The sequence below is a fragment of the Akebia trifoliata genome, chromosome 13 (assembly GCF_017979445.1).
Source record: "Akebia trifoliata isolate Shusen 1 chromosome 13, ASM1797944v1, whole genome shotgun sequence".
Classification (NCBI taxonomy): domain Eukaryota; kingdom Viridiplantae; phylum Streptophyta; class Magnoliopsida; order Ranunculales; family Lardizabalaceae; genus Akebia; species Akebia trifoliata.
In genome coordinates, this window is record NC_141387.1 from 18,318,392 (window position 1) to 18,462,570 (window position 144,179).

At 36.4% G+C, this 144,179-nt stretch overlaps 1 protein-coding gene across 1 annotated transcript; it reads left to right on the top strand.

The window, feature by feature from the left end:
- Positions 1 to 18,398: 18,398 nt before the first annotated feature.
- On the top strand, positions 18,399 to 99,120 carry LOC147388044 (DNA damage-binding protein 1). Its single transcript, XM_086420896.1, has 20 exons — positions 18,399 to 18,560; positions 23,649 to 23,697; positions 44,434 to 44,493; positions 44,588 to 44,679; positions 47,214 to 47,265; positions 64,369 to 64,431; positions 64,591 to 64,640; positions 66,943 to 67,018; positions 67,744 to 67,953; positions 68,044 to 68,150; positions 68,630 to 68,738; positions 79,476 to 79,676; positions 79,848 to 80,063; positions 81,954 to 82,064; positions 83,034 to 83,309; positions 83,426 to 83,700; positions 84,839 to 85,190; positions 94,075 to 94,359; positions 97,628 to 98,238; positions 98,799 to 99,120. The coding sequence occupies exons 1-19, from the start codon at positions 18,457 to 18,459 to the stop codon at positions 98,207 to 98,209; spliced, it is 3,270 nt and encodes a 1,089-aa protein (XP_086277022.1). The 5' UTR covers positions 18,399 to 18,456; the 3' UTR covers positions 98,210 to 98,238; positions 98,799 to 99,120.
- The last annotated feature ends 45,059 nt before the right edge of the window (positions 99,121 to 144,179 follow it).

Here is a 144,179-nt window from a genome sequence, read left to right on the forward strand (position 1 = left end):
CGCTCTCTTCACCCCCCCACGTCTTTAACACCTTCTTCTCCCTTCTCTAAGCACTCTCTTTAGCCTCACATTGGACAGTAGCCACGTCCACAACCTCTTCTCTATAACCAACCATATCCTCCGTCTCCCTCTAAAAAAAAGAGATAAAAAGCTTGCTGTCCCAAGCCATTAGAGGAGAAAAACCAACAGCTATTAAGAAAAAAAAAGATGAGCCATTAAAAAAAGAAGGACAGCCACGTTTTTCATATCCCCTCTCTCCCTCTCTCACGTTCTGTTGTGAAACCACAACAAAAGAGGGGAACAAATAGCAAAAAAAAAAAGAAAAAGGAGGAAAAACAGGGAGTTTTTTTTTTTAGCTGGAGACAAAAAAAAATTCCACTATTAAACCTGCAACAGCAGTGCCTCTCTCTAACTATGCCTTCTACCCCACGTTGCTCTATCTCTCTCTCTCCCATGTTCACGTTGGATAGCAATCACTCATCCACTTCTCCATAAAAGCTCAACCAACACTCTTCATAAAAAAAAATAGTAATGCTCCATCCATAACAGCCACACCAGCCCATCTCTCTCTCTCTCTCTCTCTCTCTCTCTCTCTCTCTCCACTCTTCTTCTCTCACATTTTGTTTGGAAGATCACCATAAGACAGCAGCAACCATCCACCATTACAGTATTTTCTCTATTGCTACCCAACGCCGAGTCCATTGCTCTCTCTCTCTCTCTCCCTACTGCAAGTGCTCATAAGTCTACGGGTCACACCTGAAGGAATTGATTCGTCGTTCTCCGATCAATAGGTAATTTATTTTTTTATTTATTTTACTTTCGTTCTTGCTTCATCCTTATTTTTCATGGCATATTTCTTTGGATGTATTGGCATTATGAGAAATTTTTCCCTTCTGTTCTTTTATTTGTCCATGCATATCGATAGGAGTAGAGGAGTTATGTTTTTATCGTTTATTCGTTTTAGCATATATTGGTGTGGTTAAGATTTTTTTTTTAGGGTGTGTTTCCATGTTTTTTTTTATTTTTGTTTATTTTTACCTATCAATAAGGTAGGAGAATATGTATATTATTAATTTGTTCATGTTTTATTCTTTTGCATGTTGATAAGTTAGGAGTATTTTTTATGCCTCTATTTTGTTTATTTTTCATTTTATTTTTTTATTTTTTTTATTTATTTCTATTTTATTTTTATTATTTTTCATTTTATTTATTTATTCTCGATTTCATTCTTTAAATGCCTCCGAATTAATTCATGAATTTTTGGGGTATATGTGGCATTAATGGCAACTTTTAAGTTTTCGAAATATTAATGGAGCGATTCGTCCATTTTTAGATTGATTGAATTAACTTGCATATAACAAGTTGGTGAATCGGCTAATTGGGTGTTCATATTATCAAGTAGATTCATCAATTTTTTTTTAGCCAATCCGCAAATATTGGAATTGATCAACTCATGAATTTTTGAATATATGACAAATTAAGAAATCGATTTTCTCAAGAAAAATCAATGAGTCAACTCGCTGATTTTCATGTGCATTGGAAATCGAAATTTCCCATGAAATTAAACAACGAGTTGGCCCACTGATTTTAGGACACATTGCAACTCAAAATTTGTGAGTTAACCCACTGATTTTAGGACACGTGGCAACTCAAAAATCGTATTTCTTTGATTAATAATTTGTGAGTTAACCAGCTGATTTTATGTACGTGATAATTTAAAAATCGAATCATTTTTATCAATAAATGTGTGAGTTAACTCACTAATTTCGATGCACGTGACAATTAAAAAAAAAATTCAATCAAAATTATCGAGTTGAATCACTGAGTTTGTGTACCTTGAAAATCTAAAGCTGAATTTTCCTACGAAATGGACGCATGACTTGATTCACTGATTTTTTGTATGCATTGGATATTTCAAATTGAGATTTCCTATAAAATCGGTCATGTGAGTTAATTCATTGATTTTAATACACGTGACATTTCAAAAATCAAGATTTAAATTTAATGGATTCAAAAACTCACTAATTTAATGCACGTAATGGTTCAAAAATTGAATCTCTTTGATAAAATATCGTCAATGAGCCAATTCACTAATCTTATATACGCGATATTGAAAATCGATTTCGTATTGTTCAAAATATGATCGAATTGATCCATTAATTTTTGGTGCCATGTATGCCTCATTAAATCATGTAATTATTTTAACCGTAGGATTTATTTAGTATATCCGATGCAATTTGATGATGATTGGACTCTAGTTTGACTTTTAGTCTTTGAATGTTGACCGTAGGATATTTTTGGATCGCAGTAGAGACTGATCATCTTGATCAGGCGGGTTCGGTGTCTAACACCTTCCGAAATCCATAACCTAACCCCTTATCCATCTCTCTGATCCACGGACCGACCCATATCCACTTGGAGTTAATTTTGGTTCCTAGACCTAAACTAGGTGGCGACTCCCTATTCATTTAAAAATCCCCGAGATACATAGATCGGACCCCTAATCTGCTATTTAGCGAACGACCGGGGGTCGAGGCGATTTCAGGGCCCAAAGAATTAAAGATATAATTAGGGGGGTTCTTCAAAAAACTTAAAAAATACATCGTTGTACGTACGAATTAAAACCCTAATTCAAATCCCAATTAAACCTTAATTGACCTTATATAAAAGAGACTTAGTTAAACTGAAAGACTTCCAAAATTTTTTATAAATAGGAGCCTCCACAACCAAATCTTGCAGGTCAAGAGAAATTCTAGGGAAGAGAAATCAGAAACATCCCCAGCCTTCCCAAAACCCAAAATCCCAAGTCCCAACTCCCTACCTAATATTCAAACCCCAGTTTTTGCTCAAAAAATACCTAGAAACCTTCAAAACACCTAGAACATCAATAAAATACTCAGATATAGGAAGAAAGTACCTCTTCTTGGAAATTGGAAACAGATCTAGTGACGGAGAAAAAGTAGGAAAACTCATGCGAGGACACTCTCCTCTAGTTCTGAGGGAACCAATTGTCACAATCACCCGAGTAAGTTAGATTTTTATTTTATTTTATTTTTTAGGTCATATTTAGCAATGTAATAATTTTTTAAGAAAAGTAGGGACTGACGTTTGCCGGACGGGATCGATGCCTAACACCTTCCGATCCCGTAACGTGATCCCTCGACTTTTTATTTTCATAGATTAATACCTTTTTAGGTTTTGAGTCATGATTCGGTTCCTATACCGTAAAACTAGGTGATGACTCCAAAACCCAAAAAAGTGGATCCGTAACTCGCGGATCGAGGACGCTTTCATTGGCGACTCTATCGGAGATGTTTTTGAGGATCAAACTTGTTGAATCCCAAATATTTATGCATTGCCAAATAGACCTAGTTTTTATTTTGTTTATTTATTCCTTCTTGTAAGATTTTATTATTTTTATTCTTTTGGCATAATTTGATTGGATTTTGAATATATTATTTTGAAATATTGTTTTCTATGGTACAATCTGGGTCACAGTGGGTGACCCATAATAATTTTAAATCTTCAAAATTTTGAAAATGGAATGATGGTATTTGGGATGAGGAGTCATGGATTTTTTTTAGAAGATTATTTTTTTTGGATGAAAGTTTTTTTAGCACGTTACTATGCATGGGTGGCAAGTCGTGAAAATAAATTATTTGTAAATGATGTGCTAAAAAACAACAAAAAAAAATTATTTTTATGCGTAATGAGGAGAGGAATGCAAAAAAATCGCAGAAAAAAAATTCGCAAAAAAAAATAGTACTGTCAACGTGATGTGCCAATAGTAAAATTGTCTTTTTTTATTGTTTTATCTTCTTCTCCATGTGTGCTCAAAGGGAAGCAAACAGAGAGAGACGTCTTTCTCTTTCTCTCTTTGTCTCTTTATACTTTCGTTAATGGTGATTTCGAGAATTCTGGTTCAGATTTTTAACAATCTCAACAATTGCATTGAAGCTCTCCCTTTACACGTGTAACAGAGCGACTCAGTTGCTCTTATAAACCCCGCACGCTTTTCATGTTCAAATTGCTTCTGGATTCTTAGGTGAAGGACCAGATCTAATATCTAGAGTTAGCAATCATGGTTGGAGGTGAGATTTTCTCTGGTGATGAGGTGAATGGAAAGCTAGAATTGTTACCCTAAGAGTTTGATCCAACAGCTGTGATTTTAAATCCATTGCCTCTAGTGGTTGATGGTAAAGCTAGTATTGATGTCCAAGCGAAAGAAGGCGAAGAGAATAAGAGAAAATAGATTGTTCTGGGAAGTAATATTCATACAACATGCCTTGCTATTGCAGAACCTGATGCAAATGATGAGGTAACTAGAGACAGAGAAGCCTATATGGCAAGTGAGTTGGCGAGATACCGAAAGTCTATAGTGGAGAGAACTTGGTGCTCTTGCACAGCTACATCATTTCTCTATTAATAACCTTGGCGATCCCTTTATCGAGAGCAATTATGGTGTCCATTCCAGACAGTTTGAAGTGGCGCAAAACTTGGGTTAGATACAGTTGACTTTGGGATGGAAGAAGCAGTCCATGTAAGGCACATATGCAGTGATAGGTGGTGTTTGTTTTGCTAGATTCTGAACAGAGAGAGAGGTGCGGACAGCAACATTGGCGAGTTGTGTTGTGTGTTGTGGCAGCAACATAATAAAAACAAAAAAATAGTTGAAAGTTTGTTGTGCTGGCAGCAACATATAAAAAATAAGTGCGCTTTGTATTGTTGGGAGCAACATGTACAGAGGAAATTTTTTTGAGTTATGTGTTGCTAACAGCAACATGTATTTTTAAAATTTTTATTTTATGTTGCGGCAACAACATAAAAAATATATAAAAAAATTCTGAAATTTGTGTGCTGGCAGCAACATAGAAATTTTTGGTTTATAATTTTTTTTACTTAAAAAAGGCTAGTCTTACTAGTTTAGTAAAGTCTCTTCCTTACTCAGGGTCATTGACCTCGTCACGTGGCACCCAAAAAGGTGATTCAATGCCACATGTTTATGGCGGATGAAATTCTACGAACTTAATAAAAACAAATTTCAAGAAAAGTAAAAAAAAACAATTTCAAGAAAATTTTAAAAAAATAATTTTGATTCGAATTTTGATTTCATAGTCGCTCATTTTCAAAACATTGGATCAAAGTAAAAAAGAAAAGTGTGAATTTCACTTTTGGATCCAAACTTTTTTATTAAATCTAAAAAGGCTATGGTATTGGATTACCGATGAGATGACCACGTTGGCTTAATGACCCTTAGTAAAATTTGAAACCTATTGAGTTATTCAAATTAGCTTATGTTCTCAAAAGATTTGTCATTCATGTCTTTCAAAAAAAAAAAAAAAGGTGTTCATCGTCCCTTATCTCTACAACTATCAATATATCATCAATTCAACGTTCGTTGAAATCTCAATTTGTTTTGGGTCGCCCAAAGTAATCCTTGATTGGACTATAAAAAAGAAAAAAAATATTTTGTTTTAATTCATATTTTTAAAAAAAAATGTTTTTCTTGTACCTATTTCACGGATTGGCCAATGATTAATTATTTTTGTACTATAATTTTTTGCCTATTTGATATGCCATGATCTTGATTGTTATACATTTTGATACACATGCCTTGATCTTAATTTTGATGTGATGATTTTTTATTAATATTTGTGTGATAATCATATGATTTGATCAGGCCCATGGGCCCATTCATCTGAAAAATGCCCTGAGCACACCCTATCTTATTCTGCACACACCAATAGTACGTTTATATTGTTGCATTGCACGCTTACATGTCCCTTATAGCCAACGTGGCACTAATGCATGGCCCGGTCTCCTCGTGAGACGCAACGTCATTCATGAAAATCACAACTCCAGTCACGTACCTTTAGGGTATATAAAACTGGGGTATCAGTACCGTTTGCTCAGGTGACTCTGAAAGGTATATCGATGCACCCATGCTGGAGTGACCTGAGCCTTTATCCTATTGTAAGTCACAAAGTCACATGTCCTGATTACCAACGTAGTATTAGTACGTGGTTAGTCCCCTTGTGGGATGCTAAACTATTTATGAAAGCTACAACCCTGAACTCGTACCTATACGGTATATCAAAGCTAATCTAAATTACACCAATTGTACTTCTTAGTCAAAATCAGTGCCTAAGCGTGATCCTACCCCGTTGTACCTCGTGTATTAGGGGGATAGACGACGTCTATTCTTGACAAGAGGTGACTTAAGAGTGCCTTTGCTCAGCATCGTACGCCACTTCTCAACTGGGGATTAAATTGGCTGCTTTTGATTTCAGAGATTTGGGGTGGAGTCCTAGATTATCACCTATATGATATATTAAACCAAGTCACCACATACCATCTGATTAAGTATGCTCGAGAGGTATATAAGTGCACTTGGACAAGGGTAGCCAGATAAATTGTATTGCACGTAGTAAACCTAAAGTCTAGGAACCTTCCTATAGGTCACGACCCGAACCGACTATGAGTATTCCTGGGTTGCTCTATTCAATCCAATCAACAGGTAAGTGGGCAGACCGGTCCAAACCGTTCAAACTAAACCTGTAATATTGGTCCGACCCAATGTGTGAAATGTAAATCAATTGGCCCAATCGACAAATGGATCAAACAGATCAACACCAAACCTGTTAGACCAATTGGTTTTACTTTCAAAAATTCAGATTATTTTAGACCAAAAAGATTCGATCTTAGGGTCCGATTAATTTGTCTGATCAAAGGCTCTATCCTAATCAGGGATAGACCCGTGACAACCCTTTCTCACATTCTTGGTTATTGTAGACTTATAGTGTATGTAGATTTGATGTTTTACACCGAACTTGGGCTAATTTCTATCAAAATTTTAATTATGTGGTTAAGAGTCAAACCTTCAAAAATAATGAATAATCTTTGTTCATTTCCAATCAGATAATAATTGCTCATAGACATTCTAAACCCCATGTTTATGCTACTTTGAGTTCATCAAAAGAGTCGTCTTTCTGGAGTATCAATGTCAAGTCCAAGTAGTCTACCCTTGCACCATAGTATTATGTCCATCCACGTAGAAGGACCTCCCCGCTTTGCAGATAAATATTCATGAGTTTCCTTTTAGTTTTAATTTGGTTTTCGTCAATCTTGAGTCATTTTAATTACGTTAGTCTTTCTTTAGTTGAGTTTGTCAGTCTATATTTTTTTAATTCCAATAGAATAAAGAAGTTTTTGATTATCATGCGTGTAATAATGTTTTGAGCATAATATCAAACATGAGGAATGACTCAATGCTCACAAATAAAGCTTGATAAATATTGGAATTAAGGAGTACACTCAAGAAATGCAAATTGGTAGAACATGATCCTTAGGAGAATATGAGAGAATAATAAACTTACTAGAGAAATTCAACAACATTCTTACATGGTCTCATGAGGATAGATTGCACCAAAATAGATCAAGGCATAAAGTGGAGGGTGAACTTCAAAATCAAAGATTATCGATCAAGAATGATGCAGTTGAAACCATCGACAAAGATGCTAAGATCTGTAAGAAGGGATCCATTATGTTTTTCACTCGAGAGAGGAGAGTTCTCATTCACAAAAAATAAAAGATTTTCTTGAAGTTCTAGAAGAGTTGAACAGTTGAATACAAATAACTCAATCACACTCAATTTCGTAGAAGAAGACTTTACTTGATAGAGCAATCAAGACATCAAATTTCCTAAACTTTGATCAAATAAAGTAGCATTTCTCTAAAGTAGGCCTTCTTTGGTCGAACCATTTTCCTATCTTACCAAGAAAATATAACCTTCTTTAGCCTCTCGCAGCCTCTATAAAAATCAATAGCCTCTTCTTTCTAAATCACACCAACCAACCTTGGGAGAGAATCTTTGTATGAACTACGTTTTGACCTGATCCCACAAGAGAAAAAAAATATTTTGAGTACGTAGGCAACCTAAGAAGTTACTTCAGGCCCGGTGATGCAAAAAAAATGTATTCTCTTAAGAAAAGTGTCATCAAAACAAAAAATCCTCTATTGAAAGGTTCAAAAGAAGTAATGCCAAACTAGGATCTTTAAAAGAAAGAGTTAAAAGAATTGACAAAAAAGAAAAGAATGTCAAATTAGGGGCATTAAAAAAAAGAAACAAAAGAATTTACAAAAAGGAAAAGAATGTTAAACTAGGGACATTAGAAAAAAAAGAAAATATCAGACTATGGGCATTTTAGGGAAGTCGAGCTATATACATTTTCTCTCTAAACTATGTCTTAAGCTCACCTATTAAGTCCTCCTGAATGCTAATTGACTCAGTTAAGGTGCAAGTAACTAAGAAGTTGTCGAGTTGAATATTCAAGATCATAAAAAAAAAAACTTGCTAGGTTGAAAATCTGAAAATGTGACTTAGACAAAAATTAGGATACACAAAAAAAGAAAAATCTCACGGAGAAGAAAAATTTAAAAGAAAATTGTCGAGTTGATTATGCAAGATCATCGAGAAAAAAGAGAACTCCGCTAAATCGAAAACCCGAAAGGGCGACTTAGGCAAAAGTTAGGGCATAACAAAAAAAAAAGGTCTGCTAGGTTGAAAACCTGAAAAGGCGATCTAGGTAAAAATCAATCCATCTTCAGAAAAAGAAAAACAAAATCTACTAGCTTGAAAACCTGAAAAGACAACTTAGGCAAAAGTTAGGGTACACAAAAAAGGAAAAATCTCATTGAGAAGAAAAATTTATAAGGAAGTTGTCGAATTGGTTATTCAAGATCATCGAGAAAAAAGAGAAGTCTGCTAACTCGAAAACTCGAAAAAGCAACTTAGGCAAAAGTTAGGACATAACTATAAAAAAAGAAGACGTGCTAGGTTGAAAACCTGAAAAGGCCACCTAGGCAAAAATCAATGCATCTTCAAAAAAAGAAAAGCAAAATCCAATAGGTTGAAAATCTGAAAATGCGACCTAGGCAAAAATTAGGGCACCAAAAAAAGGAAAAGAAAAATCCCATTGAGAAGAAAAATTCAGAAGTAAGTTACAACATTCGTATATCAGATCTTTAGGAATAAAGACAATGCTGAATTTGACAAAACTCTAAAGTCATCTTGAGTATATCAGATCTTTAGGAGTGTTTACTTGTCCAAGTAGGAAAGTGTAGAACCATTAACTACTTTGAATAGAAAGATCTTCTATTCCAATAATTATCAAGGTTTTAAATCCAGCTCAGGCATTTTTCAAAGGAAATTCAAAAAGAAAATGATCAAATTCCTTATTGCACATATGATAATCTTAAGTCTTGAAAATTTAAAGGAATGTTGATTCTTCTGTCTGTTATACATCAGAGTCCATAATTGCTCGTACAATCTATTCTATCGGTTTCGTAGTCAAGTTCCAATTAAAGCTAACCTTGAAACTAGGGACATTTTTAAAAGTCATTGTGATTCCAAAATTTTATTTTTAATCACATAATAAAAAGAAAAATCTTACAAAAGCTTAAAAGTCTAGCGAAGCCCAATGATAATTATGAATCTAGATGCATGATAAGCCAATAAAGACCCAATCTTTCAAACTTTGAGCTCGATAATACCGAGTCTTTAACTAATCTTAGCCCGAGAAGCGTAACCCTAGTAAGTTAGAGTCTGAGAAACGAGACTCCAACTTTGGTAGGATTGTTTAAGTTCCTGCAAACCTTAGCTTGAGAAACGCGGCTCCAGTATGTTCGAGTCCGAGAAACGAGACTCCAACTTTGGTAGGATTGTTTAAGTTCCTACAAACCTTAGCCCGAGAAGCGTGGTTCCAGTAAGTTTGAGTCCGAGAAACGAGACTCCAGCTTTGGTAGGATTGTTTAAGTTCTTGCAAACCTTAGCCCGAGAAACGTGGCTTTAGTAAGTTCGAGTTAGAGAAACAAGACTCCAACTTTGGTAGAATTGTTTAAGTTCCTACAAACTTTAGTCCGAGAAGCGTAGCTCCAATAAGTTCAAGTCTGATAAACGAGACTCCAATTTTTTTTAATCATTAAATGATTAAGATTTTTTAAGTTCCTACAAATCTTTGCCCGAGAAACGTGACTCCAATGAATTTGAGTCCGAGAAACTAGACTCAAACTTTAATAAGATTTTTTAAGTTCCTACGAACCCTAGCTCGAGAAGCGTGCTCTAATAAGTTCAAGTTCAAGAAACGAGACTCTAACTTTGGTAGGATTTTTTAAGTTCGTGCCCGAGGATTTTTTAAGTTTCAACAAACCTTAACCCGAGAAGCGTAGCTCCAATAAGTTCGAGTCTGAGAAACGAGACTCCAACTTGAATAGGATTTTTAAGTTCTTACAAACCTTAGCCTAAGAAGCGTGACTCCAATAAGCTCGAGTCTGATAAATGAGACTCAAGCACTTTTGAACTTTATAAAAAAAAGAATTTCAAAAAGGATTTAACGAAGTTCTTACATCACTTGATTCTGATAATGTTATGACTCCAATTATCTCGTTGTTCAAACTTGCCATAATTCAATATTATGACTGCCTTCATTGCGTATGTGCATTTTAATTTGAATCATCATCGTCAGCGAGAGAAGATTTTTAGGACCTGACATTTGTAATTATCGAGGAGATTTTATTCTCAATGATCCGATAGAATACTCAGTAAGCATCACACCATTGCACACACGTGCACTTTTACATTAATTAAGGAGAATTTTCTAAAATTCAAGGATTTGACACCGTCAATGAGAACACAAGCTTGAAGACTTAACAAACTTTTAGTTCGGGAGGAGTTTTACACTCAAATATCTGAATGCCCTGACGAATTGCTAAATCAAGCTGTAAAATGAACTGTTACTAAGTTTGGCATTCAGATATCTCACTATCTATCGAAATAGATTTGCTATTTAGTTTGCTTCAATCTTCTGTCAAAGAGGGGTATCTGTAGACACACCATTTTTTGCACTCGCCTGATTAATCAACTCGTCAATCCGATTACGATGTTTCCCAATGATGGACGAATATTCCAATGTTTTATTTTGTTACTAGATATGTTTTAGAAATTCGGATGAGGTATCTTAAGCAAACAAAACTTTAGAAATCATGCTACGTTAGGAAAATATGACCCAAAAACATATAAATCATCATTGTGACACAAAAAGAAGCTTTACAAGAAAAATCGCTAAAAATAACCAAATTACCAAAATACCCCTAATGTCAAAACATCCCTAGAGCCTTTATTACGCTTAGGAAAATCCTTTCGAATACATAAAACAATAAATTAAAATCAAATAAACTACTTCGTCAATTTTCACAAAATTTGACAAAATTACGAAAACGCCCTCATAGGGTCTAAGACCTTTTCATGCTAAAAACACATAAATGACACAAACTGATACTCCCATTGAATTTCGTACGAAAAAATGATTTTAAAACATCCAAAAATATCAAAAAACGATTTCAAAACGCAAAAGCCATCTTTAAGGGTAAAACGATAATTTTCCAACGTTAAAAATTTAAATTAATAATTAAAATATTAATGAACATAAAGTAAAATCTTAATAAATTAAATTTAAAATTTTAAACAAATAAAATCAATTAATTAAGCCCATGGGCCAAATTTTAAGTGGTAGCCTACTTGTTCAAATGAAGCCTACCTGACATTTATTAAAAGACCCCTCCGTCTGGGGGCCCAAAGAATTAAAGATATAATTAGGGGGGTTCTCCAAAAAACTAATAAAATATTCTTTCATTGTACGTAAGAATTAAAACCCTAATTCTAAATCATAATTCAAAACCCTAATTTACCTTATCTAAAAGAGACTTAGTCAAACTGAAAAATGTGTAGAGCAAAGGGTTCGTTCCTTATAAATAAAAAAGGAACCCTAGACTAAAGGTAAGCAATTTCTTACTCAGAAAAACCCTAAAATCTTTTTATTTTTCCCACTTTGCATTGAAGGCTCTGTAGAACAGGGAACAAGGAAGATCTTGAAGAATTGCATATCATGCGATAGGAAAGTTGGAAATCTCAAGATGATCACAAAAATCACTTATATAATTAGATAACACTGAAGCTTCGATTAGGATCCTCACAATGAGGACTTTTTCCTTCAGAAGGGATCATTAGGCAAAGGTGTTCTCGCCCCCAACGACCACGTCTTAGGGGATCAGGGTCACCTCCTGATCCCCCAAGGTAGAATTCCTCTTCTGTCTTTTCTTGAACTCCTTCTCTTTGATGATGGCCTCAAGGACAGAAGTAGGCGGCGGGGCCTTGCCTTTGATGCATGCAAAATCAAGATGTTTAGTTAGTTTGGGTTATTGAAAAAAAAAAGGGCGACTTAGGCAAAAATTAAGGCAAGCTCGCAAGGTTGAAAATCTGAAAGGACAACTTTGACAACAATCAGAGCAAAGAAAAAAAAGAGAAGAGCTCGCTAGATTGAAAACCTGAAAAGGCGATCTAGGCAAAAGCTAGAGCAAGCTCGCTAGATTGAAAACTTGAAAAGGCGATCTAGGCAAAAGTTATAGCAACAAAGAAAAATAAAAGAAAATCTCCGTTGAGTTAAGAAGCTGAAAAGACAGTCCGAGCCAAAACATCAGAAGTTCGAATGATCAAGTTTCAATACCCAGTTTGAACCAAATATAGACTCAGTGGATACAAGTATCTCGTTTATGATTGATCTGAAGAGTTTCATATCCCTAAGTGAACCGACGGGGAGAAATAATATATTCTATGATGAATATCAGAAAGAAATATTTTGTTCCAATTTTTTTTGAGCCTGACTCAAAATCTTCAATATAAAAAGTCAAAATTAAAAGTTAAACCTTTATTGCGTTTGCGGTAATCAAGGATTTCAAATTTTCATAACAAGGGCACTTCTTTTTTCTAAAGAGTACAGTTTCCCCCCTTACACTAGGGGCATTTATTTTTGAATTATATTCAATTATCCCCAATGCAATGTTCATTGTCAAACTAGGGGCATTTTTGTTCTGATGCCTGGTCAATTTCAACCCCAAATGATAAGGTTAACTTTGAATTAAAGGTTACCCTCTTGATAGCAATTTTGAAAACTCCTTAGATTCAAAGAGAGTTAAAATGTTTACCGGACCTTCATAAAATTCAACTTTTTATTTAAAAAAAAAAAAAAAATTCAAATGCGAGGTTAATCCCTTGTTTGTTTTCTCAAAAATTAGTTCATTACTCTTTCACTACGAGTAGGTAGAGTAGAACTTCCCAAAAAAAAATTAGTTCATTACTCTTTCACCCTGGGCAGGTAGAGTAGGACTTCTAAAAAGCTTAGTTCATTACTCTTTCACTCCGAGTAGGTAGAGTAGAACTTCCAAAAAAAAAAAAATAGTTCATTACTCTTTCACTCCGGGTAGGTAGAGTAGAACTTCCCAAAAAAAAATAGTTCATTACTCTTTCACCCTGGGCAGGTAGAGTAGGACTCCTAAAAATTTAGTTCATTACTCTTTCACTCCGAGTAGGTAGAGTAGAACTTTCCAAAAAAACAAATAGTTCGTTACTCTTTCACCCTGGGCAGGTAGAGTAGGACTCCTAAAAAATTAGTTCATTATTCTTTCACTCCGAGTAGGTAGAGTAGAACTTCCCAAAAAAATTAGTTTATTACTCTTTCACCCTGGGCAGGTAGAGTAGGACTTCTAAAAATTTTAGTTCATTATTCTTTCACTCCGGGTAGGTAGAGTAGAACTTCCCAAAAAAAAAAAAAATTTTTTTACTCTTTCACTCCGAGTAGGTAGAGTAGAACTTTCCAAAAAAAAAAATAGTTCATTACTCTTTCACCCTGGGCAGGTAGAGTAGGACTCCTAAAAATTTAGTTCATTACTCTTTCACTCCGAGTAGGTAGAGTAGAACTTTCCAAAAAAAAAATAGTTCATTACTCTTTCACCCTGGGCAGGTAGAGTAGGACTCCTAAAAAATTAGTTCATTATTCTTTCACTCCGAGTAGGTAGAGTAGAACTTCCCAAAAAAATTAGTTTATTACTCTTTCACCCTGGGCAGGTAGAGTAGGACTTCTAAAAATTTTAGTTCATTATTCTTTCACTCCGAGTAGGTAGAGTAGAACTTCCAAAAAAAAAAAAAAAAAATTGTTCATTACTCTTTCACTCCGGATAGGTAGAGTAGAACTTTAAAAAAAAAAAATATTTAGTTCATTACTCTTTCACTCCGAGTAGGTAGAGTAGAACTTTCCAAAAAAAAAATATAGTTCATTACTCTTTCACCCTGGGCAGGTAGAGTAGGACTCCTAAAAAATTAGTTCATTACTCTTTCACTCCGAGTAGGTAGAGTAGAACTTCCCAAAAAAATTAGTTCATTACTCTTTCACCCTGGGCAGGTAGAGTAGGACTTCTAAAAAGCTTAGTTCATTACTCTTTCACTCCGAGTAGGTAGAGTAGAACTTCCCAAAAAAATTAGTTCATTACTCTTTCACCCTGGGCAGGTAGAGTAGGACTCTCAAAAAAAAAAAAAAAAAATATATATATATATATATATATATATATATATATATATAAATTCATTACTCTTTCACCTAGAGAAGGTAGAGTAGGACATTTAACTTTCTCCCAACTTTTGCTCAGATTTGTCTCAAATATCATTCAAATTTTCTCGAGTTTTGTTTTACTCAGATTTTACTCAAATTCACATAGTGCACACACTTGCACATTTGTTATATCAGTCAAGGAGAATTTTTTTTAAATTCAAGGATCTGACACTGCCAGTGAGAGCTCGCGCTCAAGGACCTGACATTTTTCTAGTTCGGGGAGAGTTTTACGCTCAATGATCCGAATACCTCGACGAATTGTTAAATCAGGCTGCAAAATGAACTGTCACTAGCTTTGGCATTCGGATATCGCACTAATCTACCAAGATAGATTTGCTATCTAGTTTGCTTCAACCCTCTGCCAAAGAGGGGCATCTGTAGACACCCCATTTTTGCATCCGCCTGATTAATCAAGTCGTCAACTCGATCGCAAAGGTTCCCAATGATGGATGTCTATTCCAATGCTTTATTTTGTTACCAGATATGTTTCAGAAATCCGGATGAGGTATCTCGAACTGACAAAACTTATAAACCACGCTACGCTAGGAAAATACGACCCCAGAAACATAGAAATCATCATCTTGCAAACCAAAAAGAAGCTTCACGATAAAAATCACTAAAAATGATTAAATTGCCAAAATACCCCTAACCTCAAAACAACCTTAGAGCCTACATTACGCTTAGGAAAATCCGTTCAAACACATAAAACAACAAATCGAAACCAAGTAAACCACTTCGCCAATTTTCACAAAATTTGACAAAATTACGAAAATACCCCTCATAAAGTTCACGATCATTTCATACAAAAAATTTCATAAATGACAAAAACCAACATTCCCATTGAATTCCTTACGAAAAACTGATTCCAAAACATCCTGGAACATTGAAAAATGACTTAAAACGTAAAAAATCCTCTACGAGGGTAAAACGGTAATTTCACAATTTTCATAATTAAAAAATTCGAAATTAATAAATAAAATATTAAATAATTAAAGTAAAACATTAATGAAATTAATTTAAAAAGTTGAACCTAAAAAATCGATTAATTGGACTCTCAGGCAAAATTGTTGAGGGTTCGTGGGATATTTCTTTAAAAATCCCTCCATTTGGGGGTCCAAAGAATTAAAGATATAATAGAAGGGGGTTCTCCAAAAATTAAAAGTAAATCAAGAAAGACTGAAGTCAAGGTATTAAAGTCAATCAAGTGAGACTGAAGTCAAAATTAAAGTCAATCAAGCAAGACTGAAGTCAAGGTACTAATCGAGTCAATCTCATAAGACTAAGGTCAAAACCCTAAATCAAAACCCTAATCTAAATTAATCAAGTCAATCTTATAAGACTAAGGTCAAAACCCTAAATCCAAACCCTAATCTAAAACTAATCAAGTCAATCTCATAAGACTAAAGTCAAAACCCTAAAACCCTAAAGACTAAGTCAAAACCCTAATTGAAACCCTAAAAGAAACCCTAATCAAACCCTAAATGCTTCTAAAAACTTTATAAATAGGAGCCTCCACACCCTATTTTCGTATCAAAGAAAAAACCCTAGAAAAAGTAGGTGAAGAAGCCTCCACAACCCCTCCAAAACCCTAATTTTGGAGCCCCAACTCCTTCCCTAACACCCCTACTCCGATTTTAGCCTAAAAAACACCCAAAAACCTTTCAAAAACACCCCAAAAATCCACCACAAATTCGAAGCATCCAGATCCAAGAAAGAGACACCTTGCCTCGGAGATCAGAAATCAGATCCGGAGACAAAGCGAAGCAAGGAGTACGGTACAAGGAACTGTTTTTCAGATCTGAGGGAATAGTGCTTTTGCAGATCGAAGGTAAGGTTTTTTTATTATTATTATAATTTTTTTTAATCTAGGTTTTATCATTAGCAATGTAGATCTATTTGGGATAAGTAGAGACCGGCATTGGCCGGGCGGGGTTGGTGCCTAACACCTTCCAACCCCGTAACATGATCCCCGGATTCAGATTTCTATAGTAGATTAGTTCTTTTTATCCATTGTAGGGTCAATTTGGTTCCTAGACCGTAATAACTAGGTGGCGACTCCCAAACCTCAAGGGTCAAAAGCGGATCCGCGCACCCCGCGGATCGAGGGGGCTTTCAGGGGGCATTGTGGAAGGATAAATTCTTTGACCTCCAAGATAATGACAAGTGTTAATAAAAGTTGAGAGGTTCCCCAAGGGACATTATGCTGACCTAAATATGGATCAACGCTCGGATCATGCCCCAAGGGAAGAGACTCAGATGACATTGGGGAAACAAAGTTTCGTGAATAGAAAGAGCCCTAATCCCTCAATTTTCAAGATGTGAGCACCACAATCTTAAAATGACTATAAATAAGGAAGTTTCACATGATTCTCATCTCAAAATAAAGGTAGATAAAAGAGGAAAAACGTGTAGAGGAAGGGTTATTTCCATATAAATAAAGGAGTCCCATACTAAAGGTATGTAATTTCTTAATTAGAAAAATCCTAAAATTGTTATATTTTTCTGACTTCGGCATTAGAGGCTCTGAGGAATAGGTAGTCGGATTGGAATCTTAGATCCAAAATAATTTCAAATAGGATTTGGATCTACCCCAATCCATTTCGAAAAAATCCGATCTGAACATATTTTAATAATTTTTTTGTAATTCTTAATTTCATATAAATATATATAGATAAATTTTTTTAGGTATCCCTCGATATTTGTAATTGGAAAGTAGATTATTAAAATTTTTATATTTTTTAAATTTGTTGAACATTGATCATTTGAAAATTAGGCATGTGTTTGGATCAGTTCGGTTTCAGATTAAGGATGAAATGAACGGATCAGATTCGGTTAACATATTCATTAATTCATTTGGATCAGATCATATCAGATCAGGTACATGTTTACAAATTTTCAAATTGGTATTGGAGTGGTACTTATCCAATACCAAACCGATTTGTTGCCAACCCTAGGAACATGAAACAAGAAAGATCTTGAGGAATTACAAATCATGCGATCGAGAAGTTGGGAGTTTCGAGGTGATCACAAAAATCACTTCTACACCTATTACCTTTTAACAAGGAAAAAACAATTCTAAGGAAAAAGACTAACATGTGCACACGACACTGGGGTGATGCGCAGGTGTCCACAGGAGGATAGATGCTTTTCCCTAATATAAGAGTAAAAGTACACAACTCCACGTTAGCTCAATGTCAAATGCAGTGTCTTGTGTAGTAACTCTAGAATGACTCCAGTTATAATTATTTAAATATGAATATATTATTATTAGGGTTGGATCCGTTGACTCCTAAGAATGACGCATGGAAAAAACACATGATCTCAACCCTTTAAACACAAAATCCAATGTTGAGATTTATGAGTATCTTGATAACACAAATCTCGGAGAAACTTATCCCGATGATAAATCTCAATCATTAGATTTTGTATTTAAAAGGGTTGGGATCATGTGTTTTTTTCATGAGTCATTCTTAAGAGTCAAGGGATCCGGACCCTTATTATTATTATTATTATTAAATATAAGTTTAAATTATTATACTTAAATATAAATGGGTTGGAATCCGTTGGCTGCTAAGAATGACTCATAAAAAAACACATGATCCCAATTCTTTAAATATAAAATCCAATGGTTGAGATTTACGAGTATCTTGATAACATAAATCTTGAAATATTTATTCGAAGGATAAATCTCAATCATTGGATTTTGCATTGTCAGGGTGAGGTGTTTCTTCCACGAGTCATTCTTACGAGCCAAGACCCAATATAAATATATATATTGTTAATAAAATAGATTAGTTTAAAACGATTTTAGAGGTTCGAATCGTTGGACACAAACAGACTCGGACGGAGTCAACTCAATATCGAGGGACACTTGGGTTTTTAAGACTATTGTTGCATCGGCAAGGAGTGAAGAAAGAGGTAGAAAGCGAGGGTTTGGTGCTCGAAAAGAGAAGAGAAGATGAGTTCATGGAATTACGTTGTTACGGCTCACAAGCCCACCAGCGCCACACATTCATGCGTCGGGAATTTCACAAGCCCTCAAGAACTCAACCTCATTATAGCGTAATAACAACTCCTTCCCCTTTCTCTATCTCTCTCTCTCAGATTTTTCTCCCTCTAGTATTTTTCAGTTATAATGGTCGCATTTTATTCGTTTGGAAGAGTTCTGAATCACTTTATCAATCTCTTGCATAAATTCCATGAAAAATTTCAAAAAAATATAAACCCTTCTAGGGTTTTGTTTTGGGTTCTTAAAAAATCTAAAAAATTGAGCCTTTTTTTTTTTTGGGGGGGGGGGGGGGGGGGGTTTAAATTTGACGTATATGACATACAAAACAGCTTGTTAGAAACCTTTCCAATATCTCCTGTAGAGCTAACAACACTAGCTTGAACAACTTGAGCAAACCCTAACTTCAGAACATAGCGCCAATCTGATGGATTCCATTAGATATCTTAGAGAAAGAATCCTTCGGCAACACATGATTGGAACCATACTGACAGAGTCATGGTTGTGGGGAAAACCTGAAAAATGGGCAAATTCAGAAAAAAAGGGGAAAAATAAATGATTAATTATGGAAACTAGAAAAAAAATGGATATTTCATATATTAAACAAAGTTGTAAAATTTCATATTATAAAGATGTATTTTTCTTATTCGAGTGGCTAGCCTCAGCCATTAGGTTCCAAGTTGGGTGTCTGCTTAATTCTTATCTGGGCTTGCCCTTAGTTGCCTTGTATAATAGTAGGAGTTTGTGGGACTCAATTGTAGACAAGGTGGCAAAGAGGTTGAGTTGTTGGCTAGTGGAATTTTTGTCTAAAGGGGGTAAGTTGACGCTTTTGAAGAGCACATTTTCTAGTATCCCAATTTGCTACTATCATTGTTCAAGATGACTCGCTCTATGAACAAAAATCTAGAAAAGTTTTTCGTGATTTCCTATGAAACGATAATGATAAGAGAAAATTTTATCTTATTCGTTGGAAGGAGGTTTGCTCTCCCAAGACTAAAGGGGGGTTAGGAGTTCAAAGGTTGGGGATTATGAAAAAAACACTATTGGGTAAGTGAGTGTGGCATTTTGGGGCGTAGTCAAATGCTCTTTGGAGAAAGGTTGTGGCAGCAAAGTTTGGGGAAACAACTTTGATTGGGAGAGTGGATCTAGGAGGGGCTCTCACGGTTGCAGGGCCAAAAGTGACATATCTCCTGTTTGCAGATGATACTCTAGTCTTCTTGGAGGCAGATATGAGTCAAGTGTGTTTCTTAAGGGGCTCCTATGTTGGTTTGAAGTTGTGTCTAGCCTTCTTATTAATTTGAGGAAAAGCAAGATTTATGCTATAGGAGAAGTTCCTGACATTGAGGCTTGGGCTGAATTTATGGGCTGTCAAGTTACTTCTTTGCGTAGCTCTTATTTGGGTCTTCCTTTGGGAGTGCGGTACAGTTCGGTTACTTTGTGGGAGCCTATGGTGGAAGAGTTAGGAAGAGGTTGGGTTCGTGTAAAGGCAATTATCTTTGTAAAGGTGATAAATTAACCCTAATTAGGAGCACTTTGTCTAGCATTCCTACTCATCTCTTGTCTTTATTCTCAATGAAAGATTGAGATGCAACTTGAAAAATTGGTTAGAGATTTTTTATGGAATAATAAATTGGGGAATCGAAAGTCACTCCTTGTGAATTGGAAGTCCATTTGTCAGCCTAGAAAGGTGAGTGGTCTTGGAATTATGAGGTTTTGGCTAGTGAACCAAGCGTTATTGGGCAAGAGGTGTTGGCGTTTTGGTAATGAGAAAGAGGACTTGAGAGGAAGATAGCTGCTGCGAAGTTTGGGGAGGATTTTTTGGGGTGGGAGTGTAAGCCGAGTAGAGTTCTTTAAGTTTGTAGAGATATTTCTAGTTTGGGGCCAGTTATGGAGGATCATATTTGGTATGAGGTGGGGAAAAGAGACCATATTCGCTTTTGGGAGGATTGTTGGTGTAGTGAGACACTAAGACCTCTGCAGAGTTTGTTTCTTGGGTTGTACTCATTATCCTTGAGGAAACGAATGCTTGTTTGTTGCTTTCCTGATTTCAAATGAGAATGGTGTTTCTTGGGATCTCGGTCTCAAAAGAAGATTAAATGCCTGGGAGATTGGAGATGTGGCCGCTCTCATTGACTTTCTTGTTTCCACAGGCCCTTCCGAGGAAAGGACGGGTCATCGGATTTCAAAAGGCAATCATGATGGGCGCTTCTCAGTTAAGTCTTTTTATTTTTTGCTTGAAGGACATCAAGGTCCTTGTTTTCTTGCTTCCTTTATTTAGACTTCTAATGTCCCTACCAAAGTCTTTTTTTTCATCTGGTTGGTGGCCTTGTATAAGCTTCCTACGATTGATCTCCTAAGACGTAAGGGTCTTGTTTTGATGGATTATTGTTGTTTGTGGAAAGCGAGTGGGGAGTTTGTTGATCATCTTCTCATTCATTGTGAGGTGGCTTATAGTGTGGTCTTATTTTATTTCTTTGTTTAAGGTCTCTTGGTGTCAGCCCCACTCGGTTGTTTCTCTCTTTTTTGGTTCGAAGTCCACCTCTTTTTCTGGTAGGTTGAAGATTCTTGCACTTTGCAATTTGTTGGGGCTTGTGGAAAGAAAGGAACGAGCACACATTTGACGAGAAAGAAAGTTCTATGTAGGGATTAATTTTTAACATTACTGGCTTGTTGTTCTTTTGGTGTAAGCAGTATAATGTTTTTAGAGGGTTCTTCTTTGAAGATTTTCTATTTAGGTGAGATATTCCTAGTAGTGAGAGTTTGTAGGTTGTATGTTTTCTATGAGGACTTCTTGTCCTCTTATCAATAAAATTTTCACTTTTAAAGAAAAAAAAAGGTAGGGATACTTCGGGTTTTTCCTTTTTTTTTTCCCCGGTCTAAACCTCGTTTCACCATTGGGGGGATAGGGGGAGGGGTTTGTCTTTGGGAAGATCTATGGTGAAGGGAGGTGACTTTAAAAGAGAGATTCCCCCTTTTATTCGATCTTTCCTTGAAGAAAGGCTCCCTTATCTCAGATCTTTTGGTAACCTCACATGGGACTTTGGGGTGGGATTTTGGTTTTAGAAGGGCCTTCAATGACTGGGAGTTGGAGGATTTGGCCACCTTGCTTAGTCTGGTGGAGGATTCCACGTGGTTAATTGGGTTGGTTGATACTTGGGTTTGGAGAGTTTCTAAAGATGGGCAGTTCTCGGTGAAATCTTTATATAGATCTTTTCAACATCAGGAGGAGGAGGGTGGGAGATTGTTTCCAACAATTGCTATTTGGGGTCCTAGGAGGTCGTCTAAAATCACCTTCTTTGTTTGCATTGCTATGCAGGACAATATTCTCACTCTGTATGGGCACATTCGAAGGGGTTTTTGCACACCAAATTTTTTGCTTCATGTGCAAAAGTGATGGAGCGTCGGTAAGACACTTGTTGATGCATTTTTCGTTTGTTCGAGATATTTTTATATACTTCCTTGGTCTCTTCGGTTAAAGGTCTATTCAAATCTTGCCCGTGCTTGGGATATGCGTTCTCGATGGCAAAATGCATACTTTGGACCTTACCGCTTTCGCAATTTGTTGGAGTGTTTGGAAAGAAAGGAACCGCGGTCTTTGAAGGAAAGGAAGACTCCTTTGAGAGTATCATTGTGTCAATTGAAGGCCTTCTCTTCCTTTGTTGCAAAGTCTTCGAAGAGTTCAAAGGTGTTTTCTTTGAGGACTTATGGGGAGATGGGACTGGGTTTGTAGACTGCACTGATTGTAGTTTGGCTTTTGTTTTGTATCTCCTCGTTAGTCATCTCGACCACTTTTTAATGAAATTTGCTTTTACCTATAAAAGAAAATAATACTAAACAAAATTTCATATAAACATAATTGAAATATAGTTTTGAAATTTTGTGAATAAGTTCGGATTAATTCTCTGATTGAGAAAGTTGCGAATTAATTATGACTTCTTCAAAAAATCTGTGATTTTTGTCGCTACAATTTTTTCCATAATTGGGGATAACGCTTGTGGTTTCCCAGCCGTAGATTCATGAAACTATTCGTTAGTTTTCATGTTGGAGAAACAAACGAAGAGACAGCTTTGTAATTCGAGATCATGACCATTAAACCCTTATCTCAAAATTTTGGGGTCGATTAAACTAATTATGTTTCTCCATTGTATCTTGTCTGAAGCCATGCTTTTTGTTATTGCAAGTGCGTTCATATATGAGATGAGTTATCAAATCAACTCTTGTTTCTTTTGCTTTGCCATATGTTTTGTTTGCTATGCCATAACATTCATGCATCACGGGCATGCCTTTGTTGCCAAAATTTTCAACATCTCTCAATATCATATCGACGCTTTGAAAACAAGAAGGTCAAAGTAGTGTTTGAATCTTCGTAGATCTAATGTTATATGCAGGAATGTTGCATCACTGGTACACTACTATCAAAAGGATCCAATAGGGAAGCTGTAAGATATTGTAAATTTAATCCTGTTGAAGCTAAACATTATTAGCTCAAACTTGAAAGATAACTGTTCATTGACTTTTAGGTTTAGCAAGGGAAGCAATTCTGCAGAATCATGGTTTGCCATAGTGCCATAAAGATGTCAATATTTTGGTACAATGTCAGTGCTGATGATTCTTTTTTGGGACTACATGTTCTTCTCTGTCTTGGTTATATTATGAATAAAATCCACATTCCCATCCCCTATAGCTCACGCCTCAAAGCAACAAACTGTTGAAACTAACCAATCTCCTCATGATCATCAATTTTGTGGAGCTCTTGTGTCACAATTCTTTTTTACTAAATCGAAATTGAAAAAGTCTTCTCTAAGAAAAAACAATGGGTGCCATGGTGTTTCTTCTCCTAGTGGATAAATAACCTAAATCTTGCTTGTTTGCAACCCTTCGAGAAGATTTTTGCACACCTAAAATCTAATTCAATGATGGATGTGGTGGTCAAACAACCACCAAGCTCCTCCCTCCCCAATATGGGGAGGTGGTTCTACAATTTGCTAGATTGCTTTTGCAAGTTGTATATGATGAGCCTTTCATGTTTTGGGTGTGTTTGTGTATGTTTCTATACATATGGGTTCTACATCTGTTTGTTTCTTAGAATAATTTGATCTAGACTCTTTAGTGATTTTTGTTAATGTTGCTATTTTTTTTATCAGAAAATGCACTCGTATCGAGATTCATTTGCTTACCCCTCAAGGTTTACAGGTACTTTTAAGTGTTTATTTCAATTTGTCTTGAGAGGCTTTGGAAATACTGTTTTCATTTATTTGCTCTCTTTCCCTATTTTTATATTTGTTTGTTTTTGAAATAGTTGGAACTGCTAATGATCTTGACATCGTTTCTTTTTTCACGCTTTTCCTTATGGATATCGAGTTCATTTGTGTCATTGGATTTGGTTTAATTGATTAGATCTTTTTATTGGTGTGAAGTTTAGCAACTTCTGAATGCGTGTCCTTTTAAAAGTTTGAATTGAGAGGGGGCTTTTCTTACTTTAGGGCAACTTTAGAAGTTCTGTTTTCCCTTGCATTTTCTAGTTGATAGTTTGAATGGAACTTGCATTGAAGTTTGATGGTTGAGAAATCTGTATGGTTCTGACCATTGATTAGATGGACAAGAGAAGCATTTCTTTTATTTGTTGTTTTTCCTTGTTTATGTTTATATAGGTACATGTAGTCAACCGTTGTAGTTCAAAATGACTAATCAAACTAAGTATTTATGATGACCCATTGCAATTCACCATGTTTGCTTGCTAGTGTGTGTCAAACAACCTCTCTTGTGCACATGCTTAGTATTAACACAACAATGTTGTATCTTGCGTTTTATGATTCTTTTCTGAGGCTAATATTGAGAAAACTGATATAAGAAAACAGGAGTTCAATTGTAACAGGTTTGAACGATTATCTTGGGCTTTTAATGGATTTGGTCATAGATTTTAGGCTTATATAGCTTAGAAATTAAAGATTTGGTCTAGGGTGTAAGGTGGGATGATAAATTAGGCTAGAAGAGAAAGAAAGGGCGTGCCTGCCAGCCCGCCAGCTCGCCAGCCCTTCCGTTGGGAAAAAAAAACTCTTGTCATGTAGCCAGTGAGGGGGGGACCGTGTCTCAAGCCAATGAGGTAAAATTACGTGCTTTGGACTGTGTTTAATCCTAGAGGGGGGAGGGGGGGATAGGATAAATAAAAAATTCCTTCAATTCTCAAATTTTCTCCTAGGTGTTAAGTTTGACTATTTGATAACCAAGGTCCATTCACCACAACTCAATAGTTATATTGTCTTTTGTTTGCAATTAATTTGATTTTCACTTAGAATTTAAACATTTATAGGATGTCATACATAACATAATATTCATTCATAGCAATGATGACATACATTCATTTAAGTGTAAATTGATAGAGGCATTAACACAAACACGAGACACACAATTTATAATGGTTCGACAGCGTGCCTAAATCCACTCCTAAGGTCACCTTCACAAAGGTCTTGGTGTTCACTAATCAATGCATGGAATTTTTCCCTAGGCTAAATCCTGTAACCTTCTTGTTCCAGAAAGGCAACACCTCATTCTAACTATAAGTTTATTCTTAGGAAACTTAAAACCTTGTCACTTGTCAAGAGTCCTATACTCAAGCAAGTGCTTGGTTTTTGACAAGGAAAAACCAAGCAATTCTTTTTGAAGGTTTTCAAATTAAAAACAAAATGCAAAGACTTACTCAATACATAAGATTTGTCAATCAAGATCTTGAGTTCTTCGGGTCTTTGAGCTTCACTTCTTTCGTCAACTTGTGCTCCTTGCTTTGAGTGATGTACCAATGTGTGCAAGGTGATGGACGGATGAGTGAATACGAATTAACGATTCAATCGATGAATCTTCCAATCAAGCTCTCGAGTTCTTCAAGTCCTTGTTTTCACTCCTTCCATCTTCTCTTGTTGCTCCTTGCTCATTGAGTCTATCAATGTGTTTGCAAGGAAAGGTTCGATCATGGGAGTAGGATCAAACAAGGACTAGCTAGGGTTGAAGGTGGGTTCAACTAAGCTAAGGCTCTTCTTTGGGTAGAGAGTTCTCTCAAGTTAGTATGAGGGGAGAGAAAAACTTTTCTAGGGTTTTATCTATTCACAAATGAGCCAAGAGGCTGACTTATTAAGGGATTTGTGAGCTAACAGATACCTACCAGGGGCGTTGTGACATTATCGGGGCCCTTGGTAGCTCCAACCATCATATTTTTTGAATTTCGGACTGAAGGAGTTGCCCTATCGGTGCCCATGGTAGAAGTAGGGTGTTTGCTACCGGTAGCGCCGCGACATGTCACGGGACCCTTGGTAGAATTACCAAAATGCCTTTTGGGCATATTTTGCTCCTGGGAGGTCCGGTGAACAAACGGTTTGGCTAATTTGTAGATCTTACCAATATGAGTTACCCAAACTATCATCAAGACGTCTAGCGAGTCTAGTTGCTGCCAATGAGTGCTTTTGGTGCTCCCGTGAAGCCATTTTTGGCTCTCGGAGGGTTTGGTGATTAAATGGGTCGGGGATCTTGATGTTCTTACTATTAGTTGACCTACTTATCCCCAAGGTGTTGGGGAATGGTCTAGGTGGTCTCATCACCTTTTAGGCTTTTTGCACACACATTTGGAACATTTTGTTGAGGTGTTTTGAGGTTGAGTGGATTTACCGGAGTCTTTACGCGTCTTCAAGTGCAAACCGGTCCAACACACAACACAATCTCGGGATTGACAAAATATGGAATTAACATGAGGGCTCGACAGATTTGCCGGAGGGCGATTTTGTGAGCCATATGGTAACTCCAACGGAGGAGGGTAATGTGGGGGCCATTGGAATAATCAAAAACGTTGCTTCAGGCAGTTGGGGTGACAAGCTTCCACTCCACCACTTCACTCGCTTCCAGAGCTTTAGTGATTGTAGCAATCTTTCGGGTGGCGGCTTGGATGAGAAGAATTTTAGAAGAGAAAAATTCAAGTCTCATAATGAGAGCTTGGTAAATATTTATAACCCATAATAGGGGAATGGACATAAATGCCCTTACACAGAAAGAATAATAGAAATAAATACATATAGACCAAATTAGAACTATCTATCATAATATTTCCAATACTCCCCCTCAAGCTGGGGCAAATATATCAACTAGGCCCAGTTTGGCGAGATGAGAGTTTGTGATAGAAGGTCCAACAGACTTTGTAAGCATATCTACTAGTTGATCTGAAGAAGAAACAAAGATTGTCACCAGATCTAACTTTCTCCATGAGAAAGTGAACATCAACCTCGATGTGCTTAGTCCTTTCGTGAAGGACTGAGTCAGATGCAAGCATGATTGCAGATTTGTTGTCACAGAACAGCGAGGAGTAACCAACAGTAGGAAATCCCAACTCTGTTAGTAAAGATCTAAGCCAAAGAAGCTCACATGTGACAAGGGCCATAGCACGATACTCAGCTTCAACAGAGGAACGAGAAATCACACTGTTTTTTACTTTTCCACGAGATAAGATTACCACCATAGAAAATACAGAAACCAGATGTAGATCTCCTATCTATAAGAGAACCCGCATAATCAGCATAAGTGAAACATGACAGATGTGGCTGAGCAGTAGATGAATAAAATAAGCCTAGAATAGGATGAGACTTCAAGTAGCGAAGGATACGATACACGACATCAAGATGAAAGGTGCGCGGAGCATGCATAAACTGACTGACTACACTAACTGCGAAAGTCAAATCTGGTCTACAAGTCAGATAAATCAAATGGCCTACAAGTCTCTGGTAAGATGAAGGATCAGATAAAAGTTCCCCAGATTCAACGTGAAGACGGTGATTCTAATCCATTGGGGACGATGCAGGACAACAACCAAGCATACTAGTGTCCTGAAGAAGATTCGATGTGTATTTTCGTTGAGATAACGAAATACCATGACGTGAGCGAGCTGTCTCTAACCCCAAAAAGTACTTGAGGGGACCTAAGTCCTTAACCTCAAAAACACTACCCAACTGCCTCTTAACCCTGTCAATCCATTGTGCATCATCTCCAGTTACTATAATGTCATCCACATAAACCAAGACAATGGTACTGCAGTCATCTACTCCTCGTCGAGTAAAACAAGTATGGTCAGAGTGGCATCTGGAAAACCCCATAGATAAAATTAGTTCAGAGAAATGCTGGAACTAGGCTCGCGGAGATTGTTTTAGGCTAAACAGAGATTTAAGAAGGCGACATACTTTCCTAAAATACTCCCCTTAAAAACGAAATCCCGGAGAGGGATCCATATAAATGACCTCTGTCAGATCACCATTGAGAAAGACATTCTTCACATTAAGCTGGTGAAGAGACCAGGAATGACAGGCTGCTAAAGAGATAAGTAAACGAATAGTTGACAGTTTGGCTACAGGGGCAAATGTGGCTCCAAAGTCTTTTCCCGGAGTCTGCGTAAATCCCTTAGCGACTAATCGAGCCTTGTAGCAATCAATAGTACCATCTGCAAGGTATTTAACTGTGAAAACCCATTTACAACCAACAATCCGCTCCCCAGAAGGAAGAGAAACAAGATCCCATTTGTGGATCTTCTGCAATGCATCCATCTCAGTAGTCATTCCTTTAGTTCACATTGGATCACGTAAAGCCTCAGATACAAACCGAGGTACCCGAATAGAGTTTGTGGTGGCAAGGTAGGCTCGATAGGAAGGAGAAAGACCCTGATAAGAAACAAACTCGGTGATAAGGTGATTAGTAACACACCTTCACTTACCTTTGCGAAGTGCAATAGGTAAGTGAGAGTCAAAAATAGAAGGACTAGGTGTAAACGTAGAAGGCGACATACCTGACTGAGTACAAGGAGGAGGTTGGCAAAGTTTGAGAGGGGGGGCGACGAGAGTAAACTTGCAATGGCGACGGCGAAGATGAAGATGAAGTTGAAGATGGAGAGAAAACTGGAGATGGTAGCACTATTGGAGAAGAATCTTGCAAAGGAGAAGAGTCCTGCAAAGAAGATGAAGTACGAAAATATGGAACATTTTCAAAAAATGTGACATCCAGGGAATGAATAATACGATGAGAGAGGGGATCATAACATTGATACTCCTTTGACATAAAAGAGTAACCCAAGAAGACACAACGGATAACTTTGTCATCTAGTTTGGTGCGATGAGTTCTATCCTGAATAAAGCAAGTACACCCAAAAACTCTAGGTGTAATAGGGAAGAGAGTGCTATCAGGTCGAAGAATGTGAAGAGGCACATGTCCCCCTAAAGTGCGGTTCGGAACACGATTCAGGAGGAAAGCAGCAGTAAGAACTGTCATATTCCAATAGGACTTGGGAACATGCATCCCTCGTAGAAGGTAACGTACGATGTTCATGAGGTGGTGAATTTTACGTTCCGCCATCCCGTTTTGCTCAGGAGTGTATGAGCAGGTTAACTGATGAAGCATACCACGCTCATAAAGATGGGAACGAATTCCATCAAAAATATATTTCCCACCATTATCTGTTCTAAGAGATTTGACTGTAATGTTGTATTGAGTTTGAATCATTTTAAGGAAATTAATAAAAAATAGGTAGTACCTCAGAACGAGAACGCATTAAATAAACAAAGTACAACGAGAATAGTCATCAATAAATGTAACATAATATCTATGACCATTAAATGCAGTAACAGGGGAAGGCCCCCACGCATCAGAATGAATCAAATAAAAAATAACATTAACTCTATGCATATGAGGAATATAAGAGGTACGTGTGTGTTTAGAAAGTTCACACACAGAGCACTGAAATTTGTGTCCACTACAAGATTGTTTTAAAGTAGGAAATAATGAATTTAAGTACTGAAAATTAGCATGTCCTAAGCGAGCATGCCATAAGTCTAAAGTGTGAGAAGAGAAAATATGATTTCCAGTGAGTGACGGAAGCGGGTGCAACAGCAGATGGAGCTTCAAACAGGTATAACCCATCCCTCTCATATCCCTTGCCAAAAATCCTTCTCGAAGTCAGGTCTTGAAAGACACAGTGAGTAGGAAAAAAAGTTACAGAACAATTAAACGATTTTGTAATACTACTTACAGACATAAGGTTAAGAGATAAATGTGGAACATGGAGAACAAAATCAAAAGGAAAACCAGGGGACAAAGATATGGTACCCCTACTGTGAACCGGGGCAGGAGACCCATCAGCAAAGCGAACCTCCTTACGAGTAGTAGGAAAATTAGAAGAAATAAAATGATTGGACTCACCGGTCATGTGATCAGAGGCACCAGAATCAATGACCCAGGTCAGAGGAGCAGAGCCAGACTGAGTGGCATGAAAAGCAGAAGAGGTACGTGGAGGAGTGGTAACAGATGCAACTGTCGAGGATGAGGGAGTCTGAGCCTGGAGCTGATCCCGTACAATAGCTTTAATCTGTGTCTGAAGATGTTGCAAATCAATAGTACCAAGGGAAGCATGATCAACAGAGGTAGATTCCACAACAGCAGCAAGGGGTTGTCCCCCAGAAGATCTCAACAGGTGGGGATAGAGCTGAAAGTAGCGAGCCTTCTCATGGCCAATCTTCCCACAATGACTACATGTAAGACCACTTCCTTTACCACGCCCACAGCTCTCACGGCTTTGATTCCCGGATCCTTGAGTACGGGAATTAACAACACCCGAATTAACTGCAGAGCCATCTGATCTGCCTCTGAAGCAGAGATAGTGACAGAAGACGATGTCTGAGAGGGAATGACACGACGACGATGCTCATCGCTATCAATAATCGCAAATGTCTCAAATAATGACGATAGAGGAGTGGTATTAAGGATTTGGGTCCGCAGTGCCTAAAACTCAAGGTGTAAACCCATGAGGAACTGGTATGTCTGATGCCGAGCAATCCTCTTGACCACATACCCGGTTGCCTCTGCAGATGACTCAGCCATAGACTCATAGTGTGAGAGCTCCTCCCAACGGGATTGAAGAAATCCAAAATAATCTGCAACACTCTGATTTCCTTGGGTCATTCCGAGCATGTGCATATGTCTGAGTGAGAGTTGACCACAAAGAAGAGAGTCTTATGATACATAAACATAGTGTAGATGCGTTGCTCCATGAAATTGAATAACCAGCCAAGAATAGTGCAATTATCGATTTCCCATTGTTCAAATTTGGGATCAGTGGGGGGTGGCTTAGGAATACTGCCTAACAACTAACCAGATTTTCCAACTACCCAAATAAAGTCGTATAGACCGGGACCAACTCTGAAAGTTACGACCATCTAATGGGGCATTGGTGATACGTTAGACAGAAAAATTACACCCAAAGGTGATGGTAGAGTCCTTAGTCGCGTGAGTTGATGTCATTGTACAATTAGTACTGTATTTGGATTGAAGGGAGTTCTCCTGTATTAATACTGTTTAAGGCCAAAAAGTCCTACTGATTGCTGTCGGTAACACTAGAAATAGTCTCTACTGCTGTCGTGAGGTTGAACTAACCAAAGAACCAAAAGTAATTGTTGTTACAGGGCTTTGCACAGTCTGAGAAGTGTTGTAGGGCTGATTGTCAATCACCCAACAACCATGTGTTGTCGTAGAGCAGATCAAACTCTATAGAGCTGATTGAAGTGAACACAACAGCAAGCTGCTGCTGTAGGTTGCTGTCGCAAGGCACTTTAGGCCATGTAGAAGGAATCGCAACAAAGGTAAGGACCTATGGCTGCTGTCGTAGGTCACTTTAAGCAAGAAGGTTGAATCGCAAGTCACTGTAGAGTACCTAGAACTGATCGTAGGTGGGATACAGATTTGTAGAAACTTGGTAATGCTGTCGCAGAGCACTATAGGGCTTGTAGGTCTGATCGCAGATGAGATTCAGACCTACTGCTGTCGTCGCAAGCTATAATATAAGCCCAAAAGCTGATGCAGATGAGATACAGGCATGTAGAAACCTGCTGTTGCTGTTCCACAACACTTTAGGGCTTGGAAGTCTGATCGCACAACACTTTAGGAGTTGGAAGTCTGATCGCAGATGAGATTCATCTCTACTCCTGCTGTCGCAAGGTATAATAGGAGCCGGAAAGTTGATTGCAAGTTAGAATCTGATCTATAGTTGGCTTGCTTAGGGCTTGGAAGTCCGATCGTAAGAGAAACCCTAACGTAGGGTATATAAAAAAATATTAATCACAGCGCAAGTCTCTATAGCAGCATGTGAAGGACTAATAAAGTCTCTATCGCAACATGCGATTAAGAAGACAAGAATCAAAGAAGAAAGAAAAGGCCCCCGAAGGGGAGAAACTTCGGATGAGGCTACTGTTGGGTGATTGGAATTAGTGAATGAAGGAAGATGGGAGGAGGAACGGAGAGGGGTTGTGTTTGGCTCTGATACCAAGAAGAATTTTAGAAGAGAAAAATTCAAGTCTCATAATGAGAGCTTGGTAAATATTTATAACCCATAATAGGGGAATGGACATAAATGCCCTTACACAGAAAGAATAATAGAAATAAATACATATAAACCAAATTAGAACTAACTATCTATCCTAATATTTCCAATAGGATGTTCCCCTTGATGACTTGGTTGTCACAAACATGGAGATGACATGCATTACTGTGGCCGGCATTGAGGAACTCGATATATATAATTGGGAGTCGATTGTTGCGCATGAGTCAATCTCATCAGATCCCTCGTTAAGGATGCCACTAGCAAAAACATAGCTCCCTTGCCAGGACCAACCTTATTTGGTGCCTCCTATGGATGAGCGATGCCCTTTTCTCCATCGAGTTTTAGCTTTGAGGCCAAAGTTTCTAAAGTGTCTGTGAATCTAATCAAATTGCGCCTTACGTGTGTGAAGATCAATTTCTCAAAGTATTTCATTAAATGTTGCGCTTTAGTTTATAGGGCGTCAAGCACGGTTCTTTCAGTCCGTAGTCCCCATTAATCTATCTCACTAGTAATTGCGAATCTCCTTTAATCTCAATGTTCTTCACAAAAAAGTTGTTTTGCCATTGCGAGCTTGCAGAGAAGTGCTTTATATTTTGCCTTGTTGCACTTGAAGTTTAATTTGAATGTGTAGGCAGTTTGATGTAGATAGGTTTGTCAACACCTATCTCAATACCTATGATCGAGTTAAGATGCGTAGAAGAAAGAAATTAGTAACATTGATTGAGTCAAATCAGTCAAAATCGAGTCAACTCGAGTTGACCGGGTCAACTTGGTCCAATCTTTGACCGATCCTCAAGACCTAGTCCAACTTCTCTTAGAACTCTTTCTTTTATTGAGTTTCTATTTTTAAGTTATTTAATTAGTCTTAGTTTCTATTTCAATTTTAGAAAGTTTCTTTTCCTAGTTAGTTTATAATTTGTAAAGTTCGTTTTTATTCTTTAGGTTAGAATTAGAATTCTTTCTAGAGGTTTAGATTGAGTTCTAAAAGGATTAGAAGGTTAGTAATATGTTATAGATAGATTAGGACGTTACTTTTTAGTATTTTAGAAGGTTACTAAGTTGTTATGGAGTTATCTATATAAGGAGTCCCAAATAAAACAAATTCAGTGAGTTTGCTTTTTTTGAAGATTGATTAAAAAAAAAAGGAAGAAGAGACTTATTCCCTTTCTTTTTAATTATGAGTATAAGAGCCTGATATTGGTTCTTAATTTTAGTTTATGTTATTTATTTCCATCAATCTCAAACTTAGATTGAGGTTTCTAGTATATTTTGCTCGACATAAAGATTCTTCATTACTGTTTTCTTGGGATTTCACTATAAAACCAGCTTTTTAACATAAACTTTAGGTTTGTGTGTTCTACCCTACATCACAATCGGCTTGCCATTAGGCTCATTAAACACAACTCCTATGCTGCCTCCCTATCTGGTAGAGGCCTTGTTGAGCTGTAAGGTCCATGACCCTTCCGTTACTTCGGCGATCTCTGACAGTTCCCCTGGGATACCATCATCCATCTCTATTTCATTATTGTTGGGGAAAGATGACAATAGATTGGAGAAAGCTTGATTTTTAATGTCCTTTGGTCGAACGTGTTTTAGGTTGAATTTTGATAGTTGCAATAACCACTTTGCTGCCCTCCCTGTTAGGGTTGGCGTCTCCAAAAGGTACTTTATCAAATTGGACTTCGTCATTACTTTGGTTTTGTTTTGCAACATGTAAGGCTTGAACTTTTGGGCGGCATACATGAGTGAGAGACAAGTGCGTTCTACGCTTGGATATCTTTGTTCTGCATCTTTGAGTACTTGGCTTGCATGATAGACGGGTTTTTCCACTCCTTCATCCTCATATTGTGCCAACAACGCTCCAATAGCCTTCTCCTTCGAGGCCAAATAAAGCAACAATGGCTTGTTTGTACCAAGGCCATCATGGTTGGTGCTTTAGTTAGCGTTTATTTAATCTTGCTGAAAGTCTCATCCTGTTCTTGGTCCTAATAAAAAGGTAATTTTTCTTTTTGTAGATGAAGAAAGGCACAGTCGCTTGCACCGGGGCTAACACAAATTGTCGAATATGCGACACCTTTCCCAAAAAATATCTCATGTCTTTTTCTTTGGTGGGGCATCTGGACGACTGCTTGCATGTGTTCTTTGTCCACTTCGATACCCCCTCTACTCACAACAAAACCAAGAAATTTTCCCTCAATGACGTCGAAAGTGCATTTTAAGGGGTTCATCTTAAGTTGATATTGTCGACATCTCTCGAATATCCTTCTTAAGGTTGTAGCATGTGCTTTAGGCCCTTGACAATGATATCATCAATGTAGTCCTCCATTTCTTTATGCATCATATCGTGAAAGATGGTGGTCATGGTACGTTGATAAGTCGCCCTTGCGTTCTTGAGACTGAAGGGCATCACTATGTAATAAAAATTCTCAATTGGCGTTTTCAATGCTGTCTTCTTGCATCTCCTGGTGCCATTTTGATTTGATTGTAGCTGTTATACCTGTCCATTTCTAGCTGTGGCGTCGACGAACATGTCGATGTTCGGTAGTGGAAAGTTATCTTTTGGACAAGTTTGGTTCAGGTCTCGAAAATTGACATAACATCGTTTTTGGTCATTTTTCTTTTTGATAGGTACTATATTTGTTAGCTAGGTATTGGTTTAATAGATCTGACTGTTAGCAATTTTTGTATTTCCATCTTGATTTGTTTCTCCACTTCATGCCTAAACTGCCTAAGTGGCAGCTTTATTGGCTTGCTTCATGGTGGCACATTCAAGTGGTGTTGCACCACTAACTGCTCCAAACCCAGTATTTTCGAATAGGTCCAAGCGAATACATCTTAAAATTCCTTCAAAAGCTTCAAGAATTCCCCATGGTCCATCGGGAACTTGTCGATTCTCACATTCCGTCCAAACCCGACTGGACTGATACAATGCTCCTCTATTCCCCCAATAATATTCTTTCTCTCATCTTACATAATTCTTGGTGCTTCCTTCACTTGTTCCTAACGGCGGAAACTTGCCTTGGTGTTTCGAGGGTGTTGCCACACCCTACGAGTGGCCGTCATAAGCAGTACACTACCTTGCCACTAGGTAAGACTATTCAATTAATGTTGCTCTTAGTCTCTGCAGAACGCCCACTTTTCCCCTTCATTCCTTGTGCTTTTGACGTCGACTTCTAGACAGGCAGGGGGTCGAACATAACGCTGACCCTCAGTCTTCGTCAAAGAATGCAGTTTCTATGAAATGAGCCTCTTTTGGCACAAAAGGTGTTTTTGATGCAGGCAGCGTCACGACTTCGCCTCCAACTATAGTCTTCATACATTGATGTTAAGTTGAACTCATCATCTCTTTTATCTTGTGTAGCCTAGGGCGACGTTTTTGCGTCAAGGACATGAAATCACACCGTAGAGTGTATTGGCCCTGTCTCAAACTTGAGATATACATATCTGATGCCGTCGAAGCTCTAATCGCTACAGTCCTGTATCTCCATGGCAAACCTCGTTACTTTTTGCCGAGAGATCCCGACCATGTCTAAGACTTTTTACGAGATTAGATTCAAGGATGTGCTAATTTTGACAAAGGCTCGTTTGAGGTGTATCCCCTTTATGAAGATCGGATGTACAATGGGCGCACGTGATTTGATTCCAATGAGGCTTCTTCCTCTAAGAAAACTATGCCAGCTGTTGCTCGTTTGATTGGCAACTTTCCAGTCGAGATGGCAGCCACGGCTATTGAAGCCTCATATCTTTTTTCGTCTGACAATTCTAGGTGGTCAAAGAATCTTTGAACAACGCAGTCCCCTATAATTCGAGAGCTATCAGATCGGATTCTTGTGACGCCTCCCTCCTCCCTCCTGTCATTGTGGGTAACCATTAAAATTTCATGTCGATGATCTGGCAGGGGGTTTGCATGAGTAAGTTTATCTGACCCTAACTGTGGCTTGCTGTTGGCACATCTCTCTACGAAAATCTTTTTGAGTATCTGACAGTTCCTCGTGGGATGTCCCACTATACGATGGAATTTGTAGTAGTGAGTGCTGTCCTACTCCATTGGTGTTGTTTCCTGTTTCACAAATGGCATCCTTATGGTGCCGTCTTTGATCCAAGTCTCTAAGATTTGCTCTACCTCTTTTTTGCCACATGGGAAGTCTAGGGCGCCATCGTCTTCTCTTTCATCCCTCCTTGGGCTGAGGGTTGCGCTCTTTTGTGTCCACTCTCCTTGGCCGCTTATTAGAAACACATGCTTGATGTCTAAACCTTTTTTCTACCTGGCCCCTCTCAGGCGGTCTCCAAGAGGTGGGATTATCCTCTCAAGTGGACTTGGCATCGCTGCCGTCGTTCTTTTTGCTGCTTCGTGGAGCTCTGAGAAGCTAGCCAACCTCAAATTTTCCAGCAAGGTTTGGTACGAGAGTAACATCCCCATGATACACATTTCCACCAGTCTCAACTCATCAATCTGTTCCTAGCAGTCCATAACGCCATTACGAAATCTCCTCACAAAGGTGTTCGTGTTCCTTGTCATCTTGACGCATTAGGCCAAGGTTAGTTACTTGTTCGCAAACAATGAAGAATTTCCGATGGAAGGAATCCGCTAGTTGCCTCCCAAGTCTGCACCGACCTAGGGGGTAGGTGGTTACCATGTATAAGTTTTTTCACTCAGGGATTTTGAAAATTCCCATAACTTGAGTTCATGTTTTGTCGCATATCCTCCTAGAGCTTCTAGAAACCTCGATACGTGCTCCTTCGTGTTGCCTTTCCCATCATACATAAGGAATGTAGGAACAACATTCCCTTTGGGATACGACTTTTGTTGAAGCAAGTTGGGGTATGGCAGATTGTACTCATAGAGTTGACCTTCCTTCTGCGATCTCTCACACCCAACAGTCATGTCAGTTCAGCAACCGTCATGTACCCCTACATTTACATCATCAGGGGTGTCTGTTCCTTGGGTTATGATGGTCTCTCTGTTTGCTGCCATGCCGTAGATGTAGGGGCGCCTTGTATGTCACCTGGTTTGTCCAAAACAGTGGGCTGTTGCTGCAGCTTTCTCATGTACTATAGTATCTTCACATTTGGCCTAGCCATGCCTTGCAATAATTCCCAACGGTCCAAATGCTGCAGCGGGTACTTCCAATGCCAGCTCTTGCTGTTCTTTGCCCGTGGAATTAGCCGTATCGACTACCTCATTGTCAGTTTGGTCTGTGTCTATTTCTATGTTTGTGATACCTTGTGTCTACTCAACTTGAGCTCTTGCACGTCTCATTCCCGTGATCCCTTCCTAGCGGAGTCATCGAAATGTTCACTAAAGGATGCCCCGTGGACAAGGACTTAGACACATGGCTAGATTTAGGGGTTGATTAGGATCCAATGCTTACGGTGTCGCGGACATGGACACGGAAATAGATGCAGGACGGTGAGGGAAGAAGATGAAAAAGTGGGGGAATTAGGGGATTTGTTTTAGGATTTGGGATTGGGTAAGGATTTCGCTGTGGGGTTTAATTATTATATTTTAAAATTACGACTAGGATTTAGGTTTATAGGGTCAGGGGATCTGATTTGGGATTTAACAATAGGAAAAGGGTTTTCAAAATAACATTTGTCTATTGAGATGTAAAATGCAAAGTTTTGTAAATTACGATATTTTGGGTTGGATAAGGTTAATGGAAAATGGTTTATTGGGTTGAGATTAAAGATTAAGAGAATGGTGAAAGGGCTAAGGATTTAGGAAAATGCTTTCCAAGAAACCAGGATTGAAGAATCAAAGTGAAAGAATTGAAGAATTCAAGAAATCAAGAAATCAAGAAATCAAGAATTAAGAATTCAAGATATCTTAAAAAATCAAGAAAACATAGTTTATGGATTGATTTTTTGAAAGGATTAAAGGGTTTTGATCTCTCACAAGCAAACAAATTTTTTATATATAAAAAAAGATGGATTGAAGAAGAAGATAGAAGATAATAAAAAGATTAAAGAAAATAATATATTTACCTTGAAATCACCTCAATGATTTCCATGTCATCAATCACATTGAATACACCAACATTCAAAATAAGAAAAAAATTATGTTTTTTATTCATTCATCAACTATCTTTGAAATCATTTACAATAGCCATATATATAGACTAGACTGAAAACCTTAATTCTAAAATTATAAAAAAATGACACTTTTGATCTTGAAATGCAAATCCTGTGTAGAACTGTTACCTTACCCATATTTTGACCATAACTATCTCAAAACTCATTAGAATTGCAAAATCTTGGGCTTAGATAGGTAACTGAATAACCTTTCAAACGACACCAAAATCAATGTAGTTTTGACTCCTCAAAATAAGGTCTAAATAAAAATGACATAAATAGTACCTAAACTTGAATCATATTCCTAAACTAACCTAATAATAAACTTCTATAAAAAAATGTAATAGACCCATAACTAAAGTCCAATAATTAAAATAAAATAAAATCCTAAAATTAAAACATGACCCAAATAGGTTAGGCCATGAACTCTGATGTCCCCATCAATTCTCCTTTGGTTGGAAAAAACTCGTCCTTGAGTTTTGAAATGCCCAAGGATGATCATGACAATTTGTGGTTTGTCCCTTTTGACTTAGATTCGTTCTCTTGCCTAGATGTTGCGTTGAACGATGAATTTCAAGTTGCGATCTTCTATCATGGAAAATATTTAGTGTAATCTTCTGAGATGATTAAGCCAATGTGAGGTATTAATAGTATAGTTATATCATGGACATGAGTTGTAGAAGCTATCTCCAAAAGAATTTTAGGCTCCTTTTCCATTTCAAGATCTTTTTCCCGCGTTGGTTCTAGAATTGTAGGCACACTATCTTCTAAGGTTGTTGTCTCATCTGCCTTTTTCACAACCTATTTTTGGACTGATGGTACCGTAGGATGTGACTTTCACAATGATGCCTTGAGTAGATATCGTTTGTATGAAACAACACGTAAAATACCCTACCTGCACATCAAAAGTAACTCATTCACGTGAGATCCAACCGCGTCCCAGCATGTTATGACATTCCTCTAAAGGAATCACCTTACACTCAACACTATAATGAATTTTCCTTGACAAAACTAAACAACGAAATGTCCATTATAATGTTCACAAAATCTTTGTATTTTTAGTATTTTGTAAGATCTTCTCAATGAAACTTATTGAAATTAGGTTTTCTTCATAATCAGGATTTAAGTTTATAGGGTTGAGGTTTATAAGGTTAGGGGATATGATTTGGGATTTGGAATTGGTTTAAGGATTTGGGTGATAATAGAAGAAAGGGTTTTCAAAATCCCAAGTGGCTACTGAGATGTAAAATTCAAAGTTTTGTAAATTACGATATTTTGTATGGGAAAAGGGTTAAAGGAAAAAGGGTTTATATGGTAGGGATTAAAGGTTAAGAGAATAGGGAAAGGATTAATGTCGAGGAAAATGATTGTCAAGAAATCAAGATTCAAGAATCAAAGTTAAAAAATTAGAGAATTTAAATTTAAGAAATCAAGAATCAAGAATTTAAGATATCTCGAAAAGTCAAGAAAACTTGGTTTATGGATTGGTTTCTTGAAATGATTAAAGGATTCTTGATTGTTTCTTGATCTCTCACAAATAAATAAAAAACTTGTAGAAAAGATGGATTGAGGAAGAAGATAGAAGATAATAAAAAGATTAAAGAAAACTATATATTTATCTTGAAATCACGCAATGATTTCCATGACATCGACTACATTGAATGCACCAACATTCAAAACAAGAAAACAATTCTGTTTTTTTATTCATTCATCGACTTTCTTTGAAATTAATTACAATAGCCATATATATAAACTAGACTGAAAATCCTAATTCTAAAATTATTAAAAAGTGACACTTTTGACTTTGAGATGCAAATCCCGTGTAGAACTGACACCCTACCAATATTTTGGCCATACTTGTCTCAAAACTCATCGGAATCGCAAAATTTTGGACTTGTTGGATAAGTAACTGAATAACTTTTCAAATGACACCAAAATCAATTGAGTTTTGACGCTTTAAAATAAGGTCTAAATCAAAATGATGTGAATAGTACCTAGACTTGAATCTAATTCATAAATTAACCTAATAATTAACTTCTATAAAAAAAATAAAAAGCCCAATAATTAAAATAAAATAAAATCCTAAAACTAAAACATGACCCAAATTGGTTAAGCCTATGAACTCTAATATCCACATCAAAAACACTATGTTGTTGGGGACAAGACAAGACAAAACCGACTACCTTTGTCAAGCAAATGAGGAGGTGAAGTTAGGTGGTGGAGAGGGGTGTGAGTAGCAACATAAAGAGAGAGTCAATCAATGTTTGAGCAAAGTTGCTGCTCTTCAAATTAAGGATTCATGCTCCATCAATTGTAGGCAATCCCCTTTAAATAGGGGGACCCTCTCTCTTTGCTAGTTTGGATATTGGATGCCAGCTAAGGTGTCAGATAATAGGTATATGTGTGTGGTTATTGTCCAAGGCTAAGACCCCCATTTTGTTAGTATATGTCAATTTTGTCAATAAAGAGTCGGATCTATTTGATACCCTCGATGCCATGGTGTCTTCTGTATCATAACCAGCAAAGGGCGCCATCTTAGGCGCTTGAGGTCGCATGTGCTTGGACCAGACAAAGTGGTAGATGGTGCTTCGTTGGCGCCATCCTACCCATGGGGGATGACCTGTTGGCGTCCACGTCTCTTAGAATAACCTCACGATTTGTGTTCAAATTAGCTAATCTACAATGGTTTGTTTGATCGTTGTAATTTTAGTATATCAATTGGTGCATGTCAGGTATGGATGTTGTTTGTATGAAGAAAAACAACTAGAGAAATCTACTAGTGAAGGAGATTCTTCAAATGCAATTTGTTGCTCTTCATATAAGATGACTAACTTAAAAAAAATTCTATATCATTGTGGAAATTTGGTTTCTTTTATAGGTAAAGATCCATGAATGGGTTAGGGATCATCTAGCTAAGGAAGTTGTCTTTAGATGTTCTCGTATTACTGGTGTGAGCCCATTTTCGTAGCTAGAAAATGGCAAACAAGAAACCGATGAACTTAGTGAGAAACTTTGGTCGTATGTCATGTGAAATCTATTGTTTACTGATAGTCTAATAATTCATGCTTATGGAAGCGATCTTGTGATGATTTCTCTTAGTTGCTCTCTCTCTCTCTCTCTCTCTATTTCTCTCTTAATCCCCTATCTCACCTTGTGTTTATTTTTCCCTTTGCTCTCTCTCTTTTCTATCTCCAATCCATTCCTAGTTCTTCTCTTTTCATGCTTTCTCTCCTCCGTTCTTGTTCCTTTTCTTACATGCTTGGGGTTGGTGATGAAAAAATAAACAAGGTTATCCCCAACCTCTGGTCAACCATTTAATTATATAATTGATGTGTTATAATAAAAAGGTGTTGTGGCAATCTAAGCAATTTCGAATAATTGTTAGATGTTATTTTCATAGTTTCATTAATTAACATGGTTTTTACACCCGTGCGGTGTTTGTGTGCCATAAAATAAAACAACTCACTATTTCTTATGGTTATAATAAGAATATTTTTTCAACACATAGTTATTTTTTTTTGAACAAATTGAATGATCTGAAAACTCCTAAAGATCATCAATTGGGTTCCCTTAGTGAAGGGGTTATTGAGGCTTGGCATAAAACATAAAAACATCTAGAAAATACATGATTAAGAACAGTGTTTTTAAGTACTTAAGGTATACTTGAGGCATTTTGGGTTCTTGGGGAGAGGCGTAAGCCTCAATTAATTAAAAAAACAAATTTCTAATATATATATATATATATATATATATATATATATATATATAAATTATAATAAATTAAAAAAAATATAAAAACATGTAAACAACCTTCAAGCATCAAATAAACATTAAACTCTAAAAATGTAGGGAAGTAGCAATATAATATACTAGCAAAATAGCAATTTATTATAACTCATAGAGTTGTAGAGTATCAAACATCAAATAAACAACTACTCTAGGCTTAGGAACGAAGTTTTAGACCCTATTATAAATTAGAGAAGAATTAAAACAACTAAAAATCCACTTCCTCTAGGCATTTCGATCAACCACCATCATAAATAGGTAGAATAAAAAAAAAAAAAAGAAAAAGAAAAGGAAAAATAAAAAAAGAATCAAACAGAAAAACAAGAGAGAAATATAAGGGCCTGTGTGGATTGACTTTTCTAAATACTTCTGACTTTTGCGGGGAGTTAGAAGCACTTTAAAGGTGTTTGGATAAATAACTCCTGGAAAGAACTGCTTTACTGTGGAGTCATTTTAGTGCTTTTTCACGGAGTACCAATGGTGCTACTTCTCTAAACTACTCTTGCGCGGAGCCACAAAACATTGTTAAAATGACGAGATTGGGGCAAGTATGCCCCTCATAAATTTTGAAAATTTCAAACCTACCCTCAAAAAGGCAATTGGAATAATATTATATTACTATCCATTGATATGGTGGTAGTCTTTTGGTGTAACATTTGGGACAAGTATACCCCTCATAAATTTTGAAAATTACAAGCATACCCTAAAAAATGCAATTGCAGTAATACTATATTACTATCCATTGATGTGGTGGTAGCTTTTTAGTGTAGCATTTGGGACAAGTATGCCCCTCATAAATGCAATTAAATAATATTTTGAAAATTACAAGCATACCCTCAAAAATGCAATTAAATAATATTTTATTATTATCCATTGATGTGGTGGTAGCCTTTTAGTGTAGCATTTGAATTTGGATTTCTAGCTCCCCCAATTGCTCACTTAATGATTCATCCATGAGCATTCCAACCATGGTTGAAATTTCTTATTGCAAGATTGATGTGAACAATTACACACAAATTTACTATCCATTGATGTGGTGAAAGCTTTTTCATATTTTCAGTGGTATATATTTGCTCATAATATCTTCTATTTGTTTATAATTGTTGGGTGTTTATATTAGTTTTTATGGATAAAAACATTAACTTTATTTCTTTTGAAGAATAATTTGTTGAGTTATAATGTTAAAAATAGTAACTGATACTTCTAAGGGCATTTTGATCATTTTAATAAAATCTAAAATAGTTTCCAAACACAAAACTCTATCAAAAATACTTCTAACAGTACTTTTCAGAACCTGCATCCAAATACACAACAAGTTATCCACCTACTCCAGACAGTACTTCAAGAAGTACTTATGAAAGTACTTATGTTCTAAGTACTTCTGGCTCCTATATCCACATGGGCCCTAAGATTTTGAAAAAAAAAGGGTAAAAGTTCAAGAATGTACATAGAAAAATCAAATACCTCAAAACCTTAGAGAATCCTTGATTTGTTGGTTCTATTTGGTCGCAATCTTCGTAAGAAAGTTGTAAGAACCGATGGATTTGAAATCGGATGAGTATTGGAGCCTCTAGGAGAAATCTTGGTGTAGGAAGATTTTAGGGTTTCAAAGAGTGATTTTGAGAGGTTTCTTGATAAGATATTTTTAAAAGTCAAAAAACACTTCTATTTAGTAGACTTTAATACATAATAGACATGGGGTGAGGGCGGGTTATTTGTGTAAAATAAAGCAAGAAAACAAAAAAAATCAATTTTTTTTTTTGACCCACGACTTTGGTTTAAGCCTCATGCCTCGAGGCGTACGAATTTTAAAACACTGATTAGGAATCTAGGTTGCAATTGTGGTCATGGTGTGATCTACTCACAAATGTAGTATTTGGATAGGCATTTGGAGTTTGCTTAATAAATTAGATTTAAGATGGGAAAGAGGTGCCAAGGTCCATTTTATTTTGGAGGACTAGTGGTGCAGAGAGATTCCTATTAGGGATGAGGCTCACTGGCTCTTTGCCCCTTTTTATTAGAAGAAGGGTTTGCTCCAAGATTTCATGGTCTGGATTTGAGAAGGTTTTTTATTGGACTTTGGAATGAGGAGGAACCTTAATGATTAGGAGATGGACATGTTTTTTATAACATAGGGTGTCCTGCATCTCTTTCGTGATATGGACTAATCCCCACGGTTGGACACCCTAACCCCACGGAAGTTTCCCGACATTTTCGAACACTGTTGCTATTTTACTTGATTATTTCAAGATATTCTTTTATTTTCTTTGGTTGGTGACAGGCATTGTGGTCACAATTGCTTGTTCAAAATTAGATCATTCTGCGCAATGGTAGATACTTCTTCTTGTTCAATTTTCGCTGCATCTGTAATTTTGTGTTTCCAAGATCTGTCCAAAGTGGCCTTCTTTGTTTGGTCCGCCTCCTTTACCCCACTGTTTATAATTAATTTACATTTGACGGATTCATATTGATTATTGTTCCATGGGCATATCTAATGGTGAAATGGCCAATCATCCAATCATCTTTTAATTCGTTGTGATGTTTTATGAGTCATTGGCCACCTTCTCTAGTCAATTTGATGTTTGCTAGATTATTTATGATTGACCGAACATTAAAGTTCATTGCATTGTTATGCTCTAGAAGCAGAATAAAAAAAAAAAAACATGTACTCTGTGTTGCAGCCTATGCTGGATGTTCCAATATATGGAAGAATTGCTACACTTGAGCTTTTTCGTCCTCATGTGAGTTTCCTTCCGTTGTTATTTTAATAGTTGGTACGTGATTGTGCCCAATTGAGTTAACTAAGTCTCCTTTTTTTGTTTTGTATCTTTACAGGGTGAAGCACAAGATTTTCTATTTATTGCTACCGAAAGATACAAATTTTGTGTTCTTCAATGGGATGTAGAGACAAATGAGCTTATTACAAGGTTTAAGTTTGAAAGTTGAAACAGAAAATACGTTTAGTTCTTTTTTTCTAATATTCTTTTTACCTTAATAATTTTTTGGTTCATAGCTATTATAATACAACAGTAGTAATGCTAGTGTTAGTCATGTCACATGGTATTATCTTTTTCAGATAGATATAAGTGAAGTTTATTCAGAAAAAAAAATGGAAAAACTGAAATGTAGATCAAGAAGACCTACCACTTTTTTTTTCCCAAGGTGGTCTTCAATTTCTCTATTCGTATCCTTATAATTCAGTTTGTGAAATCTATCAAAACCAGACCACAAATCTTTAGGTCCTATCCTATTGTTGGTTAATGCTGATAAAGAAACATCTTTAAAATATTTATCAAAAGAAAAAGAAGAAGAAAAATCTCTAGAACAAGAAAGAAGTCGATTTTTTTTCTGTAACATCATAATGTATCCACTAATCAATTTCAGATTAATCTCAAGGCTAATAAAGACTCGCATTATTTCTGGCTATATACCAAATGATTGATGGTAAGATAATATTAAAAATATTCCCAGCATTAAATCTTTAATAGGAAGCACGATTACGTCCAGATATTCGCAAGACTTGAATCCATGAAATAATTAAATAGCATGCATAAACAGACCTAATACTTCTCCATCAAGTTTATACAGAAAGTGTCAGGACAAGATACTGTAATGATGATGTAAGGAAGTTCCATTAAGTCACTATGGTATTGAGCAGGGAATCACTTGTAGCTTTCTTTGGTGATTGAAAATATATGAATTGTAAAAACAATTGTCACTTAATTCTTTAGAGGTATTGGTGCCCTCCAGTTTTTAGTTTACCTTTGTTTTTGATTCTTTATTTTTCTTTAGATATCTTAAGTGCATGAATTGACATTGCATTTAGGGGTGGAACCAGGGGGGGCAATTGCCCCCGGCCCTCAATTTTTTGGATTTTGTAGAACAACCTCTAGATTTTTGTAAATTTTGGAGATACACCTCAATTTTCAATGGGTTGCCCCCTCTCACTCCCACTTTCTACTTTTTGGCTCTCCCCCAAAATACTTTTGATTGATTTTAGGCACCCTTGTATGTCTTGAGGAATATTTTAGATACCCTATGTGACTGTTCAACTTTTTTGGGTTTTAGACATCCATCTACATTTTGATAAATATCTCTACGGTGAGGAGATCATCATCACCAAAAATCAGCCCATTCCAAAACCTCTAACCCCATCAAAAATGGTTTACAAAAAATGGACGGTCCACGATTTTTCAACTTGTAAACATGGGGCTAGAAGTTTTGGAATGCACTGATTTTTGGTGAGGATGATCTCCTCACCGTAGAGATCATCCTCACCAAAAATCATCCCATTCCAAAACTTCTAACCCATGTAGGACAAAAATGTTTGGCTAAAATATTGGCCAAAATGTTTGGTGCTGAACGGGACCCATATATATATATATATATATATATTTCAAATCGATGACATGCCCCTTGTTCCAATCACCTCAATTTTTTAGATGATTGAAATATCCCCTCTATCAAATTAGTGAATATTTGAGATATCCTTTGTGTTTTCAAATTGATGACATACCCCCTTTGATCTTGATCTTCTTTCATAGGCTAAAAAGACAACCTAAATGCCTTCATTTTCAACCTATGACCAAAAGTCAATAATTTTTCTGTTTTAAAATCAGCCACTTTCAAGTTCTTCGACTTAACCAAATTAATTTTAATCTATTTAACCTCATCTTCAGTCCATTGTTTCAACATTGCCTTAATCCCTTGTAGATAATCCTAAAATTTTCTATAAAAAAATCTCATCATCTTCAACTACAAAAATCTTATCTTGTTCTTTAGATTTAAAGGTTGAAGTAGATTAATTTTAAGATTGACTTTTAGGATAACAATTTTTACCCATGAGACTATATACGATTTGTTTTGAGAAGAGAGCTCAAAGTTTCAAGATTGTTCCTCATATCACACATCCTGATGTGAAAGTGTGTAGGAATCATAGATGCTTTTCATCGAGATACCAGTCAAGGAGATACGATGCTTTAGGTCACTCCCAAAACGATTCATTCTTAAATCGATGCCACTGACCCTTGAGTTGGGTCTTTTCTTATAGACTAATGAGAAATGATCTAAATGCTCTTTTTGTGAACCTGTACAAAAAAAAGGCACTTGAATTGTCTTCGAAAATCATTCATCTTCAAGGTCTTCAATCTTAACTATAGTTTGCCCACCCCCCCTTGAAGAAAATCCTGGCACCGCCCCTGATTGCATTTGTTGTTTGCCTTGATTTTTATTTCGAAACTATAATCTTGTTGAATACTATGAGTTTATGACTACCAGCTTATGCCATAAAACAAATAGCATTCATTCAGAAATCCGTGGTTATGGCTGCCCATCAATTAATGTCACATTAATCTGAAATATCATCTTTGTTATCTACTTTCTTCGGTTCTCAAAGTTGAGTCTTTGGAAGAAAGTTTTTGATGCATTCCTGCATATATAATTGTGTCTTGTTGTATTGTAGGGCAATGGGAGATGTCTCAGATCGCATTGGTCGCCCAACAGACAATGGACAGGTATGCAACAATCCATTTTTTGTCAAGGTTTGCAATTGTAATTTTAGGTATTTCTCACTGAGGTGAAAATCAAATTATTATTAGGATTCTCCCCAACTTTACAGCTATGCTGAAGAAGTTTAGGTTCTTGTGTCTTATGCATATCTACGAGTCAGAACTTTGAAAAGTATTCTCTCTTACCTAGATAGATGGCATAGAGGCGAAGTGTCCAGGTGTTCAGTACAAAGACCAACTATTTTTTATTTTGGATAGGTGTAAGCAGTTGAAGGTGGAGTTTGATCCCAGGTTTGTGGTATTTCCACCAGGCTTCAGCACTATGCCTTTTAACTCTTTTTACCACTAATGTCTAAAGTGTGCTTTTTTATGCAAGAGACATAGGCATCATGATTTATAGTAATTTGACAAGTAAATAGTTTATTAGAGAAGAGTAACAAATCCCAAGAAGTACAAACTAGGCAGCAAGACATCCCTCAGAAGGTACACAAAACCAGTTGGGATTGACTCCAAGCTTGAAACAAACTAATCAATAAACAAGCCTTTACAGTCCCTATGGAGGACCATTGAAAGAGAAAAGCTCTAAACTTAAGGGTCAATAACTGGACCATCTTCTTCTTCCCTCCAAAAAGATGGTTGTTCCTTCCTTTCCATCTTCCCCAATGAACTACAAAAGGGAGTGAGGAATAAATAACCCAAGCATGGGAAGAAAAAGAAAAGCATCTTCTAAGTGCTTGAATAAGGAGCACCACACCCCCTTGGCTATCGGGAAATGAAGAAGAAAATGAGTCATCGTTACCTCTTTTTGTTGTACATGGTGGCTCAAAAATCAATGATGATCTTTTGAAAAATCATGGTGTCTATTGTAAAGATTTCGTTTTAAACAGGCGATCCAAGCAAGGAACCCCATCTTAGATTTAGTGTGGGATTTTAAGCATAAGTGACTGGGAGTTGCTGCGATGGAACTGAATGGATAATTGACTAGAAAAACCTAATTGAGAAGCATCCCTTCTTCCCTAGACGCCAAACTTTCTTACCCACATTTTTTTTTGATAAGCAAAGCAACTTTATTGCTTAAGTGGTAGAGGTGACCAATTGTGGGAATTACAAAATAGAAAACACAAATAAAACAAACAACTACAAAGTAATGCCACAAAACCACTCCAATCTACCGACGAATCATCGAAGAAAACCCCCCTAAACTCATTGTACACCTTACACCCGAAGAAGAGAAGCCAAAATCGAGAGGAAAACCGAGTTTACATTCTCTTCTTTCCCTTCAAACCAATATTGATTACGTTCCTTCCAAATGCCTTAGTAGATTGCGAAGGGCGTTAACCTCCATTGCACTTTCTTAGCATCTCAAACAGAGGAACCCACTCATCCCACGCTTCAAAAAGCAATTCCACGGACCTTGGAAGGCAACCCACTGCTCTGAATAACCCAAGGAAGGACCCCTGCACATACCTTGCAAACACAACAGACACATATTCGGCCAGTTGAAACCTCTTCGCAAAATCTAGTCCATAGTTAAGATTCTTTTCAAAGACGCATACCAGATAAAGAAAGCTATCTTGTCTTGGAACTTTGTGACCCAAAATTGCTTTCACCGAGAATCGAGCCGGCGATGGTTGCAACAAGGGATCATAAAAGGATTGTACCGTGAATAACCCCAAACTAGTACCCCTCCAAATCCAAATGTCCTTCACATTCTCTCTTAGATCCACCTCTTGTAGACAACCCAGTAAACCTGCGACCCCTTCCAATTCCCAATTGTTTACCCACCTTTGAGGGAGGTATTGCGACCTTGCTAATTTTAGTTAGAAGACGAAAGATGAATTTCCTCCCCCAATTGTAAAATATCTTCTAACACCCAAATCTTACATAGATACGCTCCGTCAATCCTCAACTTGATCTTCTGCAAGGAAGTCCCTCTTGTAGGAGATGGGGAACATGTATGGAAAGGAACATAGAAGGAGGAATCAACAAAACACACATCCTCTCTAAAAGAAATTTATTATCCTGTCAACTTTGAAACAGATTTACCCATTGAAATTGCATCTCCCACTAAACATTCCTTGTGAAACACTGAGATTCTTAAACAACCCAACTTCATTATTGGTTTGTGAACGAATTTATTTAGATTTGTAACCCTCAAACCTCCCTCTTCTTAAGAGAACAAACTTGCACCACAAAAATATATTTTTCTCTTCTTCGAAACCTCTCGATGAGAAAGTCTTCATATATCATTCCATTTTTTTTTTTATTGATGCGACAAAGAATGGAAACATCAATGTATAGTGGATTGGCAATCTAAATGTGATGCTCTTTATCATTGTTAACTTCCACCTCCTTTTAGAGAGGAATCTTTCCTAGCTATTGAGTATCCATCAAATCTTTCAATATTGAGTACCAAATTGATGTAGGCCGAGTTAGTTAGTTAGTTGTTGAAGTTAGCTAGTAGTGTTAGTTTCTCTTTAGTTTTCTTTGGTTAGTTTAAGTGTTCATGTAAGGGTAATGTAGTCATTTCACTTGGGCTATTATGTTTCTGCTTTTGCCTATAAATACATCAAATGTAGTTGTAAATCAATTTTTAGTCGAATGAAATAGATTCGAGAGAGTTTTTCTCTTCCAACTTGACTTCTTAACTTCTTTTGAAGTTTTCACACAAATTAATCTAAATTTCCAGATCCGATTGCACCATTTGGTATCAGAGAAAAGGAATTCAATCTAATTTGTAGAAAAGTTAAATCAAATTTCAGGTCTATTGAAGTTGCAGATTTTTCATATCAGTTTCCAATTCCAGATTTGGTGAATATTTGCATGTTTTCAGATCAATTGTGATTTCAGATCTGTTTCTAACTCTAGATCTGTTGAAGATTGCAGATCTTCAGATCTGTTTCAAATTTCAGATCTGTTGAAGATTGCAGCTTTTCATATCTGTTTTCAATTTCAAATCTATTGAAGCTTGCGAATTTCCAGATATGTTTCCAATTTCAGGTCTGTTGAAATTACTAATTTATTAAAGTTTGGTGATTTGAAATGAATCGACAACCACAAGGACAAAATCAACGTGGTCAGGGACACGCCAATCTTGCTATTAATCCCAAAGGAAATGTGGTAGTACAACATCCTAATCCGCAAGATGAGACAGAACACCTTCGAAGACAAGCTGAGGCTTTAAGTGAAATGGTTTAGTGCCTTCAACCTCCAATGGAGCAACTTTGAAGGCCTCAAACTCTTTGTTCTATGTCCAGAGACGATGATACTTCTAACTTGATGTCCTCCGACTTTGAAAATCCTTTTGGTATGAATCATAATAGTAATTTTCGATTGGAGACTAATATCATGGTAGATGTACTGGATTTCAAGGTAGCCTCAATCTGGAATAATTTGTTGATTGTTTTAATACTCTTGAATGAATTTTCGAGTATTATGTGGGTTTCAAGTCGAAGGTGAAATTAGTTGCCATTAAGTTCAAGGGAAGAGTTTCGCATGGTGGGAACAATTGTAAGTGAATCGAGTTCGAAGAGGTAAAGGGAAGATCAAGGATTGGTGCAAGGTGAAGAAGAAGCTCAAGGAGTAGTTTATTCTTTTCAATTACATGCAAATCATGTGTAAAGCTTTGCACAAACTTAGACAACATGGGAGTGGCTGAATACACCGAGGAGTTCTATCAATTCGTAACAAGGGTTGATTTGAATGAAATCGACGAACAAATGGTTACATGGTATCTTAGTGGATTGAAGCCTTTTATTCAAGATATCCTTAGTCTACAAAAATTATGAACTGTTTCAGAGGCATATAATCGAGCTTTGTTGGTGGAAAGACAATGAAGTAGTATATCATGATAGAAACAACAGTCCCAAGGTAACTCTAGGGTTGGACAATCATTTCAGTTGATACCAAGGCGGGCAATTCCTCGGGTATGAGTAAGAGTGATGTTGCAGGGGTTGGACTGCAAGCAAAGTCTATTCCTAATGCACCTAATCAATTTCATACAAATCGATTTGGAGCTGGAAATCAGTTCCGATGTGGCAACTTCAAGTGCTACACTTGTGGTGAGCCCAGGCACAAGTCTTCGGATTGTAGAAAGACAAATGGTCCTCGCAATAAGACACTTTTATTGGAGGAAATGGTGGAATCGAAACCAAATAAAGAGTTACCCATCTATGATCAACCTCCCAATGATGACATTAATGGAGATCTTGATGAGAAGAGGGACTAGCACTCATGATGAAGAAGACTCTTCTTACTCCCTAACATGAAAATGAAGAAAATTGGTTTAGAACCAATATCTTTTCTACCACTTGAAATATTGGCGGAAGAGAGTGTGACTTGATCATTGATGGAGGTAGTTGTGAGAATGTGGTGTCACAAGAGGTGATCAATAAATTGAACCTTAAAACTGAAGAACATTCCCATCTTTACAAACTCTAATAGTGTAAGAATTGGGGGGGGGGGGGGGGGGGGGGGGGGGGGTGAAGTTAAGAGTTACCAAGAGGTGCTTGATTACTATCTCCATTCGAAAGAAGTATTTTGATGATGTTTGGTGTGATGTGGTTCTGATGGATGCATGCCATATCTTACTTAGAAGACCATGGCAATATGATCAGCAAACAATTCACGATAGCAAGAAGAACACCTATACTTTTCACAAAGGAAATCAACAATATATTCTACTTTGAATGAAGGAAAAGGTGTCTTCTGGACCTTGTAAACCTACTTTACTTGCTGCCAAAAGTTTTATTAAGGAAAGTCTTGCTTTTGCTTACATTGTTGCTTCAATTCCAAAAGAAAAACTTGCTGATTTCATCAGTCAATAGTTGTGGAATAACTTCTAGAACACTATGTTGATGTTTTTCCTCTTGAATTGCCTCTTGAGTTCCCTCATATGCAAGATATCCAACATTGCATTGATCTAGTATCCAGTTCAGCCATTCCAAACAAGGCAGGCTATAAAATGACACCTAAAGAGAAAGAAGAGCTTCAAAAGCATGTAGAAGAGCTCTTGGAGAGAGGGTACATATGGCCTAGTCTTAACCCATGTGCAGTCTCAACACTATTAATTCCCAAGAAGAATGGTTTTTGGAGAATGTGTGGATATTTAGGCTATAAACAAAATAATTGTCATGTACCGTTTTCCAATTCCTAGGTTGGATGACATGTTGGATTGCTTAGTGGGTGCAAGAGTGTTTTCCAATATTTATCTTCGAAGTGGATATCATCAAATTAGAATTCGGCCGGTGGATGGATGGAAAACTGCTTTCAAGACAGACAATGAGCTCTTTCAATGGCTTGCCATGCCATTTGGACTCACCAATACTTCTAGCATTTTCATGAGAGTGGTGACTCAAATTTTGAAATCTCTTTTGGGTGTGTGTGTTGGTCTACTTTGCTGACATATTAGTTTATAGTCGTGTATTGAAGGAACATCTATTCCATCTTCAACAAGTGTTTGATTTCTTTAGGAAATATGACTTTTATGGTAATTAGAAAGAATGTAGTTTTGCTGTTGATAGAGTGATTTTCCTGGGGCATGTGGTGTCCTCCAATGGAGTACTTGTGGATGAAGACAAGGTCAAAGTGATTGTGAATTGGCCTACACCCTTTGGCATTCAAGAAGTGAGAATTTTTCATGATCTTGCCACTTTTTATAAAAGGTTTATCAGAAATTTCAGCACCTTAGTAGCCCCTCTCACAAATTGCCTTAAGAAGAAGGTATTTGAGTGGACGCAAGAAGCCCCAGATAGTTTTGTGCTCTTGAGGAATGTACTTATCAAGATTCCCGTTCTAACTTTATCCGACTTTGATAAGACTTTTGAACTAGATTGTGATGCATCAGGAGTTGGAATTTGAAGTATTTTAGTCAAGAAGACTTTTCATTGTCTTCTTTAGTTTACAGTTGAATGGTGCCAAGATCAAGTATTCATCTTATGATTTGGAGTTTTATGCCATAGTACAAGCTATCAAGTATTGGGGGTACTATTTGGCTTACGAGGAGTTCATTCATTATAGCGACCAAGAAGCTCTTAAGTACATCAGTAACCAATCTCATCTAAGCAAACGACATGCCAAGTGAGTTAATTTCTAAACACAATTCACTATCTCTTTCAAGCACAAGTTGGGTTTTCTTAATGAGGTAGCTGATGGTTTAAGTCAAAGAGCTATTTTATTGAGACGAGGAATGTAATGGTTGGTTTTGATATTTTCAAATATCATTATCAAGATGATCCTTATTTCGTTCATATTCTACATACAATTCAACAAGGTAAACATAGTGATTTTCTACTCAAAGGTGATTTTCTTTTCAAAGGTTTAAGGTTGTGTGTGCCAAAGTTTTTCCTAAGAGAGAAGCTTCTTGCTGAGTTACACAATTTGAGTCATTTTGGTTGAGATAAGACTTGCATTGCTTCAAAAGGATTACTTGTGGTCGAGAATTACAAGGGACCTTACATGGTATGTTCAAAGGTGCTATGTGTGCTAAAAAGGCAAGGGTGTGGTTACTAATACGGGATTGTACTTACCACTTCCAGTACCTAACAAGCCTTGGTTATGCATTAGTATGGACTTTGTGTTGGGTCTTCTCCCACCTAAAGAAAGAATGACGTTGTCATGGTGATTGTGGATCAGTTCTCCAAAATGACTCACTTTGTTCCCTGTTGAAAAACTATAGGTGCTTCATATATTGTTGAACTCTTCCTCAAAGAGGTTTACAAGTTACATGCTGTGTCTACTTCTATTGTATCCGATAGAGATGCCAAGTTCCATAGTCATTTTTGGCGTACTTTATGGAAGTTCATGGGAACTGAATTGAATTTCAGCACTTCCTTTCACCCTCAAATCGATGACAAATGGAAGTTATCAATCGAAGCCTAGGGAATTTGCTCCGTTCTCTAGTTGGGGACATATCAAGGGCTGGGATAATGTTCTTCCTTCGGCTAAATTTGCTTACAAGTCTTCATGGAACCGGATTACTAATACTTCTCCTTTTGAAATGGTTCATGGTTCAAAGCCTGCTTGTGTTGTTGATTTGGTTACTTTTCCTACAAACAAGAGGACCAATGCTAGGGTTGAATATATGGGAGCATTTATTAAGGATCTTTATGCCCAAATCAAATTCCAAATTGAGAGTTTGAACAACAAATAAGGAAGCTGTTGATCTTCACAAGAGGCGAATTGTGTTTGTGTATAATGTAGGCGAGTTGGTTTGGGTGGTTTTTAACAAAGATAGGCAGCTATGTGGCTTATACACCAAACTTAAAGCTTCCAAAGTAAAACCTTGCAAGATATTGGAGTGCATCAATGATAATGTTTACAGGGTGGAGCTTGCTCCGCATTTAAACACATCTAATGTATTTGATGTACATTTGCTACCCTATTATGTTGCCTAACTCGTGGTTGAGTTATTTAAGGATGAGATAATAATGCATCCAAGTTAGTTGTTGGAGTTAGTTGGTAGTTGTTGAAGTTCGTTACTATTGTTAGTTTCTCTTTGGTTTTCTTTTGTTACTTGTTGTTATTTCACTTGGGCTGTTATGTTTCTGTTTTGCCTATAAATAGGCCATCGAATGTAGTTGTAAATCAGTTTTTAGTTGAATGAAATAGATATGAGAGAGTTTTCTCTTCCAACTTGACTTCTCAACTTTTCTTCAAGTTTTCCCACAAAGTAGTCTAAATTTCTAGATCTGATTGCATCACAAATTGCCAAAAAGCGAGAGTTACCTGCAAAATGGGAAGACCAAGTAGATTGAAGGAAGGCTACCTACACCATAACCCCCGATGGCTAGCCAAGGATCTAGAGTCAACGCCATACCCAACACCACAAGTCTAAAACCACCTTAAAACAATGAAGGACACATAATCTCAAGAATATAAGTTAACAATGAGACTCCCACATGAAGCAACGAAACTTCGACACCTTGGACATAAACTTATCGAAGGTTTCCACCACCATTATAAAGAGGAAAGGATATAGAGGATCTGACACACATGGATCCATTTCTTTCACCTGTTTCAATCCCACCTTCCCAACATACAGAGTCAAGAGAACTACAATTCACATGATCTCATGCCTTTTCCATTTCGATCTTACAAATGATCCTTAGAATCCTTGATTTGATTCTTGAATCAATGCACAAATTCTCTATTAGGATTTCATTCAAGATATGATTCCTTTTCATTTAAGTACTTCCAAAGAGGAGTCATTGATACCCTTGTGTAGAAGAGAACTAAAGAAAATGCTATTGGACTATACACATAAATTAGAATCGATTTTAGTATTTTTTTCTCCTTGATTCTTCAAACATCATGAACAAGAGATACTCGATGAATTTGAAAATGGTGGTTTAAAAAAAAAAGGAAAAAAAAAAGAAACGTGTTTCATGTAAGAAATTGAAGACCATCGATTGTAGATGTATTTAGATATGTTAAAAGGAAAATTACCTTAAGAATTGAAAAAAAATGTTTTTTAGGTAGAAGTTGAAGTAGAAAGCATTTAGGTCATTTTTTGACAATCTTTCATGATCGAGGGTATGTCTTTAGTTTGAAAACACAAGACTATGTCAAATATTCAGAGGGATGTGTCTAAATGCCCCAAATAGATGTGCTCAAACATGTTTTAAGCTAAGAACAACCAACGAGGTTTGGTTTCACTTGACTTACTTGATCGGGAATCCATAGATTAGAGATTTAATTAAAACAAAGAATACTACTTGAAAAAGGGTAAATTTGATGTGACTCTTTTAAACCTTACGTGAAAAAGGGTTAAATTGGCAGACCTTGGTGTTGAATTTACTTCTTTTTCACATGGTGGAACAAACATGAATTAATTGAAGTCTTTACTATATTATAAGGAGAGAAGGATGATTATTGTTGACACAAATTCTAATCAATTAATATTTTTAATTATAAAAATATCTTTTAAATTTATTAATATATTTTAAATTTAATATATAATATATAAATAAAATATATATTAAATTTTAAAATTTCTCTTGACAAATAACAAAATATGTAAGAATCCACAATTTTGAGGAATCTTTACTGTAGTACCATGTGCATGTTATGCAACCCTTCCCTAGTAAATAATAAGTAATAATTAATAAATAAAAAAATATACAAATTTAATGCAGTTCACAAAAGGATACATTTCAAGTTTTAACAAGGCATTCATGTTTTATTTTGGTAAAGAATCAGAGGTGATTTACTTTCTTCTGCTCTTCTAACACATGAAAAGTGATTTTGGAGTAGGGATTGAAACATATTCTCAATCAAATCCTTTTATAAGGAAAATAAATTGCTAGCTAGCTTAGTTGGTTAAGTCGTTGGGTGATGATGCTAGAGACTTGGGTTCAAATCCCGTTAGCACCGAGTTATTGACCTCATTAAAAATAGGCCTACCGATAAAAGAAAAAAGGAAAATAAATTGTAAAATTTGGATGTTTTTGGCCATCCATAAAAGAGGAGTCATGGAAGCATTGTCAATATAGTTATGAATAAGAGGAATAGAAAAGACTCCAACACCATAGGCTCCCTCCAGGCATCCAACCCAATATCGACTAATCCCAAATGATAATCATCCCTATACAAGGGAAAAGTGGCTCGATGCTAGTTAGGAAGGTGGTGAATTTGTCCAGCCAGATAAATTATGAGGACAAATATGGGAAGAAAGGTGGGAGGTTGACTAGGAGAATAACTCCTAATCAAATATGGGAGCATATTTGTTGTCTTGATCCCACTTGATTATCTTCTTATTTTTTCTTTTTGTGTCGTTGTATTGTTTCTTTTGTCAGTTTTCTCGACCGCTTAATGAAATGACCTTTGCCTATAAAAAGAAAAAACTCATAATAAAATATGAATTTTAAATAATATCCTACAGTTGAGATACTATATTGAATTTTCCCTATTTTTCTCAATTTTATCAAATTTTCTAAAAGTTTCCCTTGCCAACTTATTCCCGAACCCCAACTTGGTGACTATACTTTCAAGAGATTTTTTATAGGCTCCTTTGACGTGTTCACTTCATTATCTTTTCCTTGCTACTACTAGAACTATAAGCACTACTATGGGAGAAACTTTTAGCACATCCAAATTCTTAGTCTCATCCGATTGTGCGATTTGTGGCACACCATCTTCTGAAATTGATGACCCAATTTTTTTGTTGTCAACATTCTGTTTGACTGGTTGTGTTGTGTGATTTGATTTTCACGACAATTCCTTAAGTAGATATGTTGGTCTGAAGTAACAAATAGAATTGTTTGCTTCGCATCAAAAGTGGCCTATACACATGAGATCTAAGCTCATCCCAACATGATATGGCATTCTTTTAGGAGTTCCACTGTGCACTCAACATCATTAATAAACTTTTTTTATAGAACTTTGCAACGAAACCTCCATCATGTTATCTACAAAATCTCATCTTCAATGTTTTGTAAGATCTTAACATAACTTGTGGAAACTATAGAAAAAACTAAGTTAGATATTTTTCTTCTGTTAGAGGAGGTCTAACTATTTCTAGTATTATGGGCACTAGTTTGTAATTCAGAATGGTTAATATATAAATAATGAGAGAAGGGTTGAGATTAACCTTAATCTTAGATAATCTTTTCTTAATCTTTTCTCATTTCTCCCTTTTCTCTTCGTCTTTTTTTAGAACTAATCTACAACTTGGTATCAAAGCTCTAATTCATCGAAGAAAAACTCCCATTTTTCCCAACGATGAACTTATTTGATGATGTCAACAATACAATTTTTCGCTCTTATTTATGGGGATTTTTGGTATTTTTCGATGAAGTTTTGAAGGTGATTTCGTTATTTTTTCAGAAAAATCAATTTTTTTGAAAATCTGAATCGTCTATTCTATCGGGGGGGGGGGGGTTGATCTGATTTGTTTGATGGATTTGGTCATTATGAAATTTCTCTACACCATGCAAGTGATTTCACTTGATTTGGACGAGTATTGAAGTGATGGCGACAAAAATCCTTCCTTAAGTTTACCACCCCCTTTTTTCTATTCGTTTTTGGGTAGTTGTTTGATCGAAAACTATTTCAACATCTATTTTTGATCTGAATATATTTAATACAAGTGGCTTGAATGTTAGTAGATAACACCTTGGTGTTCCGGTATCGATTTCTCCAGTTATGAGTTATGGAGATAACCTCGGAGCTCAAATTACGATGGGGAAACTTGATGGTACCAATGTCTTAGAGTTGTTGCAATCCGCTAGGATATATATCGGTGGCTGGGAGAAATTATGGTATGTCACTGGTCGTTTTGCGAAGCCTGAACAGATCGATCTTATATATGATCGTTGGGAGTAGGATAATCTGACGGTGATGTCATGGCTATTACATTCTATGCAACTCCAACTTATTAGGAACTATTTGTTCCTAGATACAACTAATCAAGTTTGGGAAAATGTCACCAGAACATATTCTCAGAATAAAAATGTGGTTCGTGTGTATTAGCTTCACCAAGAAGTGATTAATTTTCTTCATGGGGAGAAAATCATGGCGATGTAAATTCCACTCTTCTAGCCTTGTGGGAAGAGTGGGACCATTATCAGGGGATTAAATGGAGGAATGATAAGTATGCACAGTAGTTATGCAATTGACCAACTAGAATTGAATCTTCCAATTTTTGGTCGGGTTGCTCCCAACTTATGAATTTATTCGGGTTTAGATATTGGGTCGTGATTCCATTCTATCTATTGAGGATGTATAATCTCTTGAGTAGAGTGAGAAGAGCAAAAGGTCTGTGATGCAACCTCTTTTTGAACCACCTCCCACAACATTCCTTTCCTTTATGTCTGGAAAAAACAATAAGGGAGGATCTAAACGGAGGGAGAAATGGAGTGATGATAAGTATAATCTCCATTGTGATAATTGTGGTAGAACCCGACACAGTAGGGCTATATGTTGGGATCTGATGGGTTGGCCAGGTAAGTTCAACGAGGGAAACTCACAGCATCCCCAACTCAAGCCTAATGCTCATTTTGTCGTCTAAGACCAGTCACAACCCAGTTCCACTGGTTCCTATCCTTCTATTGTGTTACCCACATCTCGAGAAGAAATAGGGCATATGAGAAACCTCTTTTTAAGACTCGATAGACAAGTGAATTCCTTACCCAATCAGGTATACATGCCTCTACACACATTGCTAGTTTCCTTTCTTCTTGTCCATCTTGGATCATGGACTCCAAAGCCTCAGACCACATGATTGGTACAACTTCTTTGTTTAATTCTTAATAATCATGACTCGGTAAAGACAAGTTAAAATAACAGATGGTTCCCTTTCTATTAGGGGTGCAACTTGGTCCGGTTCAAATTGAGAACCGAACCAAACCAAGAGCTTTGGATAGGTTTATAATGAACTTCGGATTGGCTCCGGGTTAAGAAAGTCGAGAATCGGCCAATTTGGTTCGGTTCTTGGTTCATGCCTTGTATAGAACTTAACCAAATCGAGAACCGAATCCTTATATTAATAAAATTATAAATAAATATTATTAATCTATTTAATAAATTATTCGCATTTTTTATGGATAAATTGATTCTTTTTTTTTTTTATAGTTAGATTAGTGACATTTTTTGGATGGATGGATTCATGACTTTCTTTTATTGATGGAAAAACCGTTGACTTGTTTTTTGAATGGATAAATTAATAATTTTTTTATTGATGGATAATTAATTACTCATTATATGAGATTTCATATTCATATTTAATTTTATTCAAAATATGTTGATTCAATTAGGTTTTTAAGATATTGGCAACCCATAGAACTGAATCGAACCCAACCGACCTTAGTTCGGTTCGGGTTGATTTAGTTCTATGGCAACTTGGTTTGGTTCCAGTTCTCATTTAGTGGAACCGACCTTGGTCAGGTCGGTACAGTTCCGATTTGACCTCAAGTCGATCCAAGTTGCACCCCTACTTCCTACCATCTTGGGAAAAGTGACATCAAAATTAATGATTCGTTGTCTTTACCATCTGTACTTAAAGTTCCAATCATGTCCATTAACCTTTTTTCATTGAGTAGCCTCACAAAATCATTACATTGTTAAGTTACATTCTTATCTGATCATTGTATGTTTCCAGATTTGGTTTCGGAAATGATGCTTGGTAGTGGTAGGATGGCGAATGGTCTCTATGTTCTGGATTCATCTTCAATTAATTAGAGTAGTTGTCTTAGTCAATCTTATCAATCTATATTTTTGTGGCATGTTCATCTCGGTCATTTATCTTTTTAGTCTTTAAAAGTTTGGTATCCTTCATTGTTTAATTCAGTGTCTGTTTTTGGTCTTTAATATGAAGTCTATCAGTTAGCTAAGCATTGTAGAACTTCTTTTTATCCAAGTAATAAAGATCAACTTCAATTTTTACTATGTGCACACTAATGTATGGGGATCAACACCTGTTACAACTGGAGGGGGATACCAATATTTTATTCTTTTATGGATGACTTCATTAGACATACTTGGTTTACACTAGAGCTGAAGTTCAAAGACAAATAGAATTATTCCACCAAATGATTCAAACTCAGCTTGACAAGTCCACAAAATTTTTCAAAACGGATAATGTTCAGGAATACTTTGAAGTCGATTTGAAAAATTACCTTGTAGAGTATGAGATTGTTTACCAAAGTTCCTGTGTTTGCACATCACAATAAAATAGTGTAGCAGAGAGGAAGAATTGTCATATTCTAGAAGTTGTTCAAGGGATACGACTGTCCATGTTTATTCCCAAGAAGTTTTTGGGTGATGCCGTACTTCTAGCTACACACCTTATCGATCGTATGCCATCTTGAGTCCTCAATTTTCAGTCTCCCCTTCAACTGTTAGTTCCGGGATATTCTTCCTTTCATTTGCCTCTTTGTTTTTTTGGTTGTCTCTATTTCATTCATATTCTTGGTCCTAATTGTGCCAAGTTAGATGTTAAGGCTATCCGATATCTCTTCTTGGGTTACTCATTGACTAAGAAAGAATACAATTGTTTGGATCCATCCAGTGGGAAACGATATGTCATTAGGGAGGTCATTTTTTTAGTCTACTTCGTACTTTCGTTTGACTGCCCCTCTTTAGTTGGAGATGATGAGTATAAAAGAGTGGCATAATCATAATTCCTTAACTTTGCTAGTTATAGCTCCTCTACTGACTGACATGCAATCCTTCATTGTTTGTGCCTTTATTTGGAGAGTGAATTGACAAAAGAAAAGAGTTACGAGTTTATTCTCGTCGTCATAAGACAATCCAATAAGAGATTTTCGTTGATCACACCAAACAGTTGGACTTCCCAGGGCAGGTAATAGTTCTATTGTTACTCCAGTTAATTCTTTTAATCTTGATATTCCTATTGCCTTGGTAAGGGAACACATTCCTTCACAGTGCACCCTATTTCTAACCACATATATCCTTCGCTATCCTCTACATATCATGCTTATGTGTCTTCTATTGTTTCTATTCCCATTTCTCAGTGTGTTGTAGAAGCCTTGAATCTTGAATGGAAGAATTCAATCCAAGAAGAAATAGATATTCTATTAAAAAATAGTACTTGGGAAATGGTAACTTTACCAGAAAGAAAAGAACCAGTGGACTGCAAGTAGGTGTTTATAAAGCACAGAGCGGATGGCACGATGGAATGGTACCTGGCAAGATCGTAGCAAAATGATATACTATGAACTAAGGGATTGAATATACAGAAATGTTTGCACCTATAGCCAAGATGAACACCATTTGGGTGTTGTTATCCCTTGCTGTGAATTTATCATGGCCTTTACATCAATTATAAAAAATGATGTAAAGAACACTTCCTAAATGGAGAACTAGAAGAAGTATACATTAATCCTCTTCTAGGTTTTCAAATTCTAGAAAGCGAATAAAGGGGTGTGTAGATTAAAAAAATCCATATGGGTTGAAACACTCCTTGGACCTGGTTTAATAGATTCAACTAAGTAATGAAACATGTGGGTTACACTCAGAGTTATGCAGATCATACTATATTTGTGAAAAAGGAGAAGGAATTCATCACAATCCTCATTGTGTATGTTGATGATATTGTGATTACAGGAAATTGCCCGTATGAGATACAGATATTGAAGAAATTTTTAGCTTCTGAATTTAAAATTAAGGACTTGGGAGATCTGAGATACTTTTTTTGGCATTGAGGTAGCTTGGTCCAAGAAAGGTATATTTATTTCCCAACGTAAGTATGTGTTGGACTTACGTCGTGATATTGGGAAACTTGGCACCAAACCTACAAATACTCCAATGGATCCGAATCAGAAGTTTAATGACACTTAAAATAGATGTTGGGCATTTTAGAGATTGGTGGGACGTCTCCTTTACTTGCAGTTGACTAGACCAGACATGATATTTGCGGTTAATGTTATTAGTTAGTACATGCATGCCCTAAGATCTCTTACCTAGAAGTGGCATAAAAAGTTCTCAGGTATCTGAAGGCCGCTCCGGGAAAGAGAATTTTATATGCTAATCATGGCCATCTCAAAATAGAAGCATTCACATATGCAGATTGGGCTAGAGCTAAAGAAGATCGTCTATCAACTTCGAGGTATTGCATTTTTGTTGGAGGTAATTTAGTTACTTGGAGAAGTAAGAAACAAATTGTGGTCGGTTTATTTAGTTTTGAAGCAGAATATCGAGCTATGGCTCGGGGTTTTACAAAAATACTTTGACTTCACATCTTGTTAGGAGAACTAGGTGTTACAGTGGCATAACTTGTGAGACTCTACTGCGATAATAAGGAAACTATCAATATTGCTCTCAATTTGATTCATCATGACTGTACAAAGCACATTGAGATTGATGGACACTTTATTAGAGGGAAAGTGGAGTATCGAATTATGTGTCTTACTTATGTGAAGTCTGAAAAATCATTTATCAAAAAAAAAAAAAGTCTGAAAATCAACTGGTAGATGTGTTGATTAAAGGTTCCATAGAAGAAATTGTTGAAACTCTTCGCAAGTTGGGCATGATATCTATGCCCCACTCGAGGGGGAGTGTAGAAATAGCTAGCTATTGATATTTTGCTTATGTTAGAGGAACTAATTTATAGTATTATGGGACTAGTTTGTAATTCTGAAAAGTTAATTTATAATAATTAAAGAAAGGTTGATTTACGATAATCTCAGATAATCTTTTCCTTATCCTTTCTATAGTTTCTCTCCTTTCTCTTCTTCTTCTTGTTCTAGAACTAATCTACAATTGAAACCAAGTTCTCTTCATAATCATTACTACACAATATCTTGAATGACTTTCTGGAAGGTAATTTGAATCGGGCTTGATTCTGCATTAGCATTTTTAGGCATCATTTTATTTCAGGTTTAGCTCTGATACTAAAATTGATGTAGGGTAATATGTTTTTTTATTGATTCTAGATCTATTTTAATTTAGGAAGAGTGGGGAAAAACAAATTGTGTGGTAGCAGAGTGAAAGAAATTTTAGGCCCAAAAGGTTTCATTGGTCATTATGAAAGGTTTCAATGGGACCAATTGGCTATATTTTGAAGGGTAATTACGAAATTTTGCAATATGAATAAAATTAATTAGGTTTAGGGGGGTATGAAATATGATTAGGTAATAGGGTATAGGGTAGATTTGGAGAAAAGATTAATGGTATTGGGTGTTGTTGGTGAAAAGAGGATTGGATGTTTTCTTGATGGATTCTTTTATTGGTTCAAAACATGAAATAAAAGATGAAAAAAAGATTTAAAAAAAGAAGATGATAGATTAACTTTGGAATCAGACCAATGATTTTCATGGCATCTCCAAGTTGAATCACCCACATTTAACGTAATTGTATTCTCCAAAAATCCAAGCATAGGGGATAGTAAAAAAACTATCTAAATTTTTTTTCTTTATCCAAAGCCTCCGAAACAATCTATTACATTGTTTAAATGGAAAAGACCAATTGCTAAAACCTAAAGCACTTCAGATTTGACTCTACCTTCCACTCCAAGTTAACTTTCGAGAAATGGATACTTTTCTGAAATAGCAACTTTTAATTTGAGATTCAATTATTCATTACCATATTAAATTGCACATTTCTTACTGTGCCAAGCATTATTTTAATTCTTAACTTTTATTTTATGTGTAGATCGGAATAATTGATCCCGATTGTAGGTTAATTGGTCTTCATCTTTATGATGGCTTATTCAAGGTGTGTACTCTTGGCTAACTTATTGTAACTTAAAAACACACTATCCTGTTTTTCTTGGTTTGCTGCTGGAAGAATTCAGAATATATGTTTTTGCTTCTTGTGTTTTAGATTTTCATAAATTAGTGGTAATGACCTTTAACAATCTGTTTGTTTAATTAGGTTATACCCTTCGATAACAGAGGACAGCTTAAGGAAGCATTTAACATTAGGTATTCTTTTCTTCTTTTTTTTCTTTTGTTTTGTTTTTTTTTTTCTGTTTGTAATTTTTTCCCCTTCTAATAAGCACGATACTTTGCTGATGGAATGTCAAGAATAAAACATGTGAGGCATGTACAAATCTTTGACATAGATTTTCTATCATGTTTTACTTGTAGAAAGAATTCGTATTTTCCATTTTTATCCGTATACAGGATTCATTTTGCCGACCCCGACATTTGTGACAAGTTTTTGATTTTCCAAAATAGTGAAGAATTTGTAAATAGGGTTTTGTTAATGAGTGCCCTAAGGGCACATGTTAAGGTGCATTAAATACACATTGGAAATAAGCATTTGAGGGTGTTTTTGGTAGAATTTTTTGAGGGTATTTTAGGTAGTAAAATAAGTTCTGGAGGTGTATTTAATGTGTCGTAACTTGTAACCTTAGGTCACTCATTATCAAGACCCTTGAAAATATAGAGAAAAGTTGGCGACTACCATCCGTAATATGCAATGAGCTGTAAAATTTATTGTATTTTTATTATTATTGTAGTTTGCAGTCCTTTTATATTTGCCTTAGAGAGGGCTCATCAACCATATAGCTCTTTCCCTGCTTACAATAGCTCAATCAAATTTTCATATTGTATCATGGATGGGTGAACAATGTCTTGCAAATCAAACATTGGGGCACACGTGGCATTTGCTTTGAGGTGAGACATTAGGTCTTGGTCTTGGGGTTTAACTTAGATGGGTTTAAATAGTGGCTTATGACTCATTTAGTGAAGGTATGCAGGTTAGGCTCAAGCCCCGACCTCATAGTCATCTACATCGGCTGGAATGTTTTACTGAAAAAATGGCTTCTCCCATTTATCTTCTGTGCATACAATAAGAAATGCACAATGAGATGACTCTAATCATCTTCTTTCTATCTAGTTTGCTTCAACTAACCGAGTGACTGTATTTCTGTAGTGGTGGAAAATAAGACTGGTAGAACTCTTAAAACTTGAAGCTTTCTGTCAGAAGAATTATGTTTTTTTTTCCTTCCTTTTTTCTTTGGGATTAAAATCAAACTTTCAAATTAGTCATCAATTCATCCTGATTATTGATGTTGTTATTATTATTATTTTAAATCAATATGGTTTATGTTATTACATTTGATAAAATTATAGCTTATGTACTTACTGGGTCTGGCAATCGAAGATACTACCAAGAGTGGTATACATTATAAACAAGTAATAAAGGCCTTCATATGATAATAGGTGAGTTTTGCTTCATGGCATTGTTTTAAAAATCCTGCCTTGGTTTGCTGGTTTTTTTTTTTTTTAATGGTAAATTATTTTTAAAACATTTACGCTTGGTTAATCATGAAAGGGGTTTACTAACCTCTCCCTCTCTCTCTAAAATTCTTTCTTTATTCTGTAGTTGATTAACTTTTTTATTACTAAATTTATAGAATTCTAGAACTTAAAAAGTAAAAGAAAAATATATCGAGGTCCATGCCTTCTACCATCTCAAGGCTACACACAGAGGTAAAAATCTTTGTACATGGCTCATGATTTTAAAAATATTATAGTGGTCGTATGGCAGCAGATTTTTTTCCCTCTACTTTCTTTCAGTAGCCCTTTTACAAGCAAGGAGCTCAACACATGAATAAATCTTGAATTTTTCTGGATAAAATTAGAGTGCTGCTATTGGCATCCCAATTTTGACTTATCACACCCATTAAAATTAACAGAATAAATCAATGGGTTGAGAAAATAAAAGTTGGAGTGCCAATAGAATCCCTCTCTCTTTTTCTTTTTTAAGATTGATATTTGATAGATTTAGGATTTTATTACTAATTTTAAACAACTGCTGAAGTTGTTTGAAGATGTTATGATGCTTTGTAATGTTGAAGTAATAACTTGAACCAAAGTTTTGTAATGTTTGAATGGTGTGTGGGAATCTTTAATCAGGGGGTGATAAATAATTTAAGAAATTGTGGTGTAGAAAGTAAAAGTTGGGGTGTCAATAGCAGCTCTCTAAAATAAAATAGGAGTTAATGGATTGCCTAACAATTGACAGCAATAAATAAGGAGAGATGTTAACAGAAAGAAGGGAATTAACATTACCCAAGGAAATTATGCAAAGTAATTGCTACTGGGGTAAGAAATTGAGATCAACAGGAATAACTTAATGTCTTTGACTTGAAACATTATGTGGTCTGTACTATGGTCAAAATCTGTTATCTATACTCTTGCTAAATACAGTAATTAATATCCCTGGATCATTTTGCTTTTATAGGCTTGTATCTTTGACCATAACTTCCAATTTCAGGCTGGAAGAACTTCAAGTTTTAGATATCAAGTTCCTCTATGGTTGTTCAAAACCTACTATTGTAGTACTTTATCAGGTTTGACATTTATTTTGTGCTTCTTAATGACTCATTCCTTTACCAAGTTCATGCATAAGTACATGTCTGTTTTTTTTTTTTCATGCATTATTGATTATTGAGATATATGCATCCCATCAAAGTCTGAGGAATCCTCCCCCCTTTCTCCCACCCCACACACACACTTGATGTGTTCCACTTACCTGCATGTATTGAAATGTAATATACGTCATGGCTTGTGTTAAGGGCGCCGATATATTTAGTTGGGGCACCCGTATTTTATTGCCGACTTATTGAGTTTAGCAGGGGCACCCACAATCACACAGGCACGATTAATCATAAACTTTTTCTTGGGCAGTGATCCTGTTGACACCATTAAGGCCATGTTGACCAGACCCTGTTGACACTAGCAAATTTTTTATTTTATTTTATTAAAAAAAAACCTCCTATGTCAACAGGGTGCGGTTGACGCTAGCCAAAGTTTTGAAAAAACGGGTGGGTACCCAAATCTGACCCCCACTCAAGCATAAATTCGATTTTTCAAAAATACATGGCCACCCAAGCTAAATTTCTGGGTGCCTTTAACACCGAGCATACGTTGTCGAGTGACTTTTTTTGTGGTGTCCACTCTTATGGGTTGCTTATGTAAGCCTCTTTGTATAATTCTCTCTTTTATATAGCAAGGTGCTGAACTTTGTTATAGTTGGTGACACAACTAGGATAACCATATGTTCTATTAAATGTAGGATAACAAAGAAGCAAGACATGTTAAGACATATGAAGTTGGTCTCAAGGAAAAAGATTTTGTTGAGGGCCCTTGGGCACAAAATAATCTTGATAATGGAGCTGGTCTGATAATTCCTGTTCCCATGCCTCTGGGTGGTGTTATCATTATTGGAGAAGAAACAATTGTGTATTGCAACGGTACTGCATTTAAAGCCATTCCAATTAAACCTGTGAGTAAATAAGAATTCCAAGTTGTATTTGATATAGTGCTAAGGCATTTGCCTTGATGTTTCTTAGTCAAGTTTTATGTGCTCTTACAGTCGATTACAAGAGCCTATGGGAGGGTTGATGCTGATGGTTCTCGCTACTTGCTTGGTAATCATGCTGGGTTTCTTTACCTACTTGTTATTACCCATGAAAAAGAAAGGTACCGTTCATTTCGACCATCATTTTTACTGAGTTATGAAATCCATGGTTGCAGCTAAACAATTTTTTTTATATCACAAGAAGGTCGCATGTGCAAACGTGCATGTATCTGAAGGGTTTATTTGTAATTTAAAATATTAAATAAAGGGTGGTTTTGAAGATTACAATGTAAAAAAAAAGGATATTTTTGTAATTTTGAAAAGTAATCCACGTGATTTTAGGGGGTGTGATTGCAATTTTCTTGGGTTTTGACCAACATGATCTCGGTTATATTAAGTTTAAATGTCAAGGTAGGGGCATTTTTGGAATCCCAATTTTGGTGTCGAACCACTTCTACTTTGCCTTCTCTCATTATAATAGGCTAATAGTAAAGATTTAAGAGGAACATATGGTTAATTTCCGTTTTTGCGCAATTTATTTATTATTTCCTAGTATGTTTTTCCTCTTCTGAAGATCATGTTGTTTTTTGATATCTTATAGAGTAACTGGTCTCAAAATTGAGCTCTTGGGGGAGACATCAATTGCATCGACAATATCTTATCTCGATAATGCGTTTGTATATGTTGGTTCAAATTATGGAGATTCACAGGTTTGTTATTGCGATGGATATTTTATTTTACTTGTTTACCTAAAATCCGTCAAGCTAGACATCTGATAATAATTGCTGACCTTATTTTTTCTCTCGTCCAAGTTATACCTTTAATTTTGAAGTTTAAGATAGATTAAGTCTATTTTGGACTACAACCCCAGCCAAGATGTGGCATCTAATTGAACAATCTGAGCCGATTATTTAGTCTTGGCAGTGTACAGCGTGGAGATTGAGTCCTTTGAGAACTATGAACCGTTTTTTTTTTTGGATAGATAAATGCCAATATATTATAATTTGGTCAAGGTGACCAAAGAAGAAAAATACAAAAGAGAAAAACAAAAAAGAACCCAAAACCTATTACAAGCTACAAACCCTAGTACCATCTCCCCATGAACTCATCAAAGAATATACCTTTGAATTCCACAAAGACTTTACTCCAAGAAAAAAGAAATCCTTTTATAGAAACTAAAATATCCTACAAAGTGGCCTCCTTCCCATCAAACACACGACGGTTACTTTCTTTACAAATGCCCTAACAAAACACAAACTATGTAAGGGACCACAACATTCATTTTACCCCTGGAAAAGAAGCACCCAACAATTTTCGTGTATTGCATATTATCATTGTTGTTGTAATGGTAGCCCGCGTCTTTGATAGGTCTAGAGTAATTTCAAAATGTTGCATTCATCAATTACCCTTGTTTTTCAAGGCCTCTATGTTCTGGTTACATCCTGCCACTAATTTCAATTAAGAAGTCATATTTGTTGTATTATAAATCAGGTCTTCCTACTAAACAAATACCAGAAGTAATGGATTATGTTACCATTTACAGTGGGCCTGGATTTCCCTCACATACGTTTGCTAATCTTGTCCACCAATATGAACATCAATAATCTATCATCTGAAATATTTCTCATTAAATTATGCCATTTAATGCAACTTAAAATCAATTCCATCAGTAGTTATTATATGAAATTTTGATCATCAAAACTTTCTATTTAACCAAGGCTTAAACCTTGGTTGGCAGGAGTGCATTTAACCTTCTTGTCTTTCTCACTTGAGACTTGGCCGGCTTTGGCAACTCAGTTGAATCTCCCCAACTTACAAAATATTTTATTTTTACCCAGCCGAGGCAAGGGATTGTTGACAAGTCTTGGTTGTGCCTAGTATTTGGTATCTATCTTGCCCAAATTAGGTTTTGAGACAAATTTCTGCAACCTTGGTTTCTTGGCCAAGTTTTGTCCATCTAATCTTGGTATCTTGAAAAACCTATGATAAAATTTTTATCGATGTTTTGATAAAGACATTCTAGAATGTCATGCGGTGCATTCTGTTTGTCCACTAACCTTATAAATGTTTGCCCCCCTTCTTATCTTGAGCCATGGTTTCTTCTTTGTTTTGAGGCGTTACTGAATGGACGAATGAAATACTTTAGTGGAGTATAAAGTGGATCTTCAATAGTATTCAATCAAGTCCGAAAAGACCAACTTCACTCTTATTGAGCACAACTTTTTCTTCGACGAATGAAAAAAGAAAGAAAAGAAAAGGTCCACCTTTTTAAACGGTACATTGGCGTGTTTGGCTCTGTCCGCTCGGCTCGGTATGGGTTCTCCCTCTTTCTTTCCCTCGGCAGGATCTCAATTACATCGACCCTTGTGGTTCACTCCTGTGATCTTTCTACCTTGGTACGGTTCGTTACGGTATGGTTCCGCTCGGCAAGCTCGGTTCGCTCGGCTTGGCTAGGAGTCATCCCCCGGGAAAACGGGGGGGGGGGGGGGTGCTCCTGGGGGGGGGTGCTCCTGCGTACGTAGGCTTTCAAACCCCCATTTCCAAACCTTTCTCTTTTTAAGTAAGTGGAGCGCTCAATCAATAGCTATACAAGATTGTAGTGTGATATTTGAGATTCTCGTTTTATCGTATAACTTTTGCACTTTCGGGTACTTCCTTGCCAAGTGCGACTGAGTGCTAGCTTCATCCCCAACGCTCTAAGCCTAGAACTTGTGGGTCATATCTCCCGCGATCAAACTCATCTAACTTTGTATGTCTTTACCAAGCCATCTGCTTTATGTTGGATCCTGTAAATCCACTTGCAGCCCATGGCTTGTTTCCCTGCAAGCAATGAGACTAAGTCCTTAGCCTGCCAGGGGGACTAATTCACTAGATTTTGAAAGTTTTTTCCTTCTTCTGTTGTTGCTTAGCATTCAAGTTGGTATCCCCATCCCCATTTTTGTATCCCAGGAGCACAACTTCTTGGACATTCTCTCTAGGTGGGTAAGCACTCACACCTCGACTTGGTTTTAAGGAAGTATGTGATTGCTAGTTTCTCTCTTTCAATATCAGAGTAGGCCAACTCATTCTCTTTTGAGGTGTGAACTGATAAGTATTCTGTCTACTAGTTGGCAATATTTTTTTTTATTATTTTATCTTTCCCTTGAGAATTCTTTAGTTTCCTCGCCAAAGAGCAATAAACCTATCTTGTAACAGATCTATTTATTTTTGGCATTAGTTCCTCGATCCATTCCATGGCTAGAAATCCACCATTGGCTAAACAATCATTTGGTTATACCATTTTGGGCTATGCTCTAATCGAAGCTATTGCATTGTTTGCCCCAATGATGGCATGTTTTATCTCATTTGTATTCTAATAGGGCAAGGGGGAATTGAGATCAATGTTCAACCAAGGGAAAGGGTTTGAGCTCGAGGTACTTGAACTCTCTGCAGGCAACATCATATTCTCGCTACCGAGAAAGGGTGTGGCTTCGGTATCAATGGACGACCGAAGCAAAATATTAATCCCTAATGGAATATTCTGGAGTTGATTCCTTTAGATACATAATTATGAGTAGCGTTTATCGCTCCAACATGCAACACCTGGAAATGAATAGTCCGGAGATTACTTGTTATATGCTTTTCTAGGAGGATGGTGCTGGCCAAGCCCCTTAGTGGAGAGGGCTGCCCAATTTCTGTTGGGGTGGAAGCGAAGCCGAAAAGGTTCGTAGCATTTAGGGAGTGCGAGTGTCCTCAAGAGAACAATTCCATGAGAAATTGGCACGTCCCTCGATTTCGGTTTATAAAGAATTCTTTGTTGTTGTTGCTACGGCTTTTGTTGCAGCTCTTGCTTCTTCCCTCGGCTTTGAACTTTGAAATGAAATAAATATATAAATTTAGTAGGAAATGTCTAAATCGAAAAAATCACCTTGAAACAACTTTGAGACTTGAGCTAGGGTTGTGCCAAGGATTTGACAGTAAGGGAGGAATTTGTTTTTAGCCTAGCAAATTCAAGTAGGCTTTGAAGCCGATGTAAAACTGGCAAACAACGTAACAAATTGCTATTACCCCGTATTTTGAATAGAAAATGGAAGAAAATTGCTATTTTTGGATGAAGGAACAAAGAGGCAAGGCCAGAAGGAGACTTGAGTAAAAAATCCATCCAAAAAATCCCTTTCCAGTAAGATTTGTATGGAATGTCCTATGCTTTTAAAAAGAGAGTAGTTAGAATGAAACTGAAACCTTCTTTGTTCGATTGGAATACATATGGGATTAGAGATGTAGCAAATGATGCAAAAGGAGTGTCGAAATTCAATGTTACAGGTTGAAGCAGTTTTTTTAGTTTGCCACCAGCTCTATGAGAGTAATTTGGGTTTTAATAAAAAATACGAGGTTTATGCGACTTGTGTCCAGTTTGCCAGACGGGAACATGACCGTCAGGTAAGGGCTTTAGGTCTAATTCTGTTCCGTCATGTTCTGTTTCTGGGGGGCCGGAGCTTGCTACATATTTTTTCTTGGGCAAATTATGATTGGCTACAGATTCTTTTTAAAAACACCAAAAGAATCTCGAAATAAAGTAGTGTTCTTCCTTCACATTGACACTTCATCCCTATCGGAACAAAGTGATCCTCGTTTTGAGACATTATGGCTTTGGGGTCGACCCCAGTAACAAAGAAGGAATCCATAAAAACTTGGGATCCGACACCATGATAAAATACTACCCTCATGATTAGACCATGTCCCTGAGATTTGATAAAAGAAAGGCGCATTAGCGGTTAATACGTTGTAATTGGATAAGTTATTAGGAATATGACGGAACGAAAGACCAAGGAAAGGAAGAAGAATGCACCAAAATGCAGGTGCTGCACCAAACGCTGGTGGTTCTTTCTTGTTGTAAGTGAATGCAACAAAAAGACCCGGAAATAACGAATAATGAGATAATAAGGTTGTATCTCTACAAGTACAACATGATTTACAATAGTGCCTCTAAATAGAGTTCTTCCTTGCTACTGGAAATATAACTTGGTCTCCTTTTCGATGTTGGGTACAGTAGCTAATTCGGGTGTTATAATTCCAAATTGTCTTGCTTCGGTTATATACTCTCTTCCAATGATTTCAGTTTCTTTCTCCTCGGTATAATTGAGTGATGTAAGTGTTTGGTTTGTGTAATTCTTGTTGTATTTCAAAAAAGTATTTTATTGATTGTAATAGTATACTATGGAAGGAGCCCAAAAGGCATAGGATGGTATTTTCATGCTTATGTATGCATATGTTAGAAATAACCTTTTTATTGATTTGTGGGATGGCCAAATGACTTTGAAAGCTAGACATCAACGGTTTTAGAAATGACGCAGCTAGACAGACGATGAGATGCGAATGAAAACATGTGTTTGGAGAGACTTTGTCTAGGAAGATGGCTAGATTAACCTTTCTTCAGCTCTAGGAGTTCACTGCCTAATCACGAATTGATTGTTTTTATTCATTTGAATTAGGCAAAGAGACTTGTCCATAATGGGATGGGTTATCCTCGGCCTTGAGTTTCACATGGTTCCGTAAGAGAAGCTAGTTCTAGTTTGTCAAGCACTGACGGAGGAGCCAAAGTAAAGAGATGTATGCCATCCAACAAGAAGGGAAATCTCAAGTCAAGCCCTGACTGTCTTACTGAATGAACAAACACTATTGAGCACCATGATGGGGTGGACGCCAACTAAAGAGTAACGGAGGTGTGTGAAGGTAGGCTCAAGCTAAGGTTCTGCTTGTGAGTGTAATGGTATAAGCCTACCTGATTGTGAGACCGATAGCAAAGGTAAAGATGCGGGGAGCACTCGTCATCACCAGCGGAGGCAAAGGTTAGGACAGACGGTTAGTAGTCCAGGGCATGGGTGGGCAATGGCATCGAAACCATATACTCATTGATCGAGCGAGCACCAAGAGGGTTACGAGCTAAGCTGAGCGAACAAGCTTGCCGAGCGGAAGAACTGCCTTACTGTCTTGTTCGACTATCCGGTTAGACAGACCTTCGTTACTTGCCTCTTTCTGCTTCCCTTTTCATATAGCCTAGTCTAATTGGATAGTCGTACAAGACAAATAGTAAGGGTGAACTAGTAAGACAGAAAAGAAGAGGAATAAAGGCACTGATCATAGAGTAAAGTAAGAAAGGAAAAGAAAGGTCATTAGTTACAGGAGGGAGTGGGTAGTGTTGCGCTTTTTACCCCCACCTCCAAGTTTGGGGCCTTTCGGTCCCGTACCCTGGAGTCTTCCGTGCCTTTGCCACGACCTCAGCTTTCTTTACCTTCTTCTCATCCTTAGTTTTCTCAATCCTCTCCTAGGTTTCAAGCAACATCTCAGACTTCTGGCTTCTCATTCTTCTCCTCAGCCCTAAAGGTCGGAGCTGGACCACTTTGTCAGTAGTTCTACCGCATGCATATCTGTCTTACTACAAGAGGGTAAGCCTGCCTATTACCATTCCGGCTCCTATCTTAGTCCATCTCTCGCTGCGCATTGAAGGCCTCTTCACTCTCCTTTTTCATCATAGGCAGACAGTTAGCTATACAAAAGAGGGATCGGGGGACGAAGACGCTGAGTTCTATAGGGCCTCTCATATTACATTGACCCTTGTTTTTTCTCTCGTTAGGCACACGGGTGGCCAGGTTCCATCCTAAATCGTTTTCTTCTTGTTTAGCCTACGTTTCATCAAGATGAGGTGCTTCGGAAGATGTTTTCGGGCCCGAATGAAAATGAGCGGATGACAAAAGAAAGTGGTTTTTTGGAAAAATTAGGGAACGAGTCCCGTCCGCTGACTTTTTGTTCGGACGCCCTTTTCAATAATCCTGCATGGCACCGCCTGAACCCAATCTCTACCATAGCCCCGCTAAATCTCTCAAACCACGCTCTGGGAGACTGTTTGAGACCGTAGATGGCTTTCCTGAGAAAATTTGCCTTCCTCCCCCTTACACGTGAATCCAGGTGGAGGATCTGAAAGAGACTAAAAGGAGAGGGTCCTATGGGTCGATGTAATTGAGAAGGTCACCATTCAAGAAGGCTAGAAATCTGGTCTTTCCCCAATCTTGTATGGAAGGAATTCCCCCCGGGGTTCAAGATTGGGTTAACCCAAAGGTGTCAGTTTGTCCACGTCACTAAGCAGGATCCCTTTAGTTTGATTCCAACTCCACAAGTTCTTTTACTTTGGCGTCTGGCCTTTCCGATTTCGCTTCTACGACTGGCTTCCCAGCCGTTGCAAACACTGAGCGAGAACGGTAAGGGGCGCACAAACAATGTCGTTGCGCGGGGATGCGATTCGCCAAGCTGGGGCAAACAAAGCCGTCCGGCCCTACCGGATTAGGAATGCGAAGGCCTTTCCTTCGAAAGGAGACCCGGGAAAGAAAGAGCTATGCTATTGACCGACCCTTTCGTAGTGACTTCGAATCAATAGGCCTTTAAGGGGCCCAACTCCACTAATCCGGACATTCGCTAAGACCCCCTAACAAAAAGAGGGGGGACTCAAGACCTGGATACTCTAAAACAAGACCCGCACTTCCCGCTAAGAAAAGAGGAGCAACCCCCTACAAAAACAACTGCTTATTGCTTTGGCCGCAGAAGAGGAAGAACAAGAGTCTGGTTGCGCTTCGGGACGACTTCCCCTACCACTGTTAAATAGCGCCCTCTTAGTTAGTAAGCTGGCGGGCTTCTCCCAAGAGAATCCCTGTTTAAGTACACCTTCTCATATGTGATCAAATGAAAAATGACCCCGTACGTCAGGCAGCACTAAGGAACAACGCAAACGAAAAAGACAAGTTTGGTGGCGTGGCGTATAGACACTGACTAATCTCTCTCAGCATAGCTCTAACACTATCGGTGGGCTATTGGTGAGAGATAGGCTCGCGCATTGGTTCGTCTCGAGGGCAAAGTGGTTGGTGCACAAACGACAACTCTCAATGGCTTCACATCCTTTTGCAATTTTGGACTAAAAATTAGACCCAAGGTCAGTACTGATAAATAACCATAAAAAGTCTAACGCTATGGTTAGTAAGTAGCATTTCAAATTCCAAATGTGCGGGTTGATCTGACCGACCATGTTTATACAAATCTTGTTGGGTAGGGATTTAAAATCCCGGATTTTTGGATGGGTTTTTTACTCAAGTCTGTTTCTGGCCTTACCTCTTTGTTTCATCGTTGATCCATGATCAATTGTTGGACCATGCTCTTGCCTTTAGGCCCGTCCACTACCAACCTCTTAATGTTGAGGATATCTCGGGGGTTGGATTGCTTGTGTGTCCAAGGGACAAATCCCATTTGAAATGGATGGTGTCAGTTTGTCAATGCTCCACTTGCTGCTACATTAGTGACGCATAAATCATGTTCGTCAACCAAGTTTGTCTTCCTTCAGACCCTCTTGCATCGTAGGCGGAATTCCATGTAGCGAACCGGACTGGAACGTTGCAAGAAGCGGGGATGAAATTCAAAAAGTATTTCTTACGATGATGCTGAACAACCTACTTGAGCGATTTGCCATTCTTTGAAGAGTCGGTCTTGATTGGTGAGTCGTTTTTGTGCGAAAGAGGCAAGGGGAGCTTTCGCACAATCTCATTTCCATGTTCCACACAGTCAAGGAAGCCCCGACAACAAATAACAAAAACTCTTATCAAAGAATAATGCTTCGCCAGTAAGGAAAGATACTCTCTTAAAAAGGCCTACGCTATTTTATTGACTTTAGCCCATGGTTCTTCCAGCTCGGTAGGCCTTTGTAGTAGATTGTCCGATCTCAGCTTTGTTGAGATTGTCCAATTCCAAACCAGTTTCTTCTCCAATCTATGTCTATGCTAGTATTTCTTATCTAGATTCTTGGTTCATGCTCCAGCATTTTTAAAAGTTGAGGGTCAATGTAATATGAGCTCTCTATCTATAATCACGAGAAGCGGCATATCTTTTTGTATTGAATCTCGCCTTTTTTTTTTTTTAAGAGGTCGAGAGGGCACTCGCGGGATTGTAATCCCACTCACGGAACAAGCAAACTAGGGATTGAGCACTCTGTATGTTCTACCAAACAAGGTGGTGGGTGTTAGCAGTCACTTCACTTGTTCCTTTAGAGGACCATCCAAAACAAATAATTGAATGAAACTATGTTTTCTAACAAACATGATAAATGCCTGATCTATGGCTATCAAAACAAAAAACATCTCATAATCTAAGCAAGTCCTTCTTTTCCCAGTCAGGGTTCAGTAATTCAAAACTCCAGCCAACTTTCCTCTTTTGTGCTTTTCCTCCGCTTGATGAGAATTTAGTTACCCCACCAACCCACAGGCCTACACAAATGAAACCATAACTAGGTGTGCAGGTGACATTTGATCAAGATCAAAAATTCAACCGTACAAGACAAGAAAGATCAAGCTTTCTGTCCGGCTGTCAATTGTTTTTGCCAGTACCCTGAAAGCCGTCGTCTTCCTATGATATAGCTGATCAGCTTGAATCCACTTACCTATAAGATCTATTTCAGAGGCATTTGACTATCGAGAAATTGCCATTGAGAGCTATTCCTGAACTCAAGAACTACAGGGCAGGCGTTTTTAACCCTCCACCTTCGGAAAGCACCTTAACAATACTAAAGGCATACTAGTTCCCAAAGACCCTGGGAAAGCGTCTCTATGGACTTTGTCTCAGGATTACCTAAGGTGGGAGAGTATGGTTCCATCCTTGTGATTGTGGATCGATTCTCAAAGTATGCCATGTTTATCCCAACTTCGACGCATTGCACGACAGAGGAGACAACTCATTTATTTCTCAAATGAATCATGAAGTTGGAGTGCTATAAAGTGTGATTTTGATATGATTTTATATTCTAGCAATAAACAGCTCATAGGGATTCAGAAGCAAGCAGAGTCAAAGGCGGGTCAAACTATAATAAGCAGATGAGTAGACACATTCATAAAAAGCTAGAAGCCATGTTGTGGGGAATTGACCAATTATGAATAGATCTTACTTACGTGTAACAATAGGAACATCTATGGAGTGATGAGGTCGCAAAGAGGGATCATTCTATCCCAGTCTAAGTATGCAATGAGTTTATTGTCAAAAGTTGGTCTTTCTGCATGCAAACCTGGACTAGATCTCAAGATGTAGGAGTGCTATTGGATGACCCATTTACTTTGGCAACCTGTTCAAAAAAATAAAAGAACATGGGAAGCTGACTTGGCAACAGCAGGGGAGCAGGTTTTTCGGGCAGGCGTAGGCATCGATAGAATAGGTAACCCGATCCAAGAAAACAAGTAACCTAGCTCAGGAAGCTTTAGCTTTGGAACAGTAGGGGAGCCTGACTAGACTCCATTTGATATAAGTAGGCCCAAGCCAACCCTTGTTGATTTTGAACTTCGTTCGCGAAGGAACCGGACTTTTGACGGGCCAGCCCTTTTTTATGCGCCGCTTTACCCTGGAAGGAAAATGAGCTTTGCTCCTCTGGGCGCTAGGCGCTCCCGTGGTTCGCGAGAAGGAAAAAGGACTCATCTTTTGTTGCATCTGGCACGAGATGAAAAAGAGAGAGCTTCGTCTATCGATGAAAAGCGGATTGACGGAGCTCTTGGCATTGCTTTGTTTTTCTCTCCTTTCCTATCTCTTGCTTTGACAGTTGCTTCAAAAGAAAAGTAAAACTAAAGTATAGTTCCGTAAGGTACCTACACTTGCACATTTGTGGCTGTCTGCTGGCTTGAATAGTTTAATTCGAGGGTCAATGTAATTTGAGAGACTCTAAGTGCTATAGGGTTGACTGACTGACTAAAAATCAGCGTCATTGATTTCTATAAATCAGTCTGATTTTTGGGTTGTGCTCATGAAGGATGGGCTAGTTAGTCCAAAAGATTTGGTATAGGATCTTGGGATGTCTTTGTCTAATTTTGTATGGAGACAAGCCCACCCCCCCCCCCCCCGCTGCTCCCACGCACACCCACCCACCTCAACAAAATGCTGTAGCTGAATGGAAAAATACACACATCTTGGAGACAACAAGGTTTCTTATTAACCATTCTCATGTAACAAAGGTCTTTGGGGCTGAATGTGTGCTTTGCTGACATCTATTTATTTCTATAATCTCCTTGAAAATCTTTCTTCATACGCAAAATTTCAAAATTGTTGACATCTATGGGCGTTTGGATGAAAATGCTTTCTATTTTTACCATCTGTTGAGAGATTGAAACTTTCCTATTGAATGCAGTTTTCTTGAATATCGTGAACATCAGAAGGGGTTTCGATGTACTTGACTGGGAATGGTCCGTCAGTGTCTTTGAATGTGATTTTTGATGAAAGTTTTTGACTTATTTGAATTCATCCAATAGAGAGTGATCCTCCTCCACCATTTAATCTATTTTTCTTGACATTAACATTTTGATATTGCTAGTGGTTCCTATATTTTACTCATTTTGATAATTCTCTTTATCTGCTAGTTCACATTGTTGAAATCTAATCCTGTAATGCTGCAACAGCTTATAAAGCTTAATCTCCAACCTGATGCAAGAGGTTCATATGTAGAAGTTCTAGAAAGATATGTAAACTTGGGACCTATTGTGGATTTCTGTGTGGTTGACCTTGAGAGGCAAGGCCAAGGTCAGGTTGTAACTTGCTCAGGTGCTTATAAAGATGGTTCTCTGCGAATTGTTCGGAATGGCATAGGGATCAATGAACAGGTCTTGCTTGTTACCACGACTTATTTATTTTCTAGAATCTCCTTTTCTGTATTATTCTTTAGTTTTGTAGAATTACATGAGAGTACAATGGAAATTACTGCACATTTTTTTTTATGTATTCATTTAAAAGAATTCTCTTAATCTCTTATAAGGTATTATTGTTACTTACAGGCGTCGGTAGAACTTCAAGGCATTAAAGGAATGTGGTCTCTACGATCATCCACTGATGATTTATATGACACCTTCTTGGTTGTTAGCTTTATAAGTGAGACACGAATTTTGGCGATGAATCCTGATGATGAGTTAGAGGAGACTGAGATAGAAGGTTTCCATTCTCAGGTGCAGACGTTGTTCTGCCACAATGCCGTGCACAATCAACTTGTACAAGTGGGTTGTTTTACTAGCCCCGTTATTAGTCATATTTTTCCCCATCATTTTAAATTTTGTGTTTCCACTTAATTTGCAATATCTTAGGTAAATGCATAGACAATTAACGTGTATCTTTGGAGACATTGACTAAAATGAAGGTGATCATTACAAATTTTTATTTTTTTTTATTTTTTAAGGTTTTAGTAGTATCAGCCATCAAAATTCACAACGATGCATTTGATATTCATGAGTTCCAATATTTGCCACTGTTCGCATTTGAAATAACGACATGTATCGTACATTATCTCTACTATCCCGTCGATAACTCTGATTTCTGAACTTTCGATTGATGAATTATTTGCTTCTTATTCTCCAAATCTCAGAAACCATTTCATAGGAAGTGCCCTTCTCATCCATTTCTATATCTTGACTCACACACACACACACACACACACACACACACACACACACACACATATATATATATATGGGGAGTGTTTGGAGGCCCTAAAGAGAGCCAGACATTTTTCAATATATGGGTTAGCAATTTCTGAATGGGCTGATTTTTTATGAGGATGATCTCTTTGGCGAGGAGATCTTCCTCACAAAATATCAGGCCATGCCGAAACTTCTAGCCCATATATTGAAAAATGTTTGGCACAATGTTTGGCTCTCTTTAGGGACTCCAATCACTTTGAGTTCAACAGCCAAATTCTAGTCCCAAGGTTTGTCTTATATGGGCTAAAAGTTTCAGAACGGGCTGATTTTTCTTGAGGATGATCTCTATGGTGAGGAGATTATCCTCACAAAATATCAGCTCATTCTGAAACTTCTAACCCCATCAAAAGTGGTTTATCCATAGAGATCATCCTCACAAAAAATCAGCCCATTCCGAAACTTCTAACAAAGTGGTTTATAAACTAATGGTAAAAATTGACGGTCCACGATTCTTCAACTTATAAACTGGGGTTAGAGGTTGGGGAGATCATCCTCACAAAAAATCAGCCCATTCTGAAACTTGTAACCCATCTAGGGCAAAACACTTTGGCTAGGAATTTTGCTAGGACATTGGCAACTGACACAATTTTAGACAACGTTCTAGACAGTTTTGTCTGGTATGGCTAACAAGTTTCGGAAGGGCTGATTTTTTGTGAGGATGGTCTCTATAGTGAGGAGATCATCCTCACAAAAAATTAGCCCATTCGGAAAATACTAACCCCACGAAAAGTTGTTACAAACTAACGGTCCACTATTCTTCAACTTATAAACTAGGGTTAGAAATTTCAGAATGGGCTTATTTTTTTTGAGGATGATTTCCTCACAATAGAGATCATCCTCAAAAAAAAAAAAAAAAACAGGTTATTCTAAAACTTTTAGCCCACATAGGACAAAACACTTTTTCTACAGAGCCCGACCCATAAATATATATTTTACGGGCATACCAACTTCTGTTTTACTGTGATCTCTCTTCTCCGCCACCTTGTCTCTTTGAAACTTTTCTTAGTAGTTTGTGATTGATGTCAAAATCTTCATCAATGACACAATGTAATAAGATATTTATCCTTGTTTCTATTATTTATAGTATTACCGTTAAAACATGATATATTATCTTGTATAATTCGTGTATTGGACATAGTATAGTTTGGTCCTTTTTTGTTTCAGTTTTTCAGTCGGTTTCTTGTATTTGATGTTGAAAAGTAAATGAACCTTTTTTTCTTTTGTCTCCCCCTCCAGATTTACTTTTCATCTCAAGCAATTTTTTAATTTGATTTTAGCTTTTATTTAAATATTGACTCAATTACTTATAGGTTTATCTTATATGATTTTATTGGGAGATATAGCATATAAAACAGTAAACAAAAGTTGAGATGAGATGATGCATGAAAACTAATTACTTAACCATGGTAGGTTACTGCAAGCTCTGTACGACTAGTGAGTTCTACATCTCGAGATCTGCTACATGATTGGAAAGCCCCGTCAGGATTTTCGGTTAATGTTGCCACAGCTAATGCCACTCAGGTCTTTTTCAAACCTCACTTCATAATGATTGCATTATTATGGATGAAATTCTGGTTAATAACCAAGCTATATGGACCTGCTACACCTTATCTTTACTATTATAATGAGAGAAGGTGGAGTAGAAGTGGTTCGACATCAAATTTTTGATCCACAAATGCCCCCACCGTTACATTTAAACTTAATATAATAAAGGGCATTTTGGTCAAAAACCAAGAAAATTGTTGCCCACGATACTACAATCACACTCCTTAATCAATGTTTTAAATTACAGATAGGCTCTTTTAATACATATATGTTTGCACATGCCACCGTCTAATATCTATAATAAACTATACTAATACTAACTCCTTACCCTTTCTTAGTTCAACATTTTCATGCCTGGACCCTTTGAGAGATTATACTGTCTATCATAAATTTATTTGGATTGAATGAAAGCCCCAATGTGAGTAGGATATTTTAGCCCTTGTAAATGTTCACCATATGTATTTTAGCCCTTGTTATTGGGATATCTTAATCAATGAAATTGTTCACCATTTGTATTGTTGTGACAATGGTGGGGCTATAATATATGTTGGAGTGGCTGTCACATCATTTATGTTGTTTGTGTGTTTTATGTACTACACATGAACAAAAGGATGTGGGATACCCTAGATTATCTTATATGTATATGTGTGTGTGTGTTGTGTGCGTAATAAAACACGACGGTGGGTCACATCGTTAGCATTTTGTGGGGGATAAACGTCTCATCCAGTTATAGCACTCCTATCCCACTTTATGCATTTCCTCTTCACCCCATTCAACTTTACCATCTTTCCTATCCTCCTCTCCCATTTTTTAATAATATTCCTCCAATTTTACTGTCTTTCCTCTTTTACCCTCTTTTCAATAATTCCATTCTAACTTGACTATTTTTCCTCTTTTACCCCAACATGTTGTTGTCTCACTAGGTTCCTTCTTGTTTATTAACAGGTTCTATTAGCCACTGGGGGTGGCCATTTGGTTTACCTAGAAATCGGTGATGGAATATTGACTGAAGTAAAACATGCACAATTGGAGTATGATATATCATGCCTTGACATAAATCCCATCGGTGAAAATCTGAACAATAGTCAGCTTGCTGCAGTTGGAATGTGGACGGATATGAGTGTTCGAATATTTTCCCTTCCTGGTCTCGACCTCATCACAAAGGAGCATTTGGGAGGAGAGATTATTCCTCGCTCTGTTCTTTTATGTGCCTTTGAAGGGGTATGTATGCTTATTACTCTCATTTTTGCTGATTCTTGGTCTTGCAAGGCACATGATGTGGTTCCTCCCCCCTTTTAGCTCTCTAATTTGCTTGCACACTTCTGTTCTTTTTTCAGGTATCTTACTTGTTATGTGCCCTTGGAGATGGTCATCTGTTCAATTTTATTTTGGACACTAGTACTGGTGAATTAACAGACAGGAAAAAGGTTTCTCTTGGAACCCAGCCTATAACGCTCCGTACTTTTTCTTCTAAGAGTACCACCCACGTGTTTGCTGCATCAGATAGGCCAACTGTCATCTACAGTAGTAACAAGAAGTTACTCTACAGTAATGTAAATTTGAAAGAAGTGGGCCATATGTGCCCTTTCAACTCTGCTGCATTCCCAGACAGGTACATAAGCTTTACCAAACTATTGTTTGAGTTTTGTGTTACTTTCATGAAGGGAAATCTAGATCTGAATCTTATGAACTGTGTGGTCTGTAAATGCTAATCTATTAAAACCCCACCTTCACTCCTAACCTATAAAATAATAAAAGAAAAAGATTACTGGAGGTTTAAAATCTCCTCTCAAGGCAATGTCTTGGTCAGTGGAAAAGCAAGACAGTCTTAAACTTCTATTCGGGATCAATGTTTTGCTCGTCTTTGCAAACACTGGAATGTCTTAGCCGAGACATTCCAAGACGGTATAAAACTTTAAACCATGGTCCAAGACAGGCTGTTAATGGATCAGATCAGACCCAAAATTTGCTCCATTCTGATCTGATAAAATCAGGTTTGGATCAGTGTTTTCAATTCCGATAAGGATCCGATTCGATAAGGTGTCGATCCGATATCTTACTGGATCGGATCTGGATCAACCATGCCCCGATCTGGTGAGGACCCAATCCGATAATTTGTTAGAAAGTACGTAAATTGTGTTATATATTTGTTGAGATAATGAAAGATTATTTTGATTTTGTATAAAAAAACCGGGTTTGGCCCGATCCGGACCCTATCTGATTGTTAAAGGATTGGATCTGGATCATAATATTGAGATCCAATAAAAAACCGATTCGACAAGGTCTGAATCGATACTTATCGGATTAGTACTGGATCCGATCCGATCCTTATTGTATCGGTACTAAATCGACCCCAATCTGATCCGGACCCGATCCATTGAGGGCCCTTCTCAAGATGTGCTCAACTGTTTGATCTATTCGCCTGTACTTATGGCCCACAAGACATGGGGGAATGGATTATTCTTCAGCATCTTTGGATAACTGTTCATCTTTTGGACTATTTTTTACTCATGTACTAGAACAGTGGCGTAACATAATATCATTTTATTATTTATTGAAGTGTTTGTTAAAAGAAATTGATTGTCCAACTCCCCTTAATATCTATCTTTAATCATTGTTCTTATTCCCAAGGGCAGCACATGTTGATATACCTGAAACTTTCACTTAATGGGCCTGAAATTTCCAGCAGTTTCTCAGATAATCTGCCAATTTAGGAAGTTTGATTGGATTTTTCTTTTATTTATCTACAGCCTTGCCATTGCAAAAGAAGGTGAACTTACTATTGGCACAATTGATGATATCCAGAAGCTTCATATACGTACGATCCCTCTTGGGGAGCATGCACGTCGCATCTGTCATCAAGAGCATTCTCGGACCTTTGCTATCTGTAGTTTGAAGTATTGCCAGTCAAGCACTGAAGAATCTGAAATGCACTTTGTCCGTTTGTTAGATGATCAGACCTTTGAGTTCATTTCAACGTATCCACTTGATACTTATGAGTATGGCTGCTCCATCCTCAGTTGTTCCTTTGCAGATGACAGTAACATATACTATTGTGTGGGGACTGCGTACGTTTTGCCTGAGGAAAATGAGCCCACCAAGGTAAGAGGGACTTTCTTGGTATATTTATTTGTAATGAATCCAAGAATCGAATGTTAGGACAGGTGGCATGCATGCCCCGCAGTCATGTTCTGTATACATGACATCTCCTTGGTGAAAATTCAACTCAATATAGGGTCCATCTCAAATTCCAAGTCCTAAAAAAATACACTTTGAATTTATCGAATAAGTTGCATCAAAAGAACAACTACCCTAATATGTTAATGATAGTTTCCTGAAGTGATTACTCATTTCCTTTCCTTCTAGGTTCCTAAGATATTGCAAAATGTATGAGTGCCCACAAGATTCTCTACGTAAGAAGGTCATGATCTACCCACTCTGAAATTGTTAACTTGAAAAAAAACCAATGCACATGAAACAAAGATAGGAAATAGGACCAAGTCTCTCTAAGAATGGACAATGCATCTACAAATGGTCTATTAATTCACCTTTCCCTTTTACAAAGAATATAATAATTAGATATAGCAAAATTTTGACTAATTAAGTGATCAATAGTCAAAATATTATCCAAACCACCTAATTAGATGAAAAATGATACCTTGGAGGGAACTTTGTTGTCCCATATGGAAGCCACGAGAGTCTTGTAGGTGGGATAGGGTTGGTAGTATTGCATATGTATAGTGGTGTCTGGTTCTTTTGTTTGGTTTTTGGCAGTCTTGTAACTTCGGTTGGTCATCCAATACAATTTTACTTATCATACATACATATGAGGAAACAGTGGTAAAAGAGGTGGCTACCAAGGATGAATTAACTATTTTGATCGAGAAAGACCTCTCTCGATTACATGTCCATTCCCTTGAAAGGAATTTGAATTGGTTGAAAAGGTTGGTTATGTCTTGCTCCTCCTGATCATTAAAACATCTGTTGAAGCCAACTTCCTATGATTACTCGCTTATACTATTACTCGTGAAAGCTTCAATTGATAATTCATTTTAGAAGAAATAGAAAAGAGGGAAGAGTCATGTGCCCGAGGATTAGTTAGGTGCTCTAAGAGGCCTGGATACTTCATTTCTTAAAAATAAGGAGAGGGGGGGGGGGGGGGGGGGGGGGGGGAGAACAACAAAGATATAGGCAAATCACCATAACATTGATTCTCTTGAAATCTAACCTTTACCAATCCTAAATGCATTCCTCTGACCTTTTGGCAAAATCCTAGCATTGCTTTTAGAAATACTATAACCATATAATGATGATCTCTCCTCTTTTCTCTATAATCTAAGAGCTTTCTAACCATATTTTACATTGATCTTTCTCCACGAACTTGCTTGATTTTGGCCAAGCTTTGTAGTCACTTTCCTAGTTAAGAGAAATTCATGCATTGAAGACTTGTAACACCTAATCTGCCGTTCTTCTTATGGAACGAATCAACATCCGCTTCACAAAATGATAATACTTGTTTTCGTTATCATCATTCCAAAGTCAGTCTCTAATTTGCTTTTCCAACCTCACTTTTGTACCTCTTGCAATTGAGAGTAGGGTAGAAAATAAATCGTAGTTCTTATTAGCTTGCTTCCATTTACCCCCTTTGAGAGGTACTTAGCTCTAGGAGCCCGACCTTCTACCCTTTCTATAATCGGGTCCCAAACATTCCATGGTTTTTGTACATTACATCACTAAGAGGGAGACCCTAGTAAGACGATGGGAATGATCCCACTTGAAAACCAAAAGACCACCTTTTGAGATTTTTGACTAAGCCTACCTCGTAAATTGCGCTTTTCTACAAATTTATGGGTAATCCTGAATTCACCAAGAAGCAACGAAGAAAACCTCTGGAATCTCAATTGTTCCATAAAGCCATGGAGAAAAATTAGAGTGTCGTCGATAAATTGAACGTGTGAAACAGAAAGGCTTTCATCCTTCACTACAAAGCCTTCCAAAGTACCAATGGACATTGCTTTGCACAATAGTTCTCCCAAGGCTTTCGCTACCATGACAAATAGAAATGAGGATAAGGGGTCTTCTTGCCTTAGTCCTTTGGAGCTCTGAAGGAAACCCGATGGATTCCCATTGACAAAAAGTGAGAAAAAAGCTGATGAGACACATTTCATTTTTCATCTTCATCCTATCCATTTATACTAGGTCAATTTTACACAATCCTGAATGGGCTTATCAATAGATATCCCAAAAATTTCCAACTAACATGGTTGTGTGCTTTTTCTAAGTCAATTTTACAAAAATCTTTGTCGAGAATAGTCAAGTTCTCATAAATGCTTCTTGTTCCGGTCCAATTATGTATATGACCAGCCTAGATGCTAAAACTTTTTCTATGATTTTATATGTTGACTGCCTCAGCCTCAAAGTCTCTAATATTCTCAACTAATTTTGGCTATATGATTTTATATTTCGACCGCCTTAAAATTTTGCAATACCGTCAACTAATAGTTTCTTTGACATCAATGCTACAAATGTGCTGCTTGAACAATAATCAAGTAAGCTCTCTTCTTGAAAATCCTTACAACCAAGATTAGATCATTCGTGTTATATCCCAGGAATTCTTAAAGAAAGCCATGGAGAAAACATCTGGTCATGAGGCCCTGTTGCAGCTCATTGAGACCACTAATTGAAAAACCTTATCGATCCTAATAGACCTTACTAGTCAAGCTTTTTGTTATGAGGAGATGACATCAAAATTGAAAATTATGCGGAAAAGACTGGCTTATGCTCTCCTTGTACAAGTTTTTGTAAAGTCCACCAGCACCTCTCCGATCGGCTCATAAGGGACCACCCCATTGATTTTCAATTTTATTATGTGATTGGATATCCTGTGACTATACACCATTCAATGAAAGAATTTCTTATTACTATCTCCTTTCAATCAGTTTACTTTTGATTATTTATTATTTTATGTTTTTCGACTTTTAGCATATTTCTTCTATTTTGCCATTATTTCGAATTCTACTTTTTTAGATTGAATATCCTCACTTTTTCTTTTAAACTTTGACTTTCTTCAGTGTTCTAAGAAATTTATATCTTAGTAGTCCAGAATTAAGTTGTTAAATTTTGGTTTTTGATGTTTATTTCGGTTAGCTTGGAAATGTAAATAATTTGACTAGTATGGAAATAAAACAAGTTTCATGGAAATATTGTGAAGTTCTCATTGAAATCTTGAGAATGATAAAATAAATACAAAAACACATTTATAAATCATAAAATTTTAATAGACTACCTTATTGAGTATAAAAATGTTGATTAATAACACTTCGCTATATGATGTTGCAGGTATTTGAAAGCTGATGGCCAAAACTTCTACATGAAAATGTCGATAGTGCTTCATGTGAATCAATAAATTCAATTGATAAGCAAGCCATAGCTTGGTAAAAATAAAGCTAAGAGTTAGAAAGTAATTATTAAGAGGGAAGAGAGAATTGAATTTCGTTCTTTTGAAGCTTCTTATGTAGATAACTCCATCTTAAAAACTTAGAAACCTTATAAAATACTGAAAATTAGCATTCCTAAATTATCTATAACATAATATCAACTTTCTAATCCTATTATAATCCAATTTGAACACTTCTAATTAAAGCTTAAAGAATAATAATGAATTTAGACAAAAATAGAAACTAACAAGGAGTAGTACTCCTAAAAGAACTAGAAAATAGAAATTCAACTAGAACTAGAAAGTAAAAATAAATCCTATTAGAATTAGGAAACTATTTAAGACTCAACTAAAATTGTAGATGTCCTGCATCAGCCCCCGCCCCCCCCCCCCCCCCCCCCCCCCCCTTTTTCTTTGAGAAAACTCATCCTCGAGTTGTTTTGGAAGGTTTTTTTTTTTTTTTCCATTCATGTTTTGCTCTAATCCACTTTCAATGATATCCGATCTTTCTTACACGTTCACAAACTTGGCATAATGTATGTAATCATTCATTCCTTAACAATTTCTTCAAGGTACAACTCGTCCATAGTTGCTTTATGGCTGGTTTGATGAGGTGGATAATTATGAAAATTAACACCCGAGGTAAAATTAGCATGTGGCGAAATTTCTTTCATAACGGACATTCTAATTGACATATCATCTGGTACAATCTTCGTAAATTCTTTCACAGATTCTAGCAATTCCGAAGTAATAGTTGATTTCCCATCATCAATTTCAATATCTAAGTCACAGACATCCCTATTTCCTATACACTCATTTTCACTATTTGCATGCTGGTAGGTTGCAACCTTACCAGAATTTTGTGCAGGGGATGTGGCTTCACTAGATTTAGGCAAGGGTTTGATTGGAAGGCCGTCCTCTTATCTTCCTACTTCTTACCTTGTATCTTGCCATCACGATTTTCAATTACGGAGGTAACAATCTCTCGGATCTTCCTGAGTAAACACTCTTCTAATTCTTTGAACCTTTGATCCTATTGATCTTCGATTGCAATTTTGCTTCTTACAACTAAAAGTCGAAGACAGTCCAAGTTAGGCAATTTTTTGAGTCGTGGTTTATTAATGTAAGTTTCTTCATAAGAAGACTGAGATGCATTTGGAAAAGACCTCACGATTGTCGATTATAGAGGTAACAATCTCTCGAATCTTCTTGAGCAAGCAATCTTCTAATTCCTTGAACCTTTGATCCAATTGATCTTCGATTGCGGTTTTGCTTCTTACAACTAAAAGTCAAAGATAGTTCAGGAGCTAGGCGATTCTTTGACTCGTGGGTTATTAATGTAAGTTTCTTCCATAAGAAGACATGAGATGCATTTGGAAAAAAACTTCCATGGGGTTGGCACACCCTAAACACAAATGGATCCCTTAGATGTTGTTTTGGAGGGCAAGGAGCTATCATTAGGGACTTCTAGGGGATGCCTGTACCTGGCTTTGCATGCTGCACTGTTGAGGATAAATTTTTGATGCATGAACTTCAGGCAATTTGAGAAGGTCTCAAGTTGACACAATCTCTCCGGATAAACCAGATTTGTGTGGATTTAGATTCAAAGTTGGCCATCCAATTTATTCTAGGTCAAGTAGCAGCTCCTTGGTATACAAGGAGGAGGATAATCAAGATTTTAGAGGTATCAAAGGTCTTTAAAGAAATTAGATTCTCTTTTTTCTATAGGGTGTCTAACAAAATGGTGGATCATCTTGCTTCATGGTCTCAATAGTTCCTTCATTGCCTTGATTCCGAAAAAGTCTAGAGTAGTAGATATTGCAGATTTTAGATCCATTAGTTTTGTGGGCTTGGTCTATAAAATCATAGCTAAGGTTTTAGTGAATTGGTTGGAGGGTCTGATAGGAGTTGAGCAAAAGGCTTTTGTTTGGGGGAGACAGGTCTTAGTTGGGATTCTTGTAGCTAATGGATGCATCAAATCCAGGCAAAGATCGGGTAGACCGGGTTTGATATGCAAAATTGATATGCATAAAGCCTACAACCATGTGAATTGAGAGTTTTTGATATACCTGTTGCAAAGGATGGGCTTTGGGACTAATTGGATTGTTTGGGTTATGAAATGTGACTTTTGCTTGTTTTTCGATCATTAGCAATGGTAATTCGATTGGTTTCTTTAGAAGTTCTAGGGGTTTGACACAAGCGGACCCCTTATCTCCTTTGTTTTTCATTTTAGTGGTTGAGGTCTTGGGGAGATTCCTTAATAGAGCGACAAGTTCAGATTGGATTTCTGGGTTCTCAGTTGCGAGAGATGCCCCTAATATTTCTTTCCTACAATTCGCTGATGATACCCTAGTGTTTTTGGATGTGTTAGATGACTAGGTGAGACTTTTGATGGGGTTCTGTGTTGTTTCGGAGCGGTATAGGGGTTGAACATCAATTGGAGAGCAAGTTGTTGGTGTGGGTTTGCATCTAGGAACGGATTATAGAAGTAAAGCCATTTAGGATTCTGTAATTGAGCGCATGGAAATGAGACTAAGCTCTTTGAAGGGTGAAGTATCTTTCGAGGTGCGGAAAATTAGTTATGATTAAGAGCTCCTTAGCTAGCATCCTTGTTTACCATTTGTCGTCGTTCTCAATCCTGAAAGGTGTTGAAGCTAGATTGGAGAGATTAATCAGAGACTTTTTGTGGCATGACAAGGACGGTGGTAAGAAGATGCATCTTTTAAGGTGGAAGGTAATTTGCATTCCCAAGAAGGGTGGTTTAGGCATTAGGTATCGTAGAGTGGCTAACAAGGCCCACCTAGGCAAGTGGCTGTGTAGGTTTGGGAATGAGAACTTAAGCTTGTGGAAAAGAGTTGTGACGGCAAACTGCGAAGAGAAGCCAAACGGATGGGAAAGTAAAGGGGTGAATTTGTCTTATGGGTGTAGCTTTTGGAGGGTATCATAAGCGTGCTAAAGGATTTCAAGAGGTGGGTGCGGTATAGAGTTGGTAAGGGTGATAGGGTTTAGATTTTGGAAGGATTGGTGTTGTAGGGACATGGCGTTCTGTGATTTTTCCCCTGTCTCTACAATATTTTGTCTCAAAAAAATCTTCCTTGGGTAGAGTTTTTGAATCTTGAAGAAAACGTGACCGTTTGGGATATAGGATTTTGGAGAGGTTTTAGTGATTGAGAAATCTAGGACCTAGTTGACCTAATGACTAATCTTGATGAAGCTACCTGGAATGTCACTGAAGAAAACAGGATGAAGTGGACCTGTACCAAAGGTACAAACTTCACTATTAACTCTTTCGCACAAGCACTCATGGATCTCGATCACCTTCTTGTTCAATACCCTTTGAATACCATTTGGGGTTCAAAGGCCCCTTCTAAGGTGTGAATCTTCACTTGGCTAGCCACTTTGAATAACTCCCCACACTTGATCTTCTTATTTCTCAAGGTTTTGTGATCCCCAATTGTTGATCATATTCTTTTACACTGTGAACTTTCCTATGCTTTATGGAGACTTCTTTGGTTTATTTGGGATATCATAGGTCATTCTGAAACAACTCTTTCGCTTTTCAGGGGTGGGATTTGTCCTGTTTCTCGAGGAGAGTGAACATTTTGTGGAGGCTTCTTCCTTTCGCCATTTATTAGGGAATATGACAGGAAAGGAATATAAGGATTTTTAGAGGGCAGGTCTCGAATTTTGGAGAGAGTCCTTAGTCTCGTGAGTTGTCATTGCACACTATTAATATGAAGAAACTTTGGATTGAAGGGAGATCTCCCGTATTAGTACTGTCAAAGGTCAGATAATGCTACTGATTGCTGTCGGCTACACCAAAAACAACGACAATTGATTGCTGTCAAAGCCCCTTGTTGTTGAAGGTCAAAGAAAAATATTTCTTATTGTTATTGTCAAAGATAGTCAAAAAAAATATTTCTTCCTGTTGTTGTCGAACCTCAGCTACTGTCGTAGGTCATAGAGACAACCTCTACTGTTGGCGTAGGTCTTCGTACAACTCTAGAACTGTTGTAGAACTGATCGCAGGGCAGTTAAGAGCCTATAGGCTGATCGCAAGACTCCCAACCATTGGTTGCTGGTATTGCGGGGCTGTTCAAGGCCTGTAGGCTGATCGCAGGGTTGTTCAAAGCCTGTAGGTCTAATCACAGGGTTGTTCCAAGCCTGTAGGTTTGATCGAAGAGTTGTTTAGGGCATATAAATTGATCATAAAAGCTTCCAACCTTTGTTTATTGGTGACGCAGGTCTGTTTAGGGCATATAAACTGATCGCAAAGCTTGTTGGTCTGATTGCAAGCTTGTTTAGGACCTTTAGGTTTGATCGAGATGCGCACAACAGCACGTTGTTGTTGTCGCAAGATGGATTGAGGCTATTGGGCTTATCGAAGTTCACCCAAAAGCGACTGTTGTCGTAAGGCAGATTAGGTCCAGTGGCTTTGATCGCAACGCAAGGTAGGAGTCTGATCGAAGTTCACCCAATAACACAAGGTTTGATAGTAAAGAGAAACCCTAACATAGGGCAAAAATCACAGCGCAAAATTCTATTGCAAAATGTGAAGAGCTAATAAAGTCTCTATCGGAACATGCGATTAAGAGATTATAAATAAAAAAGAAAAGAGCCTCCGAAGGGGAGTCCAGATGAGGCTACTGCTAGGTGAGTACGGTTAGTATAGCGGGATTAATGAGAAAAAAAAGTTTGGAAGAGAAACGAATATGGAGGATCAAAGGCTTTTTTTTGCTCTGATACTAAGAAGAATTTTAGAAGAGAAAAGTCAAGTCTCATAATAAGAGCTTGGCATAAATTTATAATCAATAATAAGGGAATGGTCATAAATGACCTTGCAAAGAAAATAAGAAATAAAATGAAATAAATTAATATTAGTCAAATTAGAATTGACTATTCTAATATTTCCAATAGAAAGTAACTATTAAGAGAGAAAAGAGAATTGAATTGATATGTTTGAATTGATTTAATTTGGTTTTTTTAACCTCCTTATATAGATAACTCCATCATAAAAACTTAGAAATGTTTTAAAATACTAAACATTAATATTCCAAAATTAACTATAACATAATAACAACTTTCTAATCCTATTATAACTCAATTTGGACACTTAAAAGCACTTCTAATTATAGTCTAAAGAATAAAAACGAATTTAGACAAAGAAACTTGAAAACTAATTAGAAACTAACAAAGAATACTACTCTTCTAAGCACTTCTACATATGAAATTTGATTTTTTCAGCCGAAATTTATTGTTCATCAAAATATTTTGCAATATGAATAGTGATTTCCACTAAAGTACACACAAAAACTGCCGGCTAAATTTCGTGTTGAGCTTTGTGGAAATGGAAATATTATAGTATGTTTCATTGAAATTTATTGAAATTTAATAATATGATTACAATAAGATTTGTGTGTGTGAATTTGTGGCTCATGTTAACATACCAGACCATTTGATTTTCATTGTTCAAATCTTCTGTTTTTCTAGTATGGCACTCTCAATTTCATTATAATTTTCTATTTCTTTCACCAATTTCAACAATTGTAGGGCCGGATACTTGTCTTCTTAGTTGAAGATGGGAAGCTACAATTAATTGTAGAAAAGGAAACTAAGGGAGCAGTTTACTCTCTGAATGCCTTCAATGGAAAACTTCTTGCTGCAATTAATCAAAAGATTCAGTTGTACAAGTGGATGCTGCGAGATGATGGTTCTCGTGAGTTGCAATCTGAGTGTGGACATCATGGACACATACTTGCACTCTATCTCCAAACCCGTGGAGATTTCATTGTTGTTGGTGATCTTATGAAATCGATCTCGTTGCTAATATACAAGGTATAGTGACCAATCCTCTGTATATATCTCCAGAGCGCTTGATCTCTTCATTACATCATGAATTTCAGCACCATCTTCTTTATCATATTTTTACTGTTGTACATCTCCATGGCCAAAATTCGTGAATTGTGGGAAAAAAATATTGAAAATGAATTGAATACTCTAGTATGTACTCATTGGATGCTTTGCTTTCCAGGTTTTATTGGTTCTTGAGTCCTTTTTTTGTGTTGTGCAATTTTCTTCTCTTTCTGTTTTCATTTTTTTAGAGCATTATCCTTACCACTTGACAATTTTTTTTGTAAACCTTAGAACTTACCAACTTAATTTTTATAATTCAAAATTTAAAACTTGTTTTTTTGATTTTTATTCTTCTGCTTTTTCGTTTAATTTCATATCTTTGAACTTCTCCCTTTCAAAATCTACAATCCTCAAGGCAACCACATACTTTCAAGACTAATCATGTTCAATATTAGGAACCAATGCAAGGCCTATTATAGAAATTGGACCTTGTTTTAGATAATACAAGGTCTACGTCAACGAAAGAAATTGACTTAAAGTTTATATATCTTGGCTTTTGTTTTTTGCAACCTATTGCTATATTCAGCATTTATAATTTCTTAAGGTTTTGATGTTTTTGTATTGATATATACCTTGGTGTGTAAAGACACTTAGAGATGACATGCTACTCAAGATTGATGGGAAAGAATAACCTCAAGCAACTGTTAAATATTTATTTATTATTTAATTTTTTTGGGTGGCGAGGGTGGGGGGTGTTATTTGTAAGATCATATAAAACAAAAAAAGAAGCTTACGAGGAGGTCGAAGAGACCTACCTAGAAAGTTCAACTTACCAAAGGGGAACAACCTAACTATAAACTAATTGGCCTCCCAACAAGAAAGCCCCATCTATGGACGAAGTCCTCCAAAAACAATTCTTAAAATTCTTTGGAGTGGATAATACACCAGGAAAAAAAGCCCAAAATATGGAGTATGACTTCATGAACTAGTTGCACTTTCTTGTAATAAATATCTTACTCCTTTCTTTCAAAATGCCCCTCGAGATCAACATTGTATGATTCTTTTTCTAGATTTGAAAGCCAAGGAAGAGAGAAGATAGGTATCTGGAATTAATCCAATAAATGTCCAAGAGACGAAGTGCGACCAGATACGAAATTGCAGTGGATGAGAAGATTGACAGATTCATCGTTGGCTTTGCAAAGGCTGTATAAATTGACTATGATAACTATGATAATGTCTTATGTGATAATCAACCATAATGAATTTGTCTAAAATGGTTGTCCAATTCATGAAATACACTTTCGGATGGAACTTTCATACCCCAAATGATGGAATGGGGAAATTAAACTACACTCAGATGAAGTAATGATTGGTAAAAGTACTTAAATAAGAACTTCACATTGAGATTGAGAAGTTAGATGGAAATTGACCCACCTAGTTATCCAAAACACAATCAAGAGACTCAAGATTAGGGATTACACTGTCCTCAAACACGTTTTAGAAAGATTTATCATTTCCAGGGACTATCTCAAAACAATACAAAATATTTCTAAGGAGGCTTAGTTGAGATGAGGTAACATTGATGATCATAATAGTGTCGTAAACAAAGTGAAGTGTGAAACCATTTGATTGCAAATCTGATGAGTTTAAGATTATTTATTGTCTCTGTAAAACTTCTGTAGTTGGCTCAACCTATATGTCAAAATTGAATGGAAGACAATTTACTTAATTGTAAGGTTTTTTCCAAATCAATCTTACATGTCCTAGTTTACCTGAGATAATTCTACAATCTATTAACTCACTGGCGATCAAGACACCATGCAAAACTAGTCTTTCCATGAGAAATAATTGAACAATAACTTATTTTATCCTTGAAGAAGCCTTTTGGCTATGTTATCATAAGAAGCTCCTTTGAGACTAATTGGCCTATGCTTCAGTCCACACCCTATGAAATAATTGATGAGGATGTGAGTCATAAAATTTGTGCTAAGTGGCTAAAGCGGAGGCTTGTTTCTGCCTTGTTATGGGATTGACGAGTACAATCAACTATAATAGAAGTTCTTTTAGGATACAACAAAGCCAACTATGCTTTTATGTAGTTGAATGTCGAGAATGAAGAATCATATTCATAAAATGGGTGTAATAGAGGCTAGGATGTTGAAATGAATGAGTGCAAAGGTCCAAGTAGAGTTTATCTCCGAAAGACTAGGAAAAAACATACTGGTTCTTCCTAAAGAATTCCATGAGTACTATTCATCTATTTATCAACTTTGTCCCTATACGAGCCACTTGAGGTTAAGTGCCATCTCCGATGTTGACAGTCTCAACAACTTCCATGTTCAGTCTTTTGTTATTTCTCTCCTCCCTTCTACTATCTTCATCTGTTGATCTGGAAAAGTAGTTTCGAGGGAAGCAGGAATAGCCTTGATAGGGTACAAAATAAAGGAAAGTTGATTGTGATGAGAATATGGCACCAGTGAGCTGTGTGGGGCACATTGAGGGCTCTAAATTGCCGAGTTAAATGCCAAAGATTGTTCGAAATGCCAACGTCTGTCGGTTAGTAACACCCCCCTCCCCCCCCTGCCAAAAAAAAAGTCCTTCCAACCCAAAAAAAGAAAAAGGGGGGGGGGGGGAGAAAGATGTAGTTTTAGATAAGTTGAGTGGTGAATAAGTACCATTTGCCAACTTCACTGTTTGGGGTATGGCATAGATTATTGATTATTTTTTTCTTTTTCAATTGTCTATTTTGTCTCCTTAGGGGACTTGTATATAGAGCCATTGAAACATTTTAAGAAGACTAGAGTAAAATATGAGGAAACTAGTTTAATATGTTAATTGCTCATCCTTTCTCTTCTCTTTTCTTTTTTCTCTTTCCTTCTTTTTTCCTATGTTTACTTCGAAGAGAACTATATCAAACCTGAAGATTCAATTATCGGTTTTTCCATGTTGTGTGTTACCAATATTGCTCCCAACCATGTTTTGGAGCAATGGAACTAGATCCATTTAGAAGGATCTTTTGTGGTTTAGTCTCAACAGGTGGGATCTCACATGGAGATTATTGTGTGTGTGTGTGTCACCAAAAATCAGATTTCAACACATCTTGATGTGGGTCCTACAAACCTTTGTAAAAAATAATGTGAGAACATCCCACTTTTTTAATATTAGTGGATTTATGAGCAAGCATGTTTTGTTTTTTGCTTCACTTCATTTCTCTCTCAAAGAAAAACCTTGATTGGTGATCTATATTCAGCATGAGGAGGGTGCAATCGAGGAGCGGGCCCGTGACTACAACGCAAACTGGATGACAGCCGTTGAGATTCTTGATGATGATATCTATCTTGGTGCAGAGAATAGCTTCAACCTCTTCACCGTTCGAAAGAACAGTGAGGGTGCTACTGACGAGGAGCGGAGCCGCCTAGAGGTTGTTGGAGAATACCACCTTGGTGAGTTTGTCAACCGGTTCCAACACGGTTCCCTTGTCATGCGTCTTCCAGATTCTGACGTGGGTCAGATTCCAACCGTAATTTTTGGTACTGTTAATGGTGTTATTGGGGTGATTGCCTCGCTTTCCCATGACCAATACCTTTTCTTGGAGAAGCTTCAGTCAAACTTGGTCAAGGTCATAAAGGGCGTAGGAGGATTGAGTCATGAGCAGTGGAGGTCATTCAACAATGAGAAGAGAACTGTGGATGCAAAAAATTTCTTGGATGGGGATTTGATTGAGTCGTTCCTCGACCTTAGCCGAAGCCGGATGGACGAGATTTCGAAGGCAATGGTTGTCTCGGTGGAGGAGCTTTGCAAGAGAGTAGAAGAGTTGACTAGGTTGCATTGATGGACCATTTGCTTGAGACAATACCACAGGTTTCACTGCTGTCTCTACTTCCTTTTTCTCATTTTAATTAAGGGTAAATTACACTTTGACCCCCTAAGTTTTGGCAAAATTCTGTGTTTGGCCCCCTAAAGTTTTGACAATTGCACTTGCCTCTCCGATGAAAAATGTTGATAACGTTCAAATGTGATTTTACTATTTTAACCATTTATTTTATCTTTCTTTCATTGAAAAAAAAGAATAGATTTAAAAAAAATAAAAAATATCCCCTTCTAAACAATCTCTCTTTACTTATGAGCCCATTTTCTTCACGAGGATATTTTTGTTAATGATAAAGAAGGATGATTTAAAATGGGTAAAATAGTGTCTTTATGAAGGTGAAAAATTCATATTTTAACTGTTTAATTGACGGTGAGTAGACGGAAAGGGGGTAAGCCAGGCTGTTATATAACTATAGGGCATGTAAGTGCAATTATCAAAATGTTAGGTGGTCAACATAGAATTGTCGTATCTTAGGCGGTGAAAGTGTAATTTGCCCTTATGCATCTTATTATATCTAGTTGTACCACTTCTTACAAATCAGTTTTTTCAGGTGGTTTTGGTATCTCCAATGATAAAGGAGGCATCATGAAAGCTAGCATTGAGGATGATTTGGTGAAATCGTGCGTCTGGGTGACGAATGTAAAAATATATCGGCAAGTACAACTCGTTTTTGACTTCTGCATTGGTGGAAAAAAAAAAGGGGGGGGGAAGGTGATGTTTAGGATTGCATCTCTGGCCTGGCCTGTGAGTGTCACTTATATAAAAATATTCACTGGAGTGATGGTGTGAAATTTCGTAGTTCATTTCATCATCTGTCCCATTACGTGCATCTTGGGACCCTTGTCAAGGAAATACAATGGATCTTTTATTTATTTTTCTCTTTAAATTAGCATGACATTCACTCAAGGTAAGTTGTAAAAGCTGATGGTTGCAATGTTTTATTGGGTCCATTTTGTGGGTTTTATATTTTTTTAGCATCCTCTGGTTTGTGAAAGTTAGGTCGTGAGCATGTTTTGCCTTCCAGATTTTTTTGAGACCCAATCTAAACTGCCAATACAGTTGGAACAAGTACTCCCTAAAATTATTGGGCCACAACCATTGCTGCAGCTTGACCCAAAAGGAAATTTGTTCTGAGTACTAGATTGGGTGGGTGGGGCGCGTGGGGGTTGGGGGGGGAGGTAATTGTGTGGGTGAAATTCTCTACTGGGTCATTCGTCTCTTTAGCCCAATCGTCTCAGCCCACTCTACAAAGCTGTGTTTCCTTCAGACAATGAAAAATTGATGGACGTGTGACAAATTGTTAGTGCAACTAAGTTTTAGGTCATATATAGGACAAGTTTTAACATGACTGGACGACAGTCGTTCTTCTCAAGGATTGGGATATTGGATTGAGAGAAATGGACAGAAGAAAAGAGAAACTAGATGAGTTTCTCATCACTTCTCTTGCTTTGGATTCTTAGTGGGGGAGAGGAGAAGAATTGGAGAGTAGAGGAGAAAAAAAAAAGAGGCGAGTTTTCTTTCAAAATATTTTGATTATTTCAACTCTTCCATTTGATCTTTTTTTAAGATATTTTAAAATTACAAAGTTGTCCTAAGTTTTCTCCGGTCATTCCAAACATTGTGGACAGAAATTGAGTTTTTCTTCTCTCTTCAAACATGATCTAAGAGAATAAAAGAGGGGACAAAATGAGATATCTGTGATGTGTGGTCTATGGAATGTAAAATACTGTAAAAATGCAACAGAGATACAAGACTGCTTGAAAAAGTGAGCATTGAAAAATAGTAAGTAGAGAACAAAATATGGAGAGCTAGGGCATAGGAATATATCAAACCTTCCTTGATTTCTTCTTGCACACAATTAATGAAAGGTAAGGTGACCTAAAGAGTTTTTCCACTCAAAACAATAAGGGTTGTATGGTGTCCCCAAATGCAATCATGAATTTGAAGCACTCAAATACACTTCCAAAAATAATAATATCATAAATAAGCAATACGATGATAAATATATAATATAGCAGCAAAATAATTACATAAATCTGAAATATAAGTGTGAAAGTATCGACAAGATAATTTAAATGTAAATTAGAGCTAACAAAAAATCTGTCAAGAAACAAGAGTTTGGTGAAATCTCACACTAACATCAACCCTTATGTCAAATAAAAAGAAACAAAAGATTCTTAATACCTAAATTGAAATGGATCTAGTAAAAATAATTCCAGTTCTCACCTAGAAGCTGATTTTGATCATCAATATGACCTCCAAGGTGATACTCCATTGGAGGCTCCTCTAAATGCTCCTCGGCTGGTAGGGTTGGTAATAGGTCGGGTAAGATTTCTATCGACTTATACACACATACCCGATTTCTTAACCGAATTTTAGGATAATACCAAAATCCAAATTTTTACCCTCTCGTTTGATATTTTTTACTTTAATAACAAAGATTATTTGACAAAAAACTTATTATTTAAATATATTTATATATAAAATATGAAATCATACTTTTGTTGTCGGATAACGAGTAATTGGGTAGGATATGACTTATATTCATACTTGACCCTACAAAACTTTTGGGTAAATAGGTGTCAAGTAATATTACCCGAATTCTTAATTGGGTAGAAAAACCTTGTCCATATACCATTTATTCGGGTCGAATGAGTTGGGTAGATGTGTATCATCCGACCTATTGCGAACTCTATTGGTTGGGGTAAGATTTGCAATTGAAATGATATGGTGAGTAACTAGAAATTAATCAATAGATAAACCACTATCTCAAACTAACAGTCGTCTAACGTGGGGAAAATTATTCTAATGTAGTTGGTAATACATGCAAGTTTTTTTTGTATAAGTAAAATAAAAGTAAATTAATAATACCATGTTGGAAATATAAAATAAAAAATTATTTCAATAGTTTGCAATATAGATTCTAGTCAAAAGAAAATTAAACATGAACAGATATATAAATACAAACAGTGGTAGTATAGTTGTTAAGAGTGTTGAGAACCATAACTGGGTACCTCCCAATCAAGATCTGAATATATTCCAGTCAGGAACCTTATTATTTATTTTTAATTCTGTGGTCTATCGTTGCACTTACCACAATTGGGTAACCATTTATCCGACTTAGGTTAACCGTTGATTGGGGTCGTTAGGTACAACTCCTTCCATGAAGTATTGGTACATTCGACTACTCTAGATTGTTAATGATTATAGACTGGCCATCGTCATTTAAGTCTACTAGGTGAACATATGGTTCTTTAAGATGTCTTTACACTTTCAAAAACTACCATTACATCATATAATTCACTGGTAAAGATAGAGAGGAACACCTCGAATCTCAATTGTGTTGATCTAAGGTATGGAATTGCTGGACGTGATATGACATACTATCCCTTAAGACTTTCACAAATTCTTTAACAGATCCCAAAGTAACTACTTATAAGTAATTTTTTTTTTAAATAAAACGGTAAATAAAGCATACAAGTATGTGGAATGGATATCTGGTTCCTACAATGAAACAAACCAATTTGATAAAACAAACAACAAAACATATCGCCTCACGATAACATAATTGTAAATAAACATGTAATATTGCCTTGCGATAATAGAAAATAACCATTAACTCTGGATATCCACTTGCCATTGCACGAAACAACGAGAGTTCACTCTCTTTCGTAGGGCACCGTATTTATAATGTGACCCCTCAAAATTTTCAATGATTCAAAACACTTTGTTTTAAACGTTTTGACAAAAATCCTGAACTGCTTTATAAAAATTAAAATAGAAGTTTTCAACAAGTTTAAACACTAACAATCACATTTTCAACTTGCTTTAAAGAAAATGAGCAAAAAGGGTCAAAAACACAAATAATTTCTAAGACGAAATCTATTTCTATTGGTGGTACTGATGGATCTATCAGTTGCACCGATGGAAAATAGTAATTGGTTATCGGTGGCATTGGTGGGTCTCTCGGTGGCATTGATTGAACCTTCTCCAGAAATGAAGGTTTCTACCAAGTTGCGATTTTTTTTGAAATTCCAAGTTTCGATTAGTTTTGTATCCAAATAAAAAACCAATTTTAAGACATGTGTTTAACCCTAAATCATCAAACTACAAAATCAATCATGATTCTTCACAAAAATAATATATTTTTCCTAATATTTGAAAACATATTAGATTTTTGGATTGAAAAACTATGATGCAGGAAAAATGCAACTATTAGTAAGATCCAGCAATTCCATACCTTAGATCAACACTAAAACTCTCTGAAGGACATGGAAGATTGATATGATTTGAATATTTCCTCTTGGATGTGATCGAAAATCCTAGCTCTTTATTTTCCCTCGAAGATTGCAACAATTTGATCGATCTTTTCTCTAATGACGAACTCTAACGAAGACTCTAGGTATAGATGAAAATCAAGTCGAGAGACGGAATGAGGCTATGACTTCTTTTTAGAAAGGAAAAAAACGTAATAGAATTAAAAATTTGTAAAGTTTTTCTTGGTTTAGTATTTATAGCATCCTAGGGACATAACGGTTGTTTGCTAGTTTATGTTAAGAAAATTAATGTCCCATACTCCGATTTTTCACAAGCCTATGGTTTATCTTGGTTAGTTTCTCATTGCAGATCTAATGGTGTGATCAAATTTATCAAATTCCAAGTCCAGAAAAAATTTCCTATGGGTTAACCTACGAATTTTCTTGAGATGCGCATTAATTTTTTTTGGGGGGCATTACATTCCCTCCCCCCTCTCTTAAAAAAAATTTTTCCTCGAAATTTAAAATCGTACCTTAATCAGTGAACAAATCGGGGTATCGCATTCGCATGTTTGACTCCTTATTCTCCCACGTCGTCTCCTTGATGCTATGATGTCTCCACAATACCTTGACTAAGGGAAAGATGCGAGATCTCAACTTCTTCTCTCATCTATCTAAAATTTGAGCGGGTCTTTCTTTATATGAAAACATGCTAGTTTATGTTACGAAAATTTATAGTGCTCCCAAATTCTAACATGAATCCCCATGATTCTATGCTAAAATTCAAGGCACTAAAAACACTACCCAAAAGTGATAATTGCATAAATTAGTGATAAAGTGGTAAAATAATAATATTACAATGGAAATATATAACTTATAATTAAAAAATATCATAGTGTAGAACTAAACATCAATTTTAACCTATTATCCACTTTCAATACACCAATTATACAACTTCAACAAATAATACAAACAACTAAACCCTAAGATTATCTTCAAATAGACAGGACTACAACTTATTAGTAAAAAGAATGTCAAGTACATCCTCAAAACTTAGCTCTTCAAATACAAACTCCTGAAAGGTTGACATATTTGAAATGATGAAAGATAGAGTGAGTAACAAATGAGTTATCTTGCAAGAAATAAATATCTCAAATTAATAATCCTCTAAATATGGGGAAAAATCATTCTAATATATTTAAAATATATGCAAGTTTTTCGATGTAAATAGTAGAAAAAAATGTGTAATCACACTAGACATTTAAATGACTACGGGATTTGACATAACATAAATCTCAAAATAAAGAAATAATTTAAAAGAAAGAAACATCTGTAACCGTCATAAATCTACCAATTCTACTATCAAAATAAAATATCGTGCTTCAAAAAGTGACGAAACATTTCTTAATGTAATATAAAATAGGGCTGGAACCATAAACACAACATAATTTAAATCGATTTACAAGAAAAAATTTAGTTTAAAAAAAAAAAGCATGTTCATTAATTTATGTACAAACAATGGTAGAGTAGTTGATAAGATTGTTGAGAATTACGACTGGATACCTCCCACTTAGGATCCGAATTATTCTAGACTTCACCGATGTAGAATCCTATCGTTAGTTTTTGATTTTGTGGTTGATCGCTGCATTTACCACGATTGGATGACTATTTATCCGATTCAGGTTGGCCATTGACTATTATATAAGGTATAGGTCTTTTCACTAAGTGTTAATATGTTTGACTACTTTAGACTATTAATAATCATTGACTAGTCATCTTCATCTAAGCTTATCAAGCAAACATATGTTCTCTAAAGACATTTCTACACGTTCACAAACTACCGTAACATAACATAGTTCATCGATAAAGATATAAAAGAATATCCTAAATCTTAGTTGTGATGCTATTCCCCTATGCATCCCCTACTACATAGGACCTTACCATCCTAACTGTATATCCTAAGATAATATGTTACTATGAAAATAACATGACAGACTATCCCTACTGAAAGGATCATCGATTCGTGATTGTAGATCTGATTTATTGGAGTTGGTACCTAGTTTTATGATCTAAGAATCGAAAATTAACTTTAAACAAGATAAAGTAAAATCTATGAAGAGATTACGAGTACGGGGATAAGATTACAAGATTGGAAGGTGTTTGAAATCAATCCCGCTTGACAAAAGTCGATTTTTATTATTCTAAAAAACTTACATAGCAAAAAATGACCTAAATCTAGAATAAAGATAAAAAATTACTTTACCTTAGTGATTGAGAAGATTATTCCTTTAGAGACTAGCAGTGAGCGTTCTTTGTGCAAATTTTCTCTATCTATATTCATTCCTAGATTTACTCCCAAACTCTAAGATGAAAATTTCTTCTGGTAGATCCGAATGTTTTCTGGATTCTCTGGGCATTTTTTAGGATTTTTGAGTATTTTCAGATTGAAAATCTAGGCTTGGGGTATGTGTATTGAGTTGAGACTTCAGATTTAAGGTTTTGGGTAGTTTCCGACCTATTTTCTCTAATATTTCTGAAGACCTCCGATATTTGGTGGTAGAGTTCCCTTTTATAAATTTTTTAGATAGGATTAGAGTTAGATTATGTATATTCTAAATAGAGTCCATCTCTAACTAATCTTCAACTGGTTTTAGATAGGATTCAAGTGATTTTTATTTGATTTGGTTTATTTTAGCTTTGTAAAATTAAAATTTTTTTTTAGAGAAACCTTCGGTGTAGGGTTTATTTAATTTTTTAAAATTCTTTGAGACCACCAGTGGATGATTCTTTAATTAAATGTCAAGTGGGCCCCACTTGAATAATGAGCTGCAACTTGAAATTGTTCTATGGGTTTAATTAATTGTACTCATTTGTTAAAAATTTTAATTTGATTTATTAAGATGCTACTTTACATTAATTAAGAATTTTAATTATTGATTTCAGATTTTAAAATTTTAAAGTTAGAAAAATTACTATTTTGCCTTCAATGAAGGCTTTTATGTTGGGAGGTCATTTTCGACGTTTTGGGATGTTTTGAAATCAATTTTTCATAAAGAATTTAATGAGAATATGGTTTTGTGCCATATATAAATTTTTGATGTGAAATAGGTGTGGGCCCCTCAAGGAGCATTTTGGTACTCTTATCAATATTTTAGAAATTGGCGAAATAATTTATTTGATTTCAAGTTGCCATTTTATGTGTTCAAAAAGATCTTCTTAAGCATAATATGATTTCTAATGGGTGTTTTGATGTGAGGGGTATTTTTGTAATTTGGTCACTTTTTGATGATTTTTCTCGTAAAGCTTGTTTAGTTCCAAAATGATGATTTCTATGTTTTGAGTCACATTTTCCTATTATAGTGTATTTTCTTAAGTTTATTTGCGTTAAATATCTCATATAAGCTTTGGAAACATGTTTAGTGACGAATTAATACCTATAAAAGTAATTTGTCTACCATTGGGAAATGTCGCAATCAGGTTGACGAGTTTTAATCAAGTGAATACAAAAATGAGGTGTCGATAGATGCCCATTAGAGGATATGAGCAACCTTACAAGATCTAGTTTTGACGATAGATGTGTGGATCTCAAGTTAAAGTAAAGGATATTACATTTTTTTCGCTTGATTTCTGAACGAGTCAGGATGTTCGGATCCTAGAGTTTTCACTCTTCTAAAATTAAAGGCTGTAGACATCTCATTTTTGCGACTGCCTAATTCGAAACTTGTCACCCAATTGTTATGAATCCCTAATGATGAGCGCATAATACATACGAAGAACCAAAAACTTGAGAGATGACCATTTTCCCATTTCTTTTCCTAGTCATTCCCTCTTTTCACTTTTCTCAGAACGCTTAATTTACACATGCTTAGGATTGTTGTCATTTTATGTTTAACTAAGAAAATACGCATGATTAAGAACGCTATACTTTTCGATGACCTAAAGACTTCGCAACGGTAGAAAAATGAGTCCTTGAAACTTAGAAATAATCACACTAAGACCACACAAAACTACTTGTCAAAATTCAGAAAAATTGACAAAATGACAAAAATACCCTCTGTGGGTTTCACATATTAGAAATATCTCAAAAGTATTGTCAGTTCTCTTACAATGAGATTTTGAGTCTAATGAGACAAAAATCAGTGTTAATAGAGAAGTTTATAAAGAATTACAAAATAACCAAAATACCATTGATGTTCAATTCTCACTTAGAAACCTCGAAAAATGTAATTTTGGGACCAAAATTGAATCTTTTGAAAATATCACGCAAATCTATAAAATTTAGAAACCCCTCATGCTAAGGAAGATCACAAATTTTCACATAAATGAATGTTCTGTCACATACAATGATGATTTTCATTACATAAAATAATGAATTTTCGCATAAAATGATTAATTTTTCAGGTAGAATGATGACCCTTGATCATATGAAATTATGAATTTAAGTTGCGATCAAAATATCAAAATTGTAAATCAAAACCTTAAATTGATAATTGAAGTCTTAATTAATGAAATTTGCCAAATCAAGCCCGTTGAATCTAATCGACAACAAATCAATTAATAAATTTCAAAACGAACTTGAAAAATTAATGAACAAGATTTGATCCCAATAAAACTTCAAAATTTTAATCGAATTGACTGATACTCTATAGGCTTTGACCAATTAAATTTTTTTGAACCAATTAGTTGACAAAATTTATTAATAGATTTAATCTTTGATCGAACTAATAAACTTATATCAACAAATCTTAATAAAATAACAAATTGATCATTGCAAAATTTAACCCTTCAATTAAAATTGATCATCGATTGTTAGGAGACAAGTCAAATTTGACTTCAACAAAATTCAAAATCAATCAATTATGCATAATTAATTAATCAAGTCAATAAAAAATATTTAAAAGAAATCAGCATCTTAACCAATCGAAGTAATCACAAACCAAGCCAATAAATTTAGAGTAGGGCGAGATGCATAGGATCACCTCTCCCTTGTTACATGGAAACATGACTATAGAAACCTAACAAGGTGATTCGGTTGAAACTAATGGAATAGGATATCATGGAATAAGATAGAAAGAGAGAGTCTGTGGCGCCCCGCCGAACACTAACACAAATCCCCATGTCAGATTTCAAGGTACGAGGTGGCACCTCGAAATTTCGGCATGGTCTCCTCTGTTTATGTTAGCATTCCAAGGCGATTCAACCTGCACCTGATAAACGACATACAATCCTGCATACATATACAAAATATAATACTAGTTGAAGCCTATATAAGTCTAATAACGTACGAATTATCAGAGTGCGAAAGAAGAAAATTTACGGGATTATACAAAATTTTCTCACTCTAACAAGAATCCTAACGCTCAATACAAATCTATAATACTCCTAGACAAATGGAGTATAACTCCAATACTTACCAAGTGACAAAGTCTGGCTATCTATTTGACCCACCAGATGATTCTCACTCGTGCTCTATACTTGTCTTGCTAAGCTTTAGATCTGAAACTAAAAAAATAGATAAGGAAAGGGTGAGTAACAAGGGTTACCCAGTAAGGAAGCAACAATTTCTACCAATAACCTCTCCTAACATGAACGAATAAACATACTGAAATCATTTTAAAATAAACAAAATTTTACAGAAGAAAACTACGATTAACTGGTACATATAGCCAGGGATGAGCAACTAAACATTTTAAAACTCACATTACATCGATCAGCAGTACTCACTATAACATTCTCTTTTTATACAAATCTAATTGATCAAATGGAAACAATAAACATGCATTTCATTTTATATATCAAAATAAGCAACAGATACATAATACACGATGGTGGAGTATTGGAATTAGAGAGTTGGGATTCACGACTGGATCGCTCTCAGTCGGGACATGATGTTACAATTCCTTTCTGGCTTTTAGTTCCTGATTTTGTGGCTGGTCGCTGTTTACCACGTTTGGTTGACCATTTATCCGGCTCAGGCTAGCCGTTTGACGTGACCGTAAGCAATGGGTCTCTTTTCGATGTGTCAGAACGTTCGACTACTATAGATTGTTAGTGATCACTGACTAATCATCTTCGTCTATGCCTATCAGGCGTACATGTGATTCCCAAAGATACAAACCATTCGTATACGACCACCTTTACATTACAAGTTCACTGGTAAAGATAGAGAGGAATAAACCCGGATTCCAGTTGTGACTCCACTCTCATACGCGTCCCATACCACGTATGAGTTTGGTGGTCCCTACCGTACATCCCAGGATAGTACACCACTCCGGATGATATGATGCACTATCCCTTCAGGCATTCACAAACTCTTTAACAGCTCACAAAATAGCTACTTATATATATTATTTTCATTTGAAAACAAAAGAGAAATTAACAATACAAGGTTGAGAATAGATATCCAGTTTCCTACCATGCAAGTGTGGCCACCCGGCCTAAAATAAATAACATAACAGAGCGCTTCGCGCTAACAGAAAGTAAATAAACATGCAACCAGTAACATTATCCCTGGATATCCGTTCACCAACCTGCATACAACACAACAACGTAAAATGCAGACATCACCCCTCGGGTGTGACTCTGACATTTTACCATTTCATACCCTTTTTCCCTTTTTTTCGACTTTTACAGTTTTCAATCTCTTCATAAAATATCCATTTTTTGATATTCATCAACTCAATATGAGTTCATTGAATATTAAATCACATTTTTCAACTATACAATTTATTTCTATCAATAATATTGAAAAAAAATACAAATTTCATATCAAAACGGGGTCCGAGCAGTGCACAAGACCCAATTTATGGCAATAACCCGTTAAAATACTCTACCCACGTATAATTTGTTAAAAATACAATTAAACATATCAAACATGCAATTTCTGGCGTGAATTTTGAAATAAACAAAGAATTCTATATTTCGAAAATACATCCAAATTTTTCCAATAAAATCCTAAATGCAATTTTCACAATCTATGATTATTAATAGAAATTCAGAGTTCCTTACAATGTCTAGGCGAAATGATCAAAGCTTGTGCGCGGAAATCGAGGCGATCGGCACGGAAATCGAGACGGACCGAACTTCGAAGCGGCTGATTTTCGAAACCGGCCTGGTGGTTTCGAAGATCTCGACGTGCTCGTCTCTTCTCCCTTCTACGGCGAAAGGTGGTTTGACCCCGAAATCGATGAAAACTAAGGTCGAAGTGACGAAAATCTCCGTATAAAAATACGGCTGATTTTTGACTATACGAGGTGAAAAATACGAGAAAACGGAAGGAATTTGGTTGGGTTATGTAGAGAATGAGGCTGCGGGCATTTCTTCCTTCTGCGTCGGAAAGCGATTTGACCCCGAAACGGACGAAATTCGACGTCAAAGTTTCGAAATTTTCGTATCCGAATACGGCTGATTTTTGACGATATCGGGTGAAATAGAAAGTGAAACGAAGAAAGGTTGGGTGGGTTTTGTAGAGAACGTAGCTGCGGACATTTCTCCCTTCTGCGTCGATCGTCGACGGCGAGCCGTTTGTGAGAGATCTGAGGTGGAAGAATCGGAGGAAAATCAAATTTTTCGTTTTACATGTCTCGGCCATATGACGCGTTGGGGAAGATGAGTTATATAATAAAAAATTAAATTATTATTTAAATGAAATTTGGGACGAATTTGGTATTTCGCCTATTGTTTTGATCGACTATAACTTGGTCATTCGGTCTCCAAAACTGACAAACGAATACTCTATTTCGCCTAATTTTTCGTTCCGGATCTAATGGTATAGTCAATTTCTACAAATTATGTCTCCATCAAAAATTTACATTTTTGGCCTGACGTGACCCCTAAACTTGATGTCGTTTTCGTTTTTGGCGATAATTCAACTTCCTGATCTCCAAAAATGACAAATAAATAGTCCATGTTGAATAATTTTTCGTTATGAACCCAATGGTATGATCAAATTTTAAAAATTATTGCTCTAACAAAAAGTCACTATTTTAGCCTAGTCCGATCCGGTAATCGAGGATTTTGTAACTTTTATATTCGGACTCGCATTTGAGCGTGCTTACAGGCTAAACTATGTTTTTCGATCATTTTGAATCTAATGGTGAAGTCAGATTCCATTAAAAATGATCAAAAATATCCTAAAATTTTACCCCTAAGTCCCACTTTCAAGATTTTCTTAAAATATCACTATTTATTTTTTCCTCGAGATACGAATTAAATTCGGGATTTTACAGAGTCCCTATGGGACTTGATTTCCTATTCTTTATTAGATCAATTGAGGCATAAAGGAAGAGTCCCATAAGGCCTCGCACTCCACATTAGAGAATCCGAATCGAAGATCAGAATTCTAAAAAAGAAAAGAAAAAGAGAAATTAGAAAGAGAAAATAAAAGAGAAGAAGCTCGCGTTTTCTTCGTCATTGTCACAACAACATCAACAACTCTTCATCAACATCACCATCCATACCTCATCTTCCCCAATCACTTCGTCATGCCCACGACACCTTCCACCCATTATTTTCCTTTGTTTGTAACCCTTTACCCATTTTTCTTCTTTGTTTTCAACCCAATGATTCTTTACCATTCTTCTTCTTCTTCACGCAACCAGTAGCCCATCACCATCTCATTCTTCCCCTCTCGGCTTCCCATTCCTCACATTTTGTAGCCCACCACTGCACTACTTCCACTCCTCTTACCTCACATTTTTGCAACACAACCCAAGCACACAACACCCTTCTCTTCCCTTCATTTTTTATAGCTTTTAAAGCAATCTTCATTCTATTTTGTAGCCATGGATCCATCCTCTATATTTTTTATGGGACTATCATTGTCCTTCCCATAGAAATTAATATTTTTTGTGTTTTGTATAATAAAAATGAAAGAAAATGTTGCTAGAAAATAAAGCAATAGCATAGAAATTAAATTAAGAAACAAGAGATGAATACCATTAGTGCTTAGAGTAACCTAAGGCTAGCAATTAAAACCCCATACAAGTTTTATCCTTCTTTTAACTCAAGCTTGAATAACACAATAGTTAGGACTCCTTCACTCACTAATGTATGAAGTCCCTACTACCAATTATCTAAATTATGTATGTTTTATTTTGATCTAATTTAAGTATAAAATATCTAAGTTAAGCATAAAAGGTGTAGAGATTCATCTAAAGTTTTGATCCACTAGAGTTGGATAAAATCTTGAAGAAAATCCAACAATCATAAAGAAACATGAAAGGATAATAACTAAAATACAGAATTAAAAGCTTACTCCTTGACTTCATCCATTCACTAATGTAGGGAATCTAGCATATGGTTATTGTAAGGAGACAATGAGAAGTCATGAAACCAACACTTGTATTCACTGTGTATCCAAGGTACACTATCTTCTTTCTGAAAAAATTATAGAAAATTACAGAAAAGTAAACTATTTAAAAATAAAAAATTACAAGAGAAAACACCAAGGACATTAGGGGAGAGAAGAGAGAAGTGGTTCTTTCTTAATTAGGAAAAAGATCTATTTATAGACATTCGTTAGTCTAAAAGGACCAAAAAATAACAGTCATTGCTATTGCGTATAAGATCAGGTTAGGTGCACACTCGAAGAAATTTATGGTGCTCCATTTGAGGTCCACTACATCATATTAGTTCTTGACTACGTCACATTGATGTTGAGACTTCTTGATCTCTAATTTTACATGGTTGTTTGATTGGTTCTCTTGATTGTAGTGCACACTTGATTGATTGATATGGTAGTCCATCTTGATGATTTGATATTTGACCTGTACGATGAACCCACGTAATTTGTCTTCTGATAAATGCATTAATTTTATGCAATTAAACCTATTTAGCATGGTAGGATATGTAATGACATAATTTGAGACTTAACATGATTATTTACCTAATCTAATGAAATAGGATAGAAATTGAGATAAATACCTAAGAAATTACAGATAAATCAGTGTTTTGAGACATTGATCACACCCTCAAACTTATCTTTTTCAAGTCCCTTAGAAAAATAAAATGTCACTTTCGCAGGCATCTCGACTGTATTTAGCGAATGCAGTAAGTCTTTAAATCTTTAGGTTATCCCTAGTGAACGAGTTTGACTCGTGAGGATTTGTAGAGCATATATCCACAAAATTTGAAATAACTTTTGAAGTAACAATGGTCAAAATCAAAACTTATATTTAAAAATACAAGTTTTTTCAAGATTTGTTACTCATTTGGAAGTAATACTTGGTATAGAGTCCCAACTCTTATTTTTTTATGAAAAAACTTAGACTTAAATTGACCTTTAAGATATAGTGATTCTAACTTAGAAATTTTAGAGATTCGATTTCCTAGAATGAGTTTCAACTTTCTAGTTAATCATGAATAATTGGATCAACTTAGGGTATAATTCTAAACTTAGCATCCTGTGTAGGATAGTGAGAAGTATGGATGTTCACTTTAATACCTCTAAGGTGCTTTATGTATGATATTCCATTGTACTCATATTTTTACACTTGATGGCTTTCATTATACTAAACTTTAACTTATAAACTTAGAATATTTGATTCCTTCTTTTTTTCTCGATTCGAGAGATCTTTTTCTTTTCTTGCTCTTTTGCCTTTTATTTTTCTTTTTTACTCCTTATTCACTCATTTTCTAAGAAAAGTAGGTAGCTTTTTTCAAGGTACCTAGTCTATTCAATGGTCGCTATTCCAGATATATTCAACTAGTTCTATTTTTCTTCTACTCAACATACCAAATGAACAAAGAAGTCAAAGTTCATCAAACAATTTTTCTTTATACTCTAGGTAGAAATAATGTAAAAATATCATTTACTTTAATCTAGATTCTTTGTAACCTTATTAGATGTAACTATAAATGTGGTGCCCCGGGAATACTAACACAAATTCCCATGCTAGATCTCGAGGTATTTGGTGGCGCCCTGAAACTTCGGCATGGTTTCTTCCGTTTATGTTAGCATTCCAAAACACTCAAAAACTTGGTAAACCAATACAACAAATCTTGTATATATATATACACCAAAATATACTAGCAGTGGAAGATTGCAAACATCTAACAACGTAAAGATAGATCAGAGTGCAGAAGGAGTAGAAATATGCAGGATTATAAAAATGTCATTTCGCTAACAAAGTCCTAACTCTCAATCCAAAATTTATATACCACCTGCACACACTGACACGATTAGGTATAGCCCTAGTGCTTACCAAGTAGCAGACTCTGGTTTTCAATATGACTAACCAGATACTCCTCACTCGACTGTTTCATGCTTGCCTTGACAACTATAGGGTCTAAAACTAAAAAAATGGGAAGGAAAGGTTGAGTAGCAATGGTTATGCAGTAGGTAAATACACAATTCCCACTAATAACCTCTCCTAGCATGAACGGATAAGCATTCTTAATCATTTCAGTACATGAATAATTTTACAAGATGAACTACGATTAACTGGTACATTTAACCAGGGAAGCGTAACTAAACAGTTAAAATGTACATTACAACGAGCAGCAATACTGATAATATAACATTTCTTTTTATACAATTCTACTTAATAACATTGAAATAGTAAACGTACTTCTTATTTTTAAAATTTAAAATACAACAACAAATACATAACATACAATAATGAAGTAGTGAAATTAGAGAGTTGAGATTCTACGACTGGATCGTTCCTAGTCGAGACATGATGTTCTAATCTTTTATCGATTTTAGTTCCTGATTTTGTGGATGGTCGTTGCATTACCACCATTGGTTGACCATTTATTAGGCTCACGCTGACCATTTGACGTGATCGTAAGTAATGAGTCTCTTTTTGACATGTCAAGATATTTGACTACTATAGATTATCAGTGATCATTGATCAATTATCTTCATCTATGCCTAACAGGTGTGCATGTGATTCCCATTATACATCCCCATTCATGTATGACCACCTTTACATTACCAGTTCACTAGTAAAGATAGAAATGAATAAACCCAAATTTCAATTGTGACTCCACTCGCATATGTATCCCATACCACATATGAGCTTGGTTGTTCCTATCGTACATCCTAGGATAATACATCACTCTAGGTAATATGATGGATTATCCCTTCAGGTATTCATAAACTCTTTAATAGTTCACAAAATAGCTATATATATCATTTTTATTTGAGAACAAAAGAAAAATTAGTATTACAAGATTGAGAATGGATATCTAGTTTTCTACCATGCATCGTGGCCACCCGACCTAAATTAAATAACAGTGTGGAAATTAAATTGCGCCTTGCGCTTCATAAAGGATGCAACTGCAATTAATTACCCCTGGATATTCGTTCACCAACCCATACACAACATAATCATGTAAAATATAGACATCACAACTCTGGTGTGACTTTAATATTATATTGTTTCTTCCTTTTCTCTAGTATTTATACTATTCGACCTTTTCGAACACAAACTACTTTTTTTGTCGACGTTTATCAAGGCAATGTAATTTATTTTATACTAATCATTTTCAAACTTTAAAATTCAATTATTAACAATTTAATTGAAAACTATCACAAATTTAGTCAAGTCGGGTCTTGACAATGGGTGAAAGTCAAATGGCCAAAACCAGATCTAGTGACAGTTGGCAATGGTAGAACACTAGCTTTGGCGGTGGCACTGCCAGATTGGCCTATGGCTGGTGGCGGTGGCACCGTTAGTCTTGCTGCCAGAACTGGCAAACTATGCGAAAATTGGATTTTCGACTAAGTTTTCAGATTTCTTTGTCGATTCTTCAATCCATTATCCCACTTATATCAATTATCAAAATATGATTAAAACACATCAAATATGTAGGTCTCACATGAATTTGAAATAACAAAAAATAATTCTACGATTTAATTTTTGAAATCTATGATTACCAATAGGAATTGAGAGTCCCTTACCAAAGATCGTGATTGTCGAAAATGATACGCTAGCACGGAGGTCGAAGTTGAATGTGTGAAAATCAAGGTTGGGTAGACTTGGGTGCGAAACAATTGGGTAGTTGTAAAGTTCTTGATGACGACACTCTCTTTCCTTTTTACGATGAAGGATGAATCTTTCTCTAAATAAATAAAACCCCAAGTGGAATGTGTTGAAATCCAATCACTGATTTTTGACGAAAAATGGATAAGGAGAATGAAAAATGAGGATCAATGATGGTGAAGTTGTAGAGCTTGTCGACGTCGATAATTTTTCCTTCTTCGTTAAGGCTCAACGTTTTCTCGTTCATGATAGATCTTGATGAGAAAAGGGTTGAAATCCTTGGTTATTGTAAAACCCCAAGTTTTCAATTCGTATCTCGAGAAAATAAAAGTGGAATTTTGAGAAAATCTTAAAAGTAGGACTTAGGGGTAAAACTTTTGGAGGTTTCTGATCATTTTTAAAGAAATCTGACCTCACCATTGACTTCAAAATGATCGAAAAATATATTGTAGCTTATAAACATGCTCAAATGAGAGTCCGAACAGAAACATTACAAAATCCTCTATTACCGAGTTGGACCAGGCTAAAATAATGACTTTTTGCTAGAGTAAAAATTTTTAAGATTCAATTATATCATTGGGTTAGTAACGAAAAATTATTGAACATAAACTATTTACTTGTCATTTTTGGAGCATATAAAGTCGAATTATCGTCAAAAACGAAAATGACGTCAATTTTAGGGGTCACCTCAGGCCAAAAATGTAAATTTTTGTTAGAATTTTTTTTTTGTAGAAATTGAGGACATCATTTGATCTGGAATGAAAAATTAGACAAAATAGAGTATTCATTCGTCACTTTTGGAGTCTGAATGGTCAAGTTATCGTCGATCGAAATAATAGGTAAAATATCGACTTCGTCCCAAGATTTATATAAATAAATTTTTATTAATTTTTTTTTATTATTCATCATTTTAAACTACCCAAAACCATCCAACGAATTTAGGAAAAAAAATTGATTTTTTCCCGATTTTCCAACTCAGATTCGCCGCGAACGGCCCGCTTTTGATGACTGACGCAGAAAGAAAAAATATCCGCAGCCTCGACATTTATGAAATCCACCCAAGATCTCTTCGTTTCATTTTCTCTTTCACCCCGTATTGTAAAAATCAGCCGTATATATATATGGAGGTTTCGAAACTTCGACCTCAGATTTCGCCTATTTCTGGATCAAACCGTCCTCCATCGTAGAAGGGAGAAAGGACGTCGACATTGAGATCTTCGAAATCATCAGGTTAAATTCGAAAATCAATCGTCTTAAAATTTGAACCATCTAGATTTTTATATCGATTGCATCGATTTTCGTATACGTGTTTCAATTCCGTTGCCTAGAGATTGTAAGGAACTCTCAATTTCTATTAGTAATCATAGATTGTGAAAATTGCATTTAAGATTTTATTAAAAATTTGTGTTGTTTTTCCAAAAATTTAGAATTTAATTGGTTATTTCAAATTCATGTCAGAATTTGCATATTTTATATGTTTAATTATATTTTATAATAAATTATACGTGGGTAGGATATTTCACCGGGTTTTATGTTGGTCAGTTGGGTTCTGTGCACTGCTCGGACCCCATGTTGATAAAAGTTTTGTAATTTTTCAAGTTAATTGAAAAATAAATAAATTTTAAGGTTTGAAAAATGATTTAATATTCAATGAACTCATATTGAGTTGATGAATATCAGAAAGTGGATATTTTGTTTGAGAGATTGAAAACTGTAAAAATAAAAAAAAAGGAAAAAATGTATGAAACGGTAAAATGTCAATCACACCTGAGGGGTGATATCTGTATTTTACATTGTTGTGTTGTATATAAGTTGGTGAACGGATATCTAGGGATAATGTTACTGGTTGCATGTTTATTTACTTTCTGTTGGCGTGAGACGCTGTTTACTTTTTTATTCTGTTATTTATTTTAGGTCGGGTGGCCATACTTGCATGGTAGGAAACTGGATATCCATTCTCAATCTTATATTGTTAATTTCTCTTTTATTTTCAAATAAAAATATATATATATATATATATATATATATATATATATATATATATATATATATGTAGTTATTTTTTGAGCTGTTAAAGAGTCTGTGAATGCCTGAAGGGATAGTGCGTCATATCATCCAGAGTGGTGTACAATCCTGGGATGTACGGTAAGGACCACCAAGCTCATACGTGGTATGGGACGCGTATGAGAGTGGAGTCACAACTAGAATCTAGGTTATTCCTCTCTATCTTTACTAGTAAACTTGTAATGTAAATGTGGTCGTATATGAATGGTTTGTATATTTGGGAATCACATGCACGCTTGATAAGCATAGACGAAGATGATTAGTCAGTGATCACTAACAATCTATAGTAATCGAACGTTCTGATACATCGAAAAGAGACCCATTGCTTACGGTCACGTCAAACGGCCAGCCTGAGCTAGATAAATGGTCAACCAAGCATGGTAAGTGCAGCGACTAGCCACAAAATCAAGAGCTAAAAGTCAGAGAAGAATTGTAACATCATGTCCTGACTAGGAACGATCCAGTCATGAATCCCAATTCTCTAATTCCACTACTCCACCATTGTGTATTATGTATATGTTGCCTTACTTTGATATATAAAATGAAATGCATATTTAATATTTCTATTTAATCAATTAAATTTGTATATAAAGAAAATGTTATAGCAAGTACTATTGATTGATGTAATATCAGTTTTAAAATGTTTAGTTGCTCATCCCTAGCTGTATGTACCAATTTATCGTAGTTTCTTCTGTAAAACTTTATATTGTTAAAATGATTCAATATGCTTATTTGTTCATGTTAGGAGGGGTTATTGGCAGAAATTGTTTGTTTCCTTACTGGGTAACCATTGTTACTCATCCTTTCCTTCCTATTTTTTTTAGTTTCAGAGCCTGCAGTTGGCGAGACGGGCATATAACCAATGAGTGGGGACCATCTGGTGGGTCAGATAGACGACTAGAGTCCATTACTTAGTGAGTATTAAGGTTATTACCCCTAGTGGTGTCAGTTAGACGAAAAGTATTATAAATTTTATTCTGAACGTTAGGATTTTTGTTAGAGTGAGAAATTTCTGTATAATCCTGCATATAAATTTCTTCTTCTGTACTCTGATCTATCGTACGTTATTAGATGTATTTAAGCTTCCACTTGTATTATATTTTGAATGTATGTATGTCGTTTATCAGATGCAGGTTGAATGCCTTGGAATGTTAACGTAAATAGAGGAGACCATGCCGAAATCTCGTGGTACCATCTAGTACCTCGAGATCTGATTTGTGTTAGCGTTTGGCGGGCCGCCATAGTTATCAACAGATTGGGTTTTGGGTCGTTGGAGAGAAAAGAATGAAATAAAAGAAACTTAAGTTTTTTATATAAAGACTTGAGCGGCATAATTTGTATTTTTTTTTTGGCTCGAAAATCGATGAATAAATACTCCATTCTTTAAAAAATTTCTTTGCGGACCTAATGGTACGATCAAATTATACAAATTCTTACTCTAATGAAAATTCACTTTTTTAGGTCCCATTCGGCACAAAAATCAAGGATCTTATAACTTATCTCTCTGAATTCCAATTTGAACATGCATATAAGCTAAAGTATGTTTTTAGTCATTTTAAATCCAATGGCGAAGTAAGTTTTCTTCAAGAGGGAACATACCAAAATCTAAGAATTTTTATCCTAAGTCCCCCACTTTCAAAATTTCTCAAAATTTTACTATTTGGATTTCGTCGTGATTTGAATTAAAAATTTGAGGTATTACAATAAATTAAAGGTAATTTTGCGCTAATTTTTTCTTAAGAGAAACACGAATGGGGAATCTAGAACAAAGCTTCAAACCAAAGACTGATTTAATATTTTTAACTAAGTGCTTAAAGATATAAGCTAAGATCTTGAACAAAATAAAACAAAGTTTTCATCAAAATATTTTTCAAAATTTTATCATTTTTTTGAAACAAAAAATAAAAGAAAATACGTGAAAATCCGACCCTATACCCCCAACTTAAACATAATATTGTCCTCAATATTTTAGTTTGCACATGCAAATACAAAATTAAAATTGACAAAGAGCATCACGAAAGATATTGTGCTTATAACCTACCTATGTTGGATAAATACACACCAGTATTTTCAACCTATACTGTGTAAACTAGCATAAGACAAAATAACTACGAAAAAGAAAAGGATTTCTGAATAATGGCAAAATAAGTTATTTTAAAAAGATAATGGGTAGTACAAAATTCATATAAATCAAAACACACAAAAAAAACTACTAACAAAGCAAATCCTAATTCAATACTTAATAAAAACACCTAAGGAAATAGCTAATCTCTATGAGCTCTAGAAGACCTAGCCTCGCTCACTCCAGCCTCATCGAACTTTGGTCATGGAGTTCATAGCCATGAAGGCTCTCACTCCAGCCTCATCGAACTTTGGTCATGGAGTTCATAGCCATGAAGGCTCCCGTGGTCCTCAAAGTGCTTAGATATTGACTGACAGAACCTCGAGGCACACTTTTTGAAAGACAACACGCCCTTGAATTCTAAAAGCTCGATCAACTCTCCATGGGGTTTTAAAATTGCTACTGGCATACCCATCTGCCTCTTGAGAATCTGATAGACTAAGTGTAGGAAAATCAGTGAGCACCCCTTCTTGGGCTTGACATAAGTTTCGATTAAGGTTTCTAAAATGAGAAGGGACATGCAAAAGGTGGGATCACTAGTTTGGATCGCATACATGATGTACATGTGCTTTGTAAAGAGTAAAGTGTTATTTTATGTCCCCAAGATATTCGATGCCACTCATTGCCAACAAAGGTATTGATTGGCTCGAAAGATCTTAGATAGTAATCCTCTACTCCGTTTGCTAATCCATTGAGAATCGTGATCTAATCGAATGATGAAAAACTCAAATAGATGATGGATATGGAAAGTCCTATCCTCGATTTCTACAATGTCTAAGATCACAGTGATATCCTCAAAACCAGTGACAAATGTGATGCCATGGAACTTGATGATAAGCGAAGGAATGGCGATATTGCTTAAAACAACGGATGCATAAAACAACAGATGCCATCCCGATTCATCGATGACTTTTTGAAAAGGACTAGTAAGGGAGAAATCTATCGACAAGTAAACCATTCCTTTCTAGTAAGTGTTGTGCTACCCTAAACATATGAGACCAATTATAGTTTTTCTTTTAGAATCTACCACTTTGGTTTCGAACCGGTAACTATTCCCGATGAGGGAAATGGCCAAGTTCAAGGCCTAACTAAAGTGAAAAACTATAGTATTTATCCAAAACTACTAAAAATGAAAACAAAAAAATGAGTTGCATCCTAGAAGCGTTAAGTCTAACATCTTCAACCAGATGAAAGCTCTGTTAATCTTGATAAACTAGATTATCGAGGATAGGAACTTCCTCTTATGGTACATACTCAAGATACAGTTTGAGACGCTAGCAATTTACTTTGAAAGTGGATCTGTCCTTATGATTAAGGACTTTAACAACACTATGGTGGTAAACTATTTGAATAATATATGGGCTAGTCCAACGAAACTTGAGTTTCCCTAAAAAAGGTGGAATCTATTGTTGTACAACAAATCACTTTGATTAGGCTTGAAATTTCGTCAAAGCATTTGTTTATCATGATAAAATTTTATACGCTCTTTGTAGAGTTTAACACAATCATAAGAGTCATTTATGATTTCTTCTAAGTCATTGAGTTATAATTTGTGATTTTCATCGACTTTATCGATATCAAAGTTAAGGCTCTTGATCACCTAATATGTTTGATGCTCAAGTTCTATAGGGAGATGACATGCTTAGCCAAAGATTAACTAGTAGGAAGACATCTTTATTGGTGTTTTAAAAGCGATTCGATAGGCCCACATCAAGTCATTTAATCTCAAAGACCAATCTTTCCGTGAAGGATTGACTATTTTTTTCAAAATGGTATTGATTACCCTGTTAGGTATTTTCTCATCAATGCTGCAAAGATTTTATTACAAAAATGTGAGCCACCATCGCTTATGATAGCTCGCGGAGTACCAAATCTTGAAAAATGATCTTTTTGACAAAATTAATCACCACTTTGTGATCGTTCGTTCTCTACGCTATAGCTTCAACCCATTTGGACACGTAATAAAGGGCAATGATGATATACTGCCAACCCTAGGAGATAGGAAAGGGCCCCACAAAATCTATGCCCCAAATATCAAAAATCTCGATGATCAGGATGAGATTCTAAGGCATTTCGTTTCTCTTGGAAAATTTTCCTAATTTCTAACATCGATTACAATAGTTGTTAAATTCATGGACATCATGGAAAATGTAAGGCTACAAGAAATCACACTGCAAGATTTTCATAGCAGTTTTCTTACCACTGAAGTGCCCACCGAAAACATGATTATGACAAAACTCTAAGATATTAGTTTGCTCATAGGTTGTAACACAACGTCTAATGATTTGATCAGAGTAGTACTTAAATAAGTATGATTCGTTCCAGAAATACCACTTGATTTTCAAAATGAGACGGAGTTTCTCTTGTCTAGTCATTGAGACTGGCAATTGACTTATAACTAGGTAGTTGACAATGTCAACTATTAGTACCTTATTTTGTCAATCTCAAGACAATTGTATGTGTTGAATATGTAACTAACATGTAATCTTGTTCAAGGCACGTGAAGACACATGTTTGACATGTCGTGACACATGAAGGCATATGCCAGACACATTGTGACATGCGGTAACTCATGAAGACATAGCCAGACACATGGCAGACACATTATGACATGCAGTGACATGTGCAAACACAACTCAGACACATCGAAGTGCACGTGCTCCATCGATCTATCCTTCGAGTACCAAACCCAATCCGGTGTATGGACCATTAGACATACCCGTGAGACGTTGAACATGTTCGTACATGTTTATTCTTGAACGTTCATATCCCCACCCTTTTGAGTCAAATTTTTGCTGAAATTATGACTTTCGGCATGCATGAAAGTGTTGCTTAAGCCGACGAGGCATTTCAAGTGACTCATTTGTTATAGGTGGCAAAATCATACTTCTGATGGTACTACTGCCAACTTCTAAAGGTGCCACTGCCAGTGCTGCCTCTAGTGTCTAACAATCATATTTTTTACCATTATGATACTAACGGTGCCACCTCCAAAATGGAGGTGCTACTGCTGGGAAGCCGTTGAAGTATTCATTTCTATAAATAAGAAGCACTTGGTTTCATTCTCTCTTGATCATCAACCTTATTTTAAAGTTCAAGCACATAGGAAAAACTCAAGAGCCTTAATAAGAAAAGGAGACATTCTCGAGTGAATTCGAGACAACGTCTATCATGTCGAAATGTCACGAGTGATCAACCTTCACTTCTCACATCTTCTTTGCAACCAAATTGACATATCAATTCAAGCAAGGAGTGGAAGATTTGAAAGAAGTGAAGAACCAATGACCAACCAACTTAATGCATCACATAGGTAAATTATTTGAATTTGAGTAAGTCCTTGTTAGTTTTCATTTCCAAACATTTGTAAAAATTTCCTTGATTTTCGCTTAAAAATCAAGCACTTGTTTGAATTGCGGACTCAAGTCAAGTGTGAAGGGTTATTGAGTTTTCGAAACACAAAACTCAAATATTTTGAGTATACGCAATTTACTCAATCTTAAGGTTTAGAATTAGCCTAGTTAAAATTCTATGTACATTTTTAGGTAAACCATAAACTTATGATATAGTGAACCATGATTTGGTTTCCTTTGGAGTGGATGTAGGCACGTTTGCCAAATCACTATAAATAGTTTGTCTCCTGCATTTTTTATATTTTCGTAATTTTAGGCAAATCTGAATATGTATATATGAGACATGTATGTTTAATCCCATATGCCATGAATGACATGGTATGAATGCCCAAAAATAGAATTTGTATAATCCCCAAGTTTGCACATTTGAGACTTTGTATGTCGATTTAGTACAAACTCTAATCTTCTATGTGCACATATTTTTAAAGAAATTTTAAATTATCCTATTCACCCCCTCTAAGGCATCAGTATGCCTTCTCGAAAACCAAGATGATGATAAACATAAATTTTCTAAGTAGGGACATGTGGAACATGAATGAGGAAGGTTGGGAGGCTCCCGTTGACATCATCGAGGTAGATGGTGTCTCCACAACCATTCCAAGACCATCAAATAAATAGTCGAAATAAAATAAAATAGGTAGTAGCAATAACTTCAAGGCTCTAAATGCCATTATGAGTGCCATTTCTGATGATGAGTTTCAATAGATATGTACGTGTTTGTTGGCCAAGCAAGCTTGAAAAATTTTAGAGGTCGCACACGAAGACACAATTATTGTCAAGGAGTCTAAACTTCAACTCTCCTGAACTCAATTCAAAAATACTACGATGGAGGAAAGTAAAACTGTCTGAAAGTTTCATGCATGCTTGAGTGACATTTATAACTTTATATTTTATCTTGGGGAGGCAGTCCCTTAGGGTAGGATTTGTGGAAAAATCCTAAGATCCCTGCCTAAGAGGTTTGCCTCTAAGGTTACCTCAATCGAGGAATATCGAGATGTAGAAACTATGATAGTTGAGGAACTCATGGGTTCACTCACAACCTTTGAACTTCATCTCGAAGATCTTCCCTCAAAAGGGAAGGCTCAAGTCCTGGAGGCATCTTCTTCGAAATTCACACCAAAACGAGCATCTCACAATGGAATTCTGTTCCTATGACAATATGAAAATCATTAATAAGGAGGATGATTAGATGGAGTCGGATGAGGAAGACTTGGATTTGCTAGCCTTGAAGTTTTAAAAGTTCTTCGAAAGAAGAAAACCAAGTAACACCAGTAAACACAATTTCTCGATAAATAAACATGCACCTATAGGAAAACCTTCGTCTAGACTTAGGAAAGATGTTGAGTGTTGCATGTGTGGTGGCCGTGGTCACTACTCGAATGTGTGCCCCATGAAACCTAAGTCTAAAGGTCCTTCAAGACCCAAGACTAAGGGCACAACTATGGCTGGGAAAGCCATGTGGGATGATTTGAATGAGTTAGAGAGAGATGAAGAACCTAATACATCTTCAAATATTGAAGATTACAACACCCTTTGGATCCTTATGGCATCCACCACCTGTGCCATTCTAGAAGTGGATGAAGTTGAGGTAGAGGATGAGTCATATCAACCTACCTCTCCTCATGACACCCCCTCAGATGAAGAAAAAGATGATGGTGAAGATGATGAAGACATGGATCGTCAATTTACTTATGATGAGTTGGCCATGTGTCATTTCAAACTGACCAAAAAGCATGGTCAAAAAAAGATTAAATCAGAACAACTAAAGGTTGACTATGAAAAGGTTGTCGAAGACAAACACTCACTGGGGCCGAAACTTAATGATTTAAAAATCCAATTTGAAATAGCCCACGAAAGACAATCTAGCCTTCTCGTGCAATCTAAGAAGTTGTCAGATGAGAAAGATAAGGTGTTCACTAAAATGAATAAATTAAGATCTTTTCTCAATACAGAAAATGTCTCTATTGCTCACTTAAACATTGAATTCACTAGTACTCATGAAGAAAATGAGAAACTTAAGTTAGACTAATGAGTTGCAGTCGCAAAAAACTAAATTAGAGAGTAACTACACTCAAGGTAGTGGTTGAGCTTGAGAAACTCTTATGAGTTCAAAAGCCATATAAGGATAGACGAGGATTGGGCTACGCTAGGTATACTGCAACTGTAATTCCTTCATCTACTATTTTTGTTCATGGAGAATCTTATATCTCCAAAGAAAAGACTATTAAGCTCGTCACGTGCCACACCTGTGGAGTGTTGGGACATATGAAATTCGAATGTACCAAATGCAAAATCAACAACTCCAAGACTACTCAATCCCAGATAGGTAAATCTTCTATGGTCAAACAAGATAGGCATGGTAAGAAGGAGGCCCCTCTAAAAAGGTAGGTACCACCTAAGTCCAAAAGGGATAAGAAAGTCAACACTCCCAAATTGGACAATAATGTAAGGGATCTATTTAAACAACTTGTCTTGATCATTCAAAATACATTGAGTATCCTTGGTGCAAGTAAGATGAATGCTATGGAGCAAGAAGACAACAAGAAGAAGATCAAGTCAAAAGCTTCCAACAAACGCAGATCACCCAACAAGAACTCACCTAGGAAGGATAAGGGTAAGCGAAGAAGAAGAAAGAATTCCATTCCTCCTAAACACAATCTTAAATCCTCAAAAGATACCTTGATGTGGAGAATCAAGTATAGGGATGAGATGTACCTCGTGATACGAATTGCCATAAAACGGGAAGTATCACTCTATGGTACCTAGATAGCGGTTGCTCTAGACATATAATTGGTGATAGGAGTTAGGTCAGTCACTTTGTTGAGTTTGATGGAGGCTCAGTCACTTTTGGTGATGGAAATATCACTCGGATTGTTGGACAAGGCACGATTAGTAGACCGGGTATGCCTAAGGTTGAAATGTGTTCTATGTCAAATGTTTGAAACATAACCTATTAAGCATATCTCAAACATGCGACAAGAATTATATGGTGACATTCAACCGCAATATGTGTGAGATTTTTGACATTAAAGGAAATATCTTGATGAGATGTCTCCGCACATCCGACAACTGCCGTGTTATCAAAAACACTAGGGAGACCACCCTTCCCACTATTAGTTACATGACTCAGGTTGATGAAGTTTAGTTATGGCATCAACGACTCGGACATGTTCATTACAAGAATTTATTTTGACTATCCTCTAAAAGTGCCCTCGATGCGAGTGTGCAGATCCACTTTTTAATGTTTGGGAGTCGCCACCTAGTTTTACAGCCTGGGAACCGGATCATGACTCTAAACAGATAAACAATGCTGATCTACAAAAAAGAAACGATGGGTACGGGGATTACGTTACGGGATTAAAAGGTGTTAGGCACCAATCTCATCTAGCAAATGTCGATTTCTACTTTTTTCAAAAATTATATTGCTAAAAATGACCTAAAAAATCTAATTTACCTAGATGATTGCAACGGTTGATTCCCTCAAAACTAGCGGAGAGCGTTCCTCGTGTGAATTTTTTTGTTTTTGTTTTCATCACTAAATCCATTTTCAATCTCTAAGATGAGATATTCTCCTCCTAGATCTGAATATTTTTTGGATGTTCTGGGTATTTTTTGAGGACTTTTATGTATTTTTGAGTAAAAAATAGGGTTTGAGTATTAGGTAAAGACTTGGAGCTTCAGATTTAGGTTTTAGAAAGGTTGGGGAGAATTTTTGACCTCTCTTTCCTACGATTTTTCTTGACCTCCGAATTGAAGTTGTGGAGGCTCCTTTTTATAGAGCTATTTAGAAAAGTTAGTGTTTAATTAGGTTTCTTCAAGATAAGGTTAAGTTGTTTAATTAGGATTTAATTAAGTCTCTTGAATTAGGGTTTTGAATCTTACGTACGATGAAATTTTTTTTATTTTTGAAAAACCCCCTAATTATATTTTAATTCTTTAGGACCTCAAATGGAGGGGTCTTTTATAAATATCATGTGGGCCCCACTTAAATAAATGGACCAACACTTAAAATTTGATCCATAGGCTTGATTGATTGATTTTATTTATTCAAAATTTTAATTTAATTTATTAAGATTTCACTTTACGTTAATTAATGTTTTAATTAATTTTGAAATTTTAAATTTTTAATGTTGAAAAATTATCGTTTTGCCCTCAAAGAGGATTTTTGGGTTTAGATGTTGATTTTTCATGTTTTTCATGTTTTGAAATCAAATTTTCATAAGGAATTCAATAGGAACATCAATTTTTGTCATTTATAGGTTTTTGGCGTGAAATGAATGTGGACCCTTTCAGGGCATTTTTGTAATTTTGTTAAATTTGGTAAAATTTAGCGAAATAGTTTATTTGATTTTAATTTTTTATTTATGTATTCGAAAGGGATTTTATAATCATAATGTAGGCTCTAAAGATGTTTTGATGTCAGGGGTATTTTGATAATTTGGTCATTTTTTATGATTTTTTCTCGTAAAGCTTCTTTTTGTTTCAAAATGAAGATTTCTATGTTTTGGGTCATATTTCCTAGTGTAGTGTAGTTTTTAAAGTTTTACTTGCTTGAAATATCTCATCTGAATTTTTGAAACATATCTAGTAACAATAAAAAATATTAGAATATTAATCAATCATTGGGAATCATCGCAATTGGATTGACGAGTTGATTAATCAGGTGAGTACGAAATGAGGTGTCTACAGATGCCCCTCTTTGGCAGAGGGTTGAAGCATACTAGATAACAAATTTACTTTGGTTGATAGTACGATATCCGAATGTCAAAGCTAGTGACAGTTCATTTTGCTACCTGATTTAGCAATTCGTCTAGATGTTCGGATCTTAGAAGGTAAAACTCTTCTTGAACTAAAAGTTGTCAGGTCATCGAGTACGAGCTCTCACTGATGGCGTTAGATCCTTGAATTTTAAAAAATTCTCTCTGACTAAAGGAACAAATGTGCAAGTGTGTGCATTTGAAATCTAAGATAAATCTCAGAGGGTCTGAGCAAAATCTAAGCAAAAATCAAGTAAAATTTTAGCATAATCTGGGCCTAAACTGAGCATAATTTGACCATAATCTGAGCAAAATTCGAGAAAAAACTTTGCAAGATCTAAGTAAAATCTCAGCGGGGTCTAAGAAGAGAAAAAATGAATCTAAGAAGAATTCGAGAAAAATCTAAGAAAGATCTTAGAAAAACCTGAAAAAATTGAAAAAAATCTTAAGAAAATTTTGAGTTAACTTTGAGAAAGATCTGAGAAAAATTTGGATTTTTTGTTGTTGTTTGTTTTTTTTTTTGAAAATTCTCATAAAGAATTTGGGAAAATTTTAAGTAAAATAATAAAAAAAACTTAAAGATTGAGAAAACCTTTGAGATAAATACTGTGCATATTTTGGGAAAAAGTCTGAGTTATCAATGAATTAGACAATACTTTTATCTCCAGTGATGAAAGGAAAGTTCAAAAACATTGAAAACTTCTATTCAAAACATATTAGGCATCTCATTCTCTTTTGGCACACGTTACAAATCGACCTTGGATCATTCCATTTCTTCTTTAAATAAGAATTTCTCTCTTTTCAATAAACCTGGTTTGAAAATATCTGGATTTATTGAGATAGTCAATTTTTATTAGGTCAAGATTGTTCAACGGACAACTTGAACACCCGAAACATTACTAACATAACAAAGACTTCTACGACTGAGATGTAATGAAAAAAACCTTTATTTTGAGATGACAAAGAATAGAAGAACACATTTGATTCGAGTGACCTCATGCTTTGAAATTCTGAGACTTTTAAGAGCATCATATTTGCAACTTTGAATATATGAACATTTTTTGAAAAACTCAAAATTTGATGAACATTGAAAGTTTGGATTTTTCTTTCAAGGTTTGAAATTAATCTGTCTTTCTCCCTTTCAGATCATTAATCAAATGAATATTCCTTCGAAAGTTAAAGATGATTTTGACGTCTTTTGAGTTTTTTATCAGCTTTGGCTTTGATATTGCCCTTCGTTTGATCTTCCTACTGTGGCACGAACATTGAAGGAAGTTTATTAGATTCTTCTTTCGGACTCTTCTTTGATGGTGCTTTAACTTTTGCCTTGATCGTCCTTCCGGGTTTTCAATCTAGTAGACTAAGAATTATTTTTTTTTATGCTCTTCCTTTTGCTTAGACCGCTCTTTCAGATTTTTAGTCTGACAAGCTTTGATTTTATTTATTTATTTTTGCCTTGACTTTTGTCTAAGTCGCCCTTACGGGTTTTCAACCTAACATGCTTTTACTTTTCTGTTTTGAAAGATTCTTTTTGGCGATAGCACGAACTTCCCTTCCATTTTGCCAATGCCCAAGAGGACTTTTTAGACGGGTTTAGAAAGAAATGATATATGGTTCAAAATCCCAAAAAATGCCCCTAGTCTGACGTGCTCTCTAAGTAATTTTTTCAATTTTATTTAAATGCCCCTAGTTTGGCATTCTTGATTTTCTTTTTTTTTTATACTCTGGATGAAAGATTTTTCTTTGAAAAATGCTCCTTTCTTTATTCATTTTTTGTGTTCATTTTGGGAGTGTAGATCTCTATTTTTTTTTTTGAGACCGGGCTTGAAGTAACTTCTAAGGTTGCCTACGTACCCCAATTTAGTTTGGGATCAAGCCTAAATGTAGTTTGAAATACCCTTGCCTAGATTGGTTGGTGTGGTTTAGAAAAAAAAATGGTTATCTTTTCATATAGTAGAGGGGCTAGCAAAGGAAAATATTTTTTTGATAAGGGTGAGGTCAGGAAAATGCATCGATCAAAGAAAGGCCTCCTTAGATGGGGTACCACATAATTTAGTTGAGGTTGGTTAATCGTTTTACCTTGTAAGGTCTCTTTGATGATAACTGATTAGCCCTAGTTGGGTTCAAACTTTCTCTGGTGGAACTCTACTTGTTTTGGACGAGTGATTTCATTCTTAACATTGAGTACTTGAGCTGGCCTTCACTTATAGTGTTGATATTCAATTTTGGCTCTTAAAAATAGTATTTTTTTTCTAAAGGGAAAATCTTTGCCCCTTATTTGCCTTGATGTCCCTCTCTTTGTCATCCATCATGTAATGTTCCTTTCTTTGATACTTGGGATGATAGATTTTGAACATTGTACTTTGCACCTAAGATGATAAATTTCATATCTTGAAGTGCTTGATCCAATTTGATGGATTAAGTTTGAGTATCTGAACTCATTGGTGACATTTACTTTTTCTGAATACAATTCACATTCTAATTTTGTTCAATGACCACACTCGAGGTATGATGTGTCTTTGAACTATCAAAGTAACCTTTGATTCTAGAGATACATGTTGTGCCCATAGGTGAAATTCCTTTCTGAAGGTAAACGATCATTGGAAAAAATATTCATCGTTGGAAAATATTGGTGCTTACACTTAGCATATTTTCATAGGATCATGCGAGAACATCTCTGAACTCCTTGAATAAGTTCATTATTATTTCATGTTCCTCTAGGGATTTGATAGTTTTGATTCACACTTCTCAAGAATTATCCTTAGATTCAATATTTAATCAAATTCATTTTCAAATTTTGAAGACTTGTTGCACACATGATAATAGAAAGAATCTTTTTATTTCATTGGAATGGAAGGATTCCATTATTAAACTAGAACAATGACTCCTATAAAAAGAACTACTTTTTAAAACCTGACACAACTTGAAAATTGACTAAACGGTATTTTACCCAAAAGACTCAACGTTTCACTTAAAGGTTATCTTCCTTTCGTTGATGAGGTCTTGAATAGTGTGGTGGAGAAATATGCATTTGTTGGTGTAATATCCTGTAACTTGGTGAAACTTGTAGAACTGGGGACTTCTGTGATTGTTTTGAAGGACATTAGATATTGATTTAGGCTGCAATGGTGAGATCAGTCATTTTTTTATCAACATCCTTAAGGCAATACTCAAGGTTGTCCTGAGATGTCAAACTTTCTTCTAGGCATGGGTCGCTTGACAACTTTAACTGTTGATTGTGTTGGAGTTGAGTTTGTAACCTTCGAATTAAACTACTTCATGAAATCTTCGACAATTTATTCCTAGGTGAGAAGGCGAGATTGTATTAAGAACATAAGCCATTCAAGAGTAGGTCCTTTGAGAGTGGTGCAAAAGAATTGGGCCATTTGTTCACCCCCAAACCTCGAAGATGCATGTCCTCGACATACGTGCATAGACAAGAAGTTTCGTCGTACTTGAGTATGTTTAGTAATTCATATTTCTTTAAATGATGGATTCTAGTTGTTAAATCCCCTCCATCCCTATCTTCGTTACCTTGGCATGCCACCATCGGATGGCATTGGCAAGCATGATTCATCTAGTTCACAAAACCTTGCATGATTTGACGTAGATTAGTTATGTTGAAGATTGATGATCCTTCAAAAATAAATTGAAGATCACGATCAATAAGGGCAAAGGATTTGACCAAATAATAAAGACTGTGCTTAGACGATTAGTTAGATGACTTGAGAGAATGACGGGTGTGGCGCCCTGCCAAACGCTAACACAAAATCCCATGTCAAATCTTGAGGTAATAGGTGGCACCTCGAAATTTCGACATGGTCTCATCTGTTTATGTTAGCATTCCATGGCGTTCAACCTGCACCTGATAGACGACATACATTATCCTGTATATATACATACAAAATATAATAACTAGCGGAAGCCTATATAAATCTAATAACGTACGATAGATCAGAGTACAGAAGGATAAATAAAATATAAGATTATACAAAAATTCATCACTCTAACAAAAGTCTTAACACTTAATATAGAATCCATAATACTTCTAGACAAACTGACACCACTAGGGGATATAGTCCTAGTACTCACCAGGTAACGGACTCTAGTCGTCTATCTAATCTATCAGATAGTCCTCATTCGTGTTCTACAACTGTCTCACCAAACTCCAGATCTGAAACTAAAAAAAATGGAGAAGGAAAGGGTAAGTAACAATGGTTACCCAGTAGGGAAACAAACAATTTCTGCCAATAACCTCTCCTAATATGAACGAATAATCATACTAAATCATTTTAACATATCAAAGTTTTATAAAAAAAACTACGATTAACTGGTACATATAGCCAAGGATGAGCAACTAAACATTTTAAAACTCACGTTACATTCATTAGCAGTACTCACCATAACATTTTCTTTTTATACAAATCTAATTGACTAAATGAAAATATTAAACATGTATTTCATTTTATATATCAAAATAAGGTAATAAATATATAATACACAATGGTGGAGTAGTGAAATTAGAGAGTTGGGATTAACGACTAGATCACTCCCAATCAGGACATGATGTTATAATTCCCTACTGACTTTCAGTTCCTGATTTTGTGGTAGGTCGCTGTACTTACCACGCTTGGTTGACCACTTATCTGGCTTAGGCTGGCCATTTGATGTGACCATAAGCAATGGGTCTCTTTTCGATGTGTCAGAATGTTCGACTACTATAGATTGTTAGTGATCAATGATTAATCATCTTCGTCTATACCTATCAAGCATGCATGTGATTCCCAAATATACAAATCATTTGTATATGACCACCTTGTAGATACGTGGTTTTCGTCGTTAGGACGACCACATCTATGACGAATTGGAGTCGCCACCATTCAAGTTATAAGTGGGTGTGAATGGTCACCCGATATACATTTTTTCAAAAAATGACATTTTGGCCTTAGTGACTCGAGATGGATAAGGAGTTAATCTAATCGAACCTAGGGATTTGGGTAAGCGGTTAGGTTGGAGAAAAGGGAAGGGGTTAGGCACCCCTTTCTCCCTGCCAAGTGGCAGTAACCTCCACATAATTCGATTATTTTATAAAAATAAAGAAAAGGAAAAATAAAAGTGCCACGTGTGTGTATTTTGTACCCTAAGTAGGGGTTCGCTTTTGGCTTGATCATAGGGTTATTTCATCGATAGAAATGACCCTTTTAGACCTTTAGCCTTAGGGTCCACTTGTTTAAAATAAAAATAAAAGAGAAGAGGGGGTATTTAGAAAAGGGGGAAGGAGAGGATAGAGAGAGAAAGATGGGGGGTGTGCTTCGAACCCACCTTAGATATTTGATCTCCTTTTCTTCTTCTCCTTCTTCTTCTTTTTCTTTTTGAATTCTCTTGAGTCCTTAGTGAGTTGAGAGTGAAACTTTCCTTTTTTAGAATATGATATGAGAGAGTAGTGAGGATGAGTAGAGAGAATAGATTTTTCTTAGGGAGACTTGGTAACCATTTTTGGGATGAGGGAAGAGGTATTTATAGATGTTTGGATGGGATTTGGGGGTATAATGGGGTGAAGAGTTGAGAGAATAGAGAATGGCATGGGTATTTCAAATGAAAGGTGTGAAATTTAAAGTGGAATGGAGGGTAAATGTGTAATGAGTGAAAATGGGTGAGGTTTAGATCCAAATGGGTTGGATCTTACCCAAATCCATTTGGGTAGAGTGTTTGGTGGGATGAGATGAGTGATGGTTGATGGGAGGAGTGGGGGTGTAAGAGGGTTGTTTAGAGGAGGAGTGTTAGGTTGGTTGAAGAGGTGAGGTATGTAAATTTAGGATAATGGGCTATGTAAAGGGTTGGTAGGTTGGTTTTTGGGAAGAGAAAGGGGATGATGTCATGTGGCAATCATGATGAGAGGGTGAGATGATGAGATTGGTTGATGGGGGTTGTTTGATTAGAGAAGAATGTGGGTTAGTTGGTTGATGATGAAGGAAGTATGGGTTGAGGTGATTTCATGGGAGTGTTTTAAGAAAAATGATGGGTTGTGATGTGGGTGGTTGTTGATGTTAGAGAAGGATGATAGATTAGGGTGTGTTGGGTATGGGTTGTGATGTGGTTGGTTGGAGAATGGGGATAGGTTAGGGTAGGGTAGGATATGGGTTGAGGTGATTTTGGAGGGAAGTGAGGTGGGTTAGATGAGGGAGGTGAAAGATGGTTATGACATGTGTCACCTTTCGATGTAGAGAGAGTAATTGGTTGATGTGGGTAAGGGTTGATGGGTTAAGGTTGTGGTTGGATAATGGATTGGGTATGGTAAGTATTTTGTGGATTTTTGGATATATTGGGCTTGGGTTTTTAGAGGGTTGTAGGTTATTTTGGCTTGGATAGGGTTTGTTTTGAATTGGGTTTTTGAGGGTAGGTTTGTTTTAGGGTTTAGGTGGTGTGGAATTGATTTTGGGTTAAAGGTAAGGTTAGAAAATGGGTTTAGGAAAGAGTTGAGGGCTTGTGGGCCTCAGGTGGGTTTAGGGTGTTCGTGAATTTCGAGGCGGAGCGGTGGAGGATAGATGAAAGGTAGGTATCCCAAGTCTCACATTTTTAATTATTTAATTTTTTGTGTTTTTTGAAATTATTGATTTGAACAAAAATGCCACGTGTTGGCAAATCGGGCCTTTTAGGACCGTTGAAGGATTTCATCGAGCGCTTGGATGCAAGCGTGGAGCGGTGAAGGTTGGGACAGCGTACGATGAGTACCGTCCTTTTGGTGGGTCCCTTGGACCATGGGGTGGTCTTAGGGGCCTTGGTTCAATCAAGTTGCTACTTTTTAGCATTTTGGGCCTTTGAGGCCCGTTGGCCTATTTTGTCGAAAAATCGATGTTTTGAGTGGAACGGGGTAGAAGAAAGCATGTCGAATCTTTTGGTTGACCTACTAACCCATTGAGAGGTGTTAGAGGCTTTGATTTTGGCAAAAATGTCATATTTCGATGATTTGGGCCATCGAGGCCCGTTGGCCAAATTTATCAGAAAATTACTATTTTTGGCCCCTTTCGAGTGAGGGCCTGTTCAAATTGGGGTGTCTAAAGCTGCCATTCTTTACAGGAATTGCGTGCAAAGAACTGCAAAGAATAGACTAAACCCCTATTTGTACGGCCTAGACGAAATTTTGTAAAACACGACTTTGAATTACCGGTTGAATTGATTACTTTTGTAGAAAAATGGTTACTCAAGCACAGGGTCTGACAGAGTTACCTTATTGATTCCTTGGTCTCGATGGCGCGGAGCTCATGTGAGACCTTGGATTTGATGTAGATTTAGTGATTTTTGAAATTTTGGGTATTTCCCCGTCGTGTTTTAACAAATCGAAATTGAGTGCAACTCGCAAGGATTTTGAAATTTTTTTCGAATTTTCTGATTTTATGGCTTTTTTGATTTTTTGATTTTTTTTGATTTTTTGATTTTTTTTTTTGATTTTTGATTTGATTCTCCATTTCTCTCCTTTTTAATTATTGACTGATCCGTGCTTGAGGCACGGATAACTCTTGATCCAATTTCATCCGTGTTTGAGGCACGGATTGTACTTCCATCGTCTTCTCCCTTATTTAGAATACAGATGGCGCTATTTAGGCCTTATCTGTACTGGTAACATGGACCAGTACGAATTTCAAACGATTTAATTATTCCCTTTAGGCATCCACAGCCCTACCGTACATCCCAAGATGGTATACCATTCCGGATGATATGACGCACTATCATCCCTTTAGGTATCCACAGACTCTTTAACAACTCACAAAATAGATACATACATATATATAATTTTCATTTGAAAAAAAAATGAGAAATTAACAATACAAAATTGAGAATGGATATCCAGTTTCCTATTATGCAACTGTGGCCACCCGGCATAAAATAAATAACTGAACGGAAAAGTAAACAGCACCTCGCGCTAACAGAAAGTAAATAAACATGCAACCAGTAACATCATCCCTGGATATCCGTTCACTAATGTACATACAACACAATAATGTAAAATGCAGACACCACCCCTCGGGTATGACTCTGACATTTCACTGTTTCATATTATTTTTCCATTTTTTCAATTTTTACAATTTTCAATCTCTCAAACAAATATCCACTTTCTGATATTCATCAATTCAATATGAGTTCATTGAATATTAAATCATTTTTCCAACTATGAAATTCATTTTTATCAATACCATTGAAAAAATATAAAATTTAGATCAAAATGGGGTCCGAGCAGTGCACAGGACCCAACTGACGGAAATAACCTAGTGAGATATCCTACCCACGTATAATTTGTTAAAAATACAATTAAACATATCAAATATGCAAGTTTTAGTATGAATTTGAAACAACGAAAAAGAATTCTATATTTTGAAAATATATAACGAATTTCTAATAAAATCCTAAATGCAATTTTCACAATCTACAATTAATAATAGAAATTGAGAGTCCCTTACAATCTCTAGGCGACGAAATTGAAGCACGTGCACAAAAATCGAGGCAATTGGCAAGGAAATCAAGGTGGGTAAAACTTCGAGATGACTGATTTTTGAATCTAACTCGGTGGTTTCGAAGATCTTGACGTCATCATCCTTTCTCTTTTTGGCTACAGAGGACGGTTTGATTCCGAAACGGATGAAAATTGAGGTCGAAGTTGCGAAACCCCCGTATATATATACGACTATTTTTTGATGATACGGGGTGAAAAAGAAAAGAAAACGAAAGGAAATTGGGTGGATTTTCTAGAGAACGAGGCTGTGGACAATTTTTTCTTCTGCGTCAGAAGTCGACGGTGAGTCATTCACGATGAATCTGAGTTTGAAAATTGGAGAAAAAAATGAATTTAAAAAAAAAAAAATAGGTCAGCTGATTTTGGTTGGTTTAAAACTATTAATAGTGAAAAATTTTAAAAAAATTTATTTATATAAATCTTGGGACGAAATCGGTATTTTGCTTATTGTTTCGATCAACGATAACTTGACCATCCGGACTCCAAAAGTGACGAATGAATACTCTATTTCGTCTAATTTTTTGTTTCGAATCTAATGGTATGGTCAATTTCTATAAATTTTATCTCTAACAAAAATTTACATTTTTGGCTCAATGGAACCTTAAAAATTTGACGTCGTTTTCATTTTTGATGATATTTCGACTTTTTAGGCTCCAAAAGTGACAAGTAAATATTCCATGTTTAATAATTTTTCATTACGAACCCAATGGTGTAATCGAATCTTAATAATTCTTGTTTTAGAAAAAATTACTATTTTAGCCTGGTCCGACTCGGTAATCGAGGATTTTGTAATTTTTATGTTCGAACTTGCATTTGAGTATGCTTACAGGCTAAAGTATGTTTTTTGATCATTTTAAATTCAATGGTAAGATTAGATTTCATTAAAAATAACCAAAACAAAGTCCTGCAGTTTTACCCTAAGTCCCATTTTCAAGATTTTCTCAAAATTTTATTATTTTTTTTCTCGAGATACGAATCAAAAACTCGGGATTTTACAATAGGGGTAAAAATGTTTTAGAAGACTAGACACAAAATATAATGATGTACAATGTCTTAGAGCAATTTTGACCAAATAAAATATTTCATTGTTGAATCCAGATGCATCATTTATCATTATTGGATTTACCAAAATAAGAAATTAATAGAATGACCTACAGTCAGATTGGCAAAGTGAGGTGACTAGTTTAATTCATTTGATTGGATCTGCCAAGATGAGATATAATGGGAACCCGTCGATTTAACTGGCTCTATGAATGAATCCATTCACCCTGTGGTGCTTCGAACGCTAATACAAATCTCCATGTCAGATCCCGAGGTATTAGGTGGCACCTTGAAATTGCAGCATGATCTCCTCTGTTTATGTTAGCATTCCAAAGCGTTCAACCTGCACCTAATAAACGACATACAATCCTGCATATATATATACACAAAATATAACAATAGCGAAAGCCTAAATACATCTAATAACGAACGATAGATCAGAGTACGGAATGATAACAAAACACAGAATTATACAAATATCCTCACTCTAATAGAAGTCCTAACACTCAAGACAAAATTCATAATAATCTTAAACAAATTGACACCACTATGGGGTATAACCTCAATACTGACCAAGTGACGGACTCTGGCTGGTCTATCTGATCCACCAGATGATTCTCACTCGTTTTCTACACCTGTTACACTAAGCTTCGAATTTGAAACTAAAAAAATGGAGAAGTAAAGGGTAAGTAACAATTGTTACTCAGTAGGGAAGAAAACAATTTCTATCAATAACCTCTCCTAACATTAACGAATAAATATACTGAATCATTTTAAAATATACAAAATTTTACAGAAGAAACTACGATTAACTGGTACATATAGTCAAAGATGAGCAACTAAATATTTTAAAACTGATATTACATCAACCAACAGTACTCACTATAGCATTTTCCTTTTATACAAATCTAATTGATCAAATGGAAATATTAAACTTGCATTTCATTTTATATATTAAAATAAGGCAACATATACATAATACACATGGTGGAGTAGTGGAATTAGAGAGTTGGGATTCACGACTAGATCACTCCCAGTAGGGACATGATGTTACAATTCTTTGCTGCCTTTTAGTTCCTGATTTTGTGGTCGGTCGCTGGATCTACCACGTTTGGTTAACCATTTATCCAGCTCAGGCTGGTCGTTTGACGTGATCGTAAGCAATGGGTCTCTTTTTGATGTGTCTGAACGTTTGACTACTATCGGCGTACATGTGATTCCCAAATGTAGACACCCAAATTTGACCGGGCCGTCGACGCAAAATACCCCAAAAATCATAAAAATTGGAATAGGCTCCGAGGTCCAAACCTACAAAAATCCAATGAATTTTGTCATTCATTTTTCAATAAATGGCCCAAAGCTTCTTACGTGGCTCACGGACCAAAAACTTACCCACTCCTTTATATCCCTCAACCCATTCTTATTCTAACCAAACCCAAGCCCACTCAACTCAACCCCCAAACCCATTTTTATTCTACTCATTACCCAAGTCCATTCAACTCAATCCAAATCTATTCCTATTCAACCCAACACATTACCCAAACCCAATTCTCTACCAAAGCCCAACATCACAACCAATCACCCAATATCATCAAGGTATGACACATGTCATCACCCCATCTCACCTCCCTCATCCAACCACCAACTCCCATCACCTTTCTCTAAAAAATTAACTATCCCATTACTTATCTCTAAATATCATCTACCCACACCTCTAACCTATACCTCTCCCCTAACCTATCCTATCCATTCTCTCAAATCAAACACGTACAACCTACACATCCCCCTAACCTACTACCATCACTCTCTATTAACCAACCATCACCCTCCCCTAATCTACCCTCATCATTCCCTACAAAACCTATAGCTACAATCTAAACCTACACCCATCCTCTCAAGTCAAACACTCATCCTTTGCCATCAACTCATCTCAACCCTTCATTTCCACCCACTTTAACACAAGGCATCATCTCCTTCACCCTCCCAAAATATCATCAACCACCCTCTTAAATCCTCCATTTTCTTAAACCAAACACCACTTAATCACAACCACCATCTTAAACACCTATCATCTCACCTCACCAAACACTCCACCTAAATGGGTTGAGTAGGATCCAAACAATTTGGGTCAAAACTCACCCATTTAACCTTCTTACACAAATACCCTTCAAACCCCGTTAATTTACACATAACCCTCTCTTAAATCCCACACCATTCTATTCTTTTCCATCATTTCACCCCATATTACCCCTAAAAATAACTCTTAAAAGTCTATAAAAACCCCATCATTCTCAACTCTCAAGACCAAATGAAAAATCCAATATCCAATACCTAATAAAAAACTAAGGAAATTATCTAAAAAAAATCACAACTCACCTCAACTCAACCCTCAACTCTCTATTCTTACTCTACTCCCTAACCACCATCAATTCTCAATTAATCTCAGCACTCTCAACTCTCAACCTTCTCTCAAACAAATCAAGAAAGGAAAAAAGAAGACTCAAAGGAGAACATCTTTGAAGATCTAAGAAGATCAAGATTGGATCAAGGTGGGTTTGAAAAAAGGACACCTTATCTAACTTCCCTCTTTTACTCACCCCTTTTCTCTACACATTTGCACACATCACAATGGTTTAAATCACCAAAGGGCCCCTTCTTCAATAAGGGTGCCTTTAATGATTTGAACCAATATCGAAAGCCCCTCACACTTGAGGGCACACATCGACTCTTTTCGATTTTGCTTTTCTTTTTTATTTTAAAATATCGAATCCGAGGTTATCATGTACGGTGGATGGGGTAGGGTGCCTAACACCTTCCCTACACCATAAATGGACCCCCTTACCTTTGAATCAAAGGTTGGACCATGTGTATTATCCAACGAGAGTTATCAAATGTCAAAATGACATGTTTTTTCAAAAAATACCAATTCGGGTGACCATTCACACCCATTTTCGAAAATGAATGGTGGCGATTTCAAAAATCTCCTAAAGTGGAGGGATGTTTCAAAGAGTTGAAAATCCCATGTCCACAGCTTGGCGACTTCGCTGGGGAGTACATACTAGTGGGTCCGACCATCTTCTTTGATTCGGTTATTTAAAAAAAATAAAATGTTTTTTTCTTTTTGTTTTGTTTTCTTTTTGTTTATCTACTAACGTTTGCTTTGTTTCTTTTATTTTTTTTATTTCACAAGTTTCATATGGGAATGGTTGTAATGTTTATTTACATATGTTTTTTATTTTATTTTTATTTTTGGACAATGAATGTAAGGATGGATACATGTTTTTCAAAAAAATGCACACGCACATGCACATGCGATTCATAGCCCTATGCATAAGCCACCCCCCTCCTCGTTAAATTTCTAACCCCGGATGCTGGTACTCTCTAGCCCTTGAGATCGCTATTTTGGGTGGCAGGGAGGAGAACATTCACCTCATTCACCAACCTAAGGCATGCACACTTCGGTGTACATCGAGGTTTGAAGAATGGGTAACCGAAAAATTACCTACAAACCGCATGCATGGAAGCGTAATTAATAGACAAAGGACACTAAGACTTTCAAAATTAATTTCGTATCCATCCCATGCTCATATGTGATGTAATATTTTTTAAGCCCACGATGGCAAGTTGTATAGATGTTAGGAGGTTTTCCCTTTTATGTGTTGTTTCATGTCCCCCTAGGTAAAGGGGGAAGTCGCTTTTTGTTTATGTTTGCATCATAAAAAAAAGTGACATTTTTGTGGCCTAAGCCAAAAAGTAGAGGCTATGTGCCTCAAAATCCAGAAATTCTAGGTTAAAATGGGATGATGACCAAAAACAGAGCACGTTTGGAGAGCCAGAAAAGGTTCTGGTTCGTGTTTGAAGCACGGACTCAAGAAAAATGGTTAAGTTCGTGCTTGGAAAATGGACTTGGCAAATTTTCTTAGGTCCGTGCATGAAGCACGGACCAGTGTAAAAAAAAAAATTTAAGGTTCTGGTCCGTATTTGAAGCACGGATCAGCAAAAAAATGTTAGGTCCGTACTTGAAAAATGGACCCAAAAAAAAAAGTTTTTTCTCATTTTGTTCCTTATGTCAGTCCTGATAATTTTCCTTCTTGGAATTTTTTTTATTTTGAATTTTAAGACTTGAAAATGATCCAACGACTCACTTCATCCTTAAACCCAAGGTCTACCACTTAGAATTGATCCTGCTCATGATTGATGTCGCCAAATGCGACACGCTATCGATCTAAGTTATAATCAAACCCATTATCATCTCTTACTAAGTATCCATTTCAAAAACTGGGTCCACGACCCAGACCCACTTCAACTGGGTCCGACCCAGATCCATTTTAACTAGGTCCACAACCCAGATCCATTTCGTTTGGGTTCACGACCCAAATCCGCTTCAACTGGGTCCTCGACCCAGGTCCATTCTAACTGGGTCCACGACCCAGATCGGTTTCAACTAGGTCTGACCCAGATCCATTTCATTTGGGTCCACGACCCAGATCCGTTTAAACTGGGTCAGACCTAGATCCATTTCATTTGGGTCTCTGACCCAGATCCACTTCAACTGGGTCCATGACCTAGTTCCATTTCAACTGGGTCCACGACCCAGATCCGTTTCAACTGGGTCTCGACCCGGATCCACTTCAACTGGGTTCACGATCTAGATCCATTTTAATTGGGTCAACGACCCAGATCCATTCCAACTGGGTCCATGAACCAGATCCATTTCAACTGGGTCCAACCCAGATCCATTTCGTTTGGGTCCACCACCGAAATTTGCTTCAACTCGGTCCACGACCCAGATCCATTTCAACAGGGTTCACGACCTAAATCCATTTCAAATGGGTCTAAGACCCAGATCCACCACAGACCAGATCCGTATCCAATTTTGAACCAAGTTCATGATCTAACAAGGCTAACAACCGATCAATTAACTCAAATGAATTCAATCTTTTTCAAAAAAAAAAAAAAGATTTCAAAAAGCACCAATTGCGATCCTTGATCAAAGTCAGTGCCTAGAAAGATCTTACCCTATTGATACAAGGGGGATAGACTACATCTATTCAGGGAATAAGGTGATTTAAGAGTGCCATTGTGCGCCGCCTCTTCATTGTAGATCTGCCTGACCGACAATGATTTCAGAGAACTGAATTGGAGGCTACCAAAAACATGGGTTATTTCAACTCGATTTATCTCAGAAATTACTTTTTTCAAAATACCCTACCGACTCCGTGTCGATGCCAGCTCCGTGCTGATGTAATCTCCTTTCAAAATATTTTACCGACTCCGTGTCAATGCCAGGTCCGTGCTGATGTAATTTCTTTTCAAAATGTTTTACCGACTCCGTGTCGATGCCAGCTCCGTGCTGATGAAATTTCTTTTTAAAATGTTCTACCGACTTCATGTCGATGCCAGCTCCGTGCTGATGTAATTTCTTTTCAAAATGTTCTACTGACTCCGTGTCAATGCCAGCTCCGTGTTGATGAAACTTCTTTTCAAAATGCTTTACCGACTCCATGTCGATGCCAGCTCCGTGTTGATGTAACTTCTTTTCAAAATATTTTACCTACTCTGTTCGATGCCAGCTCCGTACTGATGTAATTTCTTTTCAAGATGTTCTACCGACTCCGTGTCGATGCCAGCTCCGTGCTGATGTAATTTCTTTTCAAAATGTTCTATCGACTCCGTGTCGATGCCAGCTCTGTGCTGATGTAATTTCTTTTTGAAAATACTTTACCGACTCCGTGTCGATGCCAGCTCTGGCTGACGTAATTATTTTTCAAAGTGTTCTTCCAAATCTGTGTTGATGTTGGCTTCATGCCTATGCCAGCTTCGTGCTGATGTAATTCTTTTCTCTCAAACGATCCAGCTCCGCGCTGACAAACCACATTTTTAAGTTCACCTAACTAAATTTCCCTTTTGAGTATCATCCCTAATAATTACCGGACTTAATAAAACATCATGCATTTTCCTTTTTTTAAGTAAGATGGTAATGCTTGGTCTTCTGTACCCCCAGGTGGTCAAACGAAAGAAGTACAAACATCTTGAGAAGCCTCCGTATTTCCTTCGATCTTCATCAAGTATGAGTAACTCAGAAGACCCACAACCTGCCATGAATGAACTAGCTGAGGCTAATGCAATGATAGCAAAGTTGTTAGAAACAACGAAAAGGTAGGAACAAATCTTGACGGCCATTTTAAGTAGTACTAATTTTCTGCAAGCACAGACAGCTCAGTACCAAACATCTGGGTCAAACCCTGAACTCCCTGAACAAACACGACCAGATCAACAGACCACCCCACCTCCTGCTGTACCAGTATACCAGGGCCCTTCACTCTATATCCCACAGAATCAACCACCTCCGGTGGTGATCCCAGACGATGAGTGTAACTTCAGGGTTCCCAAAGCCAAAAGTTCTACCGATGACAAAATGGCCCAACAAATCGAGTCTCTCCAAGAAGAAATGAGATGAATGAAGGGCACAAATACTTTAGGAGGGATAAGATTTATGGACCTTTGCTTTTACCTTAACGCACAGCTGCCGGCTAAGTTCAAGTCTCCGGAATTTGAAAAGTACAACGGGGTTGGGTGTCCTTTATCGCACCTCAAATTGTATTGTGGATCGATGTGCCAATATGGCGAGGAAGACAAATTGCTGGTACAGTTATTTCAGAAAAGTTTAACAGGGCCGGCACTCAAATGGTTCTCAGGGTTGGACCACTCACTTATCAAGAACTAGCAGGACCTGGCTGAAATGTTCTGGCACAACTACAGGTTTAATACGGATGTTGGTTT

Excerpts from the sequence above, each read along its gene's own strand:
- LOC147388044 (XM_086420896.1), top strand. The coding sequence starts at position 18,457 with ATGAGTTCATGGAATTACGTTGTTACGGCTCACAAGCCCACCAGCGCC. Across the intron at positions 44,494-44,587 it reads TTGAGCTTTTTCGTCCTCAT|GGTGAAGCACAAGATTTTCT; the intron begins GTGAGTTTCCTT and ends GTATCTTTACAG. Across the intron at positions 68,739-79,475 it reads CAAATTATGGAGATTCACAG|CTTATAAAGCTTAATCTCCA; the intron begins GTTTGTTATTGC and ends ATGCTGCAACAG.